Source organism: Loxodonta africana, chromosome 20 (genome assembly GCF_030014295.1).
Source record: "Loxodonta africana isolate mLoxAfr1 chromosome 20, mLoxAfr1.hap2, whole genome shotgun sequence".
NCBI classification, from domain to species: Eukaryota; Metazoa; Chordata; class Mammalia; order Proboscidea; family Elephantidae; genus Loxodonta; species Loxodonta africana.
The window spans coordinates 56,738,894-56,883,072 of NC_087361.1; the positions used below are offsets into that span (position 1 = coordinate 56,738,894).

Here is a 144,179-nt window from a genome sequence, read left to right on the forward strand (position 1 = left end):
TACTACAAATAAAGAAAGAAAAGGAAAGAAGGGAGAGAAGGAGGAAAGGAGGAAAGGAGGGAAGGAAGGAAGGACCAAGCTTAGAATTTTGAGCCAAGCCACCCAAGCTTACAATGGAGGTGACCTATGGCAGCTTCCAATAAAATGTTCCCTGGACATGTCTTCCCACTTCTATGCTTGAAGTTGTCATAAGTCTGAAGAATTAGTTCGTTTATTCACTCAACAAATATTTATATCATTAAATGTGTTCTCCGAGGTCAAGCTGGTTATTGTTTTCACGTTTCAGTCCAGCCATTGAGTGGGCAAACATTGATGATCACTTGAAAAATTCAACTTGATAAAATTTAAAAACTTCACCATTAACAGGTGACAGGTAGATCACGACTATAAGAGTTGTGTGTATTTCTGAGTGTTCAGTTACCTAACCTAAGAATCATATGTGTTCTCATTTATTTTCTTGGTTCATCAAAGCTTTAAAATCCCTGTGAAGCATAGCAGTGGCTGAGCAGCTTGCTAGAACCCTGGGATGCTACAGCAGAGATGCTGCTGAAACATCGCAGAGGAATCGAATGGACTTAGGGATAGAAGTGAAAACCCATGGAGACAGCCAGAAAATGGGAAAAAGGAAGAGAAACAATAACACAAGAAGCAGCTCGAAGCGCCACTTTGGCACAGTACTGGAGAACCAGATGTGAACGACGACATAGATGTGATGTTCACGGAAGAACCTGGCGTAGAACATGTATGTGATTCCTGTGAGCTGCGGGAGACATGGGCATGATCTCACACATTCCATCAAGCAAAACATGCTGTTCATACCCAGGAGACGGTCTTCTAAATTGGCCTCGCCAGTGGCGAGTGTCAGTAAATTACAGGGCATTTGACAAGCTCTGCTTCCAGAAACGTGAAGCCAGAGCCCCATCTTTCCATGGCAGCAGTCTCCTGGGTGGCCTCCCTGCCTCCCCACCTGCTCCTGTGACCCACTCTTTGCCCGCAGTTAGAGCACTCTTTGCCTGCAGTTAGAACACTCTTTTTAAAATATAATAAGTTCATCCCTCTCCTCTGCTGAAAACTGCAATAAGGACAGTTTTTAAGTGCCCTGGAGTCCCTGGGTGGTGCAAATGGTTAATGAGCTTAGCTGCTAACCAGAAGCTTGGAGGATTGAGTCCACCCAGAGTTGCCTCAAAAGGAAGAAGTGGCAATCCTCTTCCAAAAAGTCAGGCATTGAAAACCTATGGCGCACAGTTCCACTCTGACACACATGGAGTTGACTCGACGGCAACCGGTTTTTATTAAGTAATCCTCCAAGAGGGTCAGCGAAAAAGAGGAAGAACCTCAATGAGATGGATTGACACAGTGGCTGCAACAATGGGCTCAAACACAGCAACAATTGTGAACATGGCACAGGACCCGGCAGCATTTCTTTCTGTTGTGCATAGGGTTGCTATGAGTCAGAACCAACTCGGCGGCACCTAACAACAACAACAGCCCACCAAGCATCCCAATTCTGGAGTTCCTGTCTTCCTAACTCAAAGATGAGGGAGCCAAGATAAAGAAAGGTCTTCCCAAAGCACCTAGGCAATGTGGAGGCTCTCATCCATCTCCAGGAACGCTCTCTCCCATTGCTATTGTGTTTTCTTCATAGCAGTTCCACTCTTGGAATTCTCATTTGCTTACGTGTTTGTGGCCTGCCCTCCCCCACTAGAATACAAGCTCCAGGAAGAGAGAGACTTTTCCTAACTTTTTCACTGTCACATCCTCAGTGCCAATGTGACACCTGGCACATAGTAGGCACTCAAGAAGAGTTTGTCCAGTAGGCACTGAATAGATGAACTCAGTGCTGCTTACTCAGGGGTTTATTGGGGGAAAGAAGGTCTCAGTGCTTAGGGGACTCTGAGCTTCAGCAAAGGGTGATGGAAAGATTTGAGAACCAACAAGGGTGATGGCTGAACAACATGATGAACATAATTAATGCCACTAACTGGTACACGTGACAGGTGTTGAAATGGCAGATGTCTTGTTACATATGTATTCACAATAAAAAAGTATATTACAAAATAAAAAAAGATTTATTAAATGTTGCATCCAAAGTGATCAAGATTGTTACTTGCATTTATAATGAATTATATACACGCTAAATGCTACAATGTTTTATGAAGTCAACAAGCATGATGTATGTTATCTTCATATAGTTTGTTTCCCAAATGCTGACTATGTATTAGGCATTGCTATGCTCTGGTGATAAAACATACCCAGTTTCTTATCTTAAGGAGCTTATAAGTGTGTGTGCTTGTGTACGTAGGGCGTGAGGTGTGAAAAGGGATATAGGCAAGTAAACGGATGTCATTACGTTGTGGTAAATACAATTATAATGGCAAACACAGGTGCTAGCGGCATAGAGAAAGGATAGGTCAATCCCAAGGGAGCCGGGTGGGCTGTTAGGGAAAGCTTTCAAGAGGAGCTGAGTTGGGAAGAACAAGTAATAATTATCCAAAGAAAGAAAGCCAGGGAAGCAACTCATCAAAGGCATGGAAATGTGGTGCTTTAGGGATTTGTGAGGTCGTGGAGGGGGGACTAGGTAGGGCAAGGCGGGGATGTGGTGAGGGATTAAAGTGGACCTGTACAAAGGAGTCGATCCATAGATGGCCCTGAGTGTCATATTGGTGTGTCTGTAGACATTAGCATGTCTACTTGGTCTACCAATGTCTGCCCAGTGCTAGCATAAACCAAACCAAACAAAACAAAACAAAAACAAACCCAGTGCCATTCAGTTGATTCTGACTCATAGTGACCCTATAGGATAGAGTAGAACTGCCCCATAGAGTTTCCAAGGAGCGCCTGGCGGATTTGAACTGCCAACCTTTTGGTGCTAGCATAATGAGTGGCAGATGGTATGCATTTGTTGGATGAGTGAATGAATGAATGGATTTTCAATGCTATCCTGCCTACTACCTTGCCCCAGGAGCCAGTTCAGGGTTTTAAACAGGGAAACGACCTGACCAGATTTATGCTTGAGGAAGAGCACCCTGGGATGGTCCTGGGGCTACGTGGAAAGAGTGGGTTTCAAGGCTATTTAGGAGGTGGAACCTGGTGACCAATCGAATGGGAAGTAAGAAGTAAGGTCAAGACCAGGGCGTCTGACATAAGGCCTAGGTGTTTGGTATTGCCACCCTGGAATGGTGGACGGAAGGAGGTGCACTAAAGGGGGGACCCTGGGTTCATCTGGACTCCTGAGTGTGGGGGCATTTGGAGCAACCAGGTAGAGGTGTCTAATAGCTGATGTGTGGCCTGGAGCCCAGGTGAAGGGCCTGAGCTGGAAGAAGACATGGATGCCAGCAGGGTCTAGGTATGACTTGAAACCAGACAGCATCATCGAACTCAGGAATGAAGCCCTCCGGAGTGGGCTCTGGGGTGGCCCTGGGGCCATGTGAAAGGAATCTGCAGAGAGGTGAGCCAATGCTGGCTAATGGTGGTAATGAAACCAGAATTATGCTTGAGGGGCCAAAGTCATATCCAAAAGGCTCTTGGCACAGCTGAAGGGTGAGAGAATGTCCAGTAAGGCTGACAGTTGAAAGGAGGAGCCAGGATGGAGTGAGGTGGGAGGGTGGGCTGAGGCAGGCTTGGAACCAGGCCGGGAGAGTGCGCGGGAACGCCCTTTTTATATGGAGCCCGGGGTGAGTGCAGGGTGGTGTGGTTTCCAGGAACCACTGAGACAGGGCAGTTTCTGCCTTTGAGTAATTTTCCATGCTGCTTCCCAGGGGATTAGAGCTTCTCCTTTAAACAGCATGCCCCCAGGAACCCGTCCTTCACCTGTCCTTTTCCCTAATTCTCTACCCACGTGTGTCTGCCGGTGCACCTGGGCGATGAGCTGTCTGGGGTGGCGCAGGGGCAGGGGGGCTCAGGTAATACCGTAAGCGTGTGGGCAATTGCACTTCTAGACTCGTCATTCCCTTTCTTTTGGCACAGATCCCCACACAAATCAGGCAGTTCCAATCACCCCCAGTTCCTCTTTCTAGTTCCTCTGACCTCTCACCCTAGCCTTAGGACAGTTTTAGGGTCGTTTCTTGGGTACCGAGAACATAAAACCACCAGTTGCTGCTGAGTCCATTCTGACTCATGGCGATCCCGTGTGTGTCAGGGTAAAACTGTGCTCCATCGGGTTTTCAGTGGCTGAGTTTTTGGAAGTAGAGCACCAGGTCATTCTTATGAGGTTCCTCTGGGTGGACTCCAAACTCCAACCTTTCAGTTAGCAGCTGAGTGCATAAGACATTTGCACCACTCAGGGTCTCCACTGAGAGTATAGGATCTCTGTTTCCTCTAATTCTGATCCTAATCGGAGGCCTGCTTAACACTGCTGGTGCATCCCTTGGGAAAAACAGAGTGGCAGGATCTAAGGATCTATAAATGATTCAAGAAATTCCATTTTGAGAAACCAACCAAAGGAGATGCTCCTAAATGCAGAAAAAGCAGATGCACAAAGATGTTCATTTTGGGATTAGTCGTAAAAAAAAAAAACAAACAAAAATGAAGAGTGAGAAAGTGTGAACTGAAATGTCCAAGAGCCAGGGAATGATTTCGTGGACAACAGCGTTCCTTTGGATGGAATATAAGGCTGCAGTTGTCAACAATGGTGTCTTAGTTACCTAGTGCAGCTGTAACAGAAACACCACAAGTGGTGGCTGTAACGAAAAGCAATTTATTTTCTCACAGTTTAGGAGGCTGGAAGTCCAAATTCAGTGCACCAGCTCTAGGGGAGGGCTCTCTCTCCGTCAGTGCTGGGGGAAAATCCTTGTCTCAGCTTCTGTAGCCTACCACTCTCAGAGTTTCTGGGCTTGTAGACTAGTTGGCCTTGTTGTCTTAGGAACTGTCAGTCTGCCCCTGTGTCTGCCTTCTTCCTGGATGTGCTCTGTTCTCTTATATCTCAAAAGTGATTGACTTAAAACACACCCTACGTTGATACAGCCTCATGAACATAACAAGGAAAACCCTTTTCCCAAATGGGATTATATCCACAGGTGTTTGTTGTTACTTGTCAAGTGGATTCTGGCTCATGGTGACCCCATGTGGTAGGATTTATAACACATATTTTTGAGGGACCCAGTTTAATCCATAACGAATAGTTATGACTGTGTGTTAAAAACATGGGAATGCTCATTAGATACCAGGGAAAAGCACAGGTAGTCATACAGGGTGATTAAACCCAAATCGGTTGGCGTCAAGTCGATTCCAACTCACAGAGACCCCGTGTGTCAGAGCAGAGCTGTGCTCCGTAGGGTTTTTAATAGCTTATTTTTCAGAGGTAGATCACCAGACCTTTCTTCCAAGGCACTTCTGGGAGGACTTGAATCTCGGACCCTTCGTTAGCAGCCGGGCATGTACCATTTGCACCACCCGGGTATTCCACAGTATGATTAAAATCATGTAAATAAAAAACACTTAGACATAGGAAATCTACAAAGAAACCACTCAAAGACTAACAGTGGCTGTGTTTGAATTGTGGGATTACGGGCATTTTTTTTTTCCTGTTTCTCAAAGTTTTCTGCAATGAGGTTATATTGAGCCTACAATGGGACAATTGCATATAATAAAAATAACTTTTTACAACCCTGACACCTGACTTGATGGCTACCTTCTCTTCTCAGGATTTTCAAGAGCCAGGCTGTCCCAGCCCTGTTCCCAGCCCAGTCCTGAGGTCAGAGGTCCTAAAACCCTCTGATTGCCTCCCTCCTCTTGGCCTTGGGCTCATCCAGAGATGGGGAGGCCCACAGTGCCCAGCAGAGCCTTCTGGGCAGGGACTTCGCCCAACCAGACCCTCCTTCCCTGGGTGGGGGAGGGCTATGCTAGGAACGGGGCAGGTGGAACTCTGTCCTGGGCGTTGACATTTAAAATGTGCAAAAACAATTAAATATGGTCTTTAAAGTTTAGCACATCCTGAGCAGAAATGCTTGATTAAGACAGAAGCTACCGGAAGGCACCTGAGGCCTGTTTCCCCCAGTTTGTCCCTGTCCCTAGTTATGAAGGCCTGGGGAGGGGCTCATGGGGGTGGGGGCACTCAGCCTTCTGTAACCAGGGTCACCCTGGGTGATCATGGATGCCGAGAGTGGACCACAGATAAATAAAGCCATTCAAGGATCGGGGGGGTGGCACCATGGGGTGTCCCCTGGCAGGAACTCTGATTTACAAGCAGGCAGACAGCTGACGCAGGGAGGTACACCAGTTCAGTGGGGTGACCCTTCTGACAGAGGTCAGGGGTGATTCTCCGTATATACTGGAAGTCGACTGACAAGAGGGGAGCGAGAGCCATATGGGACGGCATAGTAAAACAGGGATCAGGTACCGGAGCCGCATAGCCAGCGGTTCCTACGGTTGGGGTTCAGGCCTAACCACAGAGTGGGACTGACAACTCCATGCAGGGTGGAGTCACACTGGTATCGTTTGCACAGCTGTGGACCCAGGAAAATGCCTCCTTCTTCCAGCCCACCTGTCATGAATTGAAATGCGTCCCCCAAAAATATGTGTATCAGTTTGGCTAGGCCATGATTCCCAGTGTTGTGTAATTGTCCACCATTCTGTCATCTGATGGGATTTTCCTATGTGTTGTAAATCCTTCCTCTATGATGTTAATGAGGTAGAATAGGTGGAAATTATGTTAATGAGGCAAGACTCAATCTACAAGATTGGATTGTGTCCTGACCCAATCTCTTCTGAGATATAAAAGAGAGAAGTGAGCAGAGAGAGAGGGGGACCCCATACCACCAAGAAAGCGGCACCGGGAGCAGAGCGAGTCCTTTGGACCGGGGGTCCCTGCACTGAGAAGCTCCTAGACCAGAGGAAGGCTGATGACAAGGACCTTCCTCCAGAGCCGACAGAGAAAGCCTTCCCCTGGAGTGCCCTGAATTTGGACTTCTAGCCTACTAGACTGTGAGAGTAAACTTCTATTTATTAAAGCCATCCACTTGTGATATTTCTGTTACAGCAGCACTAGATAACTAAGACGCTACACTAGGATGGAAAAACCAAATCAGTTGTTGTTGAGTTGCTTCTGGCTCCTGCTGGCCCACTATGTGCCAGAGTAGAACTGTGCTCCATAGGGTTTTCAGTGGCTGATTTTGGGGAAGTCGACTGCCAGGCCTTTCTTCTGAGGTACCTCTGAGTAGACTTGAACCTCCAAACTTCTGGTTAGTATCTGAGCACATTAACCCCATTTGTATCACCCAGGGACTCCCCCTAGGATAGAAAGGCCGGCATTTGTCCTAAGGTTCGAGCTGTCTTTTTAGGCCCCCCTAGAATGTTTATGTTTCAGGCCCCCCAATGGGAATGATACTGGACCCCTGGGGGAGAGAAAATAGGGGAAGAAATGGCAGAGACTTATGTCCCAAATGGTCACCATGATCCCAAACCTGAAGCACCCCAAGCCTACATCGAGGACCCCTTTTCCCTCTATTCTCCCTCCTTAGGGGCTTAACCTAGCCAAAGCCTACAGGTACCACCTCCACAGGGGTCCCTGGGTTTTGCAAATGGTTAACACATTCAGCTGCTAACCAAAAGGTTGGAGGTTTGAGTCCACCCAGAGACACCTCAGAAGAAAGACCTGGCAATATATTTCTGAGAAATCAGCCATCGGAAACCTTGTGGAGCACAGTTCTACCCTGACACACATGGGATTGCCATGAGTTGGAGTCAACTCAGTGGCAACTGGTAACTGGTATCACCCTCTGCTGTGTAGGGTCTTGCTTAGAAAATTAATAGAGACATACTCAGGTTCGTCATGCACAAACCCATTTAATTTATTGCAAGGGGGTCATGGCAAGGTACACGACTAAGACCTCACCACATTCATTTAGAATTGGAGAATCAGAATTAGCAATTACAATATTAGTTCATCGGTTAGAGTCAAAATCTGTAGACTTCAGGCATTTATTTACCTTTAAGAAGAGGTCTTGGGAGGAGGACTTGACCACAGCTTGAACTTGGGAGAGGTTCCTCATAGATAGGGTCCAAGGTCAGTGGTGGTGGACAGAAATCTGTTTCACCTCTGCCTTCCCGCAGCGAGTGAGCAGAAATTTAGAGTTTATATGTGAATTTGTCACCTTGGCTCCACACACATCATGTCTGCACACAAGAGCCAGTGTGACGTCAAGGAGTAGCATTGATAGGTCTTTTTTCCAGGTTAGAGAGTAGCCAAATGATGCTTCTTCTCTTCAAGGTTAGAGATTAGGGTGGTTGTTTAGATTTATGTTATGTTTTCTTGTGTCACAGCGTGCCAGGTTGGAGTTGTTTATGTTTTTTACATACTTCACATGCTTCTATGTTTCCACGTCTACCTTCAGAAATTTTCTAAATAAGTTTCTAACGACTTACAGGTTTCTAATGACTTAGAGTTAATGTTAAAGAGCCTCACAAAGGCAGATGTTTCAAAAGTGGTTTATAACCTATGGCATTGGAGAGCATTATAGAAACACACAGAACACCTCCGCTGAGGACTCACAGGTTGACAGCCTCCGCTCAGGGGGTACAGCCCATAGTCTAGTGAAAATCTCCACCTCATTCTGCCAACACATATTTACTGAATATCCTCGATGGGACAGGCCTTGATCCAGGCGCTAAGATCCAGTGGTGATTGTCTTAGTCAACCAGTGCTGCTATAACAGAAATACTGCAAGGGGAAGGCTTTAACAGACAGAGATTTATTCTCTCACGGTCTAGGAGACTGAAACCAGAGCACCACCTCCCAGGGAATGCTTTTTCTCTCTGTTGGTTCTCGGGGAAGGTCTTGTCATCAGTCTTCTCCTGGTCTAGGAGCATCTCAGTGCAGGGACCCTGGGTCCAATGACACACTCTGTTCCCAGCGCTTCTTTCTTGATGGTAGGAGGTCCTTCTGTCTCTGCTTGCTTCTCTCTCCTTTTATCTCTCATAAGATAAAAGGTGTTGCAGGCTACACTCCAGGAAACTCCCCTTACATCCGATCAGGGCTGTGACCTGAGTAAGGGTGTTGCAGTGATAAAGACTGCAGATGTCCCAAACCCACCATGGGCTAAAGGTGAATACTAACTGAGCCTGGTACTCCAGATGCTTTACATTTATAAACTTGTTTAATCTTCACGATAGCCCTGTGAGGTAGGGAGGGCTATTAGAGTCCTCACTTTTTCAGGTAAGGGAACCTGTAAAGAGGCGAAGAGACTCTGCTGGTGTTGCTCCCTTGGCTGGTGAGCACAGAGCTGGGAAGGAACCCCAACAGTCTGCTTCCAAATGCCACATTCTCGGCTACAATGCTATATTGCCCTAAATGCAAAGTATGATTTCTCTCTCACATTATGTCCCTAAATGTCATCATTATCCATGCAGTTACATGAAGGAGGAACCCAGGAGTCACCGTTGACACCTTCCAGTCTCTCACCTTCCTTTTAAGTTTTTCTTGGTTCTGCTCTCTTCTCTCCGTCTCTGCCATAACGCTCTGGGCCAAGTGGCCATCATCGCTTCCCTGGACATCTGCAGGAACCATGGAGTGGGCTTCCCCAGAGTCTGCTCTCAACCCTGCAGCTAAAATAATCTGATCTTGTTCAACCTGCCACCCTGGCTAAGACTTCAATTGTGTCCACACCAGGCTACATGCTCCATGAGGCAGATGCAGATGTGGTTTTGGTCAGCATGTGGCTCCAGTCCCAGGCACACATTCTAACCACTCCACAGTGAGCAGATCAATGAATCCCACACCCGTGCTTGGCATGGAGGGGTGGAGTCCCCATTTGTGAGCAGCGAATGAACATCTCAGGGGAAAATCATGACTAAGCTGGAATCACTTGTCTGGTTTGGTAGGTTGGAGACAAACCAGATTATCCAATTTAGAAAAGAAAGAAATATGATGATTCTAGTACTTGGAGTGGGGAGAAAATTCCTGCCACCTGCATCTGTTTACTTGCCTTCTCTCCAGATAGAATATAAGCTTTGTAAGGGCATTGGATGGGAAGCCCTGGTGGTGTAGTGGTTACGTGCTATGGCTGTTAACCAAAAGGTTGGCAGTTTGAATCCGCCAGGTATTCTTTGGAAACCCTGTGAGGCAGTTCTACTCTGTCCTGCAGGGTCGCTATGAGTCAGAATTGACTTGATGGCAAAGAGTTTGTTTTTTTTTTTAAGGGCAAGGGTCATCTTCCTTTTTCTCTCATCCTTTTGCAGAGTGCCAAGCACTAGTAGAAGCTTCATTGTTTCTAGAAGAATTTTTATTCATGCATGAGCTTGGGTCAAGAGGCAGTTGTTGGGCCCTGCCTTCCGTTTTAGCTTTAGCTCGGTACTGAAGCCACTCCTGAGGTTCACCCTTCAACCAGAGATTAGACAGGCTCATAAAACAAAAGGAGACTAAATGAGCAACCAGCCCAGGGGCAGGGATGAGAAGGCAGGAGGGGACAGGAAAGCTGATAATGGGGAACCCAAGGTTGAGAATGGGAGCGTGTTGAGATGGTGTGGGGGTGGCAATCAACGTCACAAAACAATATGTGTATTAATTATTTAATGAGAAACTTGATTGCTCTGTAAACCACCTGAAATACAGTAAAAAAAAAAAAAAAAAAAAGAGGCAGTTGTTAGAACAGAATAAGAGGATACTATGTGGTTTAAAATTGAAAAAACTCGGGGGCAGGGTTGAGTCTTTTCACTTGACTAATTCAATCTCTATGCTGAGCAAATAATCCAAGAAGCTGGACTATATGGAGAAGAATGTGTCATCAATATTGAATAAAGACTCATTAACAACCTGTGATATACAGATGACACAATCTTACTTGCAGAAAATGAAGACAACTTGAAGTACTTACTGATAAAGGTCAAGGACTATAGCCTTTAGCATGAATTACCCCTGAACATGAAGAAAACAAAAATCCTTACAATCGGACCAATAAACAACATCGTGACAAATGGAAAAAAAATTGTCAACAATTTTATTTTACTTGAATCAACAATCAATGCCCGTGGAAAAAGCACTAAAAAAATCAAATGATGCATTGGGAAAATCTACTGCAAAAGGACTTCTTTAAAGTTTTAAAAAGCAAATATGTCACTTTGATAATTGAGGTGTGCCTGATGCAAGCCATGGTATTTTTAATTGCTTCCTACACAAGTGAAAGCTGGACAGTGAAAAAGGAAGACAGAAGAAGAATTAATGCATTTAAGTCCTGGCGTTGGTAAAGATATTGCATATATTGTGACCTGCCAGAAGAACGAACAAATCAGTCTGAGAGCAAATACAACCAGAATGCTCCTTAGAAGCAAGGATGGCGAGACTTCAGCTCACTTACTTTGGACACACCATCAGGAAAAACCGATTGCTAGAAAAAGACATCATGTCTGGTAAAGTCGGAGGTCAGCGAAAATAAGGGAAGCCCTCTAGGAGATGGACTGACACAATGGCCACAACGATGGACTGCAACACACTACTGAATGTGAAGATGGCGCAGGTTCAGGCAACATTTAGTTCTGTTACACAGGGCGTTGCCATGAGGTAGAGCTGACTCCAGCACAACTGTCAACAACCAGATGTGTGCCAACATGGCCTAGCCTAGCCTGCGGAGTAACGTGGAGGCAGTCTGTGGGAGTGAGCTCTGGTGTCAGACAAATGCAGACGTGTCTGACCGGTTGGAGTCAAATGCTCCTTCCCTGACTGGTTATGTGGTTTTAGAACAAAATACTAAATATTTTTGAACCTCAGTGTGAAAACTAGGGGTAATACCCCAATGAAAACGCTATGGATCACAACCACCTGATCCTGATCACATTGTGCACGGGGTCACCATGAGTCAGGGGATGACCACACGGCAGTTATCAACAACTTACATCAGGCAGGCTTCCCTGTGCTTTAACCCATTGGCATCGAGTTGATTCTGACATGTAACGACCCTATAGGACAGAGCAGAGCTGCCCATAAGGTTTCCAAGGAGCAGCTGGTGAATTTGAACTGCTGACCTTTACGTTAGCAGCTGAGCTCTTAACCACTGCACCACTAGGGCCGCATTATGTTACAGATGAGAAAACCAAGCCATGGAGAAGTGCAGTTCCTTGGTCAGGGTCACACAGCCATTAAGCAGCAGGCCCTCTGTCTTTGGCTTCGTGCTCTTAGCACCAAGCTCTACTGCTCCCAAGGAGCCACCTTGGGCGAGATCTTCCCTGTTTGCAGCTCTCTATGGCAGCTCTACCCTGAGAACCAAGCATTTGTTCTTCTTGATCTCACTCTCTTGGATCAAGGGTGGACACCCCTCCTAAGATAGATCTCAAGTGAGATTCCTTGTCTGAGAAATTTGGAATTAGGGTCCAGAGATGGTGGTCAGTGTTAGGAACTGAATTGTGTCCCCCCATAACATGTGCTAGAATCCTAACCCCTATACCTGTGGAGGGTGTCCCTGAGTGGTACAACGGTTAACACGCTTGGTTGCAAATCAAAGGTTGGCAGTTCAAGTCCACTTAGAGGTGCCTTGAAAGGCCTGGCAATCTACTTCTGAAAAATCAGCCACTAAAAACCCTATGGAAACCCTGGTGGCATAGTGGTTAAGACCTACATCTGCTAACCAAAAGGTCAGCAGTTCAAATCTACCAGGCGCCCCTTAGAAACTCTATGGGGCAGTTCTACCCTGTCCTATAGGGTTGCTATGAGTCGGATTCGACTCAGTGGCAATGGGTTTGGTTTGGTTTTGGAGAAAAGCCCTCTGGAGCACAGCTCTACTCTGACACACATGGGGTCTCCATAAGTCAGAAGTGACTCAATGGCAGCTGGTTATACCTGTGGATGTAATCCTGCCTGTAAAGATTTTCTTTTTTTGCTACTCAAATCATACCAAAATAGGGTAGATTCTAAATCTAATCACTTCTGAGTTACTAAAAGAGCAGATCAGACACTGAGATATGTACACTCAGAGGAAGGCAGATGCCATGTGAGGATCATCTGCAAGCAAAGAAACCAAGGAGCCAGGGAGCCAAGCAACCAAGGAACCAAGGAATGCCCGGGGCTATCCACAAGGAAGGATTTGACGTGGTCAAGACCATGATTTGGACTTTCAGTCCCCAGGACTCTGAGAAAATACCTGTTCTTTAAGCCACCCAGCACTAGGTAACTATGGCAGTCGGTGTCCAGGTCACCTGAGCTCAGGAGGTGTGTACTCAGGAGCTATGGATGAGCTGTCTTCCATGGTGGCATGGAGAAGCAGAGAAAGCTTGTTTCCAGAGAGCCAAGAAGGGGCAATGTGAGGGGTGTACCGAGGTCAGACACTTCATGAGCACAGCAGAGGCAAGATACATGTGGTTCCAGAGAGACCAAGGGTGTCACATCTAGTTCCCAGGAACTGCAGCTACCTGTCCTGTTCCTGGATTCTATGATACACTCTTGAGTCCTTTAATAAATTCCTGGTTTTGTTTTTTTCAAGGTAGTAATTTCAGAACAATGGCCAATGAGATAGGCAAAAATATAAAACATAAGAAGAGCGTTGCAGACGCTGTTCAGTTAACTCTAACCGTACAGCAAAGAGATTAGCTGGTATGTGTACATATGTGTGTGAGCATTGCACATGTATTTGTAGTCTGTCTACTCAAGTCAGGTGATAAAAAGCTGAAAGAGGTTTCACTTAAAATTGGCTAAGGGTGAACCTTGAAAGCCACCTAGGAAACGCATGACACACTTTTATAAGACTAAACCCCAGGTGAAGGGTGTGGGCATGGGTACCTGTTGAGACAGCAGACAGATATTAACTCTAAGCAGGGATCCATGTACTCATGGCTGCTCAGACAGAATCATCCTGGAAGAGCCAAGCATCCAAGTACAGGCCTGGTCTCCATTTCCCAAGAAATTGAATTTGTAACTGCATTGAGGTCCTGAACTTTCACCAGTAGACCTGAGATGGCAAATCTGCTCCTCTCAGATGGGGAGTGATTCCACAACCCCTCGGAAAATGAGAGAGCAGTGAAGAAAAAGAGTTAAATAGAAACCAGAGTATTGTCTTATTTCATCAGTTCTTAGGTGCACAGAGTTTTACTTTTTAATATCTCAAAAATGGAAGTGCATTTTATAATCAATGAATAGCATCACAGGATCATAAATGGTGTTTCTTCTTCTTGATATTTAAAATAATGTTGCATCTTACAATCAAAGACATTTTGGATTCGTTGGAATATAGCATTCATTTTGTGTTAAGGTTAAAAAAAACCATTGCTGTTGGGTCGATTCCAACTCATAGCGACTCTATAGAACAGTGTAGAACTGCCCCATAGAGTTTCCAAGGAGCACTTGGTGGATTTGAACTGCTGACCCTTTGGTTAGCAGCTGTAGCACTTAACCACTACGCCACCAGGGTCTCCGTGTTAAGGTTAGGAATAGGTTTTTATCAACTTTATAATCTGTGTGCTGTTTAAAGAGTTTGAGACATTGAAGAAAATCTAACATATTAGAGAACCTGGCTGTTATGGATTGAATTGTCCCCTAAAGAGATATGCTGAAATCCTACCCCCTGAGCTATTGTTTGGGTGAAATAGGTTTTTTCTTTATAGATGTTATCATTTAAATTAAGGGAATCCTAATAGAGCAACGTGGGTCCCAATCCTAATCCCTTCTTATAAAAGAGGAGGAAAGACACAGAAACAGTCACACAGGGAAGAGGGCATGTGAGGATCCATCTATAAGACAAGGAACATCTAAGCCTTTAAGCAACACTGAAATTTAATATACCTAGTGATTTTTTTTTTAGTGATTGAAGTTTTCTTAAAGTCCATGGCGTATAACTGCTGACTGTTTCATACTGTTAATCCCTCCCCCTTTTTTCTTTTAGCTAAAAGCCCTGAGTTTTAGCTGAACACATGTCCACCCAACTATAGGTTGCATTTTCCAGGCTCCTTTGCAGCTATCTCTGGCCATGTGACTAAGTTTGTGCCAATGGGATGTGAGCAGATATGATGTGTCTACAATGAGGTCATCATCTTAAAGACATCTGTCCTGAACTCTTCTTTCCCACTTCCCTTGTATTTGGTGGTGACCCAGCATAACCAAGCTGATGAGGATAATACTGTAGAGCATGGCAGAGCCAAAAGAGAGAAGAAATTAAGTCTCTGGAAGACCTTGTGTCTGGTCCCCAGCTTTGGACCATTCACTACTGGACTGTTAGATGAGAGCGAAATAAACTTCTATATTCTTTGAGAACTGGTCTTTGAAGTTAGATTGTACCCCAATAATACAACTTTCAAATACTATCTACCTGTTAACATCGAGTCTAACCCAAGTCATGGCGACCCCATAGGACAGAGTAGAACTACCCCATCGGGTTTCCAAGGAGCGGCTGGTGAATTCAAACTGCAACCTTTTGGTTAGCCAAACAACTACTGTGCCACCAGGACTCCAAATACTATCTACAAACTTAATTATATTCTCTTGGACATTTCACATTAAAATCACAACCCTAGTATGCCACCGTCTTAGTCTCCTAGTGCTGCGATAACAAAATACGACGAAGTGAGGGGCTTTAGAAAACAGAAGTTTATCATCCCACAGTTCTGGATGCCAGAAGTCCAAATTCAGAGTGTTGGCAAAGCTATTCTCTCTCTCGGCTCTAGGGAAAGACCCTTCCTTGTCCCTTTCAGTTTCCGGTGACCTGGTGCAGTTTGAATCCACCTGTCCCTCCTTGGAAACCCTATGGGGTAGTTCTACACTGTCTTGTAGAGTTGCCGATGAGTCAGAAGCAAATCAATTCAATGGCAACGGGCTTGAGTCATCAGGTTAGGGCCCACCATACTCCAGTATGACCTCATGTTAAGCTAACTAATTACCTCTTCAAAGACTATTTCCAAATAAGGTCAAATTCACGGGTACTGGGGATTACGATTTCAACATATCTTTTTGGAGAACGTGTATCAATCCATAACAGATACAGACTGGAGAGTAGAGAATAAGGGTCCTTTCAGAGAGGGCAGAATTAAGCCGATGGGAAGAAAAACAGAAACAAAAGATGAAGGGCACCCTGCTTCTGGTCTGTTCTAGGGGCCAGTCAGCTGCATCCTGCCTTCGGTCCCAGGAGACACCTGGCACACTTATAATAATTCATTCGTCCCTTCTAAACAAGCTAGAGTTGGTTTCTATCATTTGTAACCAAAAGAATCATATCCAATATGTATGAAAATACATTGAATTCAATGCGTGAAGCAAAATTGTGGGTTTTGTTTTTTAAAAAAGAGTTTCTTAGTCGCTTCAATTAGTGGAATTGCCCTTTCTAGTTGGATCTGTCCTTTAGGCAGAGAACACAGGAACTGGTCCGAGGGGTGCACCCTGGACAGGCCACGAAATTGAATTTACCTAAAACTCAATGCGTCCAGTACCTCTGCCTGGTAATCACTTGCAAAAATACCCAACAAAAGAACGTTAAAAAAAGTTAAAACCTGATTAACCACTTATGCCATGTGCAGCGTATCATTATAAAAAAATATTTAGAGTTATTTATAGGAAGGTATCCAAATCATGTCGTATGGCCTGTGGCAGATACTGCTAGCTGACTATCCCTTCCTGGCTGGAGCGACATTTCCCAGCCCCGCCCCCACCCCCCCACCCCCCCGCCCAGGCCCCGAAAGCTAGGTAAGGCCATGGGACTAAGGTCTGACCCACTAAATATGAGTGGAACTGATAGGTCCAACTTCCAGGTCACTTCCTTAAACGGAATGCCCCAGCCCTTTCTTTTCTTTTCCCTTCCTGCTCCTGGAATGTGAACACAGTGACGGAAGCAGAAGCAACCATACTGGACCACAAGATGGAAGCTGTGTGTTGTCAGTGGAGAGCCACAGCTAGAAACAGCCTGAGTCCCCAGCCCTGCTTACATTCAAATAATTACATGGGAGAGAAATAAACCATCTTGCTTAAGCCACTGTTATTTTGACTTTTGAGTCAGAACCCTAAGTGGCATGAATAGCTTACGCTCAACTGCTAACCTAAAAGTTGGTGGTTCAAATCCGCTCAGTGGTGCTGCAGAAGAAAGACCGGGTGATCTGCTTCTGCAAAGATTACAGCCAAGAAAACTCTTTGGAGCTGCCGTACTCTGTAACGTATAGGGTTGCCATGAGTTGGAATCGACTTGACGGCAACCAACAACTAACTATAACATGGTCCTTGCATGTTTAAAGAAAAATGATCTACTGTTTCTCACAAAAAGCATTGTGGCCAGAAGTAAAACTCCAGTTGGTGAAATCCACTCATTCGACAAATATCTACTGAGTGTTTTCCATGTGCCAGATGCTGCTCCAAATGCCAGGATAACAGTGATGAACAAAACAGATAAAGATTCCTGCTGTCGTTGTGCTTACTTTGGGTGAGGAGAGACAGACAATAACCGAATAAGAAAATATTTTACGTAAGATAGCGGTAGTATAATGAAGACAAATACACCAGGTGAAGTGGGCAAGAAATACTGGAGCATGGGTCACATTTTAAACCAAATTGTTGGGGAGGGCCTCACTGAGAAAGGAACATCTGATCAAAGACCTGAAAGAAGTGAGGAAGCAAATGTGCATTATCTGGGAGAAGAGAGTACAAACAGGAGAACATTCCAGAGAAAAGGAGCAGTAAGCGCTGAACTGATGTGGCAGAGTGCCTGAGGAACAAGAAGGCCATTAAGTAAGTAAGCAGTAAGCGGAGAGGAGAGAAGCAGGAAATAACGTCATAGAGGTAAAGGTAAAGAAGCGGGTAGATTACGTAGAAGCTTGGAGACCATCTTATTGTTGTTAGGGGCCGTCGAGTCGGTTCCAACTTATGGTGACCCTATGTACAACAGAACAAAACGCTGCCCAGCCCTGCGCCATCCTCGCAGCAGTCATTGCTAAGTTTGAGCCCATTGTGGCAGCCCCTGTGTCAATCCATCTTGTCAAGGTTCTTCCTCTTGTTTTCTGACCCTCTACTTTACCAAGCATGATGTCCTTCTCCAGGGACTGGTGCCTCCTGATAATATGTCCAAGTATGTGAGACGAAGTCTCACCATCCTCGCTTCTGAGGAGCATTCTGGCTGTACTTCTCCCAAGACAGATTTGTTTGTTCTTCTAGCGGTCCATGGTATGTTCAATATTCTTTGCCAACACCGTAATTCAAAGGCATCCATTCTTCTTCGGTCTTCCTTATTCATTGCCCAGCTTTTGCTTGCAGATGGGCTTTGATTTTACTCTGAAAGCCATTGGAGGGCTTGGAACATGGGAATCAAGTGATCATCGGTGTTTTTTAATGGGACATATGTGTCTCTGTGCTGAGAACAGGTTGAGAGGGAAAATTGGAAGAACACCTTCTAATACTTCCTTCTAGTTGAGGACTGATAATCTTGCCTTCTTGAAGAAAAGTTCTGTCTTTCTTGTTGTTGCTAGCTGCTATTGGGTTGGCTCTGACACATGGCTACACCATGTGCAATGAAAGGAAACGCAGCCTGGCTCTGCACCATCCCCAGGTTTGGTTGGGAACTGGACCATTGTGCTCCACAGGGTTTTCACTGGATGATTTTTGGAAGTAGATCACCAGGACTGTCTTCCTAGCCTGTCTTAGTCTGGAAGCTCTGCTGAAACCTATTCAGCATCATAGCAGCACACAAGCCTTCACCGACAGACCACCGGTGGCTACACATGGGGAGCATTGGCCAGGAATCAAATCTGGGTCTCTTGCATGGAAGGAGAGGTTTCTACCATTGAACCATCAATGCCTGTCTTGTGCCTTTCTTATAATATAGGCAAACCAAGCTGGGACTAGGGATAACAGACATGGGTTTCTCAGCCCTAGAAAAGGGTTTCGATTGAAACGATCTATAAGGAAACATTTTTAAAAATCTTGAGGGAATCTAAAAAAAAACCTTCCAATTACTGGTGGTAGTTTAAAGCACTTTGTAATGATCACCTAATATATGTATCTAATATATGATGGGGAAACTAAGACCCAGATGTGGAATGACTGGAGATGTCTCCTGAGAAGGTTACCTTGTCCTTCTGCTTTCCTTTCTTTACACTCTCTCCTGGAGTCTTCATGTGTTCTATAGCTTCTCCTGTGGCCTCTGTGGGGACACTTTTCATATCACTTTCTTCAGCTATGGATCATGGATAATGAAGATGGTAGAAGACTGGGCAACATTTTGTTCTGTTGAACATAAGGTTGCTAGTAGTTAGAGTAGTTAGAGCTGACCTCTCCAGCCATAATCTCCCCAGAGTTCCCCCTACATTCCTAATGCTCTACTATGTTGGAATGCTCTACTGTCCAATTTTGTATGTCAGAATCAATCAAGGCCCCATTATCTTTCATTGACATCTCTCTTGACTTTTGATACTCTCATTCTTCTAGCCATCAGATAGAGCTCACTTCAGATAGAGCTCAGGTATTAGCCATCTAAGATCAGTTTTGATCTTCTTGCATTAAGTCTCTTGCATCTTCCTCTTTCATTTCATTCCTACAGCTACCACCTGAGTTAAGGTCTTTATCTCCCCATCTAGATAATTGGCTCTCTGCCCACCAACTTACCCCTTTCCAATTCATCCCACGCAAGAACGTCCTACATCACTGCATGGGTGATGTCACCTACTTAAAAAACTGTCAGAGCCTTCTCATGACCACCTTGGCAGATCACAAAGGTCTGATTATAGACAGCTGAGCACCCTTAGAAAAAGTGTCCAGCTGGCAAAGCCACCCAGCCCATGTGAGGTGAGGAGTAGCCAAAGGAACATGAGGCCATTTAGCTTAGGGAAGGGAAGGCTCAGGATACCCAGAGTGCTGTCTTCAGACATATGAAGAGCTTGTGTGAAAGAGGGGATGAACTTGACCCATATGGCCCCAGGGGGATGAACTAAGATCTACAATTACAGGGGGAACTGGACAGCTAAGATCCAAAGAGTTATCTGTCAGTCAGGGTTCATGACTGCAAGCAACAGAAACAGACACTGACTATCTTAAGAAAAAAGGAAACTTATTGAAATGATATTTGGGGGATCACAGACATGGTCAGAAACCAGAAGACTGGCCAGGAACCAAGGGTACTCTAGAAGACTGGTTAGCTAGAAGCATAGGCATAGCAGTCATGGAGCAGGAAGGGTCTGGTCAACATGAGGAATGACCTCTAACTCTTCCTCATGTCACTGTGTCATTCATTCAGGATTCACAACCATGGGAGAGAGTCTGATCAGTAGCTCCTGGGTTGTCTTCTTTTCCCTGGCTGAACATGGGGTGGAGTAGGGGAAAATCTGGCCTTGTTGACCCCAGTATGGGGGTCAGGCATCACTGCCAAGAGGAACCAAGATGCTATCAGACAAATGTCCAGTTACCTCCAGTGTTTTCAAAACTGGGACCAGAGTCTCAGGCTTGGGAAGGAACTTGTCTCTCCAAGGACTTATCTTCTTACCACATTCTAGTGATGAAGATTCACTATCCTGCAAGTTCTTCTTCTTGTTAAGATGAAATAAAGGCTGGAGAGTTTAGATCCTCTGCCTGGCACTCAAGACCCTCCAACTCTGACCCTGGTTTTGTAGAGGTAAGTTCTGTGATTCTGTTACATAAACGCTTTCCTGCTGTCAAACCTATTTAGGCAATGTCACCATCCTCTGACCCCACCAAAACATCCTGTGCTTAATCTCTTCCCTCCTCTCATCTATCCAAATGTTATCCATTCTTCACATTCCAGCTCAAATCCCACACCATACACGAAACATTCTCGAGCCATCCCAGCCCAAAGCAATCTCTCTCTGGAATTTTTTGCTGTACTCTTCGTTAGGCAGTTAATCACTTTCTTTTTACATGTTTTTATTTTTTAGAAGCGATATTTAAATCATGTTAGACAATTGCACTTTAAATATGCTTGTATCTTCTCTCTCTGCCTAGATTATAATTTCTTGAGGATATGGACAATTTCCTATACATTTTTGCGTTTTCTGTAGAATTTAACAAAATTCTTTCCACATGGACTTTTTTTCCCCCTAATTGATTCTAATACCAAAAGTGGGTGTGGTCCTGACCCCTTATCCTGGAAGTGAGGAAGTGGGGGTGGGGGAAGGTGAGGATAAACGTATATCAGACAATGACCTTATTGACTTTCCTCAGAGCATCACGGTAATGTGTATGATTTATGTTTTTATAGCTTTTCTGAGGGATGATTGATATACAAAAGTATACAATTTGATAAGTTTTGACATATATATGTATGTTGTTATTGTTAGGTGCCATCAAGTCGCTTCCAACTCACAGCGACCCTTTGTACCACAGAACGAAATACTGCCTGGTCCTGTGCCATCCTCATAATTGTTGCTATGCTTGAGCCCGTTGTTGCAGACACTGTGTCAATCCCTCTCATTGAGGGTCTTCCCCTTTTTTGCTGACCCTCTACTTTACCAAGCACGATGTGCCTCTTCAGGGACTGATCTCTCCTGACAACATGTCCAAAGTAGGTAAGATGTAGTCTTCCCATCCTTGCTTCTCAAGGAGCATTCTGGTTGTACTTCTTCCAAGACAGATTTGTTCGTTCTTTTGGCAGTCCATGATATAGTCAATATTCTTTGCCAACACCACAATTCAAAGGGATCAATTTTTCTTCAGTCTTCCTTATTCACTGTCCAGCTTTCACGTGCATATGATGTGATTGAAAATACCATGGTTTGGGTGAGGCACACCTTAGTCTTCAAGGTGACATCTTTGCTTTTCAGCACTTTTAAGAGGTCTTTTGCAGCAGATTTTCTCAATGCAATGAGTCTTTTGATTTCTTGACTGCTGCTTCCTTGGGTGTTGATTGTGGATCCAAGTAAGATGAATCCTTGACAACCTCAGTCTTTTGCCTATTTATCATAATGTTGCTTATTGGTCCAGTTGTGAGGATTTTTGTTTTCTTTATGTTGAGACGGAATCCATACTGACAGTTTTGGTCTTTGATCTTCATCAGTAAGTGCTTCAAGTCCTCTTCGCTTTCAGCAAGCAAGGTTGTGTCATCTGCGTAATGCAGGTTGTTAATGAGTCTTCCTCCAGTCCTAATCCCCTGTTCTTCTTCATATAGTCCAGCTTCTCGGATTATTTGCTCAGCATACAGGTTGAATAGGTATGGTGAAAGGATACAACACTGACACACACCTTTCCTGACTTTAAACCATGCAGTAACCGCTTGTTCTGTTTGAATGACTGCCTCGTGATTCACGTACAGATTCCTCATGAGCACAATTAAGTGTTCTGGAATTCATATTCTCCACAATGTTAACTATAATTTGTTATGATTCACACAGTCGAATGCCTTTGCATAGTCAATAAAACACAGGTAAACATTTTTCTGGTATTCTCTGCTTTCAGCCAGGATCCCTCCAGAAATTGTTGCCACAATCAAGATAATGAATATATCCATCACCTCCCAGTTTCCTATGCCCCTTCGTAATTATACTGCTTCACCTCTTCTTGCTCCCACCCCAAAAAAACACAGATTTTCTTTCTGTCACTATACATTAGTTTGCATATTCTAGAATTTCATGTACGTGGAGTTCTTCAGTATGTATTCTTTTTTGGTCTGGTTTCTTCCACTTAGCATAATTATTTTGAGATTTATCCATGTTGTTGCATGTATCAGTAGTTCATCCCGTTTTATTGCTGAGCATGTTCCATTGTGTGGACACATCACAATTTGTTTATCCATTTATCTGTTGATATCCATTTGAATTGTTTCCAGTTTTGAGGTATCACAAATAAAGCTACTGTGAACAGTTGTGTACAGGTGGACATATGCTTTCATTCGTCCTGGGTAAATGCCTAGGAGTAGAATGGCTGCATCACGTGGTAGGTGTACGTATAACATTTTAAGAAACTGCCCAAATGATTTTGTATTTTACACTCCCATCAGCAGTGCTCCATATTCTCATCAACACTCGGTCATGTCAGACTTTTTAGTTTTAGCCATTCTGGTAGGTGTGTAGTAGTGTCTCATTGTGGTCTTAATTTGCATTTTCCTAACAACTAATGATGTTGAGCATATTTTTTTGTGTTTGTTTGCCATTCATGTATCTTCTCTGATTAAGTATCTGTTCAAATCTTTTGCCCATTAAAAAGTTAAAAAAAAAACTTTTATTGTGATAGAACATATATATATAACAAAATATTTGCCATTTCTACTATTTTGCCGACTTAAAAAAATGGAATAATTTTCTTACTGATGAGTTTTGAGTGTTCTCTATTCCTTATTAGACTTGTGATTTGCAAGTATTTTCTCCTGGTCTGTGGCTTGTCTTTTAGCTATGTCTTTTCAATAGCAGAAGTCCTTAATTTTGATGAAGTCCAATTTATTAATATTTTCTTTTATGGATTGTGCTTTTGGTATTGTAACTAAGAAATCTTTGTTTAACCCAAGATCATAAAGCTTTTCTCCTTCTAGAAGTTTCATAGTTTTTGGTTTAAAGAGGCAAAATAGGTAAAGAACCTAAGACTCAGAGAAATGAAGTGACGTGGCCAGTGCCACGCAGATAATGATGTTTAGGTCTATGATCCACTTTGCCTGAATTTTTGCATATATTGGGAGAGATGAATCAATGTTCAATTTTTTTACATACGGACATTCAATTATTCCAGAATCATTTCTTGAAAAGACTATATTTTCTTTGCTGAATTTCCTTTGAACCTTTGTTGAAAATCAGTTGACCGTATGTGTGTGTGGGTTTATTTTTGGACACACTGTTCTGTTTCTTTGATCATTGTCTATTTTTAAGCCAATATGACTGCATGATTTATTTTCCTATAATGTTTTAGAGAAAGTGCTTTCACGCTTAGATACAGAAAGTTGTTTTCATGGCACAGGCTCTGGAGCCAGGTTGTTTGTATGCAAAGTCCATCACTGCCCAGCTGATTTGTTCTGGATAAGTTCTTTACTATCTTTGTTCCTCAGTTTACTCATCTATAAAATGGGGGATGATAACAGTATTTGTCTGTCTCAGTTATCTAGTGCGGCTATAACAGAAATACCGCAAGTGGATGGCTTTAACAAGCAGAAGTTTATTGTCTCATAGTTTAGGAGGCTAGAAGTCCAAATTCAGGGCACCAGCTCTCAGGAAAGACTTTCTACCTATGTCAGCTCTGAGGGAAAGTCCTTGTCATCAATGTTACCCTGGTTTAGGAGCTTCTCCATGCAGGGACTCTGGTTCCAAAGGATGCGTTCCGCTCCTGGAGTGTCTTTCTTGATTGTATGAGGTCCCTCTCCTCTCTGCTCGTTTCTTTCTTTTATATGTCAAAAGAGATTGACTCAAGAGATTGACCTTGTAGGCGATGCTCATAGAAACAGAATAGAGTCCTGTCTCATTAGCATAACTACCTCTAATTCTGCCTCATTAACATCATAGAGGTTAGGATTTACAACACATAGGATAATCACATCAGATCACAAAGTGGTGGACAACCACACAATACTGGGAATCATGGCCTAGTCAAGTTGACATACATTTTTTGGAGACACAGTTCAATCCATAAGACCACCAATAGGATTGCTGTGAGGATTAAATATATTTATTTTTTTTTAAAGTATGTAGAAGAACACACAATAGAAGTTTGCTCATATATAATTTCCTGCACAAAAAATCATATGGGTCATTTAGGTGTTATCATTCCCATTTAGCAGATAAGAACCTAAGGCTCAGAAGGTTGAGGTGACTTGGCCAGTGCCACACAGATAAGGGCTATCTTTAGGTCTCCTGGCTCTAAACCCAGTGTTTTTCCCACTCCACTAATAAGGCATATTATTTATGAAGGCATATTATTATTCATTTTCACCTGGGTCAGAGCTTAAAAGAAGGGATGGATGAATCTATGAGTGGACCCATAAACAGCAGCCTGGTGTTCCAGTTTATATATTGACGTGCAACAAACCACCCCAAAAGTCATGGCAGGAAACAACAACTATCCCATCCTGCTCACAGTTCTGTAGGTCAGGAATTCAGACAGATACAGTGGGAAGGACCTCATGTGTCCCATGATGTCTGGAGCCTCAGCTAGCCTGACCTAAACACCTGGTGGCAGTAACAGCTGGGACTGTGGAATCTACTTCCAAGATAGCTTCTTTATTTGTATGTCTGGCACTTAGGCTAGAGTAGCTAAAGGACAAGCCCTGGGTTGTGGATGGAGCACCACACGTGGACAAGCATGGCGGTTTCAGGGTAGACAGTCTTTTCAGGTCGTAGCTCAGGACTTCAAAAGCAAGTGTCTCTAGCCAACAAGGCAGAAACTGCATAGCCTTTGAGCCTTTTTGGAAATCATATCACATCACTTCTGCTGTATTCTCTTGGTCAAAGCAGTCACAAGCCCACCCAGATTCAAGAGGAGAAGACATAGATCCCCATGTCTCAATGAGAGGAGTATCCAAGAATTTGTAGCCATGTTGTGAAACCACCACACCATGGAAGGGATCCAGAGAAGCCTGGCCCATGCCCTGGATAAACTTCTACAACAAGGGCAGATGGGGGAGGAGGGGTTCATGTTAGGAGGAAGAAAGGAGAGGAGGCTTTGAAATAGGTTCATTTTGTTGGTTTTGTGAAAGATGTAACAAGGAAGCCCTGGTTCTACCTTACCAATCATTTCCACACCAAGGTCAAATCCACACAAAGTGTCACTCAGGCTGAGTGACAGTTAGGAATGATCATTCCCTATACAATGAATATTCATTTTTAGTTTCACCCTAATTTTCCCTCACAACTTTGGGCTCGTGTCTCACATGGATGGAGCCATTGCACCCTCAGATCCAGGAAGAAATATCCAGGAAGGATTGCTGGGGATATGTTTCCTTACTGCGTCCTCTTTTGAGAAAAGCATCTCTGATGTAGAGTGTGGGTTGGAAATGGCATCTCTGGAAAAAATATGTCCCAGAGACTCTCCTCTCCTTTTCTGATGGAAGGGCCCATATTTATCTCAAGGGTTTTCAAACCAACAACCTGGAGCCTCAAGTGTGCCTCTCCAGGCCAAAGTTAAACTGGCTCATTGTTTGCCTCTTTTTATCCAACAGTGATGGGTTTCAAAGCCAGCGTGCTGTGTGCACAGATTTGCTTCTAAGCAGGGCTTCAAATGTGGACATTCAGGTCCATTCTGCAGTGTGGCTCTGTCTCAGTTATTTATTACTGTGTAACAAACTACTCTAAAACTTAGCTGCTGAAAAACAACAAATATTTGTTATCTCTTAGTTTCTGTGGGTCAGAATCCGGGAGCTGCTTAGCTATGTGGCTCTAGCTTAGGGTCTCTTATGAGGCCCCAGTCAAGGTGTTGGCTCGGGCTGTCGTCATCTCAAGACTCGGGTGGGAAGGATCCACTTCCAAATTCACTTTCATGACTTTTGGCTGGAATTTTCAGATCCTTGCCAAGTGTGCCTCTTCATAGGGCTGCTCGAAACATGGCAGCTGGCTTCCCCTTGAGCAAGGGTTCTGAGGGAGAAAGAACAATAGTGAGAGTGGGAGACAACTTACAAGAAAGAAGCCCAAAAAAACCAAAACCAAACCCAGTGCCTTCGAACTGATTCCAACTCATAGCGACCCTATAGGACAGAGTAGAACTGCCCCGTAGGGTTTCCAAGGAGCACCTGGCAGATTCAAACTGCCAACCCTTTGGTTAGCAGCCGTAGCACATAACCACTACGCCACCAGGGTTTCCAAGAAAGAAGCCACAGCCTTTTTATAACCTAATCTGATAAGTGACATCCTATCACTTCTGCCACACTCTATGTGTTAGAAGCAAGCCTCTACATGCCATTCACACTTGAAGACAGGGAACCATGTGGGTATAATACCAGGAAGTGGACATCATTGGATGCCATCTTAAAAGCTGTTCACCACAGGCCCTCTGCCCTTTGCCACTTGGGTTCTCCCAAGTCTGTGGTCTGTGGTCTGAGGCTTCTCAACTATGGAATGAGGAGCCAGTGGAGGTTTTTCCTAAGTCTGTGACCTTATGGGAAACCCTGGTGGTGTAGTGGTTAAGAGCCATGGCTGCTAACCAAAAGGTTGGCAGTTCAAATGCACCAGGTGCTCCTTGGAAACTGTATGGCGCAGTTCTACTCTGTCCTACAGGGTCACTATGAGTCGAAATTGACTTTATGGCAATGGGTTTAGGTGTTTTTTTTTTTTTTGTTATGACCTTATGGGAAACTTTCCCCTCATGGAAAGACAGTGAGATCTGAGTGTGCTCCTCTACCCACCATTGTGCACTGGCCACATTGTTTAAGTAGGAGGCACAGCCTGTGGCTTGGCATGTGGAAAGAAGGGAAGTACCAGGGTTGGGTCAAGCAGTCTTTCTGTCTTTGAGATGACAACAGAAACATGTTCATACAGAGCACACAAGTGGGCATCTCATCGATTCATTCACTCACCGTACGTACTGTGGTACTGAGCACATACCAAACGACCGTCCCTCCGTTAGACACTGAGGCCACGGCAATTTCTTTTCTCAGAATTTGCACATTAATTGGAAAGGCCACCAAGGGAAGAGGAAATTACACTGTGTTATTTGGGTTCTCCAAGAAGCAGATGCCGAGATGGGATTAGATGTGTGTTGTGGGTTGAATTGTATTCCCCCTAGAGATATGTTGAAGTCATAACCCCCATATCCATGAATGTGACCTTATTTGGAAATAGGGTTTTAAGTTAAGACGAGATCATACTGGATTAGACAAAACTCAAACCCGTTGTTGTCAAGTCAATTCCGACTCAGTGTCCCTATAGGACAGAGTAGAACTGCCCCATAGAGTTTCCAAGGAGTGGCTGGTGGATTCGAACTGCCAACCTTTTGGTTAGCAGCCAAACTCTTAACCACTTTGCCACCAGGGCTGGGCTCTAAATCTAGTGACTGGTGCCCTGATGAGAGAGAGAAGAGGGAGATTTGGAGGCAGACACAGAGGAGACATGCAGGAAGAAAGCTGTGTGATGGAGGCAGAGATAGGAGTGGTGCAGCTACAAGCCAAGGAACCAAGGTTTGCCAGCAACCACCAGAAGCTAAGAGGCGGCAAGATAGGACTCTTTGCTAGAGCCTTTAGAGTGAGTACAACTCTGCCGACACCTTGATTTCAGACTCGGCCTCCAGAGCTGTGAGAGAATAAATTTCTGTTGTTTGCAGTCACCCAGTTTGTAATCGTTTGCAATGGTGGTCCTAGGAAACTAATACAACGTGGAAGCGATTTATTGGAGGAAATGCCTGTGGAGGCTAAAGGGAGGGCCCCAGAGGAGGTGAGGAGAACCTTCAGACGCAATGCAGGTCCGATGCCCGTGAATGATGGGACAGGAAGGAGGGTTGCGTAGGAAGAGTCTCAGACATCATTGCATTCCAAGATAGGTCTGGCCAGGCCTCTGCAGAGTGCTTGAGCCAAAGTCACCAGTCAGAGGAGTCCTACGTCAGAGAAGCGAGCCTGCTTCAGTACCTCCTCTGCTGTGCTTGGTCATTAGCTGGAAGCAGACCAGGCGATGCGTGGCCTTGGCACTAACGGGGCAGATCTGGAGGGACAGTGTCTGGGGGTGCTCGTCCCTTATGCTCCTTGCAGCAGGAGATCCAAGTAGCATGTTTTCACGTTTGTCACATACACGAAACAAGCCATGATTAATGTGATGGTGGAGCAAGCAGTCTTTCAGGATTAGGGTAAGCTTTCAGTGGGACAGAGGTCAAAACTGAGACCTGAGCAGAGAGTAGAGGCTGGCAAACTCACACACACTGCTGATGGAAGCATGAGTTGATGCCACCACTTTGGAAAACATGTGGCATCATCTAGAAAAGTTGAAGTTTTGCATCCACGCCTTGGTACAGGCCCTGGAGAAACTCTGGCATGTGTATGTATATACACCAGTCTACATGTATAAGAATGTTTATTATTATTTGCAGTAGCCCCTCCACCAAAGGAAACAACGCATGCTCATCAACTGAAGAATGGATAAATAGTGGTTTATTTGTCCAGTGGCATAGTACCAGCAGTGAAAATGAATGAACTACAGCTATACTCAATGACCTGGTTGGATCTCATGGATGGAATGCTGATGGAAAGAAGAAGACATTCATGCAACATTCAAAAACAGGCAGAAATAAGCTGTCGTTCAGGAAACGCACACATAGATGCTGAGACTAGAGAGAAGCAAGGAAAATTGGCGGGGAGTTATACTTCTAGAGAGGCACAGAAGGGGATTCTGGGGTGTTTGTAGTTATTCTTTAAATTCTAAGTGTTTTGTGTAATCTCTGTCTGTATGCTAGATCTCACAATTTAAGATGGGGGGGAAGTGGGAGCAGGCTGGGTGAAAGGAGTGGAATGTATTCCAGGCAGGGGGCAAAAGCTGAGCAGGAAGCTCGTGCAAAGCTCAGGGACCAGCAAACCCCATGGGGTGACGTAGTGAGGAGTGGTTAAGGGACAGCACCCACAGAGGAAGGGCCTTGGGAACCCCTGAGTAGTTTGATCTTACCCTGGGGGCAACGGGGAACCTTTAAATATGTAAGCTGGGAAGAGATTGTCTAAGAGAGAGCCTTTGGAGGACTTGCCTCACAGTGACCAGGTGAGTGGTGGTGAAGTGGGAAACGAAAGGGTTCCTGGTCTTAAGGGTCTTAGTGTGTGGCTTATGGTGCTTACCCAGGGCATGGGTGCGAATCCAGACGGAGCTGTGTGGGCCTGCGGCTGGAGTCAAGTTAAATGGCCTTACTTTAATGGCCTGAGGCTGGGCTTCCTCCCGGTCAGGCTAGCTGCCCTACTCTCCTAAAGGGTGATACATTGGCTCTGTGCATGCTACCACTAGGGGCTTATCATTTTTGGTTTTAACAAACGGAAATTTATTTTCTCATACTTTAGGAGGCTAGAAGCCCAAATTCAGGGTGCCGGCACTAGGGGAAGGCTTTCTCTCTCTGTTGGCTCTGAGAGGAAGGTCCTTGACTCTTTGCAGCTTCTATTCCTTGACGGTCACAGGGCATCTCCTCTCCCCTAGCTCCCCTCACTGGCTTGGGTGCTTGCTCAATCTGCTCTTTTATATCTCAAAAGAGATTGACTTAAAACACACCCTACTCTAATACTTGCTTATAACAAAGAAAGCCCATTTCCACATGGAATTATAACCACAGGTATAGGGGTTAGGATTTACAACACACATTTTGTGGGGACACAATTCAACCCATAACAGCGTGCAACACAATTATCATTCTCAGACATTCCTTCACAGTTATACTGGGTTGTAACCACTATTTCCTGTCTTCCTATTACTAAGCCTGCTTTCTTGTTTTGCTGGAGTGCATTGTTAAGTAAGTTCCTCACAAAGATTGAGAGGTAAATATTCTGAGCACTTGCATATCTGAAAATACCTTTATTTTGCACTTAATCTAGTTTAGCTGAGTATGGAATTCCAGGTTGAAAATAATTTTCCGTCTGGACTTTGCTACTGAAACGCTGGATGCCAGTTTGGTTCTTATTCCTTTGCAGGTAACTTGCCCCACGCCCTGCCATCTCCCACTGAAACTTTTAGGATCTTCCTTTTGTTCCTAGTGTTCTGAAAACTCACATTCCTTTTCAGCACCCAAAGTTTTTCTTTAATTATTTTGTTGGTAATTTCCTTCCCTCTATTTTCCCACTCTTCACCCTCCCCAGGATTCCTGTTAGACATTGTACAGCTGGCACTCTAAATCTTATTCTTCTTTTTTGGTATTGTGGTCTTCACTGTTCTGACAGATTGCTCTGTTTACTTTGTTTTTGTCTTTTAAGTGTTTTGTTTTAATACACATATTGTTTTGTGACATTGGTTGCCAACCCCAGGACATGTCTCCCTTCTTGACCTCGGGTTCCCTATTACCAGCTTTCCTGTCCCCTCCTGCCTTCTAGTCCTTGCCCTGGGGCTGTTGTACCCCTTTACTCTCATTTTGTTTTATGGGCCTGTCTAATGTTTGGCTGAAGGGTGAACCTCAGGAGTTGACTACATTACTGAGCTTAAAGGGTGTCTGGGGGCTGTACTCTCAGGATTTTTCCAGTCTCTGTCAGACCAGTAAGTCTTTTTTTTTTTTTTTTCTTTTGAGTTAGAATTTTGTTCTACATTTTTCTTCAGCTTTGTCTGGTACCCTCTACAGTGACCCCTGTCAGAGCAGTCGGTGCTGGGGGCTTGTCATTTCTTAACCAGCTGGTCATCAATAACGGGAGAAGATCTCCTAGCTGGTTGCTCTCTCACACCAACCTGGCAAAATTTGATTAAGAAGAAAGTGTCATTCCTAGGCCCAAAGGCAGCTTATTTAGATTCTGAACATTTTGGAGCAAGGAAGGGTAGGAAAAAAAAAAAAGGACCTGCGAATAACTGACCATTGAAGACAGTTAACCCTTTATAAGAATCACTTAATAATAGTATTATACACCATACGTAATGATTCTTTATCCCTGAAATGACTTGTTCTATTTGCAATATCATTGTAGAGGAACACCTGGCTAACATGGTTACTTAAAGTTCTCTTAGTGATTATGGATTTAATGTTAGGTCAGTGGTGGGTTTCTTTATTCAAGTAGGGAGCTAAATTCCCAAGATATTTCCTGCATATTTTTCGAAGGTCTTAGTAAATAAACCTAGGCTGAAAGTTCAAGATGATTTATTGCGGGAGGGATCATCTAATTGCCTTCAATTACTTGGTAATTTTAATTGCACCGAAGGGATTTTTTCCCCAGCATAGACAGCTGCTGCTACTGTTGATATTATGTTTATTTTTCAAAATGTGAACAAATTGACAGACAAAATACATACTAGTACTGTCATGTCATATCCTGTCCTGATACATTCTAAACTGTAAGGTCTTCCTCCTACCTGCTTTTGAGGGGGTGGCTTCCTTCCAGATACCTTCCTCATTGCAAACGCTCATTTACTTCCTGAATACGTTAGGATCCTACCTGTCATCTTCCTCCTTGGTAAATGGAAAGTCTAGGGAAGTTCAGATCAAGGGCAGCACTTGGTTTTGTCAGCATGACCCGGCCCCTGAGCCAACGTGAGCTGTATATCTACTGGGTGTAATGTAGAGCCTACAAGCTTTGGCCCCTCAACCAAATCTCTCATTTTCTCAACCCTGTTGGATTGTGATGAGGGCATTCCCCCTGCATGGATCCATAGGGCCAGGGGGTGGGATGATACTCAGAGACGGCTGTGCTTTGAGATGGTCCTCGCATGCTGCCTTTTTACCAGGAAGTGTTGCCTGGTGGTGTCATGACACCCCACTGTTAACTTCTTTGGGTGGCCAGATCATTTAGGTGGTGGATCCAGTGCAGATTTAGGGACTACTCCAACCTTCCTCTTGGCTAAAGCCCTGAATATATAGAGGTTATTTAGAGCAATCCACCACCTGTCTACCAGTTTGTCCTACTGTGGTGGTTTGCTTGTTGCTATGATGCTGGAAGCTATGCCATTGGTGTTTCAAACACCAGTAGGGTCACCCGTGGTGGACAGGTTTCAGTGGAGCTTCCATACTGACAGACTAGAAAGGAAGGTCTGGAAATCTCCTTCCAAAAATTAGCCAACGAAAACCTTATGTATCAGAAGAGAATATTGTCTGATATAGTGCTGGAAGGTGAGCTCCCTAAGTGGGAAGGCACTATACAGTAGCTCCAACAATGGGCAAACCTACCAATGATCATGAAGATGACATAGGCCAGGCAACATTTCCTTTTGTTGTTTATAAGGTTGCCATGAGTTGGAGCCAACTTGAGTGCAACTAACAACAGTTTAGAGCAATAAAAGATATCATCTCAGCTTATCAGAAGTTTACAATCTTGTTATGAAGATTTATGAAGATAAAACATCCTGAGAAGAAATACTAATAAACTGAATTTATAATATAAGCCTTGTAAGTTAGGAACTGAGGAAATAGTAAACGAGGGCATGACCAGTACAAAGGAAAGTTAGTCCAGAACGTTTCTTGGAGAAGGAACCCAGGAGCCATTGTGGACACTTGCCTTGCTAGCTGCCCTTCACACATCTCATCAGTCCTCAGTTCCTACGAATTCCATCTCCAACACTTCTTCTTTCAGTCTTTCGAAGAGATGCCCTCTTGGGCCGGCTGCAATGCCCTCTAAGGTGGTCTCTGCGTGTACACTAGGGCCCCTTGAGTTCATGCAGGCCCCAGCCTTAAAACCCCTTCATGTGCTAAGCAGGTCCTGCATGGCCTGGCCCTTGCCAACCCCTCTGGCTCACCCTAAGGCCCCCATCCCCCCAGTTTATTTTGTGGGGTCCTCCCTTGAGCCTTTGTTTAGCTCCTTACCCAGGGGAGCCTGGGCCCCTGAAGATTCCCACAGCAGTTGTTTCATCCACCTACAACCCTCTTGAGCTTGTGGCCTTTGTTCTTTTTACTAAATTTAAAACATTTCCATATGTGTTCTGGATTTTGCGGTTGAGGAGAAAGAACATACAGCTGTTTAATGCCTCCAACATTATTGACCTTTGTCTTAGTTACCTAGAGCTGCTGTAACAAAAGTGCCATAAGTGGGCAGATTTATAGAGCAGGAATTTATTGTCTCACAGTTTTGGAAGCTAGGAGGCTGAATTCAGAGCATTGTCAGGGCCGGATATTGCTCTGTCTGCTCTAGAAGACCATTCGTTCTTTGTCCCTCTCAGCTTCTGCCAGACCTGAGCGTTTCTTGTCCTTCCTTGGCTTGTAGACTGAGTGTCCTCCCACCCCATGTGTCTGTGCTCCATTTTTATACAGCACCACTCAGGAGGGATTCAGTTTAGGACACACCCTACTCCAGTATGGCCTCGTTAACAAAAGAAAGCCCCTATTTCCAAACAGGGTCGCATTCATAGGTCAGGGGGTAGGACTTCAACATATCTTTTTGGGGGACAAAATTTAACATTCCACAACAGCACTTAACATTAAGAAGGCTCGAGGCCCTAGACAGGCTACTGGGGACACTTTATTTTGACTTTTTAAAGTCATAGAGTTAAAATAATCTGTAAGTATTTCTTTCCTAAAAATGATATTGTGATAAACATGACATATCATAAACCTCATATCATTTTTTTGCAGGGGAGACTGAGGCAGGGGTGAAAGTAGGGAAACCTTAGATTTGGCCAACCCTTGCTTTACCTTTTTATTTTTTTCTACTTCTTATAAATCAGGCTCAAGTTTGAATCTAAATAAAAACTAAACCAAACTCGTTGCTGCCGAGTTGATTTCAACTCATAGCAACCCTATAGCATAGAGTAGGACTGCTCCATAGGGTTTCCAAGGAGCAGCTGGTGGATTCCAACTGCCGGTCTTTTTGGTTAGCAGCCAAGCCCTTAACCACTGCACTACCAGGGCTTCAGTTTGAACCTGTTGTTGTTAGGCGCCGTTGAGTCTTGTCCGACTCATAGCAACCCTATGTACCACATAACGAAACACTGCCTGGTCCTCTGCCATGCTTGCAATTGTTGTTATGCTTGAGCCCATTCTTTTGTATATTCAGTATTCTTCACCAACACCACAATTCAAATTCTTCTTCGGTCTTCCTTATTCATTGTCCAGCTTTTACATGCATATGATGTGATTGAAAATACCATGGCTTGGGTGAGGCGCACCCTAGCCTTCAAAGTGACATCTTTGCTTTTCAACACTTTAAAGAGGTCCTTTGCAGCAGATTTGCCCAATGCAATGAGTCTTTTGATTTCTTGACTGCTGCTTCCATGGGTGTTGGTTGTGGATCCAAGTAAAATGAAATCCTTGACAGCTTCAATCTTTTCTCCGTTTATCATGATGTTGCTCATTGGTCCAGTCGTGAGGGTTTTTGTTTTCTTTATGTTGAGGTATAATCCATACTGAAGGCTGTGGTCTTTGATCTTCATTAGTAAATGCTTCAAGTCCTCTTCACTTTCAGCAAGCACAGTAGTTCATCTGCATAATGCAGGTTGTTGATGAGACTTCCTGCAATCCTGATGCCCCATTCTTCTTCATATAGTCCAGCTTCTAGGATTATTTGCTCAGCATACAGATTAAATAGGTAAGGTGAAAGGACACAACGCTGACACACACCTTTCCTGGCTTTAAACCACTCAGTAGCCCCTTGTTCCATCCGAACAACTGCCTCTTGATCTATGTAAAGGTTCCTCATGAGCACAATTAAGTGTTCTGGAATTCCCATTCTTCACAATGTTATCCATAATTTGTTGTGATCCACACAGTTGAAAGCCTTTGCATAGTCAATAAAACACAGGTAAACGTCTTTCTGGTATTCTCTGCTTTCAGCCAGGATCCATCTGACATCAGCAATGATATCTCTGGTTCCACATCCTCTTCTGAATCCGGCCTGAATTTCTGGCAGTTCCTTGTTGATATACTGCTGCAGCCGCTTTTGAAAGATCTTCACCAAAATTTTGCTTGCATGTGATATTAATGATGTTGTTCTATAATTTCTGCATTCAGTAGGCTCACCTTTCTTGGGAATAGGAATAAATATGCATCTCTTTCATTCGGTTGGCCAGGTAGCTATCTTCCAAATTTCTTGGCATAGACGAGTGAGCACCTCCAGCGCTGCATCCGTTTGTTGAAACGTCTCGATATTCCATCGATTCCTGGAGCCTTGTTTTTTGTCAAAGCCTTGGGTGCAGCTTGGACTTCTTCCTTCAGTACCATCAGTTCCTGATCATATGCTACCTCTTGCAACAGTTGAACCATGACCAATTCTTTTTGGTATAATTACTCTGTGTATCCCTTCCATCTTCTTCAGATGCTTCCTGTGTCATTAAATATTTTCCCTATAGAATCCTTCAGTATTGCGACTCGAGGCTTGAATTTTTTTTCAGTTCTTTCAGCTTGAGAAATGCTGAGCATGTTCTTCCCGTTTGATTTTCTATCTCCAGGTCTTTGCACATGTCATCATAATACTTTACTGTGTCTTCTCCAGACAGCCTTTGAAATCTTCTGCTCAACTCTTTTACTTCATCATTTCTTCCTTTTGCTTTAGCTGCTCGACGTTCAAGAGCAAGTCTCAGAGTCTCTTCTGATATCCATTTAGGTCTTTTCTTTCTTGGCTGTCTTTTTAATGACCTCTTGCTTTCTTCTTGTATGATGTCCTTTATGTCATTCCACAACTTGACTAGTCTTTGGTCATTAGTGTTCAATGCATCAAATCTATTTTTTTTTTAATAATTTTTATTGTGCTCTAAGTGTAAGTTTACAAATTAAGTCAGTCTCTCATATATAAACTTATATACACCTTACTACATACTCCCACTTACTCTCCCCGTAATGAGTCAGCCCGCTTCCTCGTTCCAGTCACTCCTTTCGTGACCATTTTGCCAGTTTCTAACCCCCTCTACCCTCCCATCTCCCCTCAAGACAGGAGATGCCAACATAGTCTCAAGTGTCCACCTGATACAAGTAGCTCACTTCTCATGAGCATCTCTCTCCAACCCATTGTCCAGTCCAATCCATGTCTGATGAGTTGTCTTCGGGAATGGTTCCTGTCCTGGGCCAACAGGTTTGGGGACCATGATGGCCGGGATTCTTCTAGTCTCAGTCAGACCATTAAGTCTGGTCTTTTTATGAGAATTTGGGGTCTGCATCCCATTGTTCTCCTGCTCCCTCAGGGGTGCTCTGTTGTGCTCCCTGTCAGGGCAGTCATCGGTTGTAGCCAGGCACCATCTAGTTCTTCTGGTCTCAGGATGATGTAAGTCTCTAGTTCATGTGGCTCTTTATGTCTCTTGGGCTCATAATTACCTTGTGACCTTGCTGTTCTTCATTCTGCTTTGATCCGGGTGGGCTGAGACCAATTGATGCATCTTAGATGGCCTCTTGTTGGCATTTAAGACCCCAGACACCAGACTTCAAAGTCGGATGCAGAATGTTTTCTTAATAGAATTTATTTTGCCAGTTGACTTAGATGTCCCCTGAAGCCATAGTCCCCAAACCCTCGTCCTTGCTCCGCTGACCTTCAAAGCATTCAATTTATTCAGGAAACTTTTTTGCTTTTGGTCCAGTCCAGCTGAGCTGACCTTCCCTGTATTGAGTGTTGCCCTTCCCTTCACCTAAAGTAGTTCTTATCTACTACCTAATCAGTAAATAATCCTCTCCCACTGTCCCCTCCCCCCTCTTGTAACCACAAAAGAACGTGTTCTTCTCAGTTTAAACTATTTCTCAAGATCTTATAATACTGATCTTATACAATATTTGTCCTCTTGCATCTAATTTCACTCAGCATAATGCCTTCCAGGTTTCTCCATGTTATGAAATGTTTCACAGATTCATCACTGTTCTTTATCGATGTGTAGTATTCCATTGTGTGAATATACCATAATTTATTTATCCATTCATCCGTTGATGGACACCTTGGTTGCTTCCAGCTTTTTGCTATTGTAAACAGTGCTACCATAAACATGGGTGTGCATATAACTGTTTGTGTAAAGGCTCTTATTTCTCTAGGATATATTCTGAGGAGTGGGATTTCTGGGTTGTATAGTAGTTCCATTTCTAACTGTTTAAGGAAACACCAAATAGATTTCCAAAGTGGTTGTACCATTTTATATTCCCACCAGCAGTGTATAAGAGTCCCAGTCTCTCCAACATTTATTATTTTGTGTTTTTTGGATTAATGCCAGCCTTGTTGGGTGAGATGGACTCTCATTGTGGTTTTAATTTGCACTTCTCTAATGGCTAATGATCGAGAGCATTTTCTCATGTATCTGTTAGCTGCCTGAATATCTCCTTTAGAGAAGTGCATGTTCATATCCTTTGCCCAATTTTTAATTGGGTTGTTTGTCTTTTTGCGGTTGAGTTTTAACAGAATCGTACAGATTTTAGAGATCAGGCGCTGGTCGGAGATGTCATAGCTGAAAATTTTTTCCCAATACGTAGGTAGTCTTTTTATTCTTTTGGTGAAGTCTTCAGATGAGCACAGGTGTTTGATTTTTAGGAGCTCCCAGTTATCTGGTTTCTCTTTGTCATTTTTAGTAATGTTTTGTATTCTGTTTATGCCTTGTATTAGGGCTCCTAAGGTTGTCCCTATTTTTTCTTCCATGATCATTATCGTTTTAGTCTTTATGTTTAGGTCTTTGATCCACTTGGAGTTACTTTTTGTGCATGGTGTGAGGTATGGGTCTTGTTTCATTTTTTTGCAAATGGATATCCAGTTAAGCCAGCACCATTTGTTAAAAAGACTATCTTTTCCCCAATTAACTGACACTGGGCCTTTGTCAAATATCAGCTGCTCATATGTGGATGGATTTATATCTGGGTTCTCAGTTCTGTTCCATTGGTCTATGTGCCTGTTGTTGTACCAGTACCAGGCTGTTTTGACTACTGTGGCTGTATGATATGTTCTAAAATCAGGTAGAGGGAGGCCTCCCACTTTCTTCTTCTTTCAAATCTATTCTTGAGATGGTCTCCAAATTCAGGGGGATATACTCAAAGTCATACTTTGGCTCTTGTCTCTTGTCAACTTGTTCTAATTTTCTTCAGTTTCAACTTGAATTTGCATATGAGCAATTGATGGTCTATTCCACAGTCGGCCCCTGGCCTTGTTCTGATGATATTGAGCTTTTCCATCATCTCTTTCCACAGATGTAGTCGATTTGATCCCTGTGTATTCCACCTGGCAAGGTCCATATGTACAGTCGCCATTGATGGTGGTGAAAAAAGGTATTTGCAATGGAAAAGTCATTGGTTTTGCAAAACTCTATCATGTGATCTCCAGCATCATTTCTATCACCAAGGCCATATTTTCCAACTCCTGATCCTTCTTTGTTTCCAACTTTCGCATTCCAATCACCAGTAATTATCAATGCATCCTGATTGCATGTTCGATCAATTTCAGACTGGAGAAGCTGGTAAGAATCTTCAGTTTACTCATCTTTGGCTTTAGTGGTTGGTGCATAAATTTGGTGCATAAATAGTTGTATAAACTGGTCTTCCTTGTAGGCATATGGATATTATCCTATCACTGACAGGGTTGTACTTCAGGATAGATCTTGAAATGTTCTTTTTGACTATGAATGCAATGCCATTCCTCTTTAAGTTGTCATTCCCAACGTAGTAGACTGTACGATTGTGCGATTCAAAATGGCCAATACCAGTCCATTTCAGCTCACTAATGCCTAGGATGTCGATCTTTATGCATTCTATCTCATTTTTGCACCTAGCTGATAAAAAAAAAAAATTGGAAATTGATGGATTAAAAGATATAGAAAATGTTTAAAGAGATCCCCAAATGCCTGTCCTCAGAACATACGTTCCATAGAGTATTTCATTCTGCACGGAACACAACCAATAACAGATTTAAGCTGAGCTAGATAAAAATTAGTCTAGGAAGGACGTAGAGTCTTGCTGAAGAGAAAAAAGAATCAAGGGCAGACCAAACCAAAAAACTGAACCCGCTGCTGCCGAGTTGATTCAGACTCAAAGCAACCCTAGGCCAAATGGGTCTGAAGGGCGGGGTAGGGTGTGTGTGTAGGGGCTTTAGAAAATGCCATTGGGTTTATTGGTGAAACATCTAAAAAATGATATAAGTTTGAAATGACCTGGGTCTGGGCCATTTACTGAGGAACAAAGATACACAGTTAGCAGCCAGGCAGAGAAAGAGGGATTTATAGATAGAGGTGCTGGAAGCAGTTCGCTAGCAGATAATCAGAACTTCAGAACACAGGATGTTGCATTCACGGGGGATGCATCCATTGGTGGCACTAAAACAGGTATCATAGCACGTGGCACATGGACAGGACCAAAAACAAACAAAAAATACCAGACACGTTGCTATTGAGTTGATTTCGACTCGTATTGACCCTATACACAGAGCAGGACTGTCCCATAGAGTTTCCATGGAGTGGCTGGTGGATTTGAACTGCCGACCTTTTGGTTAGCAGCCAAGCTCTTAACCGCTGTGCCACCAGAGCTCCAGATAGGGCATCAAACCTAAAAACCCAAACCTGTTGCTGTCAAGTCGATTTCGACTCATAGTGACCCTATAGGACAGAGTAGAACTGCCCCATAAAGTTGCCAAGGAGCGCCTCGTAGATTCTAACTAACTACCTTTTGGTTAGCAGATGTAGCTCTTAAACACTATGCCACCAGGGTTTCCATAGCGACCCTAGAATCTGGTAAATGAGGTTTTTTTTTTTTCTCTGAGTTGATCCAGCCCCAGGGTATAGGGCCTATGATAAATAATTCACCCTGTTTTCTTATCAGTTTCCTTACCTACAGATGGGGAGATCACCCATTTTATACACTTTCTACTTCCCACCTGTACTGTTAGGGTAGACTGGGATCCTGGCGGAAAAGATCAATACGAAGTTCCCCAGAGCCAAACTCCCATGCCCTCAGGTGCCAGAAATTGGGTCATGAGAGGTCCTGTCTTAAATCCATGCTGGTGAAACTCTTCCTTGCTTTGGAAGAACAGCTGCCTTCAGGCATGAGAAAAAGGAGCCAGGAAAGAGGACCAAGGAGGCAGAGGAGAGCCCTGAGAATGTAGGGTCATGGACACCAAAGAAAGACCCTCAAGGATACAGAGGGGTCACTGAGAATGATGCCTGGGAAACAGCCACTGGATGGACAATAGCTGCCAGTAGTGTTGGCACGGAGGGACAGACTACATAGGCAGGTTCCACACTGTTGGAGAAATGAGGCTGTAGGATGAAACGGAGAGGAATGACAAGTTGAGAGGACAACAGGGCCAAGATAAGACTTTTTTCTAGCTAGGAGAGACCTGTGAATGATGGAAGGAAGAGCCTGTGCAGAGGGAGAGCTTGGGTGGTCTAGGAACAACCATGGTGTTTTCTTTCGTGTCATGTGCATGTCTGTTGTCTCATGTGCATGTGAAAGCTGGACGGTGACTAAGGAAGACCGAAGAATTGACGCCTTTGAATTACAGTGTTGGCAAAGAATATTGTATATTCCATGGACTGCCAGAAGAACGAACAAATCTGTGGAAGAAGTATAGCTCCTTAGAAGTAAAGATGGTGAGACTTGGTCTTGGTTTACTTTGGACACATTATCAGGAAAGACCAATCCCTAGGAAAGTACATCATGTTTGATATAGTGGCGGCTCAGTGATGAAGAGGGAAACCCTCCATGAGATGAATTGACATGGTGGCTGCAACAATGGGCTTAAATATGCCAACAATTGTGAGTATGGGCAGGACCTGGCAATGTTTCATTCCATTGCATATAATGTTGCGATGAGTCGTAGTCCACTCATGGCAGTGAAAAACGGAGGACCAGTAATACAGGCGCTGGCAGTAGGGACTGCAGTCACAAAGGGGGGAGCACAGAGCAGGGCCTCTGTAACTGTTTGTGGATGGACCGATGATAGTTGCTCGGTTTGCACTGGCTAGTGAACATATTGAGGTACAGCGTGGTGTTGGGGCTAAGTGTGCAGGTTCTGAGTTCTGTGTGTTTTGGGGCAAGTTATCGAATATCTCTCAAGTCTCATTTTCCTCATCTGTGATAATACCCATCCTTGTGGCGAGAATTAAATGCTAACACATGCGAAGTACTTTGAATGGTCCCTGGCACATAGCAAGAGTTCCAGACCTGCTAGATCCAGTGACAGAAATAACTGCCATCTTTGAGAATGGATGATCTTGCCTGGACTCAACTTTAAGTCTCATTATAAAAATACAGCGTATTAATTTCCTAGAACAAAACACCATAACCAGGATGGCTTCAAAGGGCAGAAGTTTATTGTCTCAGAGTTCTAAAGGCTAGAAATCCAAATTCAGGATGTTGGAAGGACCATGCTTCCTCTAAAGTCTCTAGGGGAAGGACCTGCCTTGTCTCTCCCAACTTCTGGTATACCCAGGTGTTGCCTAGAGTTCCTTGGGTTATAGAAGAACTATCTTCATCTAGCTTGACTTCCCTCTGTGTCTCTTATCTTTTATAAGGACCCCAATCACATTGGATTAGGACTCACCTACTTCAGTAGGACTTCATGGTAACTGACAATGTATTTAAAGACCCTATTTCCAAACAAGCTCACCTTCACAGATTCGGGATGGTGGTTAGGACTTCAACACATCTTTCTGAGGACACGGTTCAATCCTATAAAATAAAGGTGATAAAACTGACTCAGGGCACACCCTAAAGTTACTTTTTAAAAATAGGACCAGATTTCAACTTCTGTTCTTTTTTTCTTTCCTATTCCCCCTGGCTCTCCTCCCCCCTCCCCGAAAACTTACTTGACAATTATCAAAATTTCTGGTTAATTAAATCCTAAACATATACTATATTAAAGGTTTTGGAGACTGTGAGAGTTACAGAATAAAAATTTTAAACTAATGTACTAAATCTTACAGCAATGTTTTATAATTCTAAATGCTGACTATATATAACCCAGTGCCATAAAGTTGATTCCAACTCATAGCAACCCTGTAGGACAGAGTAGAACTGCCCCATAGAGTTTCCAAGGAGCGCCTGGCAGATTCGAACTGCTGATCCTTTAGGTTAGCAGCCGTAGCACTTAACCACTACACCACCAGGGTTTCCTGACTATACACAGTACGTGTGAGTTGGGTGAATTTACATTTGTTGTTAGAATTAGAAGACACTAAATTTGTAGAAATTTTTAAGAAATAGTGTTTTATTTACGAAGCCACTGGTATTTTGGTGCTGTGCTTTCTTTAAAAAGAGTTTGAGGGAGAAAATCAGGGGAGCTGCTCTCCCTCTCTCTTCCGGAAGAAGTGGGATGAGCTCATGGGTGGGCCACGGGATTTGGAGGGTTTGGGGGTGTGACTCTGATTCTAGCCAGACATAGTGCAACTAGGCTAATTTCCTTATCCACTCGTCAGGTGAGAGGGAGGGTTAGAGGAAGCCAGCTCCTCACTCGTCCCTGGGCATCAGGGCAAAGGGCTAGAGCTTTTGAGAGGAAATGCTAAAAGCTGAAGTTGGTTCATGGTATGCCGTCGCATAGTACCGTGAGGTCGTATTTTCTCGTTCCTGAGCTGGACACGTGGCTGTCAACAGGAGGGACAGTTGAAGTAGGGACCATTTCCTGGGGAATCTGTAATTAACTTCTGAAGGTCCAGAAATTCCTGGTTTTCTTATTATTTATAGTATGCTAGTTACTGGGTAGTCTTTTTAACCAAAGGTAAAATTAGCTGACACTAACCAGGTATTGGGCTAATACTGTGTGGTTTCTGTTTGGAAGAACACGGGCTATGGAAAATTCCAAGAATAGAAAATGCTAAAAGCCCAGTTATCACAGAAAAGCTTGTGTTCAAACTATCCTCCTGTTTTGAGGGGAATGTAAGGTAGGAGATGTGGAATGGTAAGGCTCTTTGGATGAGGTGATGTTGGGATACCCGGAAAACCCACTGAATAACACCTTGATTACAGAATTGGAGGCTGGAAATAACGGCTGGTGGCTAACAGGTTCTGCCCTTGGATGGTCTGGGTCCAAATTTTGTCTCAATTACTTACTATTTGTGTGATGTGGACTAGTAACACAACTTTTGCATGCTTATATTTCCTAATCCCTGAAGTGAGGTTGGAGTCTCTGGGTGGTGCAAAGAGTTAAGTGCTCTGCTACTAACCGAAAGGTTGGTGGTTCAGGTACACCAGAGGTACCTTGGAAGAAAGGCCTGGTGATCTGCATCTGAAAGGTCACAGCAGTTTCTACTCCCTAACACATGGGGGTTGCCGCCATGAGCTCAAATCAACCAACCCCACACAATTTTTTTGTGTGTGTGAGGCTGTTGGTGGTGCCGGATACATAGCCAGTGCTCATTAAGGACCCTGATGGTGCAGTGGTTTAGAGCTTGGCTTCTAACCGAAAGGTCGGCAAACCCACGGACGTTCCTTGGAAACCCTAGGGGGCAGTTCTACTCTGTCCTATAGGGTAGCGGAGTCGGAATCCACCCAAAGCAACGGGTTTGGTTTTCTCTGTTGTCGTTAAGGCACTCTGAAGAGGACGAACGTCTCACTTACAGACCCCTTTCCTGGGACAAATGAAGGGCCACAGTCTTAGGGGCCCAATCTCTAAAGTGAGGAGCTGGTGAAAACTGCATTTAGCACACTTAGTGCCGGGAGGACACAGCCAGCTGCGGAGGCAGAAATGAGCCCCTAGGGCGCGACGGAGGGCCGGGGAGCGCAGGATGAGACCCCCCCCTCCGCACTGGGGGTACTCCGATCACAAACGGTGGCTGAATGGCCTTCCAAGCACTCAGCTGATCCTGCAACGAACGCTGAACAAATATTTCAAAACTATCCGTTTGAGCCAAGTACCAGCCTGCCCTTGACAACCACACGTGGGTTGGGCCGGGCTGGCACCGCGGCGCCGCTCTGTGCAGGGCAAGCTCGGCTCTAGGCGTTAAGCGCACCGACTCCCTGTGAACGCGGGCGGCCCGTGAAGGCGGAGCCTACCCAAGGTCATGCAGCCGGCGAGCATGCAGCCGGTCTCGAACCCGCGGCGACCCCGAGGCATGCGCGCGCCCAGCTCGTCGGGGAAGCCGGGGCTGCGGGCGCACATGGCGCGGTCTGCAGCGGGCGCGTAGCGGAGCTCGGGGCCGCCGAGCCCCCGCACCGAAGAGTCGCCGGCGAGGGGCGCGCGCACGGGCGAGCCTCTCCGCACCCCAGCGCACGCGCATGTGCACCCGCCGCCCGGGAGGCGACGGAAAGCATGGAAAGTTCCAGAGGGTTCGAGAACCCTAGGTAGCGGGCGCAGCGCCGGGGGCGGGGCACTGCGACCTCCGCTGGTGGTGGTCACACGAGCCCGCGGCGCCGCTGTCCGTCCGCTGTGGCCCAGTCGAGGGTCCCCGCGGGGTCGGGCGCAGCAGGGCTCGGCGCTGTGGCGGGGGCGCGGCGGGGCCCCTTAAGGAGGGGGCGTGGTGCGGGGGCGTGCCCTCCAGGGGGCGTGCCGGGGGCGTGGCGCGCCGTCTGCGCAGCTGCCAGCGCCTTTAAGCCCGGCTCGCGCGGCCGCAGCCCGCTTTCTCTGCCCGGAGCCTTCCGGCCCAGCTTCCCGGCCTCTCCCGCGCTCCGCGTCGCCCTCGTTCGCGTCCCGGCCGGCTCGGAGCGGAGCCGCGGTGCGTTCGGGCATGCCCCGCTACGAGCTGGCTTTGATCCTGAAAGCCATGCGGCGGGTGAGTGACCTTCCCATCAGGCCCGCCTTCCCGCGCGTCCCCGCAGCCGCTAGGCCGCGCCGCCCGCCGGACCCCGGGCCTCCCCGCCGCCTGAGGGGCCGGTGGCGCGGGCGGCGGAGCGTCGCGGCCGGTGGGCCCGGCAGCTCGCGAAGCCGCGTCCGCGCTGTGGCCGCCGCCGCCTCCATTAAACCCTGTCTGACTTCTCTTTTTCTGACTTCAGCGACAGCCCTGCGGCGGGCGCCTTAGCCCAGGGCCGTCCGTCCGTCCGTCCGCCCGCGCGGCCGCTTTGCGCCTGGGGAAGCAGCGCGCCCCTGCTTTCGAATGCTCTTGAGGTGGGGCTCTCAGGTGTGGAGGGATGGCCCGACCTGCAGCCCGCTCCCGCCAGGTGACGGTGTGGCCGGCCGGCTGGTCCGCGAGCTTCGCCGCGAGCCCCCTTCCTCCCCGAATGCGGTAACGTAGTGTGGTGGGTGCCTTGTTTTGTGGGTTTTTTTGTTTTTTTTTTTTCCCGTTTTTTTCCAGGTGTAATAAAAGTTACTACGTCTGAACTTTGGAAGCGTCCCTTTCTCCAGTGCTAGAGGCGTGCACACGTTTTAGGTCTCAGTCGGGTTTGGGGTCAGTTTTGGAGAGGAGCTGTCCTAAAGCTTGGCTGGGCTTTAGCCTGGGATCGTGGTTCAGGCTCCACTGGGGGAAAGAAGCAGCAACCGAGCATGAGGAAATTGAGGGAAAGGTCTGTCGCATACCTCGTCCCTACAAACCAGCGCCCATGTATAGACCAGAGCCTGCTGATCAGGTCCAGAGACTGGCGGGGCTTACCGTGGTCCTCCGCTTCCTCTCCCTGCATTGGGAGAAGCTCAAATGGTATCGTTTAGCTTTTTGAGTATTCACCTTTTCCAGGCCCTCCTCACTCCTTACCGAGCTAAACCTTTAAATGGGATGGGAACCCGAAATAAAAAGCACCTTATTAAAAAGGGAAATGGTTTCAGCCCCCCACCCCACCCCTCATGCTTTTAAGGAGATGTTATAGACCCTGTTTTTGGAATATTTCTTTTGTATTACTTTCGTCCTAGGGTAACAGGTAACAGGTGATCACTAAGTAGCTTATAAAAGGCATACCAAAAAAAAAAAAACAAAAACTGTAGGCATAATATTTGTTTATTCTCTAAACTTAAAAAAATTTTTTTTTATTGTAAAAACATAAAGCAAAACATAGGCTATTCAGCTCCATAAACTTTTGAAATGGGAATGCCTCATTCTTTGTTTTTGGCATAGCTGGCTAAGTACATTGATTAGCATGGCTGCAGGTATATTGGTGGAATGTATTTCTTTTACCATGTTGTCTTTTTGAATCCTGCAACAGCCAGGACTCACACTCTTCGTGTGCAGCCCACATTTTTCACTCCAGTTCAGATAAGCCAAGCTGAGCAGTTTTGTAAAAATAATAATTCAGTACCTTCCTTGAAGTCCTGGCAAGAGGTGGGGGGAGGGGGGGTTGGAACCCTTAGAAAGCAGGTAATCCAGGTGAGCTTCTGACTCTGAGAAAAGGAGGCCCCACCTCGGCTGTGAACAGAATGTTGTAGCTGTGGTGGAGTTAAGTTGAGGCAGTCCTTGACCTAAATAAGATGCAGCAATCCAAGAAGAAAATCCTAGTGTTTTGTCCAAAACTTATCTTTAAGGAGGTTGTAAATGTGTAGCAAACACACAGATTTTCTGGTTTTGGGCAGTGTCACTTGCTTTCAATTTAGGAAAATTAGGTTCTAAAATAGGGTTCATACCTGGGGAAAACTGAATGAAAAAGTTAGCCCTGGGTTTGTTTAATTTAGAATGCCACAGTAAGCTTGCACACCTTTAGCAGGCTCTAGGGACTCCTCAGTCTCACCTGGAGCAGTTTGTCAGTCTGCCACAGGAAGGCTATTAGAATGCCTCTGTTCTAAGTTGCATGTTTTTGTACTTTCAGACTCTGAAAAGTGTACATCTGTGCCTGTAACGTGGTGGGTTATCTCTTCGCACCCCCAAAAATCATTTATGTGTCTTGGAATTGAAGAGATATTCTGTTTTAAGAGCCAGCACTTAAGCATACACGGAAGTTAAGATCTTGAGTGTAGTTTTCCCAGCTGTTTCTTGGACTCCCAGAGTCGTTTTCCTATGTTTCTTTTCTGTGGTACTCCGTATGCCTCAACAGCATTCCTGGCCTCCTTGGAGGGTGTTACCCCTCATTGTTTTATTTCCTTTGACTCCTAGCTTGCCTCCTTAAAATTGAGCGTACAAAGCGTTTAAATATAAAAGTTGGATATTGTGTTGAGGTTCTCACAGCATCTTCTTGTTTTGGAGACCCACTGCATTGTAGCAGAATCACTTTTGAGAGTCTGCACTAAAAATCTTTCCAGGCACAGTGCACAGAATGAGTCCTTGTTGAACTACACAGTGGTGTGTTGATGAGTCACTCAGAAGGTCTGGTGCTGTCATCTTCTCAGCTGGAGATTGGGAGCTCCCTGACCCACTGATAATGTCTCTGCTTTTGTTGCACTCCCAAGTTGTGCATTTATGAGTGTAGGAACGTATTTAGTCTCCCAAGAAGAAATTCATTTGCAGGTACTATTTAACTTGAATTTTATCTTAATCTGCGTATTTTAAATTCATCTTATTTCTATTTTTTCTCTGCTTTTAATTTAGCACGAAAAGTAGGTAAAAATGTGGTTAAATTCGGAACTAAGACTTTGATAGTCAAGTCATGAAAGTTTTGGAACCAGGCCTTTTTCAAATGGTTCTAGTCACCACCTTTATGGTGACTAGAGCCATTTGAAAAAGTAGTTGCCATTGCAGTCTTAAGATGTTATTGGTAGAAGAGTCTCCAGAATAAGAAAGGTCAAAGTCCTGCCTGATCAGGTAGCATTGGAAGAGTTCTGTTCACTCCTGGAAAACACAGTATTCAGAGGTAAATTGGAAGGACCTTGGGCTGCAGTCTCAGGCAGCCAGGCAAGTCCCGTCTCAATATGAGGAAGACCTTTTGTAACAACTGCAGAGGAAGTGGATGGCCTGTAGATGGTGAGTTCTCTTTCCACCTCCACCCTGTGCCTCAGCAGGGAAATGTGCAGGTAGATAGAGGAGGTAGCTGATTTTAGAAGTAGATTTTAAAGAAGGCACAAGCATCAAATGATTGGTATTTAATTTTATTTAGGTAAAAGATGGAATTGCCATTGCATGAGTGATTAAGCCACATACTGTGTAGAGGAACCTACAAAAAGCGGCGTAAACTTTGTAGACAGTATTGACACTTGTGGTGGGTACAGGAAGAGAAATTTTAAGGAGGAAAAACAAAACTCTGCAGTACATTTATGTTCTTTGGTTACTTAGTTTATGAAGAGTTTAATTGTCATTCTCCACTTGCCCAGACAGTGATCACAATTGGCATATTTGGAGTTGTGACAGTCCTGGGAAAATACTTGTTCCCAAAATCTTATTTCAGGAATTTTTACATGAGGAATTAAAGATTAATGGTTTAAGTAGTAGACAAATGCACGTGTGTACAATAAGAGCGTTGATATATACTATCGTACATATTTTTCTAATAGGAATAAAGGAAAAGGTAGCTCCTTTGGAAGTCTTAAGTACTTCCTCTTTTTAAAAAGATTCACAAGTTGCAGTTTTTATGTTTAATATTTCCATTTTATTTTTGATTTAGCTGAGAAGCAGATTATATTTTAAGAAAACTCACCAAAAGAGTTCTTTGTAGGTAGAGTTAAATAATGTAACCTGAGTTTAATAACTTGATAATTACAGGAATAGTGGTAATCCAGTTCATAAAAAGTAAAAGTCAAGTTTTCTCATTGTGTAGAAAAGAGTCTCTTTATTTCTCTTCATTCAGGTCTTTTTGATTAGAAAATGTGGCAAAAGTTTTGTAATTGTTCTGAAGGTAATACCTGCAAATATTTGCATTTTTGGTACATTTTGGAGACCAGCGTGCTAATGAACTTGTGCGTGGGATCGTAGGTCATTGGAGCTTGCTTGGTACTTTTTGATAACTAGGGAATACTGAAATTTCTGCTCTCAGGTGATGTCCCAAAACGTCATTGAAAATGGAAGCATCTTTGTTCTACCTGCCACACGGCTGTTTAAAGTAGGTACCCAATAATGAAAGGCTTTGAGCCTTGTGGGCAGTGCTCTATTTTCATTGGTATTAAAGTTTTCTTGGGTTACAGCTTATTGCTGCAGCAAGTGGTTGAAGAAGGAGTCCTGTTCCTGCCCCTGAGCTACAGCTAAAGTGTGAGAAGTGGCTTGGAGGGGGAAGGAGTCCTTCCTCAGCAGACATGGTTTGTATGTATGAAGATGCTCTTCAGGAGGTGATAGTCTGCGCTTTACTCTTGACGCATGCATTCAACGCTGATGTTTATAGGCTTTTAAAATTTAGATTATGTCTGGTATTTATATGAGATAGCTGTTCAATCTTTTCAGCTTTTAGGTTATAAAATCACCTTAGCCACGCTAGGACTTTGACAGTAGTCAGTGAGGGACATGTTCTAAAGTGATGCTCTTCATCTAGTGCCTTTGCGGTGGTCATGGTCCAGGCCTAACTTACCAGAAAGAAACCTGGAACTCAAGAGACGTGGGTAAATATCAAGGTGAAAGACAGGGTAGAGGGGACGATAAAACATGGTGTGATCATTGATTTTTTTGTAAAAAGCTTTTGCAGTTTATTTAAATATCAGAATTTCCTTAGTACACTTACTTACTGGCTTTGTGTTAGAATTCATTTCAAATATTCTTATGAGTTTATCTTTTCAAGGTAAGGAATTCCCCCTTTTTTTGGCAGAAGACACTATTCTTAACCAGTAGGAACCATATCAACACATGTAGTTATCCATTATTTAAGGAAACCGTAGTGAAGGAATTGCTCATGTGAATGGTAAGTTACTTTGTGTAAAGGAAAAGCTACCATCAGAGGTTTGGAGAAGGACAGGTGCATGCAGTTCTCTCGTCCTTGGGGCCGTTGACTTAGGGCATAGTCTGGCACGCTTGCTGGTCCACGGTCCACATCCACCTGACCTGCCAACTATGTTTCTATGGTCTGTGAGCTAAGAGATGAATTTACATTTTTAAATAGTTGGAAAAACATCAGAAGAAGAATAATACTTCATGACACGTGAAGAGCACAAGAAACTCAAATTTCAGTCTATAAATAGAGCTGTATTGGAAAACGGCTGTGCTGATTTTACGTTTACTCTCTGGTCCTTAACAGGAGAAATTTGTTGCCCTCTGGTTTAGAGTTCACAGACACATCATTTCCTAAGTTCAGTAGTTTCCTTGGCGTCTTACAGTGCTGTTCTCTGATTTTGATTCTTCTTTTCCCACCTCTTCATACTTCATCTTTGACCTTCATGTGGGTGGTTCGCCATTCTTGTAACAAGCTGAGAACTCTGGCATTTCCTCCTTTGTGAGGGTAGAGTCTCCGGGCTCTCCCCTGACGTTGCAAACTCATGTAACTTAGTTCTGTTTACGACTTCTCTATCTCCCGTCACCTGGGGCTGTGCACATCCTTTCCGCTCCTCTAGCCTCTTCTTTGTCCGAATTGAACTGCTCATGTTTCTTGCTTGGACTCTTGCAGGTTCGGTGTACTGCTCAGGAGAAGGTAGTTAATGCCCATAAATGTACTTCTCGGGGTGCAAAAAATAGATGCTCTTCCATTTGAGATACTGTAAGAGAATTATGTGGAGATGCATTTTTAATAAGGAAATAATACACAGCCTTGTATAGTAGTGGCTTCCTGACTGCTTCAGTGCCTTCCCATTCTAGTTGGTTGTGTCCACGCTGTCGCCAGGTTACAGTACACTTCAGAGCCGTTCAGAATGAAGCCTGCCATCCCCAAGCCTTCCCTGATCTGATCCAGCCTATTTTTCCCTGCAGTTCCCTCATTCTCTGTCCCATATGCCAAGTGAACAAAGCTGCAGATCTTGCAAATACCATTTCCTTTCACTTTCCTCAGTGACTCTGTCACAGGGCTCTCCTGCTTGGAATGCCTCCTTTCAACCTTGCCACATCACCTCCATGAAAACCTGCTTGCGGTTCTTGTCTGCTCACTTAGTACATTAAACAAATACTTGAGGACCTGCACTGTTGGAAATGCAAACTGTAATCTTTTGAACCTGTATTTTTCTGTCTTAGCACGTGGATTGCTTTCTGCCTTATAGTTAACTTATGAATGTGTCTCACCTCCTTTGCTGTGTGACATATTTTGAGAGTCAAGTCTTTCATTTTTGTCCTCTGCAGTGCTTGCATTGAAGGTAGGTGCTCACGCCGCTCCTTGTGGGGCTCTGTACTCTCTTCTGTCTCTCAAGCAGTTCTTTGATGTAATAGAGCGTGCTGACCTCTTGTGCTAGGAGGTTGCTTTAGTCTGGGCACTTGGCTCACACTGGGTGAGTTGTGTGCTTCACAGAAGTTGTGTTGGCTTCCAAGGCTCGTTCATGGCAGGTAGTCCTGTTTTTGTAATCATTTAAATATTGTAACTGATGAAATGAGTGCAAACTTTTCTCCCATGAAAATCAAGTTGGATGCTTTGGAAGGACTTGTTAAAGGTGAGTCACTAAAAGAATTGCGGCAGAATTAGGTGTGGCTGCAATAACCGTAAGGAAGAGTAACAGTCCAGAGAGTCTGTGCGTAGGCTTTTTTACAAGGGTCTCTTGAAGCTCTCCACGTCAGTGACGTTAGAAATTGCAGATGCCATGTTTATAGACGGGGTTGAGACCAGGCGGCAGTCATCAGCCCCAGTCCCTGAGCCCTTTGGCCCCACTTTAAGATTGGCAGATGAATGTACATTTATGTGCTAAACTTTAATGTTTAAGGTATGTATGTATGGCTTTGATTTCTCACTTGAGCTTTTATCCCTTTTTCTTACCTACTACTTTTGCATATGATTGTTTTGGGTATGAAGGCTTTTGCTTTGGTAAGTACTCTGATCCTTGTTTTCTCATTGAATGGAAGACAGGGAGATCCTGAATGAAGATGCTGGTTGTGTTATGGCGGAATAAACAAACAGTTGGCGTTGGGAGAGCAGAAAACTTTAGAGGCAGACCAGCCTGCTTTTGGTTCCTGTCACCTACTACCTAGGGATTTTGGATGAGTTCACCTTTTTAGATGTTCAATCTCTCATCAGTAAAATGAGAGTGATGAAGATAAAGTGGTAACATGGCCTTCCAGGTCAATTGTGCTGTTAAATTATTTTTGTGATCTTGGCCAAGTTACTGAACTTCAGTGCCCAGGTTTTCCTGTATTCCCACTTTATGGATAAAGTTCCACAAGGTGAACTTTATACGTTTAAATTCTCAGAATCTCAGACTGAATCAAACCTGGAATATTAGTACTTGCCCAATAAATATTTGCATTAGTGGACCTGATCCCTGCTGAGCAGCAGCTTGTGTGTTCATTAAGCAACGGCCAGCTTTTGCATCTATGAGGTGTAGTGTGTTTGCGGGATCTCATAACCTCCCAGCAGGTACCGGCCAGCTGCGCTCTGGGCCAACTCCTCATCCAGGACTAAATCCTTTGTGTCTGGGCTTTATCCTTTCCCATCCACCCTTACTAACTAGTACTCAGATTCCATTTGTTTTTAGGTGAGAAGACTGGGTATGGGGAAAATCCACTAAAAAGAGTTACTTTAGATAAGCTGTTAAGTGTGTTAAGGTGATTTGAGGCACAGGTGGGGAAAAACTTAGTTTCATTCTTAATTGCCAAATCGTTCAGTAGAATCAAGAGATCTGAGTCCAGTCAATTTCTGCTGCAGCATGGTTTTTTCACTTTAGTATTTTATTTTATTTTTGGTGCAGCAAAGTATTATAAAACTACATTTTTCCTTTTAACTGGTGATTTTAGGAGATTTGTCTCATTCTTATTGGTGCGTATTTTTATTAAGAATTCAAATAAAACAGCATTATTCCACACCATAGCATACGTTCCTGGGATGCTACTGATACGTTAGTAATTGTGTCGTAAGCCAGGAGGACCTGCATTTCACAAGAGCATATTTTTCCATGGACTTAACCGTCAGCCTTTTAAACCCAGCTTTTTATTTCAGGCTTCATTTCTTTGCCTTTTTTGGTACCTGATTATTACTGTTTTACCCGGAAGCTGCACACTAGGAGTGGGAGGTATTGGGAGGTATAGGGATTTGGACACCAGATGATGCTGACTTGGAAAGTGTGTGTGCATGTATGAAACGAGTGAATGAAAAAACAAGGATGTGACCAAGAGGAATAGCAATGCTGGTGACTCTTCAACCATTTCAACCTCTGTGAAAGAGATGGCAGAGTGAAGCGTGAATGTGTTCACGCCTTAGTAAAAGCTGTTTAACAGAGTTGCCTGAGGAATAGACAGGCTGTGTGTTGAATGCTTGGAGCTGCAGTGGTCCGGGTAAGTATGAATGGTTGTCCTTGGCCTCGGATGCTTTGTCACAGTTGGAGTGTTTAATTCAGACTGAAAGGAGGCTGGGTGGGTCCTGTGGCAAACGGAAATGCTGTGAGGTGGGAGGTGGGGAAGCATGGGTGCTCAGTACCCCCTTCAGCGTATTACTGCCAGGGAGCATGGGACCGGGTTTGCCAGCTTCTTTCTGCCCTTCCACCCCAAACCAGAAATCCAGATTTTTACAGGAAATCTGCTATTTAAGGTGTTGGGAACAAATTTAAAAACATTAAATTGCCGAGTGCATCTGTGGGGTCAGATGTAGCCTGTGGGATACCATTTTTAAATTTCTGAATTAGTTAATTAAGTTTAGCCATCCTTTAACCTCTTCTAGCCTTTAGGTGTTAGAAGTTGTTGCTCACGTGTTTACAAAACCCACCTTGTTAATTGGTCATTGATTTACAGTAGGACTAATAGCTACTCAGTAAATAGCAAACACCTCCAATTCTTAAAAGTAATAACTTCCGGTTTCAATTATGTGTGCCCGTTCAGACAGTAAGTACATAGAGACTTCAGAGGATTACACTGTGACTGGAGTACGACTCAGCAGTGTAAGCCGTCAGAAACCGGCATTGGCTTTTCCTTGGAATGCTGGGTGATTCCTTACTTTAATCACATGTTAAATCATGTTTGATATGCACCCATTGTACTCTTAGGAGTTTGAAATGCTACTACCAGGCAGAATGCTTTGTCTAGAAAAGGGCTTCTTGTTTTTGCTCAGGGTATATCTGTGAAGTTTGTATTAGTTTATAGTGTCCATGATCTTTGGAAACTGTGGAAAAATTTTAGATACGTTCAGAAAAAGGGAATGAATATTTTTGATCAGTCTACATGTTCCTGTAGAACGGAAGCCACGTTATTACTACCTTGAATCACTTTCCCTTTTCATCCTTCTCACCCGCTGTTTCCGCTCCAGATAACCAACAGCAAACTGCAAATAAAAGCCCAGCCCAGGTTTGTTCTTCCTTACCTTGCAGCCCAGGGTACCTTGCAGCCCAGGGTACCTTGCAGCCCAGGGAACCTTGCAGCCCGGGGTGCAGTTGACTTGTTTTGCTTCCCCTCCCCCTCCAATTATCTTTGCTCTCAGGATCAGCAGGCTTTTTACAGGGCTCCAGTTAAGGAGACCCCTAACTAGTTTGGGAAGACTTCAGTAGAGCTGGTGTAGATGAGAGCTTAGGAATGAAATTGTAAATAAAAGCATAGACTTAACCAAACCCTCTCTACCTGGTGGCATCGGTGCTCATAAACTGGTTCCTGCCAGCTTTCTAGATGGTAGTCGTAGCATCTCTCTCCCCCGGCTCCAGAATCAAGCATTCCTGGTTTTGTCTGTTCAGGCTTCAGTTTTCAAAGCGTTCTCCTTGATCCCTACCTGGCTGTTAAATGCTGTAACTTTGCCAGGTGAAGAAACCTGAGTGTAGCTATAACAGCCAGTATGAGAAAATTCTCATTGTGGCGAGCAGACCTGCACTGTGCTTACATTCCAGTTGTTGGGAAGATCCTGGTGTGAGAGCCACAGGCAGTCCCTTGCTTCTGTCAGAAGGACGGAGAGCCAAGCAAAGTCTCAGATATCTGCCCTGTTCTCGGTTTGCATTCGCGTGTCCTGTGCGCGAATCATGCATATAAAACATCCGTTTAACACTGGTTTTGAATCACTTCGGTAGGGCCTTTGCCAGGCATATGTTACAGAGACGGTGTCCTCATTTTGTGTGTGTGTGTGTTTTTAACGTGTGACTGTTAAGTAAATGACCCAGTAGTCCTGATTTTGTCATTTTGCTAGTGTACTGCCTGTCTTCTGTTTTGTTAGCAGTCTTGAGAAAGCAATTGGATGAAGGTTACTATTGTGAAACCTTTGCTATGAGGTTCCCATCAGGGACAGTCCATTTACTTGATGTCCTCTAGGCTCTTACTCTTCAGGAGCTTCCCCACCTTTCTCCTCTTTTCCCAACACCATACACCAAGAAATTGCATCATTTGTCCCCTTGATCCCCACAGTCTAGTTTGGCTGATCACTTCCTGGTGTTTTAAGCGTACCTCTGTTCCAGGTATTTTCTGTAAACTAGTAGGTTCTTTTAGTAGGTAGAAATTTGATGAGATTCAAGTTTTGCTTTGCTTTCTGTTTTGCAAAGGTACTTACGTGGTAATGGGTGTCACATCACAGTAGGCACATACATCTGCCTTTTAGGGAGAGGATTAACCCTTGGTAGGTGCACATGCCATCAGCATCATCCTAAGCAGGGGTTCTGGCACATACTGGCAGTCACTGGCTGCCCAGATCCAAGCCTGGGGTCGCAGTGGGATCTTCTAAGTCCATCGTTCCTCTGCACTGTTAGCTGCATGTTTGTTTCCGGTTTAGGCAAAAGAGTTGTGAAAAGACACGTTCTATATCTTCACTCAGGATGTTTCTTTAGTAATACTCTAAAATGTCCGTCCTCATTCTTCATCTGGGAATTAGCTATTGTGCCTGCTTTCTGTGGTTTTGTGAGTACCAGGTGACTTAGGACATGTAGTGTAAAAACAGCGCCTGGTACACGGTCTTGGACAAACGCTAGTTTTTAAAGTAACTTTCCCAGTTTTGGGGGACTAGTCCACTCTTTAGCAAGTGTGACGGTGAGGTGGAGAAGGTAGAGGTCCTTCCTGAGTTGACAGCAGAATGCTTGGACTTGAACAGGGTGGCCAGAGAGGTAAGTGCTACTTGTCCACACTGACCTGGCCTTCGGACTACATAGAGACAACCATGATGCAAGCGGTACACACACAAGAACAATGTGGACTTATCAGTGTGCATCCTCGGATGTTGACAGTTGCAGGGTTGAGCAATCAGCTGGTGAAAGAAAGGAAAGAGGGAAGAGTGGAGGGTGAGTTGGATGAGATGATGGTTCTTGGCTCATTAAGATTTTTATCTGAACAAAGGGCCTGCCTTCTTGCCTAGTCTGATTTGCCATGTCATTCCACACATCCTCAGTTGAGAGCTTTCTGAGATTCCTGATCACTTTGGCGGGGGAGGAACTAGCTCTACTCTCTCTTGGCCTTTTTAATCTGGCTTCTCTTTTTGTGCTTTAAAAAAAAAAACAAAAAACTATTGATTGTGTAGAATATTTAGTAAGCTTAACACGCCTACTCAGGTACTCAGGTGTTAATATTTGGTTCATTGATTTAACTAACATTGGAGCACCTGCAACGTGCAAGACCATGTACTGGGCACTGCAAGACCACATCTGGTGGTTGGTGCATCTGTGATTAAAGGGGTGACCGCTTGCTGTGTTGGTGCCCTGTAGCTGCCAAGGGTAGGAGCATGGAGAAGGTAGCAAGGCTGGGACTCTCATGGGAGGAGATCCCGGGATAGTGATTTGGACCATCTCAAACCTGGCTGAGATGAGGAGGGGTCACGTTCTGGATATATTTTTGAGATAGAGCCAATAGGCTTTGCTGATGGATTTGGATGCGGGCTGAGAGAGAAAGTGAGCAAGCAGTCAGGGATAACGGAGGTTTCCTTGTAGGAATGGAGTTGACATTCCCTGCTGGGAAGACAAACTAGGTTTAAGGAAAATGATACAAATTTCTTAGACCCACAAACGGGGTTGCCTTCCAACTCAGCAACCCTGTTCGATAGAGTAGAACTGCCTCATAGGGTTTCCAAGGCTATAAATCTTTATGGAAGCAGACTGCCACATCTTTCCCCCAAACAGGGATCAAAAAACACCCAGTGCCGTTGATGGTCTCGAACAGTAGGAACAGTGTTCCATAGATTTCACAATAAGAACACTTAAACATCTGTAGATCATATAGCCAATTCTTCTAACGTCTTAAAGATAGGGAAGCTAGCAGTTGAAGATGGCCTAGATGGATTCATGTAGCCTGTAGTAACAGGGTCAAGTTATAGAAAAGACGTTGGGACTTAATTTCTTCATTCTCTGGTGGAAGGGCTAATCAACACTTGACAAAGAGAAGGAAGGCAGACGTTTTGCAGCCCAGGGTGCAGTTGGGTGATCAGGACTCAGTGAGCCCTGTTTTGTAGCTGAGCCATCAGAGTTTTTTTGCTCCGTGTATTTTCTTACCTAGGAAACCTTTGCTTGGAACTTTCTTCTGCTTTGCATCTCTTCCTTTCGTGCATACGTTTATCAGTTCACACATAATCCTACGTAAATACTTCAGTTGGAGTTCATTATACGTGCTGTTGGCACTCTGTCTTCACACTCATTATGTATCAATCTGGAGTATTATCTCTGCAAGCAGTTTCCAACCATAGATGATGTAGAATAATCTTTATCAATTAATATTTCTTCATGTTAGTAAAGAAATGTCTTTTCATATGTCTTGCGTGGTGATTAAGAACAGAAGCTATTCAGATAGGAAAAAAACCAAACCCAGTGCCGTCAAGTCGATTCCAACTCAGAGCGACCCTATAGGACAGAGTAGAACTGCCCCATGGAGTTTCTAAGGAGTGCCTGGCGGATTTGAACTGCTGACCCTTTGGTTAGCAGCCGTAGCACTTAACCACTATGCCACCAGGGTTTCCAGACAGAAACCCACTGCCATCGAGTCGATTCCGACTCATAGCAACCCTAGAGGACAGAGTAGAACTGCCCCATAGAGTTTCCAAGGAGCGCCTGGCAGATTTGAACTGCCGACCTCTTGGTTAGCAGCCGTAGCACTTAACCACTATGCCACTTTCCAAACAGAAAGAAAAAAAAAAAAATTTCCAGACAGAAAACAGGAAGGGGGTGCAAATTCTGGCTTAAACTCCAATAACTGCTTCCTGGGGCCAGTTACACTACTGCCTTGATTTCAGTTTTCTCATCTGTAAAATGGTCAGCGTAATTGTACTTACCTCATGTTTGTTGTTTGGATCAAAGTAATGAATGCAGAGTTCTAGAAACAGTATCTGGAAGGTGTTAGGAACAAGCTCACTGTCAGTTTTTAAAATTGTTTTTCGTCGCCATTGTTTACACCTGACTTTCCTTTAATAACCAGCCTTTTAGAAGTGGGAAGCGCTGAGCTTCTTGACTTCTTCCTGTTAAGAGTTACACGAATGTTTAATCACCGGGATGATGTGATACAGCACCACAGCCTTCTGCTCAGTGCTTTCCTGTTTTCATTTTCCTCAAAGATAGGTTATGAGCATTTGCTCCGTGTACATGACCTAGTATCATCCATGTATTGGTTAAAACCAGTGGTAGTTTCAACAGTCGCTCACATATGCAGGAGGCCTTAATTCTCTGAGACTTCTATTTTAGAAAAAGACTCAGTTGTGACCCAAATCTCTACATTGAAAAAGCGGATGAAAATAAGCATTTCTTGGAGAATAGCGGGAGGGTGTATGGACGAAATGATAGATCCTATGGTTTATAAACTCTTCTAGGTTAGTAAGATTTCATTTGAAGAAGCGGTTTACTTATGTTGGAAACCATCCCTCTGCCCTCCATCTCCATGGTGAAACTGATAAAAAGCAGGCTGTTCTGGTGGGCACAGGGCTGGGGCCAAACATCTGCCATTGAGTCGATTCCTACTCAAAGTGACCCTACAGGACAGAGTAGAACTGCTCTATGGGGTTTCCAAGGCTGTAATCTTTACTGACGCAGACAGCCATGGAGTGGCTGTGGGGTCGAACCACTGACCTTTTGGTTACCGGCCAGGCACTTCACCACTGTGCCACCAGAGCTCCTCAGGGTTGGGGGGTAGGCTTAAGTTCTGCCGCCTCTGCTTCCGCTTGTTACCTCTGTGATGATGTACCAGGAGCTCTCTTCAGAATAGTGTTTGAAAACCATTCGAAAGCCATTAACATCTAGTCAGTGTTTTGTATACTCAGGTACTTTTTAAAACTTGAGCAGCTGAAGTTTTAAGTATGATAGAAAAAATGTGTTGTTAAAGAGATTTAAGGGCAAAGTCCTTAAATGTAATTATACAATTATATATCGTGCTATCTTCAGCTCCACTTGTAATTTAAAGTTGGCTGGAGTTCGTGTCAGTTGTATTAGGGAAACTTGCATTGCTTTCGAGTGTTGCTTACATATTATTTCTATTATATCCACGTTCCGTATGTTTAAAGCAAGTGCGGATTTGAGGACCGCTCCGCATGAGTATGTGTTTACCCCGGCAGGCATCATGTGTCTTTTCCCTTAGCTGGATTGGCTGTATTGGGCCTTGAATCAAGATTACAAAAGTGAAAACATGTATGAAAAGTCTGCAAGTAGAATTTTACATTAATTTAGTTATTAATTTTTTTTTTTGTATTTTTCTTCTCCTTATAGTACTGTGAAGTCTGATGGTAGTGAGAGGCTTTTTGTATATTGCTATTTGGGGAATAGGGTGGGAGAAAACCAAGTCTTGCATATGCCCATTTTTTTTTTTGGTTTTGGTTTTGGTAGGTTTTAGAAAAGTGATTATAATTCAGTCAGTCAGGTTTTCAGAGGTGTTTGTGTTCTATAACCCTTACTCTGCTAGCAGACCAAGTGTATATTTTTCATTGTATCAGAATATAACCAAGACTGGTCAGGTCACCATTGACAGAGTGCCGGGTTGGGCCTGTTCACATGCTGTCTGGAGTGTTGTCTTAGTTACCTAGTGCTGTTGTAACAGAAGCAGCACAAGTAGATGGCTTTAACACACAGATTTATTCTCTCACAGTCTAAGAGGTTAGACGTCCGAATTCAGGGTGCCAGCTCCAGGGGAAGGCTTTCTCTTTGTCGGCCCTCCGGGAAGGTGTCATCCATCTTCCCCTGATCTGGGAGCTTCTCAGCGCAGGGACCCTGGGTCTGAGGGAAGTACTGTTCTCCTAGCTCTTGGTCCTTGGTGGTATGAGGTCCCCCCATGTCTTTCTGCTGGCTTCTCTCTTTTATATCTGAAAAGAGATTGATTTAAGACACAACCTCAGCTTGCAGGTGGAGTCCTGCCTCATTAACATAACTGCTACCAATCCCATCTTATTAACATGTAGAGATAGGATTTACAGCACATAGGGGAATCATATCAGATGACAAAATGGTGGACAATCACAGTACTGGGAATCATGGACTAGCCAAGTTGACACACATTTGGTGGGGGGGGCGGGGGGGGCCACAATTCAGTCCCTAACAAGTGTGTTGTTTTCAAACCGACTCCAAAGCTAAATAGAGCATTGGTCAGTTTTAGGGTCACAGATCCTCTCCTTCATTAGTCCAGGTGCCTCCTTGAATTTGGAGCCCTGACTGAGTTTAGGGATTGTTTTCCTTATTCTTTTTTGTTGTTGTTATTTATGACAGGTGGCTATCCACCTGTCAAAGGTAACAGCATAAGCCCTGGTATGTCCACAATGCCCCAGAATAATTTCAGTAGTTTAATAACTGATCTTAACTTGGTCTTTTTTTTTTTTTTTTCCTCTTTCCAGTTGATCACTTGCAGCAAATACTTTTGTACAGTTCTGTAGCTGGGTAATTCTTTAGTTGTAATTCAGTTCATCCAAATACATGAAACAATGCCAAAATTGTATTCTAATTCTGTGTAAAACTATCAATAAAACATTACTTTCTAAGAAGGAAGTTGCCTTCTTTGGGGGAGTCTAAAAACAAACACCCTTGTGGTTGAGGTTTGGCTAAATATGCCCATCGCCACTAGAGGATTATTTCTTTATCCGTTCTAGGAATCTTGCTCTCATTGTGGAACTAATTGTTTTCTACCAAGGAATTAACCCACATACTTCTCGTAACTATGACAGTTCTGTTACTTGTCCTGTGTTTCTCACTTTTGCAGTTCATTTGAACTGTGAACCAACTTAGTCCTATAAATATGAAAATACAAATTAAAAACGTCATCTTAGCTGAAGAAAAAGGATTTTCCACGTATATTCTTCCTAAAAATAAAAGAAGCCTAGGGCAGTGTTCATTGTTTTTTTTTTTTGTTGTAGAAATGTTTACTACTTTAAAAGAAAGGAATAAAATATACAAGATTTATGTATTATATTTGGAACCATTTCTAGGGTGCGTGCAACTTATCTCCTGAGAGGTTGAAGTTCAAGGTTGTGACCAGCTCTTTTCATGACTAGAGTGTGAAATTTAGCATTTTATAACATTCTAAACATTAAATTGACCTATTTTTGGTTCTATTTTGTTTTTTTCCTTTCCCAATCTTTACCAGGTGCTGGTCTCTGGACATTTTTTGTTTAAACTGGAAAAGACCAGTTCTAGTCAGAAGCGGACTGTCAACTGTGGCATTTGGAGGGTCTAAGGAGGCAGGAGACGAGGGCCCAGCCTTGAGCTGTTGGTTGTCCCCCTCTCCCCGTTTCTTATGGTTAGAACAAGCCTTGTCCCTGTAGCTTACCTCCTTTTCTGGGGGAGTTGGGGTTGGATGGCCTCGGAATCCTGACCATTGAGCATTCACCATGGAGCAGAGTATGGCTAAGATGGGTGCCTTGTGTAAATCACATTTGACAGTGAAAAACGGTACTACTGGAGAAGCCTGGTGTCGGGCTTCCTAGTGTCAGGGAAGGAAGTATTTTGTTTCTGAGCAGTTTATTCTCTGAACAGATAAGCTACTGTGGTGGCCACATTACCCTCCCTCTCCCCCTTGCCTCTGAGAAAAGCAAAAAAAAAAAAAATCCTGGGTGCTTTTCCGTACTTCTTGGAGAAACACAGAGTCAGCTACTGTCATTGAGAAGATGGATATCTGAAAGGGCCCCTCTGACCAGTGAGCTGGGCTTCGCTGTGACTTGAAATGCGTGGCAGGGGTATGGCTGGGATGCTGGGGGCCAGGGAGAGCTCGGTGAAGCAGAATTTCAGAGCTGCTGACAGCCTTTTTGCTGTAATGAAGACCTGTCTGTTACGCTGAAACATTACAGGTACCCTTTTAAATAAGGTCTGTTAGTCAACGTTTAGGTGGCTCTTTTAAAATAGTGTTAGAAGAATTTCTTTAAAAACTTGGAAGTTTTTTGGGGTGGGGAAGGTGGTCATAGAAATGTGAGCAATGTTTTAGGATTTGACTGTTTGAAATCCCAACTTAGTACGTTTCGTGCTTTTGTCTGTGGCAATTTTACTTATTCTACTCGGTGTTGACACTGACTTGTAGGAGGAAGGATTTTAATCAGCTTTCTTAGCGTAATTATTATACCTCTTTATGCTTAAAAAAGGCAAAAAGACGTTTCTATCCAGGCAGCTTTGTGAATTAGACCTAATAACCTGATTTGGTAGGACATCTATCTTGAGGCATTACTTCCAGCTCTTCTTCTTGCCGCTGCTGCCTGTGTAGTGCTTTCGGGTTTTTAGTACTATAGCCTTTCATGAACAGGTTTGAACAGCGATGGCTTTTGTATCATTTATAGGAGTTATGTTTACTGCTGATTTTAAAGGAAGATGCCTACATTCATCAACAAGGAACTTCCTTTTCAAGCATAGAAAAACATTTACTCTGAGATTGCCTTATTATAAATGGAGAAATTAGGTAGACATTAACTTGTAGATGGCATTGGGTTGAGAAGCAGGGTTTTTCACACTGATCTGTTCTCAAGCAGCTGCAATTATAATTTGCTTTGAAAGTTGAGGATTTGTCTCTTTTCCAGGAGAAAACCATCAAATTTATCAACCTGATTTTAGGTAAATTTGAATGTCTGTTTTGCACAGTGATTATGTTAATCCAGGACTGAAAAATAACTGTAACTGACTTAACTGATAATGACTTGTCTTTAATGGTTGGCAAATGTCTGTTTTGTTTAGGTTTGGAAGATAACAGTGATAATCACATTATCTTTCAGCCTTCCAAAAAAACTTCCCTCCCCTCCTATATACCCTCCAACAAAAAAGCATTAAGAGGGAAAAAACTCAACAGAATTCAGCCTTGAGCCAGTGTTTTTATCCTCTCAGAAGTTCTCTTGGATGTATTGCCTAGTGAAAAGGAAGGAAATTACATCTTTAAAAATTTCTTTTTATCTCCTTCCAACACCTTCCTTGTAACCAGAAGAAAGAATACAGTTTTGGGGTCTTTTAGTAAGTTGTATATTCATAGTTACCATTGTGAAATGCCTTGTTTCCATTTAAGCTAGAAGTCATCTCACAAGTTCCAGGTTACTGTATGACGATTAGCCCAGATGTTCATTTGCGGCAAGAATTTAGAGAGGTTTTATCTTCATGGCGGTAGATTTGCACAGGCTGGGCCATGCTTGGTTATCTGTGTTTAAAAACTCTGGGTGTAGATAGATGATAGCATCTAGTGAACATCACCTGCCTGTTATTTATAGGACCCTAACTGGGCCATGAAATGCATTACCGTGGGGATTTGTAGTACTCAAAGATTGATTTCGGTGCACTTACTATTAATAGTTTCTTTTTTCCCCCTCCGAAGCGTTCTAGGTGCTTTAAAATCTTGTTGCCTGTTTGCTCTGAGACCACCACAGTAAGACAAGAAAGGGCAATAGCCTGGTAGGCAGTTCCTAGTTTCTGGGGAAGTTAGGCCTACCTAGTTATGAAGTCAATGAATTTTTGTTCTTACTTCAAAATGACATGTATTCTCACTGACTTTTAAGTATCAGCCGCGGTACTACAGATTGCCCTTTCTGTGGAACTGAAGCGCATTTAAAAAGTTTTTGTTTTCTTTTTATAAAGAATGTCTTGTTGCGCCGTGTGTTTGCTAGACTGAACGTGTCCTCATCACTTGGTGAGACCCTCCTCTAATTCAATCTTTGTCTTTTGTCTTTGCTGCCTTGCAGGGTTGGTACAGTAGGCTTCACTAGACTTAGCTGCAACTCAGAATGTCTCCTCCAGCACCTGAGTAAATGCTGCATGGTCTTGTGGAGAGTGGATTAAGAGTACGAGCTAAGTTCTCGATCCCAATTAAGAAGCGGAGGAAAATTTAAACTGTCTCCTTCAGAGTTTATCACAACCACCACCATCAAGACAGCAAACCAAAGGACAAAGACTTTGACCTGCTGTGTTGCTCTGTGTAGTCCAGTTCACGTACAGTTTACAGACTTGGCTGGGGGTACTAATAAGTGAATAAAGAGTCGGACACTTCTGTCATTGGAAGCCTTTTCCCACAAGGTTACCAAAATGAGGGCTGTACTGGAGACGGCAGACATTGCCATAGTGGCCCTGTACTTTATCCTGGTCATGTGCATTGGTTTTTTTGCCATGTGGAAATCTAATAGAAGCACCGTGAGTGGATACTTCCTGGCGGGGCGCTCTATGACCTGGGTAGCAATTGGTGCCTCTCTGTTTGTGAGCAATATTGGGAGTGAACACTTCATTGGGCTGGCAGGATCTGGAGCTGCAAGTGGATTTGCAGTGGGCGCATGGGAATTCAATGCCTTACTGCTTTTGCAACTTTTGGGATGGGTTTTCATCCCGATTTACATCCGGTCAGGGGTATACACCATGCCTGAATACTTGTCCAAGCGATTTGGTGGCCATAGGATTCAGGTGTATTTCGCAGCCTTGTCTCTGATCCTCTATATCTTCACCAAGCTCTCAGTGGATTTGTATTCAGGTGCCCTCTTTATCCAAGAGTCTTTGGGTTGGAACCTTTATGTATCTGTCATCCTGCTCATTGGTATGACTGCCTTGCTGACTGTCACCGGAGGCCTTGTTGCGGTGATCTACACAGACACTCTGCAGGCTTTGCTCATGATCATTGGGGCACTGACTCTCATGGTTATTAGCATGATGGAGATTGGCGGGTTTGAGGAAGTTAAGAGAAGGTACATGTTGGCCTCGCCCAATGTCACTTCCATCTTGTTAACGTACAACTTGTCCAACACAAATTCTTGTAATGTCCACCCTAAGAAAGATGCCCTGAAAATGTTGCGGAATCCAACAGATGAAGATGTCCCTTGGCCTGGATTCATTCTTGGGCAGACCCCAGCTTCGGTGTGGTACTGGTGCGCTGACCAAGTCATCGTGCAGAGGGTCTTAGCAGCCAAAAACATCGCCCATGCCAAAGGCTCTACTCTGATGGCTGGATTCTTGAAGCTTCTGCCAATGTTTATCATAGTGGTCCCAGGAATGATTTCCAGGATACTGTTTGCTGATGACATAGCTTGCATCAACCCAGAGCACTGCATGCAGGTGTGTGGAAGCAGAGCCGGCTGCTCCAATATTGCCTACCCACGCCTGGTGATGAAGCTGGTTCCTGTGGGGCTTCGGGGCCTGATGATGGCGGTGATGATTGCAGCTCTGATGAGTGACTTGGACTCCATCTTTAACAGTGCCAGCACCATATTTACCCTCGATGTGTACAAACTCATCCGCAAGAGCGCAAGCTCTCGGGAACTGATGATTGTGGGGAGGATATTTGTGGCTTTTATGGTGGTGATTAGCATTGCCTGGGTGCCAATCATCGTGGAGATGCAAGGAGGCCAGATGTACCTTTACATTCAAGAGGTAGCAGATTACCTGACACCTCCGGTTGCGGCCCTCTTCCTCCTGGCAATTTTCTGGAAGCGTTGCAATGAGCAAGGGGCTTTCTATGGTGGGATGGCAGGCTTTGTTCTTGGAGCAATCCGTTTGACGCTGGCCTTTACCTACCGTGCCCCAGAGTGTGACCAGCCTGATAACAGACCAGGCTTCATCAAAGACATCCATTACATGTATGTGGCCACAGCATTGTTTTGGGTCACAGGACTCATTACTGTAATTGTTAGCCTTCTCACACCACCTCCCACGAAGGAACAGATTCGTACCACCACCTTTTGGTCTAAGAGGAGCGTGGTGGTGAAGGAGAGCTGTTCCCCGAAGGATGAACCATACAAGATGCAAGAGAAAAGCATTCTGAGGTGCAGTGAGAACAGCGAGGCCATCAACCACATCATTCCCAATGGGAAATCTGAAGACAGCATTAAGGGCCTTCAGCCTGAAGACGTGAATCTGTTGGTGACCTGCAGAGAGGAAGGCAACCCAGTGGCTTCCTTAGGTCACTCTGAGGCAGAAACACCAGTGGATGCTTATTCCAACGGGCAGGCAGCTCTCATGGGTGAGAAAGAGAGAAAGAAAGAAATGGAGGATGGCAGCCGGTACTGGAATTTCATAGACTGGTTCTGTGGCTTTAAAAGTAAGAGCCTCAGCAAGAGGAGTCTCAGAGACCTGATGGAGGAGGAGGCTGTTTGTTTACAAATGTTGGAAGAGACTCCAAAAGTTAAAGTAATACTGAATATTGGACTTTTTGCTGTGTGTTCTCTTGGAATTTTCATGTTCGTTTATTTCTCCTTATGAACTTTTAAGGATATGGTGAGACACTAACTTAAAGAAAATACTGTTCTTTGAAAAAAATTATGTATGTAACTGTTGCATCTCTCAGGCATTGTTTACGCTGTAGGTTTTACCCAAATTTTACTTAGCAGAAAATCACCTATTTGCAAGACTTTATTTTCCCAGAGATGAATGAAAGTAAATCTTCTTCAACTTAAATGAAGCAAAACTTGTTTAGCAGACAGCATTGTGCAAACATGGTTTAAAGTTTTCCATACCAAAGTAAGGAGAGACCAACAGTTCTCATAGAGCATTTAGAGCAGAATATATGTTACGATATCACGAATAGGTATATTGTCTGCACTGACAAGTCTTGGTAGACCTTCTAATCCTGAAGTGGAAGACTCGCTCATGTCAAAGTTTTTTTCAGACTCTGTAATCCCAACTACCATTTTAAACTGATCTCCTAGATATTGTACAGTCACTTACGTGCGGAAAATCTAATGTGCTTGTGTGGTACTTATTTGAGGACAGGTTAGTTTGTTAGCACGAGTCTGTGGATTCTGATTGCCAAAAGAAAGGAATATTTTCCTGTAGCGATTCATGTACCACCAGGCTGTAGGATGTTGGGGAATACTTTGTTCCTGTTGCCTTTTTTTTTTTTTTTAATTTCATTTCTGTTTTTCCTCCTTTGAGACAAGTTTGAATGAACCATGCCCAAATGACCACCAACTCTGTTTTTATAAAGTTGTATGTCATGATTGTATTGTTAAATGAGTATGGGGGAGAAAATGAAGTGAACATTGTGAATGATCCACATGACCAAATTAAGGTTGTTCCTACAGCCTGGGAATCAGTAGCCCCCAAGCAGTGTTGGATAAGCTTATGCTCAACGGGTGGTTACTCGTACTCCACTAATTCCCTAGCATTGTTCTTGCCATTTGGTAACATTCTTTAGTAGCCAGATGCTTTCCCAGTTGGAAGATAATGTCCATAAACTTGAAAAAAAAAGCTGACATTGCCTTTGTGCTGGGTTGCCCTACTTGATGAGATGATAGTCTGTTGAGGTTGACTTTTTAGAGGGAAAATTTAATTCTGAGATTATGTTGTATCCTTGATAAAAATTTTTCCCTAATTTTTTTCACAAAAGACTTGCCATGTGTAGATGGCTTCTACATTTTTGTTTAAAAAGTTAAGCAGCTTTGCCCAAGGATGTTACAGTGCAAAGTGACCATCAATAACAGCCCAGCTCCACGCTTTGCTATTGGCAGGGTGTCAGCACAGGCTTTCTGTAGAACGGATGGCATATTCGAGAGGGACCAGAGCAAGAATTTCTGGGTATAGTGATGTGTCTTGTAGAGGACATTACAGGACTTGTATAATTATAGGACCCTCTGTTGGCTTGGTACTCAGTGGATATTTCCATGGAAGGGAGTCTGTTTTTCACAGGCGAAGGATTCCCCTTAGCGAGGACAAGGTGTGAAAGATGCTAGAGAAAAGCGCTGTAGGTTACGTAGTTATGTGTCCATAAGTGGCCAGCGCTGTCCTTGTTGTCCTCCATAAAAGATGAAGGAAGCTAATTGTGTATCTACTTTCTTTTCTGTAATCTCTGATACTTTTTAAATTGCATGATTTTATTAACCTTGTATTCTTTAGGAAAATTATTACTTTTATATCTACTTTTGTAGATTTTTAACAAAACTCAGTCCTAATGACTTTAACATTTTTGTAGTCTGTAAACAAGTTTCATCATGATGGACTTGATTAGTCCAAAGTTGATTTTAGAAGTTACCAGTAGCATAATGTCTTCCCATCTCCAGGAGGCTTTCTGATGTACTGAGTCTGTAGATGAAAACAGTTCATGTATGAATAGTGTGTATTTCTGAGAGCGCTTAGAGTGCCTTGTAGAACTTTTTTTCTGTTACATTCTTCAGGTTTATAACCTGGGGGCCAAAAAGGTAGGGACCACCCTTTTCTTGTGTGGAGGCTGAGACTGTGACATGTCCAAGGCTACTAGTCTTCAGTAAGAACAACAGGGAAGAAGAGAAACCAGGTCTCCAAATCTGGACTCATGGTTTGCCCATTAAACTGTTCTTCCTTTGAGACAACTTTTTGGTATTTGGGGAAGAAATAGTGTCTTGGGTTTTTCAAGTTGGCATTAAGTTGTACGAATTAAAGTCGTTTTGGACTCTGAGCACATTGCTGTATAACTCAGCAGAGTAAGTTGGCCTATTGGCTGGCAGCCTTCCTACCCCTTCTATTGCAGCAGAAATGGAATGGGGTGTGTGTGTGGGTTTTCTCTCTATTGAATGTTGACTCCTAACAGTTTGTAGGTCCCTCTACCTTCTCCGTTGTTGTCTTGTAAGATACATGAAGCGCATCATCTTGTGTCTGTCTGTTTGTATATAGCAGTAGGTCAAGTTTAGAGTACTAAGGTCTGTAAATAAGGAATGACTTAGCAGATCCGTTAGGGTTGTTTATTCTTGCCATTGTAAACATCGCTTTATTTAGACGGAAGTCCCTGAAGCTTGTCCTCCTTACTGGTTCCCAGTAATAGATAATGTGCTTGAATAAGTATGTGAATTGCTGATTGCAACTTCATTTCAGGGTGCCAGTCTTCAGTCTATATTTCACTAGAATGATTGTTCCTGGAATGATACATGGTCTGCCTAAGCTAGTAGAATGTTCATACTAAATGATGACATTGGTCTCTGTACGTTCGCATGTATGTATTTTTATATTAGCTCAGCTAAGGTGCAGAATTGACTGATAGTAACTAACATAGTTAGCTAAAAGTCAAAACGAGGTGAGGACACTGGTCTTTGGAGATGGAGAGAAGTACTGTCTTATCAGCCGTTAATGATATTCCCCAGCTCTCAAATTTTTGTCCTCACAGGCTACCTAGTCTCGGTCTGATGAGTTTCTCTGGCAAGCGCAGCTAGTTATTGGCTGTTTTATGGGACTTCTCATTCTCCTTTCCATCTTGCAGAACGTCCTGTCCTGCCACCCTAAGGTAGTAAGATGCTTTCCAAACGACTGACGCAATCTCTTCCCCTCCAGGCATTCTTTTCTGGGGAGGTGATCACTCTTGTTCTTTAGGGTAGAGAAGGGTTGCAGTAGCAATGGCAGTTAAATCAGGAGTCTCCCAGAGCTTCCTTTTCACTTGCCTCAAAGGATCCATTGTCTTACTGCCCAAAGAGGCCGGCCGGGGTCACCATAGCCGTGGCTATTAAGAATGGTGCTTCAGGAAGTTCGAAGGGGCCTGTTTCTCCATGAAACTTCACATTTTAAGAATTGAATCTTTTAGGGTTTGCCCTGGACAAGGCCTGAGGCCCAGTAGGGCTTAAAGGTCCAGGACAGATTAGAGCCTTTAAGTCTTCGTTCTTAGCTCCTTGTGCTGTTTGAATGGGTCTTTGCCCTCTCTCCCTGAGTATCATTTAATGTTATGGGATATTTTCTTTCTTTACCCCTCAGTAGACCCACTATAGGGTTGCTATGAGTCAGAATTGACTTGACGGCGGTGCGTTTGGTGGCTTTTTAGATCAGCTATATTGTTAGCTGCTAAAAGATTAGGTCCTTTAATGTTCTCACTTGGCAGGTTAGGCTTGCTTCCCTTATTACTTACTCTCCTGTCTCATTTTCATCAAGGTATGATGGCTGGGAAGTACCACCTGAATATTTGGTAGTGACAGTTGCCACCATTCCACAGGTTCGGGTTGGGAGAAGGTGTGTACAAGACTGTCCCTGTTAGGTTATATGACTACAGAGACTTGACAGGACAAAATCTTCCTAAGAAAACAGAGAAACTGCGTAAGGTGCTGAGAAGTACCTGGGTAGTACAGACATTAACAGGTTGGTAAAGGACAAACATTAGTTTAAAATCTGCTAACTTAGAATCGTATTCGCTGAGTTCTAGATCTTGAAGTGTCTTGGCTCTCTGCTGGTTTATACCCCACCCCATGTAGATGATAGTACCAGTGGAGTAAGATCCAGCCTGGTTAAACCCTGGTTTGATGTTAGATATTATGAAATATGAGTTTATTAACACATTTGAGGTTAAACTGACTGATATTAGATAGTGATAATTTAGTAGAAAAAAAAGTTTTTAGGCTTCAGTATTCATAAGATTTGTCATTAGCCAGGTGTTAACTTGCTAAAGTCATTTCAGTGTTCACATTAGCCTGAGCTGACTTTACAACTAGGGTCTATTTCTGTGTGCACGTATACTGCCCCACCATTCAGAGACTGGTCTTACCTTGCATTTGTCTTCCCTCATACTGCTGCTTTCACTCTTCACCTAGCCTTTCTTTCAGCACTTACCAGATTTGCATTTTGGTATTTTGGCAGCTGTGTTCACCTTCAGGCTTGCTTCTGTGGTGGAACATGAGAGTGCTGCTTTGCCCCCACTACTGAGGACTTAGATCCAGAGGACTCATTAAATACAACTATGTTTAAATGTACTGAATTTCTATTAGCTTAAGATGTTATTCTCAAGAATGATTTTCTCAGACTTTGTGTTAATTAATAATAGAAGCACTAATAATTCATCATTATTTTATTCTTAAAACTCTTTTTTCAAAAGTTAGGAAGAGAACACACAAGTCCCTTTGAAAGGATGCTATCACAATGCAGAGAGGCAGTGAAGTTAGCTTTGATGCCAGAAAGACTTGTTCTTGCAATGAAGAAAAGTGAATTGTTAGTGGGCACATAGAGAAACCTTTTTGTACTGCAGTAACACCTGCAAAAGCCAGAACGTGTGTAAGATCAAAACCTGTCCAGAAGGAAAACTCAGATTTTTGAGACCTGAGAAAACCAGGCAGTGCCATCAAGTTCCGGTTCTCACGGGTTTCCCTGCAGTTAGGGATGATGCTGTATTGCATGATCATAGTCTTCTGAGAGATAGTTAGACTTGGTTGACTTGACTCAGGGCTGCAGGCCCCTTTCCTTCATCAGTGTCACTTGGTTTGGTATGCTTTTTGTCAGATTACCCTCGCAGTTGGAAGACTAGCTCTTCAGCTGTGCCCACTCCTAGGAGAGAATTTAGTTAGGGCTTCACTAATTCATAGGCTTTGCCGGCATTGAGTCTCCCACCGTTTTTCACATAGCCATATAAATGTATTTATTTGAACTTCTCTCTCCAATGCTGGGATTAAGGCTTTAAACTGCTGATTCACCTTTAAAGCAGTGTGGCAGTTTATGTAATTTGTGTTTCTGTTTCCATCTCAAATCCTTTATAAAGGGTGGATTTAGCTTTTGTTTGGGACTAGCACACCCGTTATCTGGTAACCAACAGTCTTAACCGTTGGCATGTAGTCTTTTACTCAGAAGTAAACAAACAGGTTTGATGTATCTCTGTCATCACTAATTCCACACACTTTACTTTCTAGAAGAGGACTGTACTTAACCTGAGGCTGCTGACTTAAGCCAGTACCCTTCCTTTCTGTACTGAAATTTTGATTACCTGGATTCACAATGTGATTGAATAGAGGGCTGCTAAAATAAAGTAGGCAGCTGGAGTGACAACAAGATAAAGTATAGTGTGCTCTGAGAGTCTCCTTCGTGTAGGAGCCACGGTTTTCCTCTTCTTGGAAAAGCGCTCTAATTGGTGCCCATAATCACCCCTCCCACCGCCCCCCTCATTCAAGACTAATAAGGGACATAGCTGTTTCAGTGATTTCAAGAGAAGAAGTTGACAGTAGATACAACCTCATTGGAGACATTTTTTTCTTGGTAAATTCACCGAGCTCCCTAGAGCTGCAGAATGTCTGGGAATGTTTAAATTTTCTACCTTGATGGACAAACTAGTCTGGATAATTTTTCGATTTATCAATATAGCCCAGACTCCTATAAGTGGAATGTTCCTTAATAGCTCACTTTTTGCTATAAAAATTGGAAATTGAAATTAGGCTCATTGTTGTTACATTGAAATCCCAAATGGGCAGAGGCTAACATACAGGGTAATCCATAATATAACCTGCTTCTGAGATTGGTGTGTTTTGATTAGTACCTTCTGGTTGCCACTGTTGACTCTGCTAGTTTGCACCTTTCCCTTTCTTCATAGAAACTCTCGCTTGTTATTGTTCCCCTTTAAATTTTGTTATAACTAGTGAGGGAGTAAGAATACACAATTCGATTCACATACCTTATGTGCAGCCTTTATGTAGGTTCAAGGAAACCGGCTAGTTCTGTATTCCTGTTGTAGCTTGAATGTTATTTATTTGTATTTGTTTTATATCCTTGAACATTTAAAATAACTCGTATTAGTTCTGTGAGTTTATTTTAACTTTATGGCTTGCCTGGTGCAGGTTTGATAGGCATACCTGAGAACACACCTGTGAGAACAGTTCATATTTCATGATGGTGAAAAAGCTTAAGTCCATAGAAAGCACAAAGTCACGTTCATACATGTGCGTGTCTCCACAGTAGGAAGCACAAGATTAGTGGTATTTTCAGTATCCCACAAGTGCCAGTCACAAAGCCCACCGGGTGTTGTGATGATGACGATCACAGTGTTGAAAACCCTGAGCAGTGAGGTATGGGTCCTAAGTAACAAGCGATCCAGTGTCATAATCTGTGTAAGTTTGCACCACTTTGGTGGGGGGAGAGAATACAAACGTCAAGAATGCTGCAATTATATTTTGGGGTTACTAACTAAAGGAGCCTGTGCACTCTGTCTCGCACTCTGGAACTAAAGAAACGGTCAGACTTCCCGGTTTGGGGTTGGGACACTATGTAGACAAGCATCTGCTTTAAGCTGTAGAGCCATTGGAATTTTTTTTTTTTTTATCTTCAATTGTTAGGAAATATTATCTACCATCAGCAGTGCCCTAAGAAAACGTGGAGAAATTTCACATTTTAATGGGGCAAGTACTGCTTGTCTTTAATTTTTGAATAGGTTTGTCTGTGAGAAACCAAAAACAAAACAAAACAAACAAACCCATTGCTGTCGAGTCATTTTCAACTCGTAGCGAGGTGGATGTTATCTTTATTTTTTCACATGCTTGATTGTGCTTCATAAGTGTCATGAGCATCAAGCTAACGCTGAGAGAAGTCTTCCAAATGAGTTACTATGCTTTTCAGAATGGCCGTAAGAGACTAAAGGCTTATCTTACCTGTCCCCTGACCCTCTTCAGGAGTAGATTAGATGAAATCTGTGAATGTTTGTGTGATAGATGAAAATGATGTATTTACTTCCTCTCAGCATTGCCCTTCTCCTGCGCCTCACCTGATTCACTTCTGAAACAGTCCATGTTTATCAGGAAAGAGTAAATTCATCTCTCTCTGGAATCGTGCCCACATGTTAAAGGAAACAACTCTCAGAATGGGAGCTCACTGCACACTTTTGCTCCCATGCTCTATTTTGTATATTTATCTTGTTAGGGAGAGACTTGGTCAACTCTGATGCATCCAGAATGAAGAACATAGCTGGTGTGGTCTGATGTGACATGTTCTAGAAGAGTTAACCCAAGAGACGCCCCTGGTGTGTGTACCTGCAGTGTTCTTTTATAATCTCAACCTCAGACTGGGGGAGGCAGGGGAGAAGAGTGCCAGGAATGCAGGACAAGGAAAAGCTGGGAGGTCTGCGGCCTAGCAGTATATATGCTAATGCAGAGAAGTTACCACCTGTTGACCCTGGGTGTTATGTGTTCTGTGCTCCTAAGAACTTTAAGAAAGAATGCCTTTGAAGATTTCCTTTGGCAGAATGAATAGCTTTCATTTCATTTATAATTCCATGGAAAACTGCTTTAATTAGCCTACGTGAAAAGTAGTCCTAGCAGTGTAAATATGTATAATGAAAATTTTCTGATTTCACTGTGAGATTTCTAACTTTTGAGTTGGCAGACAGATAAGCCTTTTGCTCATAGATTTTTCTGTAGAGTTGGTAGATGCAAAAGCTTTATTATTATTATTACAAATGGCATATTATGTTAGTGTCAAATGATGGTGTGGAATCTCTATTCCTGTTTCCCCCCCATCATCCTCCAGTTCATAGATTGCCAACAGAGTTCAGAGGTAAGCAGGGATTGACCTTGGATGTTCGTGGACGTCCTGTCTTCTGTTGTGCAGACTGATGTCGGCAATCACATGAATGGAGCTATGCTTCTCAGTGCTTTTTTTTTTTTTTTCTGATGAGGTGGATATCAAAAATAGTTGCTGTGCAAAAGTAAGTAGTCTTCTTCAAGAAGAAAACCAATTCCTTTTCTAATAATACCTTGTGAAATTGTTTTATTCATTCCTTTATTTTTAAGCCAAATGTCAGCAAAGTACTGCTGCTTTTATGTAGTAATTTTGATACGTAAGTATTAATGCATTTTTAAAGATGTCTACATCGAAGACCATTTTTTCTCCAGTGGCCTGCTTTGTTCAGATTTTCTGTAAAAGACCAGTCAATACATGGGGGTGTGTATTGTGTACGTGTATCATGCATTGTAGACCAAACGTGATTTTCAGCGGTTGTCGAAAATTAATTTGTTATTGATGAGTTTTTTGAATTACGAACTGATTTCCAATATACTCTTCATCGCCCACTGCTTATTTTTTAGTTCAATTAATTGGGTCCATCTTACTGTACAGTGTTTTAGTTGCAAGCAGAAAGTAGAATTTGGTGTCAACCTTTACTTCCATATCGGAAGGAATACAGTGAAATTATAGATTTAGGATTGTTAACCGTCGATGACAATTCTAACTTGACTATTCTAACCTACAATCTGATTTTTAAAATTGTAGACATGTATGATCTTGGTTTAATGTGTTTTTAAAAGTGTTATTGCTGTTTAAAAAAAAAGCAATTCTGCTACAGATCTGTCAGTTTTCCTTACTGACTTGGTGTAAAATACACTGTTCTTTGTGTACTGTGTGTTATTTTGCCAGCTGCTGCATTCGCCTTCAGAAGTATTTGGAAACTTAAGATGAACTACATTTCTTGCAAAATACATTCTTTTCTGTGGTATTTTGTCCTGTAACTGAAGTATAGTAATAATTTTATGGAAATGTTAGCACTTCTGTACCAACTTTGAATAAAATGAAAAATTTCCATTCCTGTGACTGAGTATTTTTAGTCTGAAGATGTGTCTGTCGTCGACAACGCGCAGTATCCTGTGTCCCGGGCCTACCGGAGCTGCTCCTCTCGGCTCACGGATGAGTTTGCCCTGCCCGTTACTTACTCACACCCCTCTGTAAACGCACAGGTATCGCCTGAGAATCAAGTTATAGACAAAACGTTCAGTAGGTTAAAATTTTTAGTTTTTTTTCCGCTTGTAATTTTGAAGCATTTTCAAATTTACAGCAAAGTGGTAAGAGCAGCATTAAGAATTTAGGAATAACCTTCATCAGATTTCACCAGTAGTAGATAGTGCCCACATTGGCTTGGCCGTTCTCTCTGATCGCACACATATTTTCCCCAACCATTCGAGAGTACGTTGTAGACATCCCCGTCTACCTAAGTCCTTGGGGTACATTTCTTAAGACAAGGACAGTCACTCATAACCACAATATAATTATCACAATTAGGAAAGTAATGGTATTTTAATCTAAAGACTTAAAATATTACTGGTTCTAGTAATAAGCAACTTTTTTTTAAAGTCCAGGGGCCAGTCACCACGTTTAGCTTTTTTGTCTCTGGCGTCCTTTAATCTGGAATGGTTCCTCAGCCTGTCTTTGTCTTTCATGCCTTGACAGTTTCGAAGAGGACAGGCCAGTTATTTTGTGAAAGTCTCCTCAATTTGGATTTTCCTTTATGATTAGATTCAAGCTGTGCAGTTTTGGCAGGAATTACAAGTGATAATGTCCCCCGAGTTTTACATCAGGAGGCATGTGATGTTGGTTTGTCCCAGTATTGGTGACATTAACTTTGGTCAGTTGGTAAGGTGGTGTCCATCACCTTTCTCCACTGACAGGTTACTCTTTCTTCCTTTTGTAATAAGCAATTTGTGTAGAGATACTAAGGAGCCCTGATGGGGCAAGGTTAACTGAAAAGGAAACCCACACAGCGGCTCTAGGAGAGAAAGACCTGATGATCTGCTTCCATAAAGATTACAGCCTAGAAAACCCTATGGGGCAGTTCTGCTCTGTCATGTGGGGTCAGTTTGAGTTGGAATTGACTGAGCGGCACCTAGCACTAACACTTAGGAACTATGTAAATAACCTATTCCTCATAAAATTTGAAGACTCTCTAGTTTTAGCATCCATGGGTACTTATTGCCTGAGGAAGTTATCCTGTGATGATGCAAAATGACGATTTTTTCCTAACTTTTTTTCTGTATTTATCATCAGCGTGAGCTTATGGTTGTTCAGTGGGTTATAATCCATTATTCTGCCCAGATATTTCCAGATTTACCTAGTGGGACCCCTTCAGGTTTTGAGGGGGTCCTTTGTAACCTGTATTTCCACCATTTTTGGAACCCTTCCTTGTTTTCCAGCACAACAAGCTGTTCCAGGCTCATGCTGTACTTTCCCTGCCCCAGTCTGGGAGGCAGTCCAATAGGAAATAGTATTTAGAAATCCAGGTCTGGGTGTGCTCATTGCTGCTGGGGTGCTGTTACTTCTGGGCCCTTGCAGCATACCAGAGCTGTGACATTCGTACACAGTACACGTCTGAGCCAGCACCGGAGGGTTCTTTTCGCCTTTCCCCATCCTGTCCCCTGTTCTGTTCCCTTTTCCACCTGGGCCAAGTCTCCTAACATTACTATACTTAGTCATTTTTTAAATCCTGAAGCTCCTTAGAATTAAATTTTTTTTTCATTCGTTTTTCAGAAAGTGTCTGAGTACCAAGAGTGGCTGTCTGTTAGGTGATCGAGACGTCTGTGTAAAATACCTCTGTGTACACGGTCTGAATTGTAATAATGGTGAGCCAGATTTTCTCTGTTATAGGCTAGGGACGGGGGCAGTCTCTGTGGTGGTCACTGGTCTTTCTAGAACAGTGCATGGTCTACAGTGGATGCTTAATAGATGTTGAAACAGTGAGTGGATGACCACACAGCTTGTGTCAGCTGGGTTTTGAATTCAGGTCTGTGACGTCTGAGTGCATGCTGCGTTGCGGGGGTCGGCAGACTTTCTGCCAAGAGCCAGATAGTCGACATTTCTTACTTCTCCGGCCACACAGTCTCTGTGGCAGCTGCTCAGCTCTGCCTTCGTAGGGTAAACGTGGCCCTAGTACATAAACAGATGAGCATGACTGCGCTCTAGCAAAACATTTGCACAGGCAGCCCTGTGAGCTGTAGTTGGCCGACACCTGCCGTATTATGACACCAAAAAACCTGCCGCTGTCGAGTGGATTCTGATGCTTAGTGACCCCATAGGGTTTTCAAGGCTATAAATCCTTATGGAAGCAGACTCTACATCTTTCTCCTGTGAAGCCGCTGGTGGTTTCGAACTGCCGACCTTTCGGCAGTCGTTTGCTTTACCCGCTGCGCCACCAGGGCTCCTTTATTGTGACATTAACTGGCTCTTAGTTCTTGTAAAGTCCGCATGACCTGTGGGACAGACAAGGTTTTTGGAATGGATCTTTCAGGCTCCCAGGAAAATAATATATTGTCACTAGTGTCCAACGCTTATGATCAAGCATAAATCAAAAAAATAAATAAAAGAAATCCATTGCCCTAAAGTCCAACCCGACTCATAGTGACCCTATAGGATAGAGTAGAACTGCTCCGTAGGGTTTCTAAGGAGCACCTGGTGGATTCGAGCTGCCAACCATTTGGTTAGCAGCCAGGCTCTTAACTACTGTGCTATCGGGGTTTTCATGATCAAGCATAAATGAGTTAATTCAGTTATCTAAGAGAACATGTAGGAACATCCAGTCTTATATGCCATTTCTATCCAGCTCTGCATGACTTGGTGTGGTTTGTAGAAGCACTGAATGCTGCCAAGCCTGCTTGATAACATGGAGCGAGGAGCCTTCTGGGAGGATGGGCACTGTACCCCGTGCGTATTTATGAAGTGAATGTGTTGTCTCAGCTTGGCAGTGGTGACCCCGCCCATCCCTGCACACCACCTCCCTGCTGCCCTGGTAATGTTCGCTGAGAGCTCCAAGTCCTGTTAATTGGATGCCTTATTTTCCTGTTCCTCAGAACTTCCACTTTGGGTTGTGTTGGAGCAGTGTTCTGGAACAGTCATTGAGTCTCTTCAGACCTGTGTGTTTTTGTTACTTTTACACACATGTTCCTCACAAGCTATGGTTTTGGAAATGGGTTCCCTAGTAAGCCGAAAACACTATTAGGGAGATAGCATTCTGTGCACCCTTTTTTGTTTGTTTAAAGGTGTGAGGGATCTTCTCCCCTATCTGCTTGCTTCTTCCTGAGCTTAATGAATACCTGTGAAGGACTTGAGATTCACAGCTCAGCAGCCCACGGGTTGCCAGAGAGTCCTGTGTCCTCTTAATCAAGGTATGCATGACAAATGTGGGAGCATTTGATTGATGGTGTTTCTTTACCTTTTAAGGTATCTGGGTTATGGTTGTTGTTAGTCGCTGTTGAGCTGGTTATAACTCCGCTTTATCCAAATGACTACAACTTCATTTAATAATGATTAAAATGTCTTAATATTTTAAGTTACTATGGCACCCTTTTCTTCATGTTAACTAGTAATCTAAATTATAACTTCTACTTCTCTTAGGCTGAAGGATGAGATGGCTCGCATACACGAAGAAGGACTGTTTTCCCCCTTGCGTTCGCATGTTTTTGGGGGGCATGAGGTTGGTGGGACTTTTTTTTTTAATCCTGGCTCAAAATGTGAGAGTCTCTGGGCTGACGTTGTGTGTGGGAAAAGGTGGTCTCATGTCCGTCTTCCTATTGGGCCTGTTACGAAGGTCTCAATCCACGTGATTGAATTCTTCCTGACACCATTGGAGGTTATTCCTGCCAGGTCCAAAAGTTAAAATAGGATACTGTGAGAATTAAGCACTATCACCTTTTAACAAATAAAATCAAATGGCGAATTTTAACCCTTTCATGCCTAGCAGTACATACAGCGATCGTGAACTTTTTCAGCCTCTGGGGGTTGTTGGGAAGCTCCTATACCACTGACAGTGTGTGCTGCCACGAGGCCGGGGCCTTTATGAATGTTTGAGACCGAAGAAATGGGTGTGTGCTGCAAATTACTACTTTTACAGGGTATTGTATGAGATGTCTGGATTTTTGTTAGGAAAATAGTTTTTGAGAAAATTTTTGTTACACATATGTACCAGTAGACCCCAGTAGAGACTCAGGTATAAGTGGTGGTACTTGGCATGTACCAGTAAACACCTAGGGTAGGTTTGTGGGAGGGGGCACACACACACAAAAAAAACAACCGCACTACTTACCAAAAATTCAGACACACTCAGTGATTAACCGTGTTTCCATTAATGAAAACACATGTATCATCAAAAAATGCAAAGCAGAAAATAATTGGGTCACCAAAGGGTTTATATTGTATGTATACAAGTTGTACTTGCTCATTAAAGAAAAGCTAGGAAGTACAGGAAAGAAAAGAGGAAACAAGCTTTAGACAGTCACTGTGCCTCTTTTTCCTTTAATAGCCTGAAAATTTTTGCTTCCTCCACATTTCTCTTGAATATATTTTAAAACTCAGTACTATCCCATTTTGAAGAGAAGATACTGATCAGTTGACTTTACCATTCCTTTATTATTGGACATCTAGGATGTTTTCATTTGTTTGCTAGAATTATGTTCTAGCAGATGTTTTAACAGACTTCACGGTTGAAAAAAAAAAAGAGAGAAAGAAGTCAGTCTTCTCTTTTCTTATCCCAGTAATAATGTAGACAGTTTGTAAAACAGAGAAGTGTAATTACCCATAGACCCAGCACCCAGGGCGCCATATTTTCTTCCAGTCATTTTTTCTTTACACTTCCGTTGATCTTATTGTTTCTCCCACTTACATCACATCATAAGCATCTTACCTCTTTACTGAAGGAATTTAAGCTAAATTTTAACAACTATGTAACCTGTTACATGGACATGCCATCATTTATCTAATTATTTCCCTGTTTACAACTTCATGTAGCAGTTTGTTCATTCCATACTTGTGAACGTTAGTGTGTCTACTGGCATTGTAGTGAACATCTTTTTTTTTCTTTTGTTGTTATTGTCGAAAATAGAGCAAAACATACACCAATTCAACCATCTCTACATGTGCAATTCAGTGGCATTAATTACATTGGTCAAGTTGTACAACCACTCTCACCCTCCTTTTCTGAGTTGTTCCGCTCCCGTTAACATAGCTCACTGCCCCCTAAGTTCCTATCTAATCATTTGAGCTGCTGCAGTGAACATCTTTGTGAACAAATCTTGGTTTGTATTTAGGATTAATTTCTTAAGAAAGGTTCCCAGAAAAGTAATTATTGAGTCCAGGATAATGTTTTGAAGACTTTGGGGACATAGTATCCTTCCTTGTTTTTATCCCCCTTGGCCTCCCTCTTTCCGTTCTCACCGCCTCCACACTGTAGACTGGGTCACCATCATCTTTTCCCCACGTGTCTTCCTGCTGTTGTCACTCTGCTGTCAGTTTTTGAAACATTCCCCTTCTTAAACTCAACTTTGAGGCAATTGATATCCCTGAAATTGTGGCCTCCGAGTTGAATATGGTATTCCAGGGAGGGTACTGCTGTTAGACTGTACTGATGAGAAATACATGCAACAAAATGAGAACTGCAGTTCCATTAGGGTTTGCTCCCCTTCCAATTCTAGTTTGAAATCTCACTGTCATACCCTATGGCAGACTTTCGTAAAGTCCTGTTGTCCTTGCATGGGACCTGGCTGACTCAGTTTCCAGGATTTTTCGTAGATCTTGCTGTTGGTTTTACTGTTGTTCTTATAAGAGTGTACACCCTGTACACGCTAGGAGTCACGTGTCCATTGGTTTTTGATTGGGTCCCAAGAATCTTGAAAAGTTTGAGTGTCTCTCTCCCGTCTGTCCCTGGTTCCTTGAATGTGCGTCTCTGTTTTTGTCTGACAGGATATGCCCTGCTCTAGCTTCATTAATCATCTCCGCCTTTCAAAAATAGTGCTGTTTTCCTCTTTGCAATGAAGATCTTATTTCGCCGTAGATTTTGTGACTTAGTTTAACCCTTTCTTCCTTTGTAGTTGCGTTAAATGCAGTTACCAGTTTACATCTCTCAGCCATCTGTTTATCCTTTGACTCACTTATTCATCAGACACTTACTGAACACATACTGCCTGCCAGTTCTCCATATCCCCAGCCTGCGGTAAAGGTGAGTAACCTGCACCCTTGAAGGGGCTCAGTTTGGGAAGAGGATGGACTCCTAAGTAATGTTGCCTGCAAGATGTGTGTGTGATAAGAGATACACATGGAATTACAGAGGAAGGGCACATTTTGTTAAGGAACAGCTGAACCTGAGGGGTGTTTTTATTCCTTTAAATCCTCTGCTTTATACCCTTTCTCCACCTGCTCTTCAGGGTAGAGGAAATAACCAATCCTTTAAGTTGTCAATTCTTCTCCAGCTGCTAGAACTTAAGCACCACGGCAGTGGCCTGGATGGTAGACACAGTTTTTTACTATTTTTCATCAAGGTGTGCAAATCTTATTCTTCAAAGCTCATTTTCTGATCCTGTGGATACATTATTTTTTAAAACTTGTCTTAACCCAGTCAACTGATATTTTTGCTACACCATTACCCTCACATGTAGTAGATTTCACAGGATCTAAATAGAATTTCCTCGTAAGCCATTTGCCTCTGCTGTCACAATCCTTTGTGGACTCTTACTTCCCTTGGCTCCCCATCTTCCCAGCATTGGCCCCCCTCCTCCTGGCGTGGCCCCTCTCCTGCCCTGTGAAGAGGCTGACACAGAAGGGGAAACCAGGGAGCTGGATTGTGCCTGGAGCGCAGTCAGCAAGACAGGTAATTCCATTGTGTCTACCTGGTTCTTGCTCTCACTATCAGCTTCACGGACTTTGGCTTCATGTATTTGCTGCCATAGTAACCAGGACTGCTGCCAGTCCTCCTGTCTCCCATCTTCTTTTATTCATCTGTAAGAGCATCTGCAGAGGGGAGGGGAGAACAGCAGTGGAAACCTCCCAGCATGGGGAATAGCAAGCCTGGGGGCCTTGATTTTGGCCTTGTTGCCAGCTGATGAAGTGGTAGTAACCACAAGTACTCACCTGTCAGGATTATCATCTCTCCGTTTTTCATACTCAGGGAGGACTCCATTATTACTGTGAGAAAAAGTGGAGCTTTTTTATGTTCCCTAAATGAGAGCTGGAGGAGATTGTTGCTGAAAGTCCTTTATGAGCTGCAGTTCAACCAGAATCCTTCATCTTTGGGGTGAAGAGAAGCCAGCCAGCTTCTGCTAGAGTATGGTTCTCACCTTTGTCAGCATCTGGAGAGCTTCAGCTGTTCCCAGTGCCCAGGTGCTTTTGAATCCCCAAGCCAATGGAATCAAAGTACCTGCAAGAGAGGCCCGGTGTCTGTTGCTGAAGCCCTCCAGGTGACTCCAGTGTGCACAGAGGATCGGCTTGGTGCTTGCCTAAATCGTGAAAGGGGTGGTTAGTTGTATGCAAGTGAGCTGCCACATTTGTCCTTTAAATGACATTCTTTGACTTGAGACCTTGGAAGTGAGTGGATTAATTAAGGAGCAGAACTGCGTTACGATTACATTACGCGGATTTTCTGTTAGCCTGTGTGCACCAGTGAAGGACAATTCGTGAATTTTGTTCGAGATTGGATCTCACTTAGAAGGGCTTCCTTTGCTCTGTGGGTAGTTCCTATATTTATTCATTTATAGCCTTTGATACCAGTGCTGGGATTGACGTTTCAGAGTGGGCCTGGCTGCTTGTTGCACTTAGGGTAAGTCTAGCTATGACTTAAGGCATTCTGCCTGCCCTGCACCTGAAGTCACTTTACTGTCACCCTGCTGCCTTTGCATGTGCACATGCAGCCATGCTGCCTTATGACTCCTTGCCGTTTCCATGGCGGAGCCCTGGTGGCGCAGTGGTTCAGAGCTTGGCTGCTTACCAAAAGGTGGGCAGTTCAAATCCACCAGCCTCTCTGTGGAAACCGTATGGGGCAGTTCTGCTCTGTCCTGTAGAGTCGCTGTGAGTTGGAATCAATTGCATAGCAACGGGTTCTCTCTCTCTCCCTGTGTGTGTGTGTTGGCACAGCACTAACAGGTGCTGAACCCAGAAGATCAGTCATCGCACTGTGCTGACGCTTGCTCTTCCGTATTTTTTTCCCCTTCCTTTCTTTCCTGGGTTCGTTTTACTTTCATCATGTGCCCCTGAGGATACATTTTCCTGTTAGATTTTCCACGTTTCCAAGAATCTCAGTCCTGGCTGCGTGGCCAGAGAACAGGCAAGCTTCTCTTAGTTTCCTCCTCACGTTGCCTTTGTTGGCCTCTGTGGTCTAGGGGCTAGACTTCGCCTTATCCTTTCACATCTTTTTTGTTTGCTCTGATCCCAGGACCTGTTATCTCTGGTCACCTGGCTTCTGTTGTTGTTATTAAGTGCCGTTGAGTCTATTCCGACTCCTAGCCACCCTGTAGGACAGAGTAGGACTGCCCCATAGGGTTTCCAAGGAGCAGCTGCTGCCTTCGAACTGCCCACCTTTTGGTTAGCAGCCAAGCTCTTAAGCACTGCACCACCAGGGCTCCACCTGGCTTCTAGATTCCACGTTGCCTCTGTTCCCCACAAGACAGCAACCCATTGTAACAACTAATAATGATACTGAAAGTATGAGCTTGCAAGGCTCTCAGGTGCCTGTGAAAGCTCTCCATCGATACTTCCTTGGTTATTAGATCATAAAAATCTGTACGGATGTGGAGTCGGGAGTAAGTTCTACTAAATGTTCAGGCGTGGATCCCGGGCTTGAACACTCAATTCACAATTAATGGTATCTATAAAAAAAAACATAGAAACTCTTCTAAAAAAGATAAAAAACTGAGTTTATCAAAAAAGAAGTTGGTCACTTTGCGATGAAAACGTGAAGCACCTTTTTATTGTTCATTTTAAGAGAAATCAAATATTAAAGCCAAGTGTAAAAAAAAAAAAAAAAGAAAGTGGAATACTCATTTCACGCCCTCGGGAAACTGGTAACAGCAGCTTGCCGTGTGTTCAGGTTTTTCTCCACCCATGCACACCTGAGTGTTTATTTTCCTTTGCACGAAAGTGTGGATGTTGTCTATATGCTGATTTTTCCCCTTCCTTTATTATTAAATACTCCCGGGTTTCATGTCATTAGATAAGGATCAACATTTTGTTGTTTAATGGCTGCATAGTATTTCTTCAATCAGTGAAAATATCTCAATTTATTGAACCAATTTCCAATTAATAGAAAATTAGGCTTCCATTTATTCACTATCCTGATAACTCAGTAATGAACATCTTCATAGCTAAACCCTTTGGCCCGGATATGATAGTTTGATTAGAGTAAATTCCTAGAAGTGGGCTTGCTGGGATTGAAAGTATATACATTTTAAACTAATACGTATGACTGAATTGTTCTCTGCAAAGTTTACGTTTGTACTAACAGTATAAGTGAGTGCTTGAAAAAACTAAAGTCCTAATGTTCTCCGCAAAAAACTGCCACTGGTGGGAAAAAAGCCATGACTTCTACCTACATCAAACACAGTGCCCACACTGATTCTACCCCAAATATAAATTCCATCAGAATATTCTTTCTGGCCTCCTGTCCTGTTAGTCCAGACCCCTTTCCACCTGTTTGAAAGGATATTTTACCCTTCAGGGCCTGGCTGAAGTCTGCCATCTTAACCTACCAGGCAGAAATAGTTGTTCCTTCTGAGTTCCTATAGCACTGTTGTTTTTACTTCAGTTTTGCCTGTGTTTCCACCTGCCTTTTCTTAGTTACGTACATCTGTCTGCCTTTTACCATATCTGTATCACAGCTTTTTAAGGGGAGGGATTTTGTCTTTGGTATCCCTGTGCTTCCTCTTTGGGGATGGGTTTCTCAGGGACCAACTCTGACATTCTTGTCTGGAGGAAAACTTTGTGAGAGGAGTATTTCTCCAGCTGTTTCCGGGTAAACATTAAATCAAGCCATAAGAAATGGTCAGTGTTTGACTGTTCTAGATCCCCCAAAGGTGGTAATTCCACAGGGTTCAGCCCATTTCTAACACTCACGGAGTTTGTAGGTCCAGAAGATACCATTCCCTGCCGTCTCTCTCTAGCTCCAGACCCCGGGGCATGGATTTGCTATGCCTGATGTGTGCTGTGGTCAGTTCAGAATGGTTTCCCAGGAGCGATTTCTAGGTGTCCCTGCCCTGTAACTGTCCCTTATGAAATGACTGTGTAAATTATCTGTCATGTTCATAAGCTTTTCACCTGATATGCATGCCGGCTTCTCTCAGCGTTCTGTAGCCTTAACAGTTAAGTGACCACTTGGTAAGTCTGAGCTGTAAATCCATGGCATTTAATCCAGCATTATTTTAAAAATCGGAGGAATTTTTATTTTTTGCAGAGCACGTAACAGTAGCTTTATAAACAAAGTTTTTTTGTTTTTGTTTTTAATGGCATTACACATTTATTTCCCTAATACATTTTTGTATAGGGGCTCCTGTTTCTTCTCTAGACTGTTGAAGTCTTTGCTCAGTAGTTATCCCGTATTTGTTAGGAATGATCTATGAAGCGTTATTCATGGGTAGAATTGTAGAGCAGTCAAGGTCTCAAAAGCCTTTCTGTCTGTGACCTTTAAAAACTTTAGAAACCCATAAATGTGACTTCTGTAGTCACTCCCCCACAGGTTGTATGTGTGTAATAATCCAAATAGGTTTGTAGTCATGGTTAAGCATGTGTTTATGTGTCTGTACTCAGTCCATGTTCTAGCCTTGTCCCTACTGAATTTTATTCTGAAAATTTTTTTATAACTTTGCAGTTGATAATTTTTAATCCTTAATTACCCAGAGGACAGCAGCTCCTGATTCAACAAATTGTAGAGCAAAGGAGGGCCGTAAAAATAGTTGATAAATCAATTCCTGTGGAGCCAGAGTCATTAGCTGGGCCTTGCAGATGTCACTGGGCTGGGCTGCCACTTCACGCTGTTGGAGGCAAAGGGTTGTCCACCCCACCCTCCAAGGTCTGCCCTGGCAGGACGTCCACCACGTCCCAGTAATGAGGTTAGAGCGCACAGATTTTCTGCTATAAAATTCTCAATACGGAATTTCCAGGAATGTACCCTTTATTTGAAATTTAAAGGAAAAAAATTTTTTTTTTTTTTTGGTAAGGAAATAAGCCTTGGAATTAAGACAGCAAAGAATAGGGAAGGTGCTCACGTTTCCATCTTCACAGGTTTTGACAGTTTTCTCTCCTGGCTCCACTTCTCCTAAATCCCACCAGCTCCGGGGGGCCCACAGTTACTTGCTAAGTGAGAAAGGGGCAGTGTGGGAAAATGCCATGTGCCACTAGAGGATGAAGATTCTGTGTGGTTTTGGTGGACTGTGAGATGCTGTAGTGATAGCTGGGCACACCCCTGGCTAAAAACCATCTTCACCAGAGAGCCTCGTTTACGAGTTTATTTTGTTGACAAGCTTCTTTTCTGAGATGAAAATATGCTTAATTGGATTAAACATTGGTCATTGACTGGTGGTGGTATTTATGGCACTCCCATGATTTTTTAGCCAAAATAGCCTTGCTGAGTGGACACTTTATTCTTGGGACAAGTAGAGATAGCCCCTCCCTTTGTTCTTCCTGCCTTTTTGCTCTCATCTTTATTGTACAAACTTTGCCCGTTAGAACCTCCAGAACTGCTGCTGTGAATGTGAGCTCGGGACCTTGGGGGCTCCCAGGGAACCCTTTCAGACCCCGTTTTAGTGGGTAGAACAGTCAGCACCTCAGCACAGATCTGGAGAGTGGCCCCAGACTTGACTAGTAGTCAGTGTACTCAGCACCACCATGCAATCACAGTTTTAAAAAAAGCAGTTTCATTTCAGAATGTCCTTCATGAATCAGTAAAAATGATTAGTTTTATTAACTGTTGACTCTTGATTATACTCCTTTTTCATGTGCGGTGTAACAAAGTGTGACGTGTACATTCCAAAGAGTGGTGGCTGTCTTGAGGAAAAGCACTTGCCCCAGCTGAACGAGTCACTTGTTTCACGGAATACCATTTTTACTGTAAAGGACGGCTGACTGACAGACTGGGTATTTGGACAACATTTTCTCAAAAGCGAATGAAGTACCTTTTCCAAGAAACCTATGACTGTTATTTGTTGCAATGATAAAATTTGAGCCTGGGGCCCTGGGGGTTCCCAAGTAACCCTTTTAAATTTTTTAAATTAACTTTTTTAAATTTAAGCTTTTAAGTGTAAATTAAAACTTTGAAAAACATGAATCTGCAACATGAGATTGATTACTTCTCAGCATTTAAAGACTTTTCTTATGAGGTTGGTGGTGATGTTCTTGTAGGTGGCTATTTAAGCATTTTTTTAATGATACGGGTCGGCATTTGGAAGATGTGCAGTGTTTCCCAGATTACCTGAGCATGATGTTACAGAAACTGTGGGTGTGCAGAAGAGCCATCCAGAGTGCAGGAGACGCCAGTGGGCTTTCATGTGGCAGTATAGAAAGTTCACTGATATGGTTTCCAGTTCCACATTGGAGTTAACCTTTAAGAAACCATCACTTGTTGGGTTTTGGATGTAGTATCGTCTGTAACTATCTAAAAAGGTTGCGAAGACTCCTGCCTTTTCTGATTACATACCTGTGGCAGGCTGGGTATTACTGAAGATACTTCTATCACAACAGTATGCTCCATTAGGTTGAAGGTAGAAGCAGATGTCGAACTCCAGCTGACTGCGATGAGGCCAGACTTTAAAGAAATTTGCAGAAATTGTAAAACGTGCCACTTTCTCACTAAATTTATTTTTGGTTTTAAAAAGTTATTTTTCATAAAAACTCATTAACATGTAGCAGACTTATTTTGTTAATGAATAAAAATAGTTTTCATTACTTTTAGAATAGTTAGAAATTAGTTTTAATATCTAGCATGGTAAAAGAGAAACTCCACATAAAATTTCTTTGGGGTCCTCAATAGTTTTTAAGACTAGAGAACCGCTGATCTAGAACTTGAGTCAGCGTGTTGTTCCCTTAGCTACTCTCTGCCGCCTAAAAAAGCCACCAGAATAGTAATGGAATTAGTTTGGGCCAGGGCTTCAAAAGTTATCGAGTCCAGTCTCCCACCCAGTGGAATGGTCGTCCCACGTCAATCTGCGTGTGTCAAGTGATGGGAAGGTCAGTACTTCACAAGGCAGCCCTTTTTATTTTTACACAGCTGGGATCTTCAGAAACATGTTATTGTTTTCAAATCAGGGCTCTGTTTTATTCTACCCTTTGATCCCAGCCTACTCTCGGGTTCAGTAAGATAATCTTGTTTTGTAGAGGAGCCCTACAAATATTTGAAGTTAGGGGTTGGGTCCTCCTTGAGTCATCTTTTGTAGGATTAACATCAGTAGTTTCAGTAATTAATAATAATAAGATCAGTTTTTTTTCCCCAGGATTAATAACTTTTTTAAAGTACTGACTAGTTCTTTTTTTTTTGGACTTTATCTTACGAAAGAACCTTTGTGGAGCAATGGTTAAAGTACTTGGCTGTTAACCGGAAGGTTGGTGATTCAAACCCACCGTCCACTTATGTGGGAGAAAGATGTGGCAGTCTGCTCCCATAAAGATTACAGTCTTGGAAACCCTATGAGGCCATTCTACTCTGTCCTGTAGGGTCACTATGAGCTGGAATCAACTTGATGGCAACAGGTTTATCTTACCAGCAATTAAAACAGTAATGTAAGTTTAACATTTATATTTGAGTTTGATATTTTTGAAATGCGTGAAATATTTAGCTTCACTTCTATTGAGTGAAGTCTAGATCCTTTAAAAATAGTGGTATTAAAAACAGCATTTTGGGACTGCATGAAATAAATAGAAAAGCCCTACTATTGTAATTTTTTTTTTTTTAATTTAAGTGATATACACCCAGCAAAACATACAGCAATTCATCAGTTTCTATGTGTACAATTCAGCGGCATTGATTATGTTCTTCAGGTTAGGCAACCATCCTCCCTATCTTTTTCCAAATTATCCCCCCACCACCATTAACATACATTCAGTGCACTCTAAGCTAAAACTCCCTATTTCCTTCTCTCACTCGTAACCAGTAAGTACTTTTAGTTGCTGTGTATTTGCTTATTTCATATAAATGATGTCATACCGTATGTCTTTTTGTGTCTTCACTCACTTTGTTCAGCATAGTATCCTGTAGGTTCATCCATGTTGTGGCATGTGTTGAAACGTCCTTCCTCTCTAAGGCTGGGTAATGTTCCATTGCACACTTCGTTTATCCGTAGGTTCATCCATGTTGTGGCATGTGTGAACACGTCATTCCTGTCTAAGGCTGAGCAGTATTCCATTGCACACTTCGTTTATCCGTAGGTTCATCCATGTTGTGGCATGTGTGAACACGTCATTCCTGTCTAAGGCAGAGCAGTATTCCATTGCACACTTCGTTTATCCGTAGGTTCATCCATGTTGTGGCATGCGTGAACGCGTCATTCCTCTCTAGGGCAGAGCAGTATTCCATTGCACACTTCGTTTATCCGTAGGTTCATCCATGTTGTGGCATGTGTGAACGCGTCATTCCTCTCTAGGGCAGAGCAGTATTCCATTGCACACTTCGTTTATCCGTAGGTTCATCCATGTTGTGGCACGTGTGAACGCGTCATTCCTCTCTAGGGCAGAGCAGTATTCCATTGCACACTTCGTTTATCCGTAGGTTCATCCATGTTGTGGCATGTGTGAACACGTCATTCCTCTCTAGGGCAGAGCAGTATTCCATTGCACACTTCGTTTATCCGTCGGTTCATCCATGTTGTGGCATGTGTGAATGCGTCATTCCTCTCTAGGGCAGAGCAGTATTCCATTGCACACTTCGTTTATCCGTAGGTTCATCCATGTTGTGGCATGTGTGAATGCGTCATTCCTGTCTAAGGCAGAGCAGTATTCCATTGCACACTTCGTTTATCCGTAGGTTCATCCATGTTGTGGCATGTGTGAACGTGTCATTCCTGTCTAAGGCAGAGCAGTATTCCATTGCACACTTCGTTTATCCATTCATTAGTTGATGTTTTGGTGGTTTCCACCTTCTGGCTATTGTGAATAGTGCTGCAGTGAGCATTGGGGTGCGTATGTCTCTTTGCTTGCTGCCTTCAGATTTTTTGGCTGTGTACCTAAGAGTGGAATTGCTGGGTCATGTGGTAGTTCTTTGTGCCTAGTATTGTAATTTTGCTTAAGTATTATGGTTGTTACTCTGATAGTGAGCTATGTTACATACGAAAGTTGGTGTCAAATTGCGTTAGCGATGGGAGAAACTTCGGGTTGCTTCCTCAAGCAAAGAGAGCTGTTAGGGAAATGCAGTTGGTGCATTAACCCACGTGGCAACTGTTCCTGGCTCCTGCTCCGTGCTCTACAAGGTGGGCGAAGGTCCATTCCAGAAGGTGAGACTCATGATGCTGGTGGTCAGAAAGCCACAAGTGCTGTGTAAAAGTGAGCAGATGGCAGAGACAGTTTTCCTCAAACATTGTAGGCCCCCCAGGAGAGCTTGAGGATTATGGTATGAATGTTGTTTATGTGAAGATTGTAGAGACAGAAAAACTGTTTAGAATTACTAATTTAGCAGATGAGGAAACAGACATGAGAGTTTTAATTATTTATACAGGGTGGTGTAGTGCAGCTCATTCATGAAAGAGCTGGGACTACAGTCCGTTTTCCTCGTTCCCATTCATGTTAATTCAGATTTTTTTTTCCATATGACCATTTTTAACCCCCTAGTCAAAATTGTGTTTCATCGCCACATGATGGACTGGAGGAAAGCTCAGGGAGCTGCTCTCAGTTGAGCTGGGAGAAACTTCTGGGAAGCACACACAGCATCTCTTAGAAGAGTTGGGATTAAATGGTTGAGAGACCTTGTAGATGGAAATTATAGGAGCAAGATCACTTGCTTCCTGTAAACCATACACTTTTACAAATTGAACACTGTGCTAGATTGAGCAGAAGTTTTTTTTTTTTTTCCCCTGCAGGCCTATGAATTTTAATAGATCTATAGATTTTTTTTTTTTTTATAGATTTTTAGAGCCCTGGTGGCTCAGTGGTTAAAGTGCCCAGCCGCTAACAGAAAGGTTGGCAGTTGGAACCCACCAGCCACTCTGTGAGAGAAAGATGTGGCAGTCTGCTTCTGTAAAGATTTACAGCCTTGGAAACCCTACGGGCAGTTCTACCCTGTCCTGTAGGGTCACTATGAGTCGGAATCGACTCAATGGCAGTCCATTTGATTTGGTTTTATGGGTTTCAATAAATGGGGAAAGTTGAAGTTGGTAACCTGGATTGATTGACAAGTTAGGAGGCTGGTGAATGGACTGGTGACTATATAGCAGCCTTTTGAGGCCTGTGGTAAGCTGAGCAGCCAGGCTGGTGATGTTCATGAGGTTGGTGCCCTGCAGGTCTGCTTGGTAACCCATCCTGTGAGGGGTTCACCCTCTGTATCTCAGGCAATGGGCCAGGCTCATGGTTTTACTTGTGGCACATCTTAGGGTAAGTGGATTGAGGCCCTGCCAGTTTCCCTCAGCCCATCCACACTGCAGAGCTGGGGCCTGCTTTGTGGACCATACAGTCTCTGTTGTGATTATAGCTCTGCCTTTAGCACAGAAGCAGCCAGAGACACTAGGTAATGCATGACAGCTGGCTGTGTTACAGTAAAACTTGATTTGCAAAGAGATCCTGAGCTGGATTTGGCCTGCAGGCCCTAGTTTGCCAACAGCTGATTTAGAACGATGAGGCGTAAGGTATATGGGACATGTTGTGCAACCTTAATACCAAATATTTTTGTCCCTCCTTCCGTCTTTTTGGAAACCCTGGTGTAGTGGTTAAGTGCTAGGGCTGCAAACCAAGAGGTCGGCAGTTCGAATCCGCCAGGCGCTCCTTGGAAACTCTATGGGGCAGTTCTACTCTGTCCTATAGGGTCACTATGAGTCGGAATCCACTCGATGGCAGTGGGATTTTTGGTTTTGGTTTCCGTCTTTTTATACTTTTGGGTAGTTTGGAATTACAGTGAAATGAATGTGGCCATTGAAGCAGTCTACGGTTTGACTTTGACTTACCGAAGTCGAACAGAATGTGTTTCGGTGTTTTCTTGTTACCTGAGTTTCTAAGTTACTTTCTTGGTGGGTAGTCTTTCCCTCTTTTTTGGACAGATGTAAGAAGAAAACCTTTACTTCACAAGCTCTGACTTCAGAAGAGTATGCGAGTATGCTCCATTTTTCATACTGTAAGCACTTCAGTTGGAATTTAAACAAGAACAGACATATTGAGATATAGCCCTTTTTAATCAGAGAGAACTGAAATTAAAATTTATGATTATAATCAGGGAATAATAATCAAAGTTTTTTTTGTTGTTGTTGATTTTTAACCTTAACTAGACTTTGTTTGGATAGACTTCGCTCACCCGTCTCATGGTAAGTTAATTGATGTGATGCCAGGTCAAGAAGTAAACATACTTAATGATATGAAATATCCTGCTGTTACTCACGAGGATTCTAAAGAAATACGGAAATGTCTTTGTGAACTAATGAGTCGAGAGAAGAATGTCTCCATGTTCATTACAAAACCCATAAACCCATTGCAGCAAAGCAGATTTCAACTCATAGTGACCCTGTGGGGCAGGGCCATAGCGTTTCCAAGGAGTGGCTGGTGGATTCGAACTGCTGACCTTTTGGTTAGCAGCTGAACATACAACCACTGCACCACCAGGGCTCCATGCATGCGTATTAGAGCTGTATAAAATACATTGGTATGCAAGCCTGAGGCGAAGCTGCTGTGGACTTTTTACTTAGTGTTAATGGGTAGAGATTCTGGCACCTACATTTACCATTTTTAGGAAATTTGTTTTGTCATGAGATTGATTAAGTATATAAATAGGCATAGCTTTTCAGTAGGAATTTTGTAAATGCCTTAGGGGCTACAATGTGAAATGAAAGTAAACATTTTCTAAGCCTCAAGCTAATAGTGCATCTGCAGTGTTTTAGCACTATGTGACAGAAAGGAAACTTACAGGAATGTAGTAGTTCTTCTTTGGTTACCAGGACACACGCTTTTTTTGGTGTGATCCAGAATGAGCTACCAGAAAGTGGCCCTTTCTTGGGTTCCCCCTTGTACTCCAGGATCTCTTTATCTGCATCCTTCACTTACGTCTCTGAGCAGGAGTGGCCCTGTCCTTGCCACGATCAGCCTCTGGCCTCCTCCCCCAACTTGGTCAGATTTCCTTTTCCCCTGCATCAAACTTCCACTTACCAGCGTCTGTATCATCTCTCAGAGACCCAATTTCTAAATCGGTAAACCTTCGCTCTTTTTTTGCTGTTTGTGTGAAGATTAAGTATGTAAAATAAAACCCTAGACCAGTGGTGGGCATATAGCTGTTGCACAATAAATCATAGCTGTCTTGTCATCATAGTTGCTATTTTGAAAATCCTACATTTTGTCCTCTTGACTGGCCTGTTCCCCTTAACTACTAACCTGCTCGTGTTTTCTCTCTTCTGAAACCCTTTGCTCAAACTTGTTTGTCCCTCAAGTTCCGACCCTTTATTCTCTTCACTGCTCTTGCATTCAGCAGTTCAGCAGTTGGCGTCGGGCCCCAGCTTGCCGAGTGAGCATGTCACTGCGGCAGTACTGTGACTTCTGCATCCCCGTCCTCTACCCTGCCGTCCCAGAGGCCGCCTCTTTCCTCAGCTTCTGTGACAAGCAGGCTCCTGGTTTCCTTGTCCTGTTTGAATGTATCTTTTCTGGCTTCATGTCTTCTTGTCAGCCCCTACACATTGGTGCTCCCCAAGGTTCTGTCATCGACTCTTCTCACCCTGCCCTCCCTTACCCCCCTCCCTAGGTATCTCCCACTCCTGGGGCTTCAGTGTCCCCTCTATGCAGACTCTTAAATGTGTGTTTCTAACCCACTTCTTGTTCTGAGCATAAGGTTTACATCTTGAGAGGTTAGCCCAGGGGTGCTGTGAGCATCTCAGACTGAGCATATCTCAAACAGAACTCACATTTTATTGAGCCCAGTCAGCTTCTCCAGGTCTCCCTTTAGCTGTTAATGATACTACCATTCTCCCAGCCAGCATATTTGGGGGGCCTCCTGCCACAACTCCCTCTCACCCTCCACATTGCTTTAGTTGTATCTTTTCAGGTGTACCCTTGTAAGGTGTCTTCTTCTGATGTTTGGTGTGCATGCATAGACATAAAGAGAGATCTGGAAGGAAATTGACCACAGTGTTTAAAGTCTTATCTTTGGGTGATGGGATTGTATATTGTTTGAATTTTGTTTTTGCAATAGGGATCCATCCTTTATGTACTTGTACCCAACCTACAGTCTTACTTTTCAACCCTTCTTTATTTGCACTTCATCCAGTGGGACGCCCCCGTGTTCCCTCAGTGTACCCATACTTTATTGCCCTTTACTCTGTGCCCAGTTCATTCTTTCTTCCTCCATTTGTCATTGCTCAGGGCTTCTCTCAAGTAAGCTTTCCTCAACGAAGCCCTCCTTTCATGGGCCGCTGAGTCTTTACGTCCCTTTCTGCTTTCTGCCTTCTGGTCTTTTTATGTGTGTGTTTGTGTTAATCCCTTTATTAGATTGTAAGCTCCGTGAGGGCAGAGGTGTGTCTTATTCATCTCCTCCCTGCCTTCGGTTACAGTCTCCCCGTTTTTCTTTGGGGGATAACCCCTTTTCCCACTGGCTGTGTTTTTGGTGGGTTGGTCAACCAAGGTGTGTCCTGCCAGTGGAATGCGCCTCCCCTAGAGTCTAGATTTTGAGTTATGGGGCGCAAGGATGGGCAGTGGTTGGCGCCACTTCATCCTGGCTGAGGTGCTGAGAAGAAGCCACTGGTTAGTTCCTGCCTGCCAGATCACTGGAGCCGCTCTGGTCCCTGGACCCCTCCAAGGCCCGCTTCTTCAGCTTTCCCTTCATATCTGTGAGCTATCTCGTATCCTTACAATAAATGTCTTTTTTTTTTAATTAGCTAAAGACAGTTTCTGTTGCTTGCACCAAAGAGCCCTACGGTAGAACTGTTATGATTGGAACTGACAAACATCCTGTTTCTTGTCTTGATTCTGATGTGTTTTTTTCTTCTCTTTAAAAACAAAAACCATAAACAGCCAGAGACTGCTGCTGCTTTGAAACGTACGATAGAGGCCCTGATGGACAGAGGGGCGATCGTGAGGAACTTGGAAAACCTGGGCGAACGAGCGCTTCCTTATAAGATGTCCACCCACAATCAGCAGCACACGAGAGGAGGGTAGGTTGCTTCATGAATCACTTAAAAACATCTTCGATGCTCTCAGTAAAGAGTACTGTGTAATTTATCTCAGGAATTTTTATAATTTCACAGTCAGATCTCATTGTGCCTGGAAGCATTTTGTAAGGTGGTGTTCAGGTACCTCTCCTAGCCGTGTTGTGCTGCAGATGGGCCGCGGTTATTCAGGCCTTAAAACCAGCTGTTATCCAGTCAACTCCAACCATGGTGACCCGTGTATGTCAGAGTAGAACTGTGCTCCACAGGGTTTTCAATGACTGATGTTTTGGAAGTAGATCACCAGGCCTTTTTTCTAAGGTGCGCCTCTGGATAAACTTGAACACCCAACCTTTCGGTTAGCAGCCGAGCACATTAACTGTTTGTACCGCCCAGGGACCCAATTCTGGCCTTAATAAACTATAATCAGGGTACAAAAATAGGCCGTTCCAGGAGCAGCAGGTTTATAAGCTCTTGATTTTGGAAAATTTTTCCTGTCAACCTAAGCACTGTTTTCCCTAGCGTTTCTTTAACTTTTGCCTTAGAACCCATCGGTGGGCATGTGTTCTCTCACACTCACTGCATCCTTTGTAAATGTAGGTTCAGATAACAAGCAAAATGTGCTTCCTAGGACAATATCCATAACCAGAGCTCACCCACAAGAGAAAAATGGTTTCACCTACTCCAGCTACTAGTCACAGTTTTCTATAATGAATTTTTTTCTCCCACACCATACAGCAATTTCCTGAAACATACTTCAAGGACTTGATTCTGTAGCAATAACTTTGTAGAAATTCTTTGAGACCAGTTGGTTTGTTGAGTTGGTGTAAAGCTTCTCTAAGCCCTGAGGGTATCGTTTTTACACCCATGTTTTCTAGTATGGGGAACAGATCTTGTATCACTGGTCTCTCTAAAAGCAGGTGATAGAGAAGATGGGGCCGTTTTTAGCATAGTGGGAAATGTCCAGGATCAGGAGAAGACTTGGCTCTCCTGCTGCTACCCAGCTGCTCTGTGTGGCCTTGAGCAAGTCATTTAGCTTCTCAGCTTCTTTCTTCCTGGAGGCCTGAATTAAACTGGTGTCTCCTGTCCCGTCGTCCCAGGGATCAGGTGAGATAATCTCTGCAGGTGTGCCCTGTAGACAGTGCTGGAAGCTACATGAATGCACTGTTGGTCACGTCCTGTTGTGCGGTGTGGGGCCAGAATGCATTCGTACCTCAGTGAGGCTGTCCTACTACATGTAAACCTTCTGCCGCGATGTGGCACGTCCTGTAAACTTCATCTTTGATTGCTTCATCTTGTTTTGTGCTGGTGTTCAGCTGAAGAGTGTGCCTGAGACGTTGCTAAGGCAGCGTGAAACGCACAGTGGCTGGTTGTCTTCCACAATCAAAATAACAATGAGGGACGGAGATTGTGTGTGTATGTGTGTGTGTGTGTGTGTGTGTGTGTGTGTGTAACATACCTTTTTTGTTAATTTAACTATACGTGTGTTTGATTTTAACAGCAAGCTAGGACCCTTTTGCCTTTCTGGTTTAAGAGGAGCAGATAGATTTGGCCAAGAATCATCAGCCAGGCAGTCTGATGGATAGCACTGACCCAGGAGAGAAGGCGGTGTCCCCTGTTGTGGCAGTGCCCTCGTTCATGTGGCGCTCACAACGGTGTACAGTAACACCACTCCCTCCTGCTTTCTTCCAAGTACGGGGTTTGATCTTGTCGGGGGTTGGTGTGACCTGCATCCTAGAATCTGTACTTCTAACAAGTGCCCGGAATCTCTGCGTGGTTCATCACTCAACTGCTAACTGAAAGGTTGGTGTTTCTGGTCCCCCCGGAGGCACCTCGGAAGAAAGGCCTGGTGATCTACTTTGGAAAAATCAGCCACTGAAAACCCTGTGGAGCCCAGTTTGCTCTGACATACATGAGGTCACCATGAGTCAGAGTCGATGCGACAGTAACTGGTTAGCAAATGCCTGAGTAATACTGATGTTGCTTTTTTGGGTTCTACATTTTGAGATCCCCTCTATTAGCTCATTTAGTTTCCAGCCCTCTGGGGTGAGGGGTCGGGAGGTCGGAGGTGATGCTGTTTCCCTTTCACAGATGGAATAAATTTGGGTCCTTGGAGAATGTGCCTGGTAGCAAGCCAGCAATGCTAACAGCGTAGCCCTGCATCCTGGGCTCCCAGCAAGATGAACCTGCCTTGCCACCTTGCCTGGGACTGTGCCGCAGGCGCTTGGCTCATTTACGTTTAACAATTGTGTTCCTAAATGTAGTTAATGTCAGACTTCTTGCAAAGGAGAGGCAAAGTTCTTCAAGTGTATTACATGTGTGCATTATATAGACACAGAAAGAAAAGGGGGAGGCTCATGTTTGAAGCCGATATTCCGGGGTAAATCAGGGTCAGGATCCATTCGTTCAAGGCCGTGTCGTCCAGTGTGGTCTCTGGAACACTCGTTCTGTGGAGATGTTCCACCAAAAAAGGGGGGTGTCTGTGATGAGTCAACGGGGGGAAAGCCCTGCGTAACTGAATCCCTTTAGAGCTTCATGACACACATTGGCATGTAAATGGCATCCATTCAGCAAGGCACCTTCATTTCTCATCCTTTTTGACTGTGTTACCCTTTGTTTTTGTGGTCCCCGTAAATACTCTCCACAGTGACTTTTGGTAAATTGAGGGCATGAGGGGTTAGTATATTTTGGAGTTACTTGGAGAAAGATTTGGAACTGAGTAGTGTGTCAGAATTTTGCAGCATGGAGCGAAAGTTTTGTCTGATATCCTCCTGGCTTCAGCCACCTGGCCCCCAAGTCACTGACACCAACCACGTTTGTGGTAGGCATTTTGTCCATTTGGTAAATCTTTGTGTGCCTTACACGCAGGCACTGAAAGGTGTAACATTTACTAAGCGAATGATGTGCCAGGCGTTACCAGGTGGTTAAGGAAAAAACGGTGGACTTGTGAGTTGCAGATTTAGCATTCAAAGTTTGGCTCTTTGTACAGCCCTGGAGGTCAGGACACGTGACTGTAATTTTGGTGAGGCGCTGATTTGAATCCTATTTGAATAATAAACACCAGGTATGGCTTCCTTTTAGGGTATAACCCCCTCTGGGAAGACCTCCCAGACAACCCTCATTGGCTGCTTTTTCATTTCATACGGAGAAGCAGCATGTCCTAGTGGGACTCAGAGGCCTCACCATGATTCTTGGCATTGTTGTGGTTCCTGGTGTCAAGGAGTTGTCGCTCTAACCAGTTAACGTAGCACTAACAAGGAGTTGTCACTCTAACCAGTTAATGTAGTGCTAACTAGGAATTGTCGCTCTAACCAGTTAACGTAGTGCTAACTAGGAGTTGTCGCTGTCGCTCGCTCTAACCAGTTAACATAGTGCTAACTAGGACTTGTCGCTCTAACCAGTTAACATAGTGCTAACTAGGTTCCGACAGACGGGCATAAGTGCGAGATGGCCAGCACAGCGAGGAGCGCCTGGGGTCTCTGCTGCAGCTACTTCCCGTCATGTGGAGGGGCCACCGCCACTACTTTCCCTTCCCCAGCTCCTCCCTCAGACCATCTCCCTGCTGCACACATGATGCGCCGGCCCAGAAGGACAAGTAGGCAGGAAGGTGCGGAGTGGGAGAGAGCCTGCTAGTTCAGGGTTGTCCGTGAAGAGTTTCCACAGGAAGGGCTCATGCTTGGGGATGGTACTTGGTGTTGATTGGTATGTCGAGCCTATTACCAGTTATGTCATTATATCCCAAATGTTAATGTGGCCACTCCGCACTTTGGAAATAGGCTGTGTTCCAGGAATTCTTCTGAGTCTTTTGTTTGTAACTGGGGACCTGTTTTCCTCAGGAGCGACTTGTTGACGCTCATCGGCCGGCGCGCAAACTTAGCTCAGGATCACTGCGGTTCCATAGAGTTGGCGAGCCATCAGTTCCAGCTGCTGTCCTGCTCCCACTGGTAGCAGAAGGAGGCCATCTCAGACTGCCTGTCACTTATTGACAGTGCTTTTCCAAGGGAGGTCTGTTTTCAAGTCAGTTGTCCCCCAGGCGATGGGAATTTAGGAGCAGGGAGGAGTCGGCCAGGTGCCCCTGCCACTGTGTAGGCCAAGTGGGGCGGCTGGGATGTTTGGGTGTTCTGGGCTGGCTTCCAGATGGTGGCTTCTGTCCCCACCACGCAGCACCTGGAGGGAGACTGGTGGGTCGTGACCAGGTGCCAGGTCTTGGAAGGCCTGGGATGTGTTCCTAGCCCTGGGTTTGCTTTGGTCTCATTTAGTTCTCCAAGACTGTCTCCCCCTGCGCACCAACACCTTCATCAACACCGTCATCAACTCCATGGGAAAGGCAAGGCTGGTGTGTGGAAAATTCTCACTGCATTCCTCGGGGTCTAACAGGGGAGGATGTCCATGGAGAAGTGAGCGGTGGAGTAGGTGCTAACATAGAACTGTCCCGAAAAGGTGGCAGGCGTTTTACTGAATCTCAGCCTCAGCCATCCTTGGCCAGAGCCACTTCTTCTCTGAGAGCTGCACACGTTCCACTAGGTGGGGCTGGACCCAGCCCGGGTTGATGGCTGGTGGAGGAGAGCGGGCTACAGAGGAGACGAGGTCCCTGTGTCCCTGCTGGCTCCTGCTTGCCTGTACAGGGACGCCCCAAGTTTGCTTTGGCTCTGTGTTTACCAGGCCTGACTTCAGTGTGGTGAGAGCAGGCAGACTTGTTAAATGGGCACGTGTCAGAATGCCTGCGTGTGAGAACTCTTTCTTACGTGGTCAAAGAGGTACTTCTATGTGTTGTGTCCCATCTTTCTCTGTTTTCATCTGTTCTAACATTTGGGTAGGTGCTTACAGCAGAGACCCGCCAGCCTACATGTATGTTACCCTTCTATTTACGGGTAAGCACAGTGATAAAAATAACTGGCTCTGTGGTGAATCAGTGGAATTTTACTGACTCGCTCCCCAAATGTGTCTGCAGCTTACTCCAAGAGAGCTGGCACCCTCTCTCGAGAAGATTGATTCTCCTCTGTATTTTTCCCATTCGCGAACATTCCCACGTCCGGGCGCTCTCCTGCCAGCAGTCAGCCGAGGCCAGCATCCTGCCCTGTGTGTCGGTGCCCCACAGCAGCTTCAAGGGTGGCTGCTGCGGTCCGAGGTTTCTTTCCAGCGGCAGTGCTCCAAGATTTGTAGGAGCCTGCAGCAGATTTAGTGGTTTTTAAGATGTATCAGACCCAACAGATACGGAATGAAATGGGCTGTTTCATGCAGAGGGTGCCTGGGTTTTAAGGTAGAGAATCCACTGAGGCCCCAGTGTAGCCTGCAGCCAGCCAGGTTGGAGGATACAGTCTACAGTCGGGGGGCGGGGGGGGATCTGCTTCCTGTCTTCAGAAAGGCTCAGAGATGCTTGGGGCTGTAGAGCCCTCCCCCGCCTCGCCCCGCCCCCACCCCACCTACTGTGAGCCACTGAGCCTGGAGTGGAAATTTCCACTGGTCTGCTGGGGGAAGGGAGGGCGCCTGTGACTGTGTCTGAGAGAGACAAAGGCTCTAACCCAAATGCAAGCCAGCCCTTTTGATGGAAAATGATTGTAAATGCAGGGCTAAAACAAAAGTGAAATAAAAAATACTGCCTTTACATTTAGGAGCATTGCAAGAGCACAGGCTTCCTCCCTGGACAACTAGATGGGGGCTAGCGCCCCACCCCAGGCAGTCTGTGTAGCCTTTATCAGAAGGTGACCCTGAGTGATTCTGGGGGTGTGGACCCTCAGGGGAGGAGTGGAAGGGACACTGAGGGCCTGCTGGCTTTTCCCCGGAGAAACTAGAGATACCGCTCCGTGGGTGGAGTGTTCTTGGGGGGATGGCTTCCCAGCATGGGGCAAGGTCACTCCTGGGGGAGCCCCTTCCCTTGGACTTCAGAGAGTGTGATGGGGTTTCAGTTGTCGCAGTGGAGAGCTTTATAGAGTGAGAATGTCTTAAAGATACAAAGGAACGCAGATTCTTTCCCCTGTGAGGAGCTCGTGAGCAGCTTCTGCCCTCAGGAGAGTTGGCGACCCCTCCAGCTTTTGAACGTTGGGGTCTGTAATGAGAAGTACATTGGGTACTACACCTCTCTGTGTACCTCCTCACCTGCCGGCCCAGTGCCGCTTTGCTCCTTCTCGTGCAGAGCTATAGGGAATAGAAGGCAGGTGCTTGCTGCTTGGCTGGACCGAGGCCTGGTCAGAGCTGATCAGCCTGTGCAGGTGAGGTAGCTCTGCAGTTAGAACCCCACCGGTTTAAGGCTGTGTGATGCTTCCGTCAACCCAGGCCTCCAGCTGCGAAAAACTGTTTGGCTTGTGCTGCTGTAGCATGAGTCTGAAGGTGTTGGAAACGTATGATGTGATATTTAGACTTTTGATTATTGCAGCCTTTCACAATGAGCTGTCCATTTATTGATTTTAATCACTGATTAGAGTAGAATTAGAGAATGGGAAATCGGCTATTTGGAGAACTTTTTTTTTATTGGCATGTAAGCTTTTGGGTAAGTCTAGGCAGTTGAAGTACGGTGGTCGTAATTCTACGCTGTTCTACCTTAAATGAGGAGCTTATTGAGAGGATTGAGATAAGAAAGAGTTCACATGTGTTATGACTTCTGGTCCTGTGTTTTGATTCTGCCTAGCTTAGGGGAAGAAGCAGACATTGACACCTCATTGCGGGTTTGGGTCCTCTTGATCCTCTCTCTCCATGGGCCAGGATGAAGGTGGGGAAAAAGGGCCCTCAGCTTCCTCTGGAGTACTGGGCCCTCCTCTGGCTGCCTTGCCTTGAACAGTGGCTCATCTTCACTTTCTGAATGGTGTCTCCATGGCAGCCTTGAACAGAATGTAGGGAGTGGGTAGGAGGGAGTGCCTAGGTTCGTTATGGGCCTGTGCTGTCTTGGGAAGGGATCCTCACCGGCATCAGAGACTGCCCAGACCCACAACTCAAAGTGGACTGTCTCCAGGTCTCACCTTCTTCACATGTAAAAATGGAAATGCAGGCATGTAGTCATTCCTCTGCAAAAGTCTCAGCCTGTTGTTCCTCAGGCCATCTGTAGTTAGAAAAGTCCAGCAGGTGTCCTTGATCGCCTGGCCATACATTCTCTGGTCTCCCGCGGGAGTGGCAGACTTGTTGAGGCAGTGGAAGCCTGGCTCTCGTTGCTGCTGCTTGTTCCGTTCTGAACTGCTTCAGGGCTGCCCATGGGACCTCTTTTTCCATGCGCCTGACCTCTGTCCCCAGCTGGAAACAGGTTCCAGGAGGACAAGGCCGTGTGTACCTCACCTCTGTAGCTTCTTTCTGAGGCTTGCCTTTGGTAGATGCTCACTGACCAGTTAGAACTGCCCGAGATAAATAGGTGAGAACAAAAGAGTACATGGAAGCAACCAGGAGTTGTCAAAGTATTTCTTGTGTGGGAAAGCCGTAACTGGCCCATTTACCTGTGTGCTTGGGCCATGAAGCAGGCAGGGATTGGGCTTGCCCTGGACTTGTTTTTGGTTCCCTCCCTAAGGGGAGGGACAGCTTGGTTCCCTGGGAGGGACAGTGGAGGAGGGGGAGGAGGTTTGGCTCTCAGCTGAGAGTGGTGAATACAGTAAGATCTCATCTCTGAGCCACTTCCCCCTTCTCTGATTCGGAGGAGTTTACTATTCGTGGAAATTTCCACAGCGTAACAAGGAGCATGGGAATGGAAGCAGCCTTTGCCCACAGGAGCCCCAGGCGCAGATCAACAGGGCGATAAGCATGAAACAGCTGTCACAAGTTCTAGCTGTAGGCACAGACCTATTTGCGTTTTGGCCAGTGCTCCTGTTTTGATTTGGTTGCAAGAACAGTAAGGGGAGGCAGAGTGGTGAAAGAGGGCCAAAGGTGAGCGGGGTTTCGATAGCAAGGGGGAGCCTCCAGCACTATCTTGGAGTTTCCAGGCCTTTACCCTTGAGGAGTCTAGGACAGGCCTGGGACCTCCAGGATGCGCAGAACTAGGTAGCCAGAGTGGGGGCAGGCAAACCCGGGTGCCTTGGAGTCAGGTGTCCTGAGTCTGCCTCTCACCTTGTGAGGAGGCAGGACGGTGCCTTCCCTGGGGTTTTGTTTCCTCAGAAGCAGCGTGAGAAAGGGTTTGGACTGCGTTGTCCTTAGAGGCCTTTCCAGCATCTGTGGTATGTGGTCCCTTGTGTCCTGGAGTCAAAAGACCGGCTCTCTGAATCCTGACTGTGCCCACTTAGTAGCCGGATGACTTTGAGCCAGTAACCTGGCGTCTCTGAGTCTCTCTTAACTGCGGGAGATGTGAGACTCAAAGAAGGTGATGTGTAGGAAGGCACTGTGAAACCACTAGGTTAGTAGTTGCTGGGAAGGGGCTACTGGGCCCAGACGAGCGCTTAGCACCACTTCCTCCTCTTCCCACTCCTCCTGGGTCCTCTTCCTCAGAAGGCACTTTGAAAACTGCCCTTAAGCTCTGACATACGAGGTTTCTGATAAGTTTGGCCTCTAACTTCCATCCGTGGGCATCCTTTGTGCAGTACCACAAAGCAGTATCCAGATGCCTTGGATGTATTTCTCAGGATTATTTGGTGAGTGCAGGTGTGTGGAGAACAGGGAGGCCGCATGAGAAGTGACGTAGTAACGTCTGGGTGACAGAGTTGGTCGCTGGCAACTGAGAAGATGCTTTCTCTTAGAAACTTTCTCTTGAAACATGTTTGGGCTGCAGGCTAGCCCACAGAAATGCCCCTGAAATCTATGGTACAGCTGAGTGGAAAATGGAAGCAGTGATGTTAAAACATCATTTGTTTATCCCAAACAGTATCATTTACCCCAGGAATGGTATTTTAATAACTCGAAGACCTGACTGCAAGGAAGGGCAGGCCTAGCTCATGAGAGCAGGAGACACCTGTGGACGTGCCGAAGGGAGGGACTTGGAGTGCTTCCCTGGGCCGCTGAATGCTGGATGGAGCCCTCAGGGCCCTGGCTGAGCACCTCCCTCCTCGGTACCCTGTGCAGTGAACAGCATGTCTCCCAAGCGTGTCTGTAGGTTGTTGGCATAGGGCTTTAAAGTGGAATAAAGCAAGAGAGGAAGATTTTCCTAAAGAACTGAGGAAAGCAGAACGAACTTACAGAGAAAGTATATGAGTTCAAAGAAAAGCTACTTGCTATAAAATTAAGTAAGGCATGAATATTGGCGGTGTGGTCTTAACTTTTAGGGTTGCTATTAGTTGGAATTGACTCGACGGCACTGGGTTTGGTTTGGTTTTTTTGGTCTTAACTTGTCCATGGTGGTTTGGAAGGACCTTTTGATGAATACTGAGTAAACGAATAAATGGATAAATGGGAAGAAATGCTGGGGGCCATGCTGGATAAGAGAGTTCCCTGTCTGGCCCCCAGGTGACCAGAGGAAATGCTGGGGCTGCAGGTGTTTTAAACTCTAGTCCAGAGTCTTGCTGATAATAAGTAATCAGTAATTAAATGTTGAACAAACGAGCAGTTCTTAAGTTGGATGATTGCAGCTCTGTTGTTGTGTACCACTGAGTTGATTCTGAGTCACAGTGACCCCATAGTATAGAAAAGTCTGCCCCGTAGGGCCTTCGAGGCTGTAATCTTTATGGGAGCAGATCGCTAGGCCTTTTCTCCCGTGGAGCCACTGGTGGGTTCCAACCGCTGACTTTTTGGTTAGCAGCTGAGCGCTTTCCCACTGTGCCACCAGGGCTCCTTATTGTAGTTCTAGTGACTGCTTTATGGAATAGAAATAAACAGCTGAATTAAGCCTTAGAATTTGGCAGAATTGGTGTATAGTTTTTAGAACAAGCCCAAGTGGTGGGCTCATCAGTGGGTGAATGTTCAGGTCCCTGCCTCAAGGAAGTAACATTTTTATTTCATTTCTCAGGGAATCCTGGGAGTCTTCACCAGCGGTAGTTGCTCCCTCATTAACCCTCCCACCACCATAATCAAGTCATTCATCAGATCCTACCCATTCAGTGAGAACATTTTTAAATTAACATCTCTATAGAGATTTAACTGACATACAATAAACAGTATATACTTAAAGTGTACAGTTGAGTAAGGCTTGACGTATGTATACACCGTGAAATCATGATCAAGCTGATAGATGTACTTGCTAACCCTGAAAGTTCCTTCTGCAGGATGTCCCTCTGCCCACTTCCATCCCACAGCAGTCCCCGACCTGCCTTCTCTCACTGTAGATTAGTTCTTGTTTTCTGGAATTTCATACATGTAGAATCTGACAATATGTACATATTTTATACTATAGTTTTTCACTCAGCATAATCATTTTGAAATTCATCAGTAATGTGTATCAGTAATTTAATCCTTTTTATTGCTTAGCAGCAGTTCACACATTGATAGATATTTGGGTTTCTAGATTGGGCTTGTTACAGATAAAGCTACTGTGAACTTTCACGTACAGGGAGTTGTATGGACACGTGTTTTAATTTTAGCCATCCCAGTAGGGATCCTTTGGGGTTTTAATTGCTTTTCTCTAATGGCTGATGGTGTGGTACACCTTTTCCTGTGCTTTTTTGCCATCATACATCTTCTTTGGCAAGATGTTAGTTCAAATCTTACGCCTGTTTTTATAATTGGTTTGTTTTCTTAAGTTTTGAGAGTTCTTTATATGTTTTGGATAAAAAAGCTCATTGCCAAAAGTCGATTTTGACTCATAAGCGACCCTATCCAAAAAACCAAACCCAGTGCCATTGAGTCGATTCCAACTCATAGCGACCACATAGGACAGAGTAGAACTGCCCCATAGAGTTTCCAAGGAGTGCCTGGCAGATTCGAACTGCTGACCCTTTGGTTCGCAGCTGTAGCACTCAACCACTATGCCACCAGGGTTTCCAGCGACCCTATAGGACATAGTAGAACTGCCCCCATAGAGGTTCCAAGGAGCAGTTAGTGGATTTGAACTGCCAACCTTTTTTATAGCAACTGAGCTCCTAACCGCTGTGCTACCAGGGCTCCATATTCTGGATGCAAGTCCTTTAATAGACCTGTGATTTTCAAAGCTACTGTGTGGCTTGTCTTTTTATTGTCTTAAGCATTATCTTTCAAATACCAAAAAAACCAAACCCACTGCTGTCTAGTAGATTCTGACTCATAGCGACCCTATAGGAGAGAGTAGAACTGCCTCGTAGAGTTTCCAAGGAGCTCCTGGAGGATTCGAACTGCCGACCTCTTGTTTAGCAGCTGTAGCACTTAACCACTGTGCCACCAGGATCAAATAGTTGTTTTTAATTTTGATCAGGTCTAATGTATTAATTTTCCCTTTTGTGGATTGTGCTTTTGGTGTGATGTCTAAGAAGCCTTTGCCAAACCCAGGGTCACAGAAACTTTCACCTGTGTTTTTGTCTAGAAGCTTTATAGTTTCAGGTTTTATATTTAGTTTCATGATCTATTTTGACTTATTTTCTTAATCTGGGGTGAGGTGTGGATGGATCAATTTTTTTTGTTGTTGTTGTTGAAAAGGCTAATCCTTTCTCCACGAAATTATCTTTGCACCTTTGTTGAAAATGAGTTGTGTGTATAGGTGTGTCTATTTCTGGACTCTGTACTGTTCTTTTGACCTATTTGTCTGTCTTTATGCCAATACCATACTGTCTTGATTACTGTTTTTATAATAGGTCGTGAAACCAGGTGGTAGTAAGTCCTTGAACTTTACTGTTCATCGAAATTGGTGTTCTAGGTCTTTTGTACTTCCATATGAACTTTAGAATCAGTTTGTCAGTTTCTTAAAAAAACTTGCTGGGATTTTGATTGGGATTTTATTGAATCTATAGTATTATAGATCAATTAGGAGAGAATTGATATCTAAATAGCATTGAGTCTTCTGACCCATGAACAAGGCACCTTTCTTCATTTATGTAGATTTTCTTTAATTTCTCTCAGTGATGCTATCTGGAGTAGGTCTTACATACCTTTTGTCAGATTTATCTCTAGGTTTTTCATATTTAATTTCAAGCTTCAGTTGTTTGTTGCAACAAGTTTTATATCAGTGGTGATGAGTGCTGTGAGAAAGGGTGGTAAGGGGAAGAAAGAATGGTTGTACTTGGTGGGTGGGGTGGGCGGGTGCTGCTTTAGGCAGAGCTGTCACAGGAGGCCTCTCTGACAAGCAGACCCAAGGCGGAGGGTAAGCTGTGTGAAGAGCATTCTGGCAGAAGGAACAGCGAGCACCAATACCTTGGATGGGAGTAGATAGTCAATTCTATTGTATATTGATCTTGTATCTTGCAACCTTGCTAAACTCATTTATTCTGGTAACTTTTTAAAACAAATTTCTTTGTATTTTCTGTAGACATAACCTTGTCACCTGCAAATAGACAGTTTTCCTTTTTTTTTTACCAACTCGATACCTTTTATTTCTTTTTCTTGCCTTTTTTGCACTGGCAAAAGAACCTGAAATACAATGTTGAATAGAAGCGGCAAGAGCAGACATCCTGTCTTGTTCCCAGTCTTGAGAAAACAGCCTTTCACCAGTAAGTGTGATGTTACTTGCAGATTTCTCATACATGACCTTTATAAGATTGTGAAAGATCGCTTCTGTTCCTAGTTTGCTGAAGTTTTTATTAGGAATGGCTATTGAATTTGTTAAGTGCTTTAATTTTTTAGCATCTCTTGAAACGATCTTATGGTTTTCCTTTTCATTGTAATATGGTGAAGTACGCTCGTTGATTTTTGAATGTTAAACCAATCTGATGTTCTTGGGATAAACCCCACTTGGTCATAATGTATTATCCTTTAGTCGTTTTGCGAAAATTTCTTTTTCCCTCAATGAAGTGGATTGACACAGCAGCTGCAACAGTGGGCTCAAACATAGAAATGCTTGTGAGGGTGGCATAGGACTGGGCAGTGTTTCGTTCTGTCGTACATAGGGTCAGTATGAGTCGCAACAGACTCTACGGCACCTAACAACAACAACAACAATGACATGTTAGTGAAGGATATTGGGTTTTTTTCCCCCTTGTAATATCTTGTCTGGTTTTAATATCAGGGTACTGCTGGCCTCATAGAATGAGTTGAGAAGTGTTATTTCATCTTCTATTTTCTGGATGAATTTGTGTCAGATTGGTATTTTGACCTTAAATGTTTGGTAGAATTTACCAGTTGAAGCCATTTGGGCCTAGAGTTTTCTTAATTTCTCCAATAGAGATAGGGCTCCTTAGGTTATCTATTGTTGAATGAGCCAAGGTAGTTTGTGTCTTTTAAGGAAATTGACCGTTTTATCCAAATTGTCAGGTTTATTGCATAAAATTGTTCATGATCTTTTATTATTCTTTTAACATTCGCAAAATCTAATGATTTCACTTCTCTTACTCTCGATATCAGTCATTTGTGTCTTCTTTTTTTTTTTACTGATTAGTTTGGCTGATTTGTTTCATTAATTTCTGCGGTGATCATTATTATTTTCTCTTCTGTCTGTGGGTTTAGTTCGCTCTTTTCTGATTTCCTAGTGGGAGCTGAAGTCACAGATCTGAGGCCTTCTTTTCTGACCTGAGTGTGCAGTGCCCTAATGTCCCCCAAACACTGCCTCAGTGGCATCCCCACAACTTGGATGTTTTGTGTTTTCATTTTCTTTTCGAGTTCAAGATACTTTCTAATTTCCCTTTTGATTGCTTCTTTGACCCATGAGTTATTTAGATATGTGTCATTTAGTTTCCAAGTATTTGGGGATTTTCCCGAGATCTTTCTGTATGATTTGGATCCCTTTAGATTTACTGAGACTTGTTTTATAGCCTGGTATGATTGGCCTTGGTAAATGCTCCATGTACACTTGAGAAGAATATGTGTCCCGCTGTTACTGGATAGAGGATTATGTCACTGTCAGTTATGTCCCGTTGGTTGGTGGTGCTGTCCACTTGTTCTGTATCCTTGGCTGATTTTCTCTCTGGTGGTTTTATTGATTACTGAGAGAGGAATATTGAAGTCTCCAGCTAAATAATTGTGGTTTTGTCTCTTCCTCCTTCAGTGCTGTTAGTTTTTACTTCCTGTATGTTGAAACTCTGTTGTCTGGTACAAACACATTTAGGGTTGTTGTGTTTTTGTTATGTGTTGTCCCTTTTTATCCATGGTAATTTTCTTTGCTCTGAGGTCTACTTGGTCTGATAATAAATACCACAGCCACCTGAGCTTTCTTTTGATTCCTGCATTCATGGTGTATCTTTTTCCATCCTTTTACTTTTTAATTGTCTACTTGAGTGACTTTCCCACTGGGCTGCATAAGAGTATATACTCACTCAGGGGAAGTTTTCTTAAGAGTTTTGAGCCCTGTTTGTTTGGAATTGTGTGAAATACTTTCCTTTTTCTTATAACTTCTCTCCTTGCTGGATTTGTTCACTTTAAATTATGTCTTTCCTATCGTCTATGAGAATTTCCTGCTGACGTCACCACTGTCAAATATTTTCTGTGGACCCTACTACATGTTAGCCTCTGTTCAGGGTGCTAGAGGTATAGCTGCAGCATCTTTCTTCTTAGGGTGATTATGTTTTAGTGGAACGAGACAAGTAGTAAACAAATATATGCTGTATCAAGAAGGAGCCCTGGTGACGCAGTGGTTAAGTGCTCAGCTGCTACCTGAAAGGTCGGCAGTTAGAACCCACTAGCCGCTACACAGGAGAAAGATGTGACAGTCTGCTTCCGTAAAGATTAAACCCATTTCCATCAAGTTGATTCTGACTCAGAGCAACCCTGTAAGATAGTATAGAACTGTCCCTTAGGGTTTCTAAGGCTGTAATCTTTATGGAAGCAGGCTGCCACATCTTTCTCCCGTGGAGTGGCTGGTGGGTTCGGGCTGCCAGCCTGTTGGTTAGCAGATGAACACTTAACCACTGCACCACCAGGGCTCCTTCTTTTGTAAGTATTAAAGCCCAAGAAGCTCTTTGGAGCAGTTCTGCTCTGTCCTGTAGGGTCTCTATGAGTTGGAGTCGCCTTGACAGCAGCAAGTTTTATATCAGTGGTGATGAGTGCTGTGAGAAAGGGGCAGAGAGAATGGTGGCACTTGGTGGGTGGGGTGGGCGGGGGCTGCTTCAGGCGGAGCTGTCCCAGGAGGCCTCTCTGACAAGCAGACACGCCAAGGCCTCTCTGACAAGCAGACACGCCAAGGTGGAGGGTAAGCTGTGCAAGGAGCATTCTGGCAGAAGGAACACCGAGCACCAAGACCTCGGATGGGAGTATGCTTATGAGTTCTGGGAAGAATGTGGCTAGAACTGAGAGAGTGACGTGGAAAAGGTCGTCCTAACCAGCTAGACCTGTCTGTCAGTTTGTTCTGCGTGGTGGCTTGCGTGTTGCTGTGATGCTGGAAGCTATGCCACCGGTATTTCAAATGCCAGCAGGGTCAGCCTTGACGGATGGGTTTCAGTGGGGCTTCTAGGCTACGGCAAGTTAGGAAGAGAGTCCTGGCGATCTACTTCTGATGAGAAGCCACTGGGAGCTTCATGGGTCACGACAGACGATGGTTCGGTAAAGCGCTGGAAGATGAGCACCCAGGTTGAAAGGCACTCAAAACACACAGTAGCCACAGCGACGGACTCAAACGTGCCAGCGATCGTAAAGATGGCGCAGGACCAGGCAGCATTTTGTCCTGTTGCACGTCGGGTTGCTGTGAGTTGGCGCCAACTGAATGGCAGCTGGCAACAGCGACCAGCTGGAACACTGCTGAAATCTGAAATACTGTGTTGAAAACTGTTGCTACCCTTTCACAAGATTGTGATTAAGACTGAACAGTATTAAAAAAACCTGTGCTGTAGAGTGGATTCCGACTCATAGTGACCCTACAGAACTGCCCCATAAGGTTTCCAAGGAGCCGCTGGTGGATTCAAACTGCCAACCTTCGGTTAGCAGCCAAGCTCTTAAGGTTTTCACTGGCCAGTATTTTTAGAAGCAGATCTCCAGGTCCTTCTTCCTAGCCTGCCTTAGTCTGGAACCCCCACTGAAACCTGTGCACCATGGGTGACCCTGCTGGTTTTTGAAACATGGGTGGCATAGTTTCCAGCATCACACCAGTGCGCAGGGCACCACAGTAAAGCACACTGACAGACGAGTGGTGGTGTGCAGGGTAGTTCTAGACAAATCCTGTGCCTTTCTCAGTCTTTTCCTTGTTTGTGATGTGTGTGTGGCTAGTGGCTCTCAGGTGCATTAGGTCACTTGTAAACTCCTCTGGAAAATTAGAAGAATACATAATGCTCAGATGTTTTCACCAGAAAAGAAATTCAGCTTTGTTGAATTTTGTATCCTTTGTTTCTGTAATTTTTTGGATTCCTTGTGGCCCAGTGGTTAAGAGCTCATGCTGCTAACCAAAAGTTTGGCAGTTAGAATTCACCAGTTACTCCTTGAAAACCCTATGGGGCAGCTCTACTCTGTTTGACAGGGTTGCTATGAGTCGGAATCGACTCCATGGCAGCATGTTTTTTGGTACCTGTCATTTTGCCATACTTTCCTGTAGTAATGTCAGAGTGCTTTGCTGCCTTAGCGACTGCCTGGACTCATGTGTTCACAGGCGTGTAATGGGAGCTTTGCTGCCTCAGATTCTGCCTGGACTCACATGTTTACGGGAGTATAAAGGGAAGTGCCACAGGAAAAGGGCAGTTGGGCGGACTACCGCTAACATTGGGGCTGGCCAACTGGGCGTTTCCATGTGGACAAAGGTGTATGTAGTTGATGTCTTTATCTGGGGGAGAATATAATGAGCACATTGACCAAAATAGTGCAGTTGTTATTTTCCAGAATACAAGAACTCACAGTGTTTTTTTGCTTGGACTGCAGGTATTTCTTGGTGGATTTTTATGCACCAACAACAACTGTTGAGAGCATAATGGACCACTTGTCTCGAGACACTGATGTGATCAGACCGAATGTGGTGAGGCACCCGCTGACCCAGGAGGTAAACAAGTGCGACGGGATGGTCCCGGTCCAACGGGAAGAGAAATTGTATTTCATGAAGAAGAGGAAGTGAGAAGACCCACCTGATTTTAGCTTTATTTTCGGTTCTCTCGCTTTTGAGCACCAGGCATTAATAGGTTACAACTGCAGTCTTTATGTAGTTGTGTGTTACAGATGTCATTTGATTTTCTAAGGTATTTTTGGCTCTTGATCCTCTTTGCATGAGAAGTGGGTAAACAGCTCACTTGCAGTCACTCTGTATATCGGTCTTAATTTTTTTTTCATTGATTTGTCTGCCTCATAACACCACCACCGTTTTGTGGAGCAAAACTTGTAACATGCCATGGATTGGAGGCTAGCCGTCCAGACTGTGTATCCATGTAAAAATAAAAATTTAAAGCCACTGTATTATATGATTGACTTTTGATCGGGGTAATAAACCTGAGTTTTAAAAGCTTCAGGGAGGCGTTTTTTCTCTTCGCCTGCTAACCCAGTGCACTGCCCAGGCCCTAGAGGCTCCAGTCTTGCTTGGGCTGCAGGTGGGGGCGTGGGAGGGCCTACCTCCTCATCCAGCAAAGCTCAGAGACGGGGACACAGGCAGGGCTTGGGCTTGGGGGGTATCTGTCCCTGGCCACTGGGCATTTTTCAACATCAGGGACCTTAACTTTCCTCTCACAACTTACCTGTCACATGGTGGCTGCTGTTGTTTGCACGCATTTGTTACGGGTGTGTGTGTTATGTGACAGCTGGGCCCTGGCCCCGCTCTGTCGTTCTTTGCCATGAGCACCTGCTTCCTCCACTGCCCCTCAGCACTGGGCAGGCCTCTTTGAGGGTGTTGCTGCTTTGGAATTCTGCTCTTCCCGCCGCCCTCCTGGCTCCGACAGCTGCTTTCGAGCTGGGGATGCCCAAGCACCCCTAGCACCTTGACCAGTGGCCTGCTGAGCTCTTAAAGGACTTGTAAGAAGACTCCCTCTCTCTCTCTCATAATCAGATCTCTTTTCTTAAAATGTCCTGGAAGTAAAAAAAGCAAGTTTTGTTTGGAGGGTTCACTGTTTTTAGCAGAGGGAGAGGTTGAGTTTGGGGGTGTTATACTTTTGAGCGTCTTCCTCAACGAGATGGATGACATAGTGGCTGTAGCACTGGGCTCTCAAGCATAGAAACAGTTGTGAGGGATGGCGCAGGACCCAGCAGTGTTCCATTCTGTTGTGTATGGGGTTGCTGTGAGTTGGAGCCCGACTCAATGGCACCTAACAACAACGACATAACTTTTGAGACTGTCAAAGAACCAACTAGCCTTAATATGCTGGAAATGAATATGATTAGGGTTACCAGATTTAGCAACTAAAAAGGCAGGACACCCAGTGAAATTTGAATTTCAGATTAAATAATGATCAAATATTGCATAGACCATGCTAATAATAAAAAAATGTGGTTTATTTGAAATTTAGATGTAACTGGGTGTCCTCTGTTTTATCTGGCAACTTTAGTGTAACCCACCTGGACGATTAAGTAGTGCCCACCACAGATAGGGTCTGTTATGCTACAGCAAAGCCGAAGAAGGAAAGGAAGGCAGTACCCAGCATCCTGGCTTTGCAGCTGACTTCAGCTGCGGTGGGTCACCTCTGAAGAACATCATGAGTTACAGAAGAGAACACAGCTCACGTGCTCCAACGTGCCTCAGACTCTTACTCCCTCAGCCCACCAGAGAACAGATCTATGACCCACAGCGTCTAGTGACAGAGCTGGGACCTGTGCTGGGGACGCCGAGGCTGTGCACATTTTCCATCTCAGGACACTGAGGGTGTCTTTGCTCTCTCAGGTTAACAGTCACCTGGGTGTTTGAGGTGGAGTCCTACCACTCAGGTGGTGGCGTTTGTCTTCACAGCCTGGGTGTGGCACTGGTGCTATCTTTCCCACGCTTTTGCATCCCTGGGAAGACAGTTGATGCCATTGGGCATTACAGGTCAGGTGAGTGTTCAGAGCCCAGCACTGCATAGAGGGCATTCCAGGAGGAGGCTGGCTATGAGGACAGCTGCCTGTGTGCCAGCTGTCCTCCTTGGAAGTTCCAAAAAGAAGCCCTGCTTCTCTCAGAGCTGCTGACTCATAGCTGGGCCTGCACCACCTCTGACCCATCAGAACCCTTGGTGTTTGAGTGGGGCACCCGTGCAGGTGATTTCCAGGGGTTCATTGGCTGTCAAAGCTGGGATGTTTTAGGTCCTTCTCTGCTCTGGTGTGGAGGATTCAGTGAGCAGACTGCCCCTGCCCTCATGGAGCTGACGGTCTAGCTGGGACAGCAGATGGGGCGTCTGGTGCCCAGTGCAAGTAGTGCTGTGAGGGGCAAGTACAGAGTGCTCCAAGAGGATGTGGGAGGGGGGTGACCTCAGCTGAGACCTGAAGGACCAGGCGCCAGGCAGGTGAGAGTGGTCAGGTCCATGCTGGAGGACCTGAAGGACCAGCACCAGGCAGGTGAGGGTGGTCAGGTCCGTGCTGGAGGACGTGAAGGACCAGGCGCCAGGCAGGTGAGAGTGGTCAGGTCCATGCTGGAGGACCTGAAGGACCAGCGCCAGGCAGGTGAGGGTGGTCAGTTTTGTGCTGGAGAACAGAGCAAGGGAGAAAGGAGCTAACAAGCAGTCAAGGGCCCGATCTGGAAGACTGGTGACCCCTGGGAATAAAACCCAACAAAAAAACCCATTGCCGATGCGTCAGTTCTGACTCATAGTGAGTCTGTGCCCTATAGGACAGAGCACAACTGCCCCATAGGGTTTCCAAGGAGTGACTGGTGGATTCGAACTGCCAACCTTTTGGTTAGCAGCTGAGCTCTTAACCACTGTGCCATCTGGGCCCCCTGAGGAATAAAGACGATGGGATACGAGTTGTCTGAAGTCAAAAGAGCCTCACAAGCACAAGAGGCTAGATCTCAAAGTGAAGCAACAACTCTAGAATGCTCCATTGGGCTCACATACTTGCTAACAGCATCTTCCTTGAATTTGTAACTTTGGTTTCAGACCGCTCTGGACAGGGTTGCTCTTCCAGAAGTACTTTGTTTTATCTGACTGACATTCTTGGCTAGACCAGCTGTACTTTAGAACACTGTACTTGGACTTGCAGAGGGAAAGCGCCTTCTCATCTGCATTTGAGGAGGCACGTGAAGTGAGCTGGGAGGTGGCCACAAGACCGAGGTGCCATTTGAGATGTAGTGGTCACTGTAGAGGACATAAGTGATGTTTGACCTCACTGTCCTCAGCTTTCTCCTCCGAGGGCTCAGAGTTGCTCCTTCCACCATTTCCTGAAGGACTTTTATTATTTTTGTAGCCAGTCTGCTGCAACCTTACTGAAGGGAAGCATGGTTCAAGTATCAGGGCGGAGGTCCCCAGGGGAGCCCCAGGAATCCCCTGTGACAGCGTTTCTGGGGGTCAGCAGTGCCCGAGTCCAGAGGCAGTGGCCACAGTTCAGGCTGGGGACAAGCCAGGGTGTTTTTGTTTGTTTGCTTTTTTGAAGGAGGGCCAGTGCAGGAGGTAGGCCCAGGGAGGTGTCGAGTGAGATGGAGCCTGTGGTCCTGAGAAGCTAGTTTCTCAGGTGGTCTGGGAGACTGCTTCCTGGAGACATTTACAGATCACGGAAGCAGTCATTCAGCTCAATCATAGATACACAAGTCCGGTACCAGGGAAAATAAACAAAGAAGGATGTTAAGCCCAAGTGGGTCTTTTAGATTTCTACTAAAGACCAAATTCATTTTGGTTGAGATGAAATATTTGAAATTGTAGAGACTTGTTATTTTATTTCTTCTTTTTTTTTCTTGGTCATGGGGAATGTGGCACCAAATGTGGATGTAGTGAGCACAGCACAACCAAAGTAAAGTGAGTGTTTGAGCACACATGGATGGGTACAGACATGTTGGTATATGGGTAGGTAAGGTGCGTACATAGGTGAGAACAGATAGAAGTATCTGTAAACCCATCAAGTCGATTCCGAGTCATAGTGACACTATAGGACAGAGTAGAACTGCCCAGTAGGGTTTCCAAGGAGTGGCTCGTGGATTGAAACTGCCAACCTTTTGGTTAGCAGCTGAGTTCTTAACCACTGCACCACCAGGGCTCCAGAAGTATAACCTGTAAAAAACCATTGCCATCGAGTCGATTTTGACTCATAGCGACCCTATAGGACAACGGAGAATTGCCCATAGAGTTTCCAAGGTGGATTAAAACTGCCGACTTTTTGGTTAGTAGCCGTAGTTCTTAAACACTATGCTACCAGGGTTTTGTGTAAATACAGATATGTGGGTGCAGGCACGTATATTCATTGAAGACACAAATATGGATACTCCTCAGACATAACCAAATGCCTTCCAAGATTGGTTTTCTGGGTTTGAAAGTTGTGGGACAACTCAGTCAGTTATCATAACATAGTTCACGAAAATCATGATGTGCATCTTTGTGGAGTGAGTGGTGTCTAGGGTCGTAAAAACTTGCAAATGGCCACCTAAGATACAACTATGGGTTTCTTCCCCAGGAGCAAAACAAGGTAATGGAAAGCTCAGAGAAGAAACAAGTCTGCATGAGCCACAATCTTGTCTACTCTGAGACCAGAAGAACTATCTTGAAACCTACAACTGATCCTATCCCTGAGATCACCTTTTAGCAAAAGAGCAGAGTGGCATACAAAATAAAGGACCTTACCTGTAAGATCAGTGCTGTACTTAAAAATCATCTGTATGACACCAAAAGGTCAACAATTACTCAAAAGCAAAGATGAGACGTTAAGGCAGTAGGGAAACTAGAATACTGGAAATGGAACAAACAGCACAAAAAGAATGTTGACACATTATAATAAATGTAACTTAATATCACTGGACAATTCGTGTGGAAATTGCAAAGTGGGAACCTAACTTGCTGTGTAAATTTTCACCCAAAACTCAATAAAACACTATTTAGAAGAAAAGAGTAGTGGAAGTGCGAGCTACACTCGGTGCTTCTAGGTCTTACCAAGTCTGAAGAGCTGTTTTCTACCCGAACACACCAGAGGGATACAACCTAGTGCTCCAGCAAGAGTCCAGTGTGGATGGGATGCCTTTACTATCCCAGCAGCCCCAGGAGGCCAGGGTCAGCCTCACGTTACAGGTGAGACACCTGAGCCCGGAAAATTAGTAGCTTGTTCAAGGCCACCATGGGAAGAGTCGGGCTTGAGACCTTTTTGGCTCACTGCACCCTAGGCCGTGCTTGCGGGACAGCTCTGAATGACCTGCTCCCGGGCGCTTTCCATCGCACCTGCACCAAGGCCCAGGCTTCACTGCTGTCAGAGGAGAGGGCCTGGGACTCTTTCGGAGCATTTCAGTCTCAGGTCTTGAAAGGGAAGGCCTGAGAACCACAGATGAAGACGTGGTGTACCTGGAAGGCAGACATCCTTTCTGCAAGTTTTTCCCTGCTCCTTCATTTCTCAGAGCCATTTCTCTGCACGTCACTCCAGGGTGTGTGTGTGGAGCACATGAGTGGGTACTGTCCCGGGCAGGATACAAAGCTGAAATGGGCAGTGTCCCTGACCCATGCCGCACAGTTAGGAGAGGCAGAAATACCCAGCTATCTGAAACACAGGCCTAATAAAGACAATAATTGAGGTTCAAACCGAGTGTTGTGGAAACGGGGAGAAATGGATTCATTGATACTTGGAGTGGGAGGCGAGGTGGGAAAGCTTTCCAGCAAAGATGGTATTGAAGTCGGCATAGGAACAGCTAGAGGGGAGCACGGGGGTAGGGGTGGGGAGGGCGGGGGGTGGAGAGCACAGACAGCAGGGAGCGGGGAGCTAGCAGAACATCACTGTGAGCTTTGGGAGCAGCTGGGAGCGGGCAGGTGTGGTGTGGTGGTGGGAGAGAGCCCAGAGCTTGGAGCCGCAGCTACTATTTGGCAGAAAGACTGGAAAGGCAGAAGGCAGGTCAGGATCAGGTCATTGCCTGTGTTAAGGATATTTTGTTAATGGCTGTTAAGGGTCCCTTTGAGTCCCTGGGTAGTGCAAACGGTTAAGTGCTTGGCTACTAACCAAACGGTTGGTAGTTCAAACCCACCCAGAGGCATCTTGGAAGAAAGTCCAGGTGATCTGCTTCTGAAAGATCACAGGCACTGAAAACCCTAGGGAGCATGGAGTCACCATGAATTAGAATGAACTCAATGGCAAGTGGTTTGGTTTTTTAAGAGTCACTTTTTTTTAAGAATCGTTTCAAAGAGCCAAGAATGTGTGCTCATCATACAAACTTATAACAAAATGTGCCTCCTAACTGCCCAAGCCCCCGGCTGCCCACCTACTTGTGAAGAAAGGAATGAAGATAAAGACTCACCAGAGGAACACGGGTTTTCCAGATTCTACAAGAAGGTAGGCAGACATGAATGAGACAGTGTACACCGCTGCTCAGTGACCCCTAACTGGACAGCCTGTGCTTTGAAGTGTTGAGTGTGGGAACATTTGAAAGGTAGAGATGATTGCATGAGTTAAAGGAGAATAATAGTGTGGTCTGAGCTGTCCTGTTCGTTAGGAGGGCTCCGCAGAGATCACTGCACCTGTAATCCACCTGTAGCACTTCCTGCCTGCCCTGCCCCGTCTTCTGCACCTGGGAACAAATGTGTCCATGCTGAGAAGACTCCAGAGCAGTTTACAGGATTTTTAGTCACCTTGACAAAGAAAAAATAGTGGAATGAGCATAGAACTTTGGGTCAGAGACCTGCTCAATGGCCTTGGCTTTCTCCCCACCAACCGCATGACAAGACAATTTCTTGTCTTCTGTCAGCCTGAGCAGCCTTATGTGGAAAATGGCCAGTGAACTAGACGTCTCCAAGTCTGTCATGCCGTGGACCGAGCCCCACTGCTGGTTTGCCGAGGGTTATTCCAGCAGGGATTCGGCTTGCTGATAGCTGGTAGGATAGAGAGAGGACGAAGGGTTAAAAGAACTTTCTCAGTGGCTTATTCCTTGCACACTTCTTTTCATTTTCTGATAAGCATGGCTATTGTTTTCATAACCTGCCAGTGGGTTCTGTGCGACTGACTATTATGCTAATTCTAAGCAGAATAGGCTCTGTCCTTAATCACAGGACAACAGAAAAAGGAGTCCCAGAGGTCAGCACAGTCATTTGATGGGCTCAAATTGCCAGCATTCTTTTTGCTCTCTGAAAACAATGCTTTAAGGGACATGGACTTAGTGCCAAAAAACAGGCACGGGGTCTTCTGTGAATCCATAGGAACAAACACAGTGTTGTCACCAAGAAATCCCCGGGTGGTAGTAAACTCTGGTTTTTAGGGAGCTGCACCATGAACCCCCAAACTGACCTTTATAGTAACAGCAGTAATACCTAGATAACCCTGCGTACTCCCAAGTGCCACCCAACCCAACCAGATCAGCAAAAATCAAACCCCCGAAGCCCAATCACATCTCCGAAGTACTCAAGTCCTTTTGGTTGCTGAAAATGGATTCAAAATTGCGTGTGAATCCTTCTCCCCAGAACACCGGTACAGGGCTGTGACTTCTCTGGGGAATTCACGGGGATTTCATCAGAGAAGGAAGGTTTACCTTGAGACAATAGTATTCTGAGAGGAGGAGACAAGAATGCATGGTTCAGGGACAACGCCAGAAGTCAGGGTTATGTGAAGTGGACTTGACCTCTCCCAAGGAAGCTGGACACCCCGTTGTTTCCATATGGCTCTTATTGAGCAAGATGATGTGACCTGGATATAGCACTCTTTGTCCGAAAGGATCCCAGAATGTAAGCACTTCTTTGTGGAGGGCTGGGTACTAATTACTCATTGACAGAAATATCGACCTCTGCTAACTGGTGTCTGACCCTGGGGTTTGTCCTTCATTTTTCTGCTGAGGACCCTTTGGATGTCTTTCTTTCTTCCAACCCCTTTCTTCTGCTTGTTTGTCTTCCACCATCCCACCTCTCCTTCTCATCCACACGTGCTTACGTTCTTCTCCAAGGGCTCCTGCCCAGCTAGGAGCTAGGATGTCCACATGAGCCAGGAGCCTTCTCTGTAAAAGGAGCCCATAGAAAGCACCTTGGCAGAAGGGTTTGGTGATGTGGCCAGAAAGATCCAGAAATGTAAGAAGAGCCTGGCCATAGTTCTCCATTTATACTCCAGCCTTAGGAGTAGGTGGATTTGGTGGGGCGTTAAAGACATGCAAAGGGATAATTAGATAAATAGTACAACAACCCCCCACTCAAGGCTCCAGAATATCTCAAGGGTTTTCATAACCAGTTACCATCGACTGGACTCGGACTCATGGTGGCCCCATGTGTGTCAGAGCAGAACTGTGATACAGGGTTCTAAATGGCTGATTTTTCAGAAGTAGATCACCAAGCCTTCTGAGGTGCCTCTGGGTGGACTCGAACCTCCAATCATGTTAACTGTTTACACCACCCAGGGACTCCAAGGATTTTCATAAAGCTCTCCAAATCAAATAGAATTTAATCACCTTTAAAATAATGGCAAGGGCTGTTCATAAAGCATGCTTTACTCACAAGGAATTTGAAAGATGCTGCTTTATAAGGTTAGCAGTTATGACAAGTATTTTAGACGCTTGTTCCTCTTCCATATAACTCTAACTCGATCTGTTAATAAAAGTATGATATGGAATAAGTTATTTAATGTGGGTAAGTGAAATCTCTGCTCAATACTTCCTAATCCCTTCCCATCATGATGAATGGTCTTGAGGTTAATCTTCATCCTGATGAAATGTGATGCTCTAACGATGATTGTCCCCGCCTTACATTACAGTTCACACTCTACTTTCCTAAATTTGCACGTGGATTGATAAACTAGAAACATTCTATTTTTAAAAAATTCAAACATAAAAGCACAACAATCTTCAGGTATCTACCCCCTCGTATTTAAAACAGAAAAATCCTCACAACTGGAGCAATAAGCAACATCATGATAAATGGAGATAAGGTTGAAGTTGTCAAGGATTTCGTTTTACTTGGATCCACAGTCAACACCCATGGAAGCAGCAGTCAAGAAATAAAAGACGCGTTGCATTGGGTAAATCTGCTGCAAAGGACCTCTCTAAGGTGTTACAAAGCAAAGACATCACTTTGAGGGCTAAGGTGCGCCTCACCCAAGCCATGGTATTCACAATCACCTCATGCATGTGAAAGCTGAACAATGAATAAGGAAGACTGAAGAAGAATCGATGCCTTTGAATGGACCTGTTGGTGAAGAATATTGAACACACCATGGACTGCCAAAAGAACAAACAAATCTGTCTTGGAGAAAGTACAGCCAGAATGCTCCTTAGAAGCAAGGATGGCGAGACTTCGTCTCACATACTTTGGACATGTTCTCAGGAGGAACCAGTCCCTGGAGAAGGACATCATGCTTGGTGAAGCAGAGGGTCAGCAAAAAAGAGGAAGCCCTTCAATGAGATGGATTGTTGCAGTGGCTGCAACAATGGGCTCAAGCATAGCAATGGTTGTGATGGCGCAGGACTGGGCAGTGTTTCCTTCTTTTGTACATGGGGTTGCTATGAGTCAAAACCGACTCAACAGCACTTAGCAACAACAACAACATGTTTTTGCTGTATTTCCTTCAGACTTTTTATTTGAAAGAAAGAAAATGTCTGGCGTAGTTGAAGTCCTCCTTTGTACCCCTCACTATCCTAGTCTCTCCTTCTGGGAGGTAACCACCATTCAAGGGTAAGTGTATCATTTCTATCCATGTTTTGGACTTATACTCCACACACACACACACACACACACACACACACACACACACACACTACAGTTTATAATACTGCTTTGTGGGTTTTTAATTACCTGAGTGGATTCACGGTATGTAGGCTTCAGCAATGAGCATTTTGCATTTGACACTGTCAATTTGAGATAATGCAGCCATGTGCAGATCAAGTTCATAGATTTTTGCTGTTGTAGGGTACGTCGTTGTGGGACTGCATCACAGTTTGTCAGCTTGCCTACAGACAGCAATTCCACTTTTGCCATGTTTCAAGCAGCGCTTCAGTGGATTTGCTGGCAGATGTCTCCTGGGGCGACTGCGAATGTTTCGTGAGGGCATCTCTGAGAAGATGGAATCCTGGCTCGTTGGGGTTTTCATTTTCGTCTTACTACTCTGTCTCTCCCCACTCCTCGTCAGTTACAGTGGCTCCAGGCAGGCTCCGCTCCCGCCCTTGGCACCGGCGCGCCTTCTGCCTGAGCTCCCTCAGCTCTTCAGATGTAACAAACGCACGTATAATGTTCAGAGTGTGCCAGACCCAGTTCTAAGTATTTTACCAACCCTGACTTAACTCACTTCATCCTCATAACCACCCTGTGCTACGGGTGCAAAAAGCCCTAGTGTTACCATGTAGGAAGCTAAGGTAGAGGGGAGGTAAGGTCACACATCTCATTATGGCCAAGTCCAGATTCTGCTCTGAGAAAGAGCACCGGCTTTACAAGGAGAGTAAAAACATAGACGGGCCAGTCTAGTATCAAAGGGCACTCATGGGACGTAGCAGAAAATGACCGTCTACTTCTTTGCATAATTTTGAGCACAGGATCATCACTAGCTTTGCAATTTTGAAGAAAACCAACCAGCATGAGCGTTATCCCCAAAGAAGCTGTGACCATTAAGGTTGTGTGTCAACTTGGCTGTGCCATGATTCCCAGTGGTTTGGCAGTTATGTAGTTTGGCAGTCGTATAATGATGTAATCACCTCCATAGTGAGATCTGATATAATATGATCACCTCTGTGATGGGATCTGCTGTGAGTAGCTAATCACTTGAAAGGGAGCTTCCTTAAGGGTGTGGCCTGCATCCAATATAGGTGAATTTTCTGGCAAGGCTCACTGGTTTTGCTCACTCTGGATCCTGCAGCTGGCTCCTGTTCATCTGACCTCTGGTTTTTAGGACTTGAACTAGCAGCTCACCTGCCATCTTACCTGCTGATCTTGGTGTTTGTCAGCCTCCACAGCTCATGAGCCAGAGGCCTGCTGTCTGAACTTCCAATCTTGGATTCTCCAGCACCTCTGCCTATGTGAGTCAGGAGGAGCCTCCAGCCTGACCCACGGACATGTGACTTTCCAGCCTCTACAACCTCTTGAGCCATTTCCTTTATATAAACCTCTCTGCTTCTCTAGAGAACCCAGCCTAAGACAGAAGGACTGGGTAAGCATTAAGTAAGCTAGCCTAGGACCCCAAACAACTCCACTGTAATGACGTACAGTGTCTACTTAAACTGGGCCCTCTTGTAGGCAGCCCTGTAACCCCACTGTGGGGGAAGAACAAAATGCTACTCAGTCCTGAGCCATTGTCAGGAATGTGGTTTACTTGAGTCCATTGTTGCAGCCACTGTGTATTTTGAGTGTCTTCCAACCTAGAGGGCTCATCTTCCAGTACTATATTAGACAATATTCTGTTGTGATCCATAGGGTTTTCATTGGCTAATTTTCAGAAGTAGATCTCCAGGACTTTCTTCCTAGTCCATCTTAGTCTGGAAGCTCCACTGAAACCTGTTCGCCTTGGGTGACCCTGCTGGTACTTGAAATACCAGTGGCATAGCTTCCAGCATCACAGCAACATGCGAGCCACCACTACCATACTGACAGACAGGTAGGAGGTGAGAAGAGGGTACCTGGTGTAGACCTGGTGGACTCAGCAGAGGGAAACAAAAGGAGGTTTTTGGTTTGCAAAAACATCTCGCCCCAAAAGCTTTCGCCTCAGCACCTCTGGAGTACCTGAGGGCCTGTTGTGCCCCCACTTACTGAGCTAGTCGCCCTTCAGGGTAAATAACTCAGCATCGGTGGATCCATTTGATTTTGCCTTCTACACTGACTTGAACTGCGGCAGGACTGGTTCTGAGGCTAGGAGCTGTTTTTGTGTGGAATTGTGTTTGTAGCAATTGTGGCCGCTTAATACTGTGACCCAACAGCCAAGGAGGGGTGAGACCACCCTGAATAGGGGGAGAGTGTGGGACCGTGGTTGTCTACACATATTATTATGTGAAGAGCAGCTCACAGAGCAGTAGAGTACAGCCTCAGCCTCTTCTTGAACAACAACAACAAATGATCAGGATGAAAGCCCGAAATGCCAACATATGAGCAACAGTTTTCTCTGAGGAATATTATTATGAGTAATTTTTATTTTCTTCTTTTTGTTAACTATAATTTCTAGTTTTTTTTTTTTAAACAATGACCATGTGCTAACACACACACACACACACACAAATATTTCCAGTAACAATTAAGACAGACTGAGCAAGCAAAATAACGTTGGAAACAACCCGGAGGGTCATCACAGCTGACTTTCTGAAGCTGCAAACGTGTGAGCAACGCCAGACTTTTTTTTTTTGAAAAAGCTAATGTGATCTGGAAGGTAGTAGGCCTGGTCTGAGTATTCGTTGTCCCTGGGGTCCTCATTATGCATTTTCTGGTCTTAGGGGAGACCTAAGACGGCTCAGAGGAGCACAGCTGATAATAGAATTAAGAAGAAAATGGTAACAGTTTGGGTTATTTAACTTAAAAGAAATTATGGCTTAAAAATTGTTAAGTAAGTGAAGATATTTTCAATGAAGACACTGATCAATTGTTAACCATTTTCACAGAGGACAGAACAGGAAGAAATGACCCTAACTGATCAAAAGAGAGCTTGAAGAAGAGACTATTGGCAGACTGATGGAGCCCTGGCATGGGCTGGCAGTGGACTCTCTCAGTCCTGGGAGGAGTTGAGATCTGAGACATCATCTGTCTTAGTAGATTTTGCACAGACTTTACTGAGACGGCTGGCTAGAAGGTTCTTTGACATTCCAAACCTATGACTTTTTTTTTAATTGTGTTTTAGGTGAAAGTTTACAGCTCAAGTTAATTTCTCATACAAAATTTTATACACATTGTTTTTTCATTGTACTTTAGATGAAGGTTTACAGAACAAATTACCTTCTCATTACACAGCTAGTACACATATTGTTTTATGACATTGGTTAACAACCCCATGACATGTCAACGCTCTCAGTTCTTGACCTTGGGCTCCCTGTTACCAGCTTCCCTGTCCCCTCCTGCCTTCTAGTCCTTGCTCTGGGGCTGGTGTGCCCCTTTAGTCTTGTTTTGTTTTATGGGCCTGTCTAATCTTCGGCTGAAAGGTGAACCTCAGGAATGACTTCATTACTGAGCTAAAAGGGTATCCAAGAGCCATACTCTCAGGATTTCTCCTGTCTCTGTCAGGCCGGTAAGTCTGGTCTTTTTCTGTGAGTTAGAATTTTGTTCTACATTTTTCTCTAGCTCTGTCCAGGACCCTCTATTGTGATCCCTGTCAGAGCAGTCAGTGGGGGTAGCTGGGCACCATCTAGTTCTACTGGACTCAGTCTGGTGGAGGCTGTGATAGTATATACACATATTGTTTTGTGACAGTTGCAATCCCCACAATGTGACAGCACACTCCCCCTTTCCAGCCCAGTTTCCCTGTGTCTGTTTAACCAGTTCCTATCCCTTCCTGCCTTCTCATCCTGCCTCCAGACAGGAGCCACCCATTTGGTTTCATGTACCTGATTGAACTAAGAAGCACGTTCCTCATGTATATTATTTTTTATAGTCCTGTCCAATTTTTGTCTAAGAGTAGGCTTTGGGAATGGTTTCAGTTCTGGGTTAACAGACCTATGATGTTTTGATGAAGGTGTAAGCTCACCTAAATCATTTCTGAATGACCTATTCTGGAACCCAAAGTGTCTGTGTTCTTGTCTAGGACTCGTTGCCAGCTGTATGACTGAACAGGTGCCAAAGCCCCATTCCTACTGCCGTGTCACGTCACACTGCTGGAAACCCTATCAGGTGACAATTGCTCTTCGGTCATCAAAAGTCCAAGGGAGTGTGAGTGATGGTTTTCTTTTTTTTTTGTTAAGGTCAGGAAGATATGAGTTTAGAGACTTTGAGACCATTTGTTTAGAGTTTTTTTTTTAGAGATTATTAAGAAAAATTAGTCTAAACTTAGAACTAAGACAAAGGACCATGTCCTTTCAATGTCATACTAGGGCATTGTCTTACAGGCTCACCCAAGGATTGTTTAACTCTCCAAGGGAACACACCTGTTTTAGTTTCCTAGTGCTGCTACAACACAAATACCACAAGTGGCTGGCTAGAAAGGACAGAAATCTATTTTCTCACGGTTCTGAAGGCTAAAGGTCCAAGTCAGTGTCGATTACTTCTTTGTCAGTAGCCTCGATGTTTCTTGGTTGCTCGGCAGTTCTCACATGGCGTCTGTCATGGATTGAATTGTGTCCCCCTCAAATTGTCTGTCAACTTGCTGTCAACTTGGCCAGGCAATGATTCCCAGTATTATGTGATTGTCCACCCTTTTGTTATCCGATGTAATTTCCCTATGTGTCATAAATGCTGTCTCTATGATGTTAATGAGATGGAATTAGTGGCAGTTGTGTTAATGAAGCAGGACTCAATCTACCAGATTAGATTGCGTCTTCAGCCAATCTCCTTTGAGATATAAAAGAGAGAAGTGAACAGAGACAGGGGGACCTCATACCACCAAGAAACAAGAGCCAGGAGAATAGCGTGTCCTTTGGACCCAGGGTCCCTGCGCTGAGAAGCTCCTTGACCGGGAAATATTGATGATAAGGACTGTCCCCCACAGCCAACAGAGAGAGAAAGTCTTGCCCTGGAGCTGGCACTCTGAATTTGGACTTTGAGCCTCCTAGACTGTGAGACAATAAACTTCTCTTTGTTAAAGCCATCTGCTTGTGGTATTTCTGTTAGAATAACACTAGGCGACGAAGACAGCGTCTTTCTTCCACAGTGTGTGTCTATTTCTGTATCTATGCTGCTGTTTGTGTAACTCATAAATGACTAGATATAGAAGCCATGCTACAATGGTGCAACCTCAACCGATTGATTATATTACATTAGATTGCATTATGGAAAGTGATTACATTATATTAGACTAGATTACATTCATAAGTTGAGGGGTTAGGATTCCAACATGTATTTTTGAGGAGGCACAAATCAATCCGTAACAACATGCATGTTTGACTTTACTATTTACTGGTTGATAAGCCCAGACACAGTAAAGGCACATGTTAACCTGTTGATTTCTATCTCTTAGAAAAGTTGACTGCAAAGTTTATGGTTTTATTCCCCTGTAGGACATTAACCAGTTTTGTATCTAACCTAGAAGCCCCACTCTAGCATTTTGTTTTTAAATGTCTTCAAGTACCCAATTCCACAAATCCTCGTTGAATCATCTTTCCTATCTGTGTAGTAAGGAATCACCTTGTTGTTTTTGTTAGGTGGCATCGAGTTGGTTCCGACTCATAGCGACCCTATGTACAACAGAACAAAAACTGCCTGGTCCTGTACCATGCACACAATTGTTGTTAATCGTTGTACAACCAGAATGCCCCTTAAAAGCAAGGATGGTGAGACTATGTCTCACATACTTTGGACATGTTGTCAGAAGGGATCAGTCCCTGGAGAAGGACATTATACTTGGTAAAGTAGAGGGCCAGCAAAAAAGAGAAAGACCCTCAGTGAGATGGATTGACACAGTGGCTGCAAAAATGGAATCACCTTACAAAAACAAAAAACAATTTGACCTTTGTACTTGGTTCCTGAGAGATAATCCTTAGAATTTCCTGAGTAATTGATGTGACTTTGTTATCCAAAACCTACAGACCACACCTGAGGATTTGTGCTAATGAATGGGGGCTGGTCAGACCAGGAAGACCACTTGGTAGCCTGATAATCAGCTAACCGCAGGAGACATGATTTAACCTGTCATGTATATGTAATGAAGCCTCAATCTGGACTATGTAAGGAAGCCAATAAAGGTTCTACACAGTAAGGTCTGAGAGCTTTCTGGTTGGTGAACTGAGGGTGATGCACCCTCTTTGGGATATGGAAGCTCTGCGCTGGGAACCCTCCCAGACCTCACCCTTGGGTCTCTTCCATATGATGATCTTGATTTGTATCCTTTGGCTATAATAAATCTGTAATGATAAGTATAGTGCTTTCTGTGAATTCTCTGTATTGTTTCAACGAATTATTGAGCCCAACAGAGTAGTGGGAGCTAGCAGGTGAAAATGAGGGAGCCCTGGGGAGGCCCCCGAGCTGGCAGCTGGCATGTGAAGGGGCAGTGGGAAAACCCCAAGTTTGCAGGCAGCAGTCCAGAAGTAAGGGTGTCACGTGGACTCCCGAGTTTGCAGCTGGCGTCTGCCTATTTGGCAGTCTGAAGGACAGTGTCCTTTTAACTTATAAGCTCTGACCCAGCAGCTCTGGGTGGCTAGAGGCAGGGGGAGAGAGAGAACCACGGGGGCAGCTGGTGTCAGAGAAGATGGAGAAGTGGGAAAACAAGGATTTGATTAATCTTCACATTTGGGGGCTTGGATTTATGCTGATGCTTAACCACTAGCTATCCTACTGGTTTGTTCATCAATGAGTTAAATAAATTTTTGACACATGTTCACCATGTTTAACTTTTGAATAGTAATACTTTGACAGAAAGCAGAGATAAACTGAGGGGAATAGGTTTAAGAGCATGACATAGATTCTCATCTGTATAAGACAAACATACGGTCATTGAAAGTCTCATGTAACCCATGATTAGCCAACCCCTTGGTGAGCAGGAGGTAACTGTTTTTTTTCCTCAACATTTACAGCTGGCTGAAAACAAGGTCTACGGTGAGGGTGTGAGTGAAGCCAGGCGACAGGGTGGAAAGGAGGGACCTCTGACTGGTATAACAATTAGGGCCCAAAAACCAGAACCCTGATGGATGCAAAAGGCAAGCTGGAGATGAAGATTTCAGAGGCAGAGGACTCCTAGGCAAGACAAGATCCCCAGCAAGATTATGTGAGAAGGGGGTAAAGTAGAGGTGTGACGCTCGTTGGAGGAGAGGAGTCAGGAAGGGAGGATGGGGAGCTGGAAGTGCTGCCCCTGGGAACGCTGACTCCTCCATGATGGAACAGTCCTTCTAGTTTTCTAGGAAGGAGCAAAACCAGGCCTCACCATGGTCAGAGGTGGGCAGAGGATGACAGAGAAAGGATTTAGAGTGAAATAGGGGCAAGGAGTGGCAGCAGTGGGAGAACTTTCCATGGGATGCCACAGAGCTGCAGTGGGAATGAGTGATGAGGTGAGGACTGGTGACAAGAAGGCCAGCACTTTGAACGTGCCCAACGATTCTTGGGATAAGAGGCACCAATGCAGGAAGTAACCAGCTGTGAGAGGCCCACCCATCTTAAAAGTATTCTGGTGACATAACGGGCAGTGTCTGGGCAGTTCACCGCCTACCCCACCCCGGCCAGTGGGACACAGGCACACCTCAGACACTAACTGGTAAGGGTTTGGCATCTCATTCCAGGCCTTTCTCAGAACACAGCCCCCCACCCCCCCATCCAGGGTCTACAGATGTGGAAGCCTGAGGAGGAAGTGATCACCTTCTTAAGACTTGGAATGCAACACACAGTGCCAGAGGCCTCTGGACCTGCAGGGCTATGCTTTACTCTTGGATGGGGTACTTTAAAAAAATTGTTTTTCCAAGTTGATGAATCGGTTCCAACTCATGGCACCCTCATGTGTGTCAGAGAAGAACTGTGCTCCATAGGGTTTCCAATGGCTTTTTTTTTAACTAGATCACCAGGCCTTTCTTCCCAGGCACTTCTGTGTGGACTCAACCTTCAACCTTTTGATTAGCAGCCAATAGCAGTTTTCACCATCCAGGGACTCCAGGTTGAATAGTGTCCCCCCAAAATTCATGTCTACCCAGAACCTCAGAAGGTGACCATATTTGGAAAATATGATCTATTATGGATTGAAGTGTGTGCCCCCCAAAATGTGTTGTAAATCCCAACCACTATACCTGAGGCTATAATCCCATGTGGTAATGGTTTGTCTTTGTTATGCCAATGAGGCAGGATTAGTGTAGGATGTGTCTTAAATTAATCTCTTTGAGATATAAAAGAGCCAGTTAAGCAATCAAGCAAGCACAGTTGGGGGAAGATAGACGCCATGCCATGTAAAATCTCCAAGGAACCAAGAAACAGAAGCTGAAAAGAGACAAGGACCTTCCCCTAGAGCTGACAGACAGACAAAGATTTCCCCTAGAGCCGGTGCCCTGAATTCGGACTTCTAGCCTCCTGAAGTATGAGAAAAGATATTTCTGTTTGTTAAAGCCATCCACTTGTGGTATTTCTGTTGCAGCAGCACTAGGTATCAAAGACATCACTGACGTGTGGTATTTCTGTTAGAGCAGCGCTAGGTAACTGAGACATCACCCACGTGTGGTATTTCTGTTACAGCAGCACTAGGTAACTGAGACATCACCCACATTCGGTATTTCTGTTACAGCAGCACTAGGTAACTGAGATATCACCCACATGTGGTATTTCTGTCACAGCAGCACTAGGTTACTAAGACATCACCCATGTGTGGTATTTCTGTCACAGCAGCACTAGGTAACTGAGACATCACCCACGTGTGGTGTTTCTGTTACAGCAGCACTAGGTAACTGAGACATCACCCACGTGTGGTGTTTCTGTTACAGCAGCACTAGGTAACTGAGACATCACCCACGTGTGGTGTTTCTGTTACAGCAGCACTAGGTAACTGAGACATCACCCACGTGTGGTGTTTGTTACAGCAGCACTAGGTAACTGAGACATCACCCACGTGTGGTGTTTCTGTTACAGCAGCACTAGGTAACTGAGACATCACCCACGTGTGGTATTTCTGTTACAGCACCACTAGGTACCTGAGACATCACCCACGTGTGGTATTTCTGTTACAGCAGCACTAGGTAACTGAGACATCACCCACGTGTGGTATTTCTGTTACAGCAGCACTAGGTAACTGAGACATCACCCACGTGTGGTATTTCTGTTACAGCACCACTAGGTAACTGAGACATCACCCACGTGTGGTATTTCTGTTACAGCAGTACTAGGTAACTGAGACATCACCCACGTGTGGTATTTCTGTTACAGCAGTACTAGGTAACTGAGACATCACCCACGTGCGGTATTTCTGTTACAGCAGCACCAAGTAACTGAGATATCACCCACGTGTGGTACTTCTGTTCCAGCAGCACTGGATGACTCAGACAGGGTCTTTGCAGAGGTAACCAAGTTAAGATGAGATCATACTGGATTAGGGTGGGCTCTAATGCAATGACTAGAGAAAAATGTGGACACAGAGCCACAAACACAGAGGGAAGAGGCTCAGGTGAAAATGGAGGCAGAGATTGGGGTGATGTCAGGACAAGCCAAGGAACAAGGATTGCCAGCAACTAGCTGGTACGGTGTTGACATCTCACCAGGAAGAGGCAAGGAAGATCGTACCACAGACCCTTTGGAGCGAGCGTGGCCCTGCCAACACCTTGATTTTGGACTTCTGGCCTCCAGAGCTGTGAAAGGATAAATTTCTGTTGTTTTAAGCCACCCAGTGTGTGGTCCTTTTTTACACTAGTGACAGGAAATTAATAATCCAAATGGAGATCGGCAGATGATTAAACCCCTTTCCTCCCTCCCACCCTGGGCTTCTAACGTGGCCCCTGCTCATGACAAGGTGCTGGTCCCAGCTGTAGACTATCGGGTCCCCATTCCAGGGGCTTCCGCAATGCCCTGAACTTCTCATAGTCGCCCCAAATAAAACAAGACACCGCACTTCTCCGTACTTTCTGTGGGGGGCTATTCACTCCACGTATCTCTCCATTACAGCTGAAAATTCCAGTTTTATCTCTGCTGTGTTTCTGAGTCTGTTTGCCTTTGATTATGCTTTGGTTTTGAAAGGGAAGTGGCACACACCACCCAGCTCCCTTTTTTTCTTGCTCAAATGGAGTAATAAAACTTATTTATCATGGCATTTTTTTTTTCCATTATGGCATATTTAATTTTATTGCTCTGCAGCCTTGCATTTTGAATTGCAGAGGGGACGCAACATATAAAAGAAACCCCATTGGTTTTTTTCCTTTGTAGTTAACTGTGGGGAATAAACAACGTACATCCTATTTGTCGTTCTGTACCAGGATGTTGTATTTTCCTGTGACCAACAGAATTACATTACGCACTTGGAAGAGCTCTCTGTATGAACTCTTTCAACTCAACAGAAGTGGACGCAAGATTCAAAATACAGCCAACCTCAGGCATGACACCAAAGCCCATTTCTTTCATTCTTGACAAATCTTTCCAAGGCGGCAAACGGGGCAGAGTGTGATTGCTTGGGAGAGAAGTCTGAGCGTGCTCTTCACTTGGTTGTCTTCTGTCTCTGTACCCAAACCGGCTGAAAGCACTGCTTCACTCCAGGGATTCTGGTTAGAGTCGTTCATCCAGCCTCCTTGGCTCCCCTGGTCTTTACTCTCTTAGTCCTGGAAAGAGGACAAGGAAACTCCTCTTCTTAGATCCCAGGGGATTCCCTAATTGTTCAAGCAGATTTGAAAAAGACTTGGTTGTATTTTATGTGAAGTTTTGTTGTTGTTTTAGCTGCCACCAGTTTGGGCCCCAACTCATGGTGACCCCCTGCACAACAGAACAAAATGCTGCCCGATCCTGCACCATCACCAAGATCAGTTGTGGATTGCACCACTGTGATCCATAGGATTTTTGCTGCCTGATTTTCATAAGTGGATAGCCAGGCCTTTCTTCCTAGTCTGTCTTAGTCTGGAAGCTGTGCAGAAACCTGTTTAGCATCATAGCAGCAGGCAAGCCTCCACTGACAGGCGGGTGGTGGCTGCACGTGAGGTGCATTGGCTGGGAGTCGACCCTGTATCTCCTGCATGGAAGCCGAGAATTCTACCACCGAACCACCACTGCCCCTAAACTAGTTGCCATTGAGTCAATTCTGACTCATGGCAACCCCATATGTTTCAGAGTAGAACAGTGTTCCATACGGTTTTCAGTGGCTGATTTTTTGGAGGTAGATCACCAGGCCTTTCTTTTGAAGTGTCTCCGGGTGAAGCCGAACCTCCAGCCTTTCAGTGAGCAGCTGACTGCATTAACTGTTCACACCACCCAGGAGCTCTGAAGTTTTGTTCCATGTCCTAAGTACTTAGATTTGAATCCTCACTTCTGAAGTGTGTTTTCTACCCCGTTTGGCTAACTAGACCCTTTAATAAGGCCTGCAGCCCTTGTCTGTATTTTTAGGAGAGGAAATGGAATCCCAGGGAGGTTGAACGTCTTGTCTGAAATCCCCACAACTCAGGAGCAGGACTTTAGTCCAACTCTATGGTTTCCAGTTCAATTTGTACAGATAAAGAGATCTTTAGAAACAAAGGCAGATAGATCTTTAGCAGACAAGCAGCAGCAGAGGAGGGGCAGGGACGCTGGACATCCCATTCTTCTGCAGCTCATTGCTCACCAGCTTGCTTAAAAAACTTCCTGAAGATGGGGAGAGACTAGAATTCTTTGACATTGCTCGTGGGAGTCTGAAGTGGTGCAGCAACTTCAGAAAACAGCCTGACAGTTCCTCCAAAGTTTAAACGTGGAGTTACCACACCGAAACCAAACCCACTGCCGTCGAGTCGATTCTGACTCATAGCGACCCCAGAGGGTTTCCAAGGCTATAAATCTCTGTGGAGGCAGACTGCCACATCTTTTCTTCCACAGAGCCACTGGTGGTTTCCAACTTCCGGTTAAAGCAGTCACTTGCTTTAACCATTGAGCCACCAGGGCTGAGTTACCGTATAACCCAGCAATTCCGCTCTTAGGTATATAACCAAGACAAATGAAAACATGTCTCTACAAAAACTTGTGTATGAATGTACATTGCAACTTTATTCATGATAGCCAGAAAGTAGTTGCAGCCCAAATGCCCATAAATAAAATGTCATATATCTGTATAACAATATTATTTGACCATAAAAAGGAACGAAGTTCTGATACATGCCACAACATGGATAAACCTGTGACCGTTATGCTAACTGAAGGAAGCCAGCCACAAAGGACCACATGATGTATGATTCCGTTCATATGGAGTCCCTGGGTAGCAGAAACGGTTACGTGCTGGACTACTAGCCCAATAGGTGGGCATTCAAACACACCCAGAGGCTACTTGGAAAACAGGCCTGGCAATCAGCTTTCAAGAGGTCACAGCCTTGAAAACCCTATGGAGCAGTTTTACTCTGCACACGTGGGGTTGCCATGAGTTGGAGTCGATTTGACGGCACCTAATAACAATGTATAAAACGTCCAGAATAGTCGAATCTATAAAGACAGAAAGTAGGTTAGGGGCTAAGGGGAATAGAGAATGGGGAGCGACTGCTACTGGGTTCAAGGTTTCTCTTTGGGATGATGAAAATGTTCCAAAATTAGTTGTGGTGATGATTGCACAACTCTATGAATATACTAAAAGCCATTGAATTCTACACTTTAAATGGGTAAATTGTACGGTATGCAAACTGTACACTTTGAATGGGTGAATTGTAAGCTGTTATTTAAAAAAATAAAATAAATAAAAGGGCAAGTCCTAGAGCTGATGACGCTAATGTGGTAGATGACGGGAGGGCCTGGAAGCCATCTCGGCCTGCTGCCTGGACCGCTGACCGTAGCTCTCCTGAGGGAATACAGGTGTGTGGGGGCTCAAGGCTGCCGGGACCTCTCCCTGCAGCACAGGTCTTTGGAGGGGGTTGCATTTTTTAATTTTTATTGTGCTTTAGGTGGAAGTTTACAGTTTATACACAATTGTTTTGTGACATTGGTTGTATTCCCTGTGATGTGTCAGTACTCTCCCCCTTTCCACCCCGAGTTCCCCATGTCCATTCGTTTAGTTTTCCTGTCCCTTCCTGCCTTCCTGTCTTTGTTTTTGGGCAGGTGTTGCTCATTGGTCTCATATACTTGATTGAACTAAGAAGCACGCTCCTCACGCTTGTTACTGTTTGTTTTATAGACCTGTCTAATCTTTGGCTGAAACGTCAGCTTCGGGCGTGGCTTCAGCTCTGAGTTAGCAGGGTGTCCTGGGGCCATAACTTGGGGGTTTCCTCCAGTCTCTGTCAGGCCAGTAAGTCTGGTCTTTTCTGTGAATTTAATTTTGCTCTACATTTTTCTCCCGCTCTGTGTGGGACCCTCTATTGCGATCCTGCCAGACAGGCCGAGGTGTTTGTGTTTCTGAGGGCAGGAGAAGGTGCCCGTACTTCAGATGGATATCTGTTCACTTCTGCCAACAGGCTTGCTGCCCACCTAGAACTTGCCTCAGACTGCACCCTGGCTGTCTCTAAACCAAAACCCCTGTTGTCGAGTCGATTCTGACTCACGGTGCCCCACGTGTGCCAGACTAGAACTGAGCTCCGTAAGGTTTTTAATGGCTGACTTGTTGCAAGTGGATTGCCTGGTCTTTCTTCTGAGTGGATTTGAACCTCCAACCTTTCGGTTAGCAGACAAGCACGTTAACCTTCTGCACCACCCAGGGACACCTTGGCTGGCTCTACAGGTTTATAGTTCCAGGCAGGGTGGAGCTGGCCGTGCATATCTGCCTTATGGAATCCTTCGCTTCTGTAGCCACAAGGCCACAGGCTTAAAGGCCACCAGACATGTTTCCTCTTCATTCCGAGGCACTGAGCTGTTGTCTGTAGATTACAAATCTTGTCAGGAATTCTAGCAAGATATTTAAACCAAAAGTTTTAAGAAAGCCATTGGGGCATTTTTTTTTTTTTTTTAAACTTTAAAACAAGGAGACTATTTGTACCTAAACATCCTGTATTGTAATAATATAAACCTGTTGCCATGGAGTGAATTCTAACTCATAGCAACCCCGTGTGTTGCAGAGTAGAACTGCTCCACAGGATTTTCTTGGCTGTTATCTTTACAGAAGCAGACAGCCAGACCTTTCTTCCATGGCCACTGAGTGGGTTTGAACCACTGACCTTTAGTAGTCAAGTGCAAACCATTTTCACCACCCGGGGAACTGAAATAAAGTAAAACCTGTTTATTACAGAGGAGTCCCTGGGTGGCACGAACAGTTAAGCACTGGTCTGCTAACTGAAAGGTTAGTAGTTTGAACCCTTGGAAGAAAGACCTGGTGATCTCCTGAAAAATCAGCCACTGAAAACCCTTTGGGGCGCAGTTCTACTCTGACACACACGAGGTTGCCAAGAGTCAGAGTCAACAGATGGCAACTGTTTCCCTGCCCCACCCCCCTACCCCCAGTTTATTACAGTTATGTTCTATGTTTCTCATTCAACTCTCTGGAGAGCCTACAAAAGCAGTTATCCTCACCTTCTTGTTCAGATGAGGAAAATGAGGTTCTAAAAAGTGCAATACTTTCAAAAAAAACCCCAACTCTTCTGTCTCCAAAGCCCGGCCTTTTTCACGAGACTGAGTCGCCTGCTTCTGGTTTCTGAGACGTGCGGTGCCCACCTTGAAGTTGGGTGGTGGTGGTATTTTCAGAAGCAGGTCATGTCCTGTGGGGTGCACTTGAGCTGAAGCTGGCAGGGCAGGGCAGGGCTGACTGGGAAAAGGGCCAGCTACAAGTGGCTGTGTTTTTCTCCAGCTAGCTTTCCGAGGTGAGGAAGCAGGTTGTGCAAACAGTCACAGTTCTCTGTAGTTCTAACGTGGGAACTTAGTACCAGATCCAGGTGGAAGAGGTCTTGTACCTGTGCTCTCATACTGAAGACAGGGGGCTCTGAGTTCACTGAGAGGAAGAAACTGGGGGATCCCTCAGAGACTGCGATATATTCATTCATCATTCTAATTGCTCACGGATAACTCTTTTTCCACTGTAATAAACAGAGCTCAAATATTTTAGTTCCCTGGGTGGCCAGCATGGTTTGCACTAGACTGCTAACCTAAAGGTTGGTGGTTTGAACCCACCCAGAGGTGCTGTGGAAGAAGGGCCTGGTTATCTGCTTCTGTGAAGTTAACAGCCAAGAAAACCGTATGGAGCAGTTCTACTTTGTGAGGATGGCACAGGACCAGGCAGTGTTTTGTTCTGTTGTACACAGAGTCACTGTGAGTCGGAACCAACTTGACGGCACCTGACAACAACTCTTTTTCCAAAAAGTCTTGGTGGTGCAATGGTTAAGCGCTCAGCTGCTAACCAAAATGTCGGTGGTTTGAACCCATGAGTGGCTCCATGGGAGAAAAGACTCGGAGATTTGGCCCATAAAGATTACAGCCTAGGAAACCCTATGGGGCAGCTCTGCTTGTCATACAGGGCCACTATGAGTTGGAATTGACTTGATGGCACACCACTGCTCAACAACGACGGTGTATATTATAGAAATCCTGGGGCGGCTGGGGAGGGGGTGCTGAAACAGCGGTGGGTACAAACAGTTAAGAACTCAGCTGACCTGGTGATCTACTTTTGAAAGACCACAGCCTTTGAAAACCCTACAGAGCACAGGCAGTTGGAGTCAACTCAGTGGCAACTGTTTTTGTTTTTTTTTTTTTATTGGTAACTCTTTTTCCATCCACAGCTCAGGCTGGACACAGGCAACCTTTCTGGGCTGGCGCTGGCATTGTCAAGCCTTGGCTTTAGGAGCCAGGCTGCTCTATGTGACTCCTGGTTTCACGTAGATGGCTCCGATCCAGCTCCCAGCCTCCCGTGACCCAGCCAGGACCCCACCCAGATGTCAGCCTATATTTGACCCTCCTGGGGCTTCGGCCTGTCTTGAGACTTTAGTTGCTTTGCGTTACCCGTTTGTCCTTGAGCTCCCCCTGTTTGGTTTTGAGATCAGCTATGTAACACAAACATGTTGTTGTATTTTACTCAGCATTTCCATCTCTTTGGAGCAGGACCTCTTTCCTTACCATCTCAGTCTTCCACATGGGCTAGAATGTCTATATTTTTACCATTTTCTTTGTGGCCCCATCACAGTCAATTTTTGAAAAATCATATGTGAATGTTTGAAGAGAACTTGTTTTCTAAGTTTAGTCCAAAGTTCTGTATAAATCTATCAGAGTCAGCTTGTTATTTGTTACTCATTTTCTCCAAATCCTACTTCTTTGACAACTTAATCTGTCAATTTTGAAACAGCTTTGCTAAAGGACTCTACAATGATTGTTGATTTGTCAGTTTCTTCTTTCATTTTTGAAAGATTTTGGTACTGAGAAACTATGTCATTCAGGAATATATAATGGTTCATGACTCATTTTCTCTTTGGAGAGTACTGTTTATCGTTATAAAATATCCCCTTTTTGTTCCATTGAAAACTACCAGTAGCCGTTATTCCAATTCATGGCGACCCCATATGGGCAGAGTAGAACTGTGCTCCATAAGGTTTTCAAGGCTGTGACCTTTTGGAAGTAGATTGCCAGGCCTCTCTTCTGAAGGGCTTCTTAGTGGGTTCAAACCAATAGCCATTCCATTAATAGCCTGTGCTTAACTGTTTGTTTCACCCAGAGACTCCCACTTCAACCTATTGGTCTTAAAAATTTTGCTTGACCTGATACTAACATTGCCTCCGTGATTTCATTTTGTTTACTGTTGTCTGATGTATTTTCCATCCATTTCTTTTCAAGCTTTCTTTGTAATTTTCTTTGCATATGTTTTTCATAAATTGCATATAACAAATACTGTTTTCAAGCTATTTCAAAATATTTGTCATTTAATGGAGGAGTTGAATGTAGTCAAATTTATTGAGGCAACTGACAAGAATTGATCTTATTTTTTCACTTTATCCTTTGTTTATTATTTATTAAATTTTCTTCTTTCCTCCTCTTTTTCACTTTTCATATGTTTTCCTGGATTGGCCAAGTATTTTATTTTTAATTCTTCTTTCCCACCTTGTCCCCACCCTCACGGTTAAGTGGAAGTTCACCTGTGTGTCTTTTTCTGATTTGACTTTCCATGGGTGAGAATACTCCTGAGTCATTTTCTTAAAAATGGAATGTGGGTGGTGTTCTTGCATGTCTTTGCAAGTCCCAAAGCACCTTCCCTGCCCTCCCATGGGATGACATTGGCCAAGCAAAGAACTCTTGGATCAAAAGATTCTATAGAAGAATCCTGATCAAAAGGGGGAAAAATGGAGAACAGAATTTCAAAGTTTCATGAAATCTAGACTTTCTGGAGCCATTGAAGCTGGATGAACCCACAAAACTATAGTCCTGAGATAATCTTTAAACCTTAAACCAGAAATATCCCCTGAAGCCTTCTTTAAAGCAAACAATAGTTTACCCTTAAGCATTGTGCTGTTTTAAAGAACTATCTATACAATATCAAATTGACGACAGCACCTGGAAAGGTTAGAGAGGAAGCTTAGGGAGCAGTGAGTTTATGTTAATGAGGGAGGAACATTTTGGAAAAGGAGGGTGAGAATGGTTGTACAACTCGAAGAACGTAATCAATGTCACCGAAATGTACATGTGGAATTTGTTAAATTGGTTTATATTTTGCTGTGTATATTCCAAATGATAAAAATAAAATAGTTTAAAAAAGGGTGGGCGGGGCTCTTGGATCAGAGTTTTTTATCTCTCAAAAACCTCAAACCTGGCTCTACTGTCTTGGAGTTCAAGTGTTTCTGGTGAGGAATCTGGTTTGCAATTCTCTTTTTTTGGAAATAATTTGTTCTAGTTCTCTGGTAGCTGAAGTTTGTGAATTTCCCTGGATTATGTCCAAATGAGATTTTTTTTTTTTTTTTAGTTATTATTATTAACCTTGTTTAGTACTTGCAGTTTACTTTCTGGTCCAAAAATTGGTCTTTATTTGGTTTAAGGAGAGTTTTCTTCCATTTGTTTTTCAGCTTTGCTTCTTCATATCTTTTCTCCCCCCTCTTTTTCTGGAACTCCTAATATTCAATACTCATTAGTCAGTATTCTCCTAATATCTAATCATCTTGAATCTGTACTCCCTGGCTCTCATATTTTCTTTGCTTTGAAGTTTCGCTCCATGTTCTGGGACAGTTTCTGTCTTTGATCATTCAGATCAGAAAATTGATTTTCAGCAGTATCCATCCTCTCATTCCTTTCATCAATTGAATTTTAAAATTTGTAACCTAACTTTGTTTTAATTATGTGATGGTACCTTTGAAATATCTTCTCAGATCTCCTTAACAATTCTCATTACTTTAGAAAAATTCTGTTTCAACCACTCATTCTATGTCAACGGCAGCTTTAATCTTGGCCACCCTCCTGCAAGTACCAGTGGCTCATGGTGACACTGACTCATGGCGACCCCGCTGTGTCAGAGTAGAACTCTCCTCCATAGGGTTTTCAATGGCTGATTTTTCAGAAGATCTCCAGGCCTTTCTTCTGAGGTACCTCTGGGTAACTTGAACTTCCAGGCTTTCAGTTAGCAGCTGAGTGCATTAGCTATTTGCACCACCTGGGGACTTTCTAATTTCCCTTAAATGAACTACAATGCTACTTTTCCTCCATATGATCAAGTATGGTCCCCTCTGCACCAAGAAGACCAGGCTTCCAGCACACATGGGGTGGCCACGAGTCGGAATTGACTTGACGGCCACCACCAACAACAAACAATGTGGGCTCAGGTCACCATCTTCTCAGCATCCTCCCCTCCCTGCTTCATAGGTGAGGAAACCAAAATTCAGAAATGGCAAATAAGGGTCTAAAGTCACTTAGTTAATCCATGCGTGGTGGGCTTCCCCAAGGTCCCCCTGAAAATGGACTCTTTCCTCATGATTGCATTATCACTGTTGTAATTTTCCTCTGCTTTACATATTGCTTTTTCCTTAGTCCTTTTTGAAAGTTATCATTAATCTCAATGATACATAGAGCATGGTCCTCAAAGTGGGGTCCCTGTACCAGCAGCTTCAGCAGCACCTGGGAGCTTGTTAGAAATGCGAATTTCTGAGCCCCATGGCAGACCTCGAGAATCTGAAAGTCTGGGGGTGGGGCCAGCAAAGTGTTTGGCAAAGCACTCTAGGTTGTATGGTGCACATCACTGGATCGTATGTGAATTTTTTTCCAGCGGTTTTGGGAACAGACAGGGTAAGGATAGCAATGGAAACCAGGGGACAGCCATGGAAGGCAGAGACGACAAGCTCCAGATTTGATTCATTTGGTGTCCGTCCATTTGGGGGCCACTTAATTGAATTCAATCCAACAAACAATTATTGAGGTTCCACTGAATATACCATGGACTGCCAAAAGAACGAACAACTCGGTCTTAGAAGAAACACAACCAGAATGCCCCTGAGAAGGAAGATAGCTAGACTTCAGCTCACTTACTTTGGACGTGTCATCAGGAGAGACCAGAAGCTAGAAAAGCACCTCATAATTGGTAAACTAGAGGCTCAGCAAAAATGAGGGAGACTCTCAGCAAGATGGATGCATGCAAGAGCCACAACAATGGACTCAAACACACCAGCAATCGTGAAGGTGAGCCAGGACCGGGCAACGTCTCATTGTGTTATACATAAGGTCGCCTTGAGTCAGAGCTGAATGGATGGCAACTAACAACAACAAACTTAGCCCAGATTTGCCCAGCCTTAATTTTTTTTTTTTTGTCTGCCTGTCTGGGTTCTCAAAGGTGCAGGTCTGAGGAAATGACCCCAGCAACTCTATTGTGTGTTGTCAGACGAGCAGGGGTGAGCAGTCAGTCCTCCACCTGGCCCTTCTTGTGGCAGACCTTTCCCAGATCCTTTCTGAAGGTGCGCAGCAGCCAGATGCCTGGTGCTGTGTTCTCCACACAGGTGGGAGGCAGGGACAATGACCGTGCTCCGCCTTTCCCTCCTCTGCCTTTGGGTTGTGAGAAATGGTAATTCTGGGCAGAAAGTAGTTCTCGACCCTGGTTGTAAATGTAAATTCATGTAAATTAGGATCACCTTGGGGATTTGGAAAATGTACCAAAACCTAGAACAATTAAACCTCATCTCTGGGGTGGGGGTCTGGACATAGTTTTGTTTTTTAATTCTCTCAGGTTATCCTAAGGTGTGGCCAGAGTTAGGGACTACTGATTTAAGGCAAAGGCCACCTCCACCACCTCTACTCACTACTGTTATCAGGTAACGTGTCTGAATGTGAACTACGTGTCTGTGATAAAAAATCTGAGGGATGAGCAGGTTAAACAATTAAGAACAAAAGTCCAAGACAGGTTAATATGAAAGATAACCAAATTAGTTTACTAATGTGCACAAAACGATATTGGACTGATGAATAATTTAGGCTCCAATTGATGTATTTGTAAATATAATGCTGAGCTACAAATATAATTGCTGGATTCCTATCTTAGCTGGGTTCTTTAGAGAAGCAAAACCAGTGAGGCACATACGTGTGGATATACATATGTATGTTACCGTTGAGTCGATTCCAACTCATAGCAACCATGTAGGACAGAGTAGAACTGCCCCATAGGGTTTCCAAGGAGCACCTTGTGGATTCAAACTGCTGACCTTTTGGTTAGCAGCCGAGCTCTTAACCACTGCACCACCAGGGTTTTTACAACACACACACATGCCTATGTATACAGAGTGAGAGAGAGATTTATCTCAAGGAAATGGCTCATGTGATTGTAGAGGCTGGTAAGTTCCAAGCCTGTGGGTCAGGCATATGGTTGGAGGCTTCTCCAGCTACTCGTAGCTGCAGGGGCTGATGAGCCCAAGATTGGCAGGTAAGCTGCTAACTCAAGTCCCAAGAACCTGAGGTCAGATGATGATCAGTTAGACACAAGGTCCAGAGAGAGAGCCTTGCTGACACATCCACTTATATACTGGAGGCAGGCCACACCCCCAAGGAAACTCGCTTTCAACTGATTGGCTGCTCATGGCAGATCTCATCATTGAGTTGACTACATCACTACATTACTGCCTAGTTACATCATAACTGCCAAACCACTGAGAATCATGGCCCAGCCAAGTTGACACATAACCTTAACCATCACATTTTCTTTGCAAGTTGACTTCTGGGTCCTATGGGGAACCCAGAACACTGTGCTCATAGAATCATGAGGCCCTGTGTGCCCCATGTGGGTATAGGGAGACCTTGCTGAGCCTCTCTGCATCTGACTTGAATTCCAGGGTGTACTGGTGAGCTCCATACCCTCAGCATTCAACATGCCATTCAACAAGTGGTTGGGACCAGGAGCATCATCTGGGCTCTAGTCAGAAATGCAGAATCTCAGGCCCTATCTTAGACCTAGTGAATCAGAATCTGTGTGCACACTGAAGTTTGAGAACTCTGCTCTGAACTTCAGCTTTTGAGAAGGGAGAATTTTGTGCTGATGAACCTGTACCCTATTTCAAGGTATGACAGAAGGTTGCCTGGCTTTAGGATGGCCTTCTTAGGGATACTTTCTGCTACCACCACCTTAGAGGACTCCAGGCAACCCCTGGAAGGTTTCCGGACTTCAAAGAGAAAAGATATGTGGGTGCCACAAGAAGTCTGGGAGGAAGGAGATCTTGGATCCCTTGGGAAGATGCCATTTAACAAGCAGGAGCACTTGGGTGACCAATGGGCTTCTGACCAACAACCAGTCACAGCAGCAGACCAGGAGGGGCAAGCCCACCAAGATATTGACCAATGTCTTCCACCTGTGGTCTTCCAGGGGTGGGGGTAAGGTGATCCAGTGGGTTTGGGAAAAAATATTACAACTACACAGTAAAGCCCCATGATTAGCAAATTGTGTACACTGCAATTAGTTTCCA

At 44.3% G+C, this 144,179-nt stretch overlaps 2 protein-coding genes across 5 annotated transcripts; both read left to right on the forward strand.

Moving 5' to 3' along the window:
* Window positions 1–44,835: 44,835 nt before the first annotated feature.
* SLC5A3 (solute carrier family 5 member 3) lies at window positions 44,836–78,310 on the forward strand. 3 transcript variants are annotated; one of them, XM_023548431.2, is made up of 2 exons: window positions 44,836–44,967; window positions 64,082–78,310. In XM_023548431.2, exon 2 carries the CDS (start codon window positions 64,422–64,424, stop codon window positions 66,576–66,578), a length of 2,157 nt encoding a protein of 718 aa, XP_023404199.2. In that variant the 5' UTR covers window positions 44,836–44,967; window positions 64,082–64,421; the 3' UTR covers window positions 66,579–78,310. The 3 variants fall into 3 exon arrangements, with proteins under 3 accessions (XP_023404199.2, XP_023404201.2, XP_023404200.2); XM_023548433.2 differs by lacking the exon at window positions 44,836–44,967 and adding an exon at window positions 45,313–45,417; XM_023548432.2 differs by lacking the exon at window positions 44,836–44,967 and adding an exon at window positions 45,408–45,430.
* MRPS6 (mitochondrial ribosomal protein S6) lies at window positions 45,119–113,147 on the forward strand. Of its 2 annotated transcripts, XM_064273222.1 has the most exons (4): window positions 45,119–45,417; window positions 79,167–79,245; window positions 95,703–95,842; window positions 112,571–113,147. In XM_064273222.1, exons 1-4 carry the CDS (start codon window positions 45,323–45,325, stop codon window positions 112,758–112,760), a joined length of 504 nt encoding a protein of 167 aa, XP_064129292.1. In that variant the 5' UTR covers window positions 45,119–45,322; the 3' UTR covers window positions 112,761–113,147. The 2 variants fall into 2 exon arrangements, with proteins under 2 accessions (XP_064129292.1, XP_064129293.1); XM_064273223.1 differs by lacking the exon at window positions 79,167–79,245 and having other exon boundaries at window positions 45,121–45,417.
* Window positions 113,148–144,179: the final 31,032 nt, after the last annotated feature.

Excerpts from the sequence above, each read along its gene's own strand:
- MRPS6 (XM_064273222.1), top strand. The coding sequence starts at position 45,323 with ATGGCCCGACCTGCAGCCCGCTCCCGCCAGGTGACGGTGTGGCCGGCC. Across the intron at positions 45,418-79,166 it reads CCCCTTCCTCCCCGAATGCG|GCTGAAGGATGAGATGGCTC; the intron begins GTAACGTAGTGT and ends TACTTCTCTTAG. Across the intron at positions 79,246-95,702 it reads ATGTTTTTGGGGGGCATGAG|CCAGAGACTGCTGCTGCTTT; the intron begins GTTGGTGGGACT and ends AACCATAAACAG.
- SLC5A3 (XM_023548431.2), top strand. The coding sequence starts at position 64,422 with ATGAGGGCTGTACTGGAGACGGCAGACATTGCCATAGTGGCCCTGTAC.